Source organism: Triturus cristatus, chromosome 5_1, assembly GCF_964204655.1.
Source record: "Triturus cristatus chromosome 5_1, aTriCri1.1, whole genome shotgun sequence".
In the NCBI taxonomy this organism is placed as follows: Eukaryota; Metazoa; Chordata; class Amphibia; order Caudata; family Salamandridae; genus Triturus; species Triturus cristatus.
Genome location: NC_140587.1, coordinates 332,139,647 through 332,283,825, shown reverse-complemented (window position 1 = coordinate 332,283,825; position 144,179 = coordinate 332,139,647).

The window sequence follows — 144,179 nt, the reverse complement described above, 5'->3', positions numbered from 1 at the left end:
TGGGGAATACCAAATAATGATACATGGGAAATCAATTCCCTGTATGAGGATGACACACTCTTCTACCCACGAGAAGCTTAACAAGCCCTTCCCACAATACAGACCAGGCTGGAGGAATCTAGAGAAGTGACGGGACTGAAACTTAACAAATCCAGAACATGTTTATTACCACTTCAGAGCTTGAGTCCCTCGGAGAGGAAAGGATTGGTGGGTACAGGGTTTGACCTGAGACATGAGATGTGTAAATTACCTGGGGGTGCGTGTATTCCATATGGACCAGGACCTCATACAAGGCCAGGATGGTAACTGGCACTAGGCAATCGGTGCAGTTCTGCAAGGCCCTTCCACTGTTCCCGATAGGAATGGTGGCAATAGCTAAGATGCTGGTACTACTGAAGTTGCTATGCTATGTCACAGCACTCGCGCTGAATCTCCCTCATACCTTTCTCAAAGACAGTGACCTGATTGAGTTGATCTGGGGGCATGGCGGGAGGCAATTCTAGTGGCTTACATGCCGCATCCAGAAGTTGAAACTTCATAAAGAAATAATAAAACTTTACAGGAATCTGACACAGTTTGTGATGAGAACACTAACACTTCAACCCTCAAGGCTTATCCCAGAAGGTCAACTACAGGGGACCACATCAAAAATTACCCAACAAACACTGATTGCAGTCAATGGAAGAATGCCCACTAAACGTGAGCAAATGCCATTCTGGATAGCACAGAAGATAGCACAGTTAGAGGCAGTGTTTCCACACACAGGCACACAAGAAAAACACATAATATTGACAATCTGCTTGCCAATGGGGATAGCTCCCCCGATAGAGTATTGTACTACTAGGGGTACAGTCTTCGCTGCCATCTATACCAGGACTTATGGCACCCCTTCAATAGCAGTGATACCAGACGTATTAGGACAAATACAGAATGAGTATGGAGCAGGACCTGCTCTAAATTTAGGGATGAAATTGATAGGTAATTTTTCCCAGGTATCTACAATTATTTAAGCAAACATAAAAGGGCAGGCAGCAGCGGTGGCAATATGCCAACACATGAGGGAATGCACTCCTGCACAACAGGAGCAGGATTTGCCAAAAAATCTCAGATACATACACTAAAATAGGTAAAGATAATTTGAGAGCTAGACCCATGAAACCACAAGTAATAGGAAATCCTGAAAAAGATAACATTACGCAAATACCTGATCCTTCTAAAAAGAAATGGAATAATAAACAGCAGAAAATTAAGCAGAATGCATCATAATCACGGGGTGGGTCTCCTCAAGAGGAGCCCTCCAACAGGAGGTATAACCTTAGGAACCATGATAACATTAGAAAACCTGACAGGTATCAGGATACTGATACACATTCCTCTCATTCCTTTCTGGGTTCATCGAAAAACTCAGAGAGGGAAGGGTGGTCAGAACACAGATCAGAAGAGCGAGTCAAGCCAAGAGACACACTTTGCACTTTAGACTATAATATAAAAAAGAAGATAAACCAAAATCAAAACCTCAATTTAAAAAGAAGAAAGTAGCAGGCCTTAAAATAAGAAATGACCGGTATGTTGCGGACACGACTTCTGAACGGGGAATGGGCTCTAACAAGAATATATGTCTTTACATCGAATGCGCTACAACGCATTCCATTACAATGCAGTTGTTACAACGTTGTTACAGTGCAAACCATTACATCGCAAGTCGTTACAATGACTTGCTGTAGGGGGCGCGCTGGACCTTGGAATAGTATAATTTACTATTCCTACTCCAGTTTGTGCAACAGCAGGGAAGGTGTTGGATTGTAAATCGGACACCTGCTGCCCTCTACAGCAAGACATGCGATGAATCAGTTTGCGTTGTAACAACACGGTGATTGTAACAACCACGTTGCAATGGAATGCGCTGTACCGCACTTGTTGTAAATGATGTCTCCCCTCTGACGATGCAAGGCAGCACAGCAGAAGTAACAATAGCTTGCCAGAACCTGATGGAATTTCTGGTGACTACAGTGTAGAATTAACATATTACGGTGGAGACACCGGATACTAGGGTAAGTATCCCACACCAATTGTACAAAATAACACTCCAAATGGAGAGGGACATACCCAGGAAATTTAAAGGTCTCTTTTGGGAGACCCTGTCCTTTGGATACAACATCCTTTTAGCAGAAAAAGATTGGCTGCCTGAGTTTGTTGTGGACTGTCCAAAGGAAGAAACAGTACTTTTACCAGCCTTCTCCAACCTCATTCCAGAATCGCTAAAACATTCATATGTGCAGGAATGGGCAGTAGCATTAGCTACTGCATTATAACGTAATCATGTAGGGTGGGATACTGAGTCACCTCACCATGAAATTCCAGTAAAAAATACTCTGACTCCACAAAGAAAGTACCCTATAAAACATGATGCGAAAAAACAAGTCAGGGAGATTTTAGATCAACTTGAAAACCAAGGTGTAATAGAAAATTGCACCTCCCCCATGAATAATCCTTTGCTTCCAGTAATGAACTTTAGGAGAGAAAAAACGTGCAGCAGGGTTATAGATGACCGCACTGCCTGGAAAAGTCACAAAAAAGTAGTGAGATATTGCCCACCTCAGATGGCCAGATGCTATATGACCATAAATAATCAAGATTAACACAGGGGTATGAGAGGCAATATTACAGAAAATTATTCACAGTGAATACATCAGAAACAAAGAAGAATTTTCACGTCGTTGTTTAAGGTTCTTTTGTTTTTTATTCACGATGTGCTCTTGGTACAAAACAGAACAGCCAACGCGTTTCGCCCAGAGAAGGGCTTCTTCAGGGCAAGTTAAGTAAAGAGGCAGCGCTTTAATCCGAAGTAACCGTAAAAGGAGTGGTATGGTCCGAGTTGGTAGTAGATGATAGAATTTATGGACGATACCTCTCAGTATGCGGTGCTGGAGGAATGAGGAGACTAGAATCCATCCCCTATGGACTGATCCGCGGTAAGGATTCAGTGTTTTATGAACGAGTGAGGTTCCGTCTGGGCTGTGGCCAGCAATGCCTGTACGTCCTTGTAGAGGAAGATATAGCTTCCTGTAATAAAACCTGATAATTCATATTGTCTAGTTTTAGACTACAGGCATTTGAACACATGCATGAAAACATATGCAGTACAGAATGCACACAGTGCCGCATTAATGAATAACATTGTGCAGAAGAAATACAAAACAACACTAGATATCTCAAATGGATTCTTTTGCTAAAATATAGAACTTGAGAGCAGATATTTGAAGGTGTTTTCAGTCCTAGGCTCTCAGCCTCAATTTTGTTGACTGTCCCAAGGGTATAAGAACCTCAGCAAGAGTATCAGAGTTACTTCAAAATTTTGATGAGGAGGCAATGTCCTATGTAGATGATATTTATCTGATGGATGACGAACTTTAGGATCATTTGCCCAGGTTGAACCCCAAAATTTTGGGGTTCGCCTCTGAGGCCTACAAATGTAATATAAAAAAATCAAAAATTGCCGGGAGACATCGTTTACAACGAATGCGCTACAACGCATTCCATTACAACACAATTGTTACAATGACCGCGGTATTACAACACAAACCATTATATCGCAAGTTGTTACTATGACTTGCTGTAGGGGGCAGAAGGTGTTGGATTAACAATCCAACACCTTCCCTGCTGTTGCACAAACTGGAGCAGGAATAGTAAATTATACTATTCCTAAGTCCAGCGCGCCCCCTACAGCAAGTCGTTGTAATGACTTGCGATGTAATGGTTCGTGTTGTAACAATGCAGTTGTTGTAACAACCATGTTGTAATGGAATGCGTTGTAGCTAGGCCTGGGCTAAAATTTCGTTCCATTTGCGGAAATTGCGATAATTTGACATTTTCGCGTTCCACGGAAAGCGCGAAAATGTCAAAATTTCCGCATTCCGCAGCTTGGCGATAATTTGTTTCTTGCTCGCGCTGTAAAATAATACATTCTCGCGCACGCGTTATCGCCTTACCTGAATCCCTGCGTTCGCCGACAAGTTTTCTTGATCCGGTCGCGTTCTCCATGAGATGTTGTATTGTTTTTAGCCATTTGCGCTGTCTTGCGACAGTTCGCGCCCGCTGTGACGTCATGCGTCGCGCAATCACATCTTTCTTCTCGCGATCATGCACTGCGAGACAACTGAAAACAAGATGGCCACACCCGCGAGCAACCACATGGGTAAGTTGGCGAGCCGCAACCATGCAGAAAATCTCGCGAACATGCGGGAAAAAAACTTCTGCATCTTCGCGATATTTCCGCGTGTTTGCGATAATTTTTAACATTTTCGCGATAATTTGCGAAAGTGGATTTCGCAAATTCCACCCACCCCTAGTTATAGCGCATTCGATGTAAAGACATATGTTCAAAATTGCCCATCTCAATGTCCTATTTTAGGGATATGAGCTTTAAAATGAAGTGAAAAACCTGGCAGAAAACCTTTTAGAAAAGTGTGCGCTGCTCCAATCCCCAAAAACTCAGAAAAATTTGCAATCCATTTTAGGATTTCTAGGTTTTGGCAGAACATACATTTTGGATTACGCAAAAAGAGTGAAACCTTTCTACAATTTAATTAGACCTGATTTCTTCATTCAACATTGGACACAAGAACACACAGAGATACTTTGTTCCCTACAATATGACATGATAGCTGCCAAACACTTACACATACGTGTAAACACTACAAATTTAGTGATCTGAGTAATCGCGGGTCAATCCGGGTACTCTTACCTTACCTTCAATGAAGGCAAAACTGTACCCATTGCATACAAATTTCACTTGTACACAAACGCAGAAATGCGTTTTGCATCAACTGTAAAAGTCCTGACAGCAGTAGAGACTTCTGTAGTAAGAGAAAGAGTACTCGCACAGGGGAAAAGAATATTGTCGTGACTCCGGTACCAACCTTAGAGACTGTTACTAAAGCAAACGTTCCTAACCCTAAAGCACTGCATCCATGATGGATACAATTGACTAATTCTCTCACTGCAAAAGATGTAGACTATAAATTTGATTCTACATGAAAAAGACAAGCATTTCTACAGTACGAACAAGAATACCCTCTCCCGAATGAAATAATGCCTCTAGATCAGTACGAATATATATAAGTTACGCTGACAGTTCAGCTCATCCAACCACAGGAAGTAAACTGCTATACAGTGCAGCATGTGAGATTGTAAAGGGTCTTATGAGGGACGATAAGTTCCGTCATAGCAATGGACGTATTAATACTGGCATGTATCCAAATGCCAGCAGATATTCACTGTTTTAGCACTATGGTAATATTCTACCGTCTCTTTACTCTGCTGGCACTTATAATATATCTGTTTCTGTCTCGTTGTTGCAGCACATGTATTTTACACTAGAATGATGCTTGTTCAATAAATACTTATTGAAAACGTCCCCATCGTTTATTCTGTGTATCTCTCTGAGACTAAAGGAACATGAGTGACTGAGTGAAAGTTTCTGTACTGTTTCCATGATCCCTGAGGGGTCAGGGTTGTCATGTTTGATAGTTGTCAGAAGCTATTCGCTCCTTGGTAAGAGGAGCTAGTAGTGGCACTGTGAGCTAGCTGGATTAACAGACTAATATTTACTTTGGGGGTGTCTGGAATCAGTCTGGACCCCAATCCCTTAGTTTAACTTATTTAAACACGTAAATTCTATATAGTTTTGTAGGAACTACACGACAGTAGGATGGCAGCCAAACCAGACCTGTTGCCTTTGCCATTGCTGCTTCCTTTCATTGACGCCACTTTACAATCATTTCTGTTTTCATGCGCAACAATTTCTAGTCATACTCACAAAATGTTCAACACCATCACGAGTTTTTAACTATTTCAAATCAGTATTTGCCTAAGCCAGTAGTGGCGTGACAGATGCTCTTTCAATTATATGTTTTTTATCTCAACAGTATCTTGATTTTCTACTGCACAGTGGCCAATGCTAATACAAGCACTATAATATTGTGGTGCCTCATCCAGGCCACAGTTCTCACTATAACATAGGTACGCGCAAACTTTTCTCAGGTGCCAAAAAGTGGGGTCTGTGGCATTATCAAGGGCCATACTGATGCGAGCTGTGTGAGGGTCAGGGTGGTGTATGGTGGGCATAAGGGAAGCCTAGCATGGACATTGTGTGGACAGTGAGTTGTGGGATTATTTTGAGGGCAAAATGATATCCTTCCTATGCCTTTGTCACCTTAATTGTCATTATGTGGTCAAGCCACAGAAGTTGTGAGCCAAGTTTAAGCCAGGAGTCTGACTCTGGCTGAGCTCGAGATTCTCCTGGATCCTCGAGCCCAAAATGAACCAAGCCTTCATGTGATTTCTGTCTGCCAATCACACTCTATCTAACCTCATGCACCAGGTGTTAAAGTCCAAACTTTAACTGTAAAAAGTGAGAGGGGAAGAGATACCCATCTAGTGGATGAATTGCACAATGTAAAACCAGAAAACCAGAGATCAATCCCAGCTTCCCCACCTGACATACATGTTTGATCTTGAGCAATTTTAATATTTCCTTTTGTCTTCTTTTTCTTAATTATCACATAGGAGAGCACCGTTAAATAAATGAGTTCAGGATCTGTCCAGTACAAAACCCTCTCTTATGTTTGATTTTATAAACTATAATATTCATACAAGTATCATATCAACCTAGGCCACCCATAGGCTGTGCATGACAAATTAATTACCTCTTGGTTTAGTAATAGCAATGTTTTCAGGGGGTTAGGGAGGGAATTTTTCTAAGTTTGTGTTTGAAAACTATCACTTTTAGTAAATGTCTCTCAATGCAGTGATTTAATCTGATGTACCAAGGTAAAACGCTTCTGCATGTTAATGAAATTCACTTTTTAAAAAAATGTGGAAGAGGGTTTATCCTAATTTCCCGTTTGTTGGACAATGTCTTTGAAATCAAATAAAAGATAAGTGGTGCAGGACACCTCCTTTCCTTCTTTTCCTTTACTTTAGTTAAGGTGTAAATAAATGCTTGCCTGTTTAATAGCTTTCTGAATGTAAGTGCTCCGTCAAGTATGCAGCAGCCAAGTGATGCTATTCTGCAGGGGAATGCATGTAAGGCTCAAGAGGGCCGCAAGCAGCCCCCTGGCCGTACTTTCAGTATCCCAGCTCTATTATTACATTATTACTGTGACTATTAACTTAGTCCCAGCTCAAGATGCAACAAACTATTCCCTTATTGCAAGGTAGGAGATGAGATCTCACGCTCTCAGATTTTCTTTAAAACAAAACAAAGCAAGGTATCTGAGAATACTGTGTAGGAAAACACTATAGCGAGCACTGACATTTGCCCCGCTAAATAATGGCTTATAAGCATTAGCCTCTTAGGCACTACTTCCAGATGTGCTTTATTGAGAATTTGTACTATTCTTTGAATAATGATTTGTGAAATGTGAGCTTCTTCTTTGACACGCGAATTGTGATACTTACGCCCAGCAGATACTTTTACACTGTTTTGGGGGAATGATGGAACAAGGATTCGAAGAAAATAAACTTGCTCGAATCAAACTCTCGTTAACAAGTATAACAAGTAGAAATGGAAACTTGAAAGAAAATTAACAAACACACGACATTCACATACGTGGAAAGACTTCATGCTTACTTAAATAACAAATAATATTTTGCTTTGTAACTGAAGTCCCACTTACAACTGAAAACTGCCTTTGCGCATGTGCGAACCCGTTCTGCGTAAATAGCCATGTGATTAACCCATGTGAGAGGAAAACTCTCACGCATGCGTAAGGAGTAACCAACTGTAGGTCTCGAAGTACCGCGTGCCTGGCATATGCTCGCCTGGATTTTAAAAGAGGTTTTTGGTACTAATGCTTTGCTTAACAAAGAAGAAAATGACATGGGATAGAGTAGAAGTGGGTGGTAAACAGTGATAATAACATATTTGAGAAATGAACCCTTTGTTTATGATTCCTTTATTAATATGTGTGCATTTGGGCCTGATGTGTTAAGACAAAAGAAAAGATGGCGGGTGAAACGTAATGCAAGTTGAGTCTGCGCATTAAAGTCCTGGAATGACCTGCTGACCGGGATATTGACCGGCTGCAAAGAACCAAGGACGGATGCTTGGGAAAGGTCTTCAACTGAAGAAATTATATAAAATTTGTATCTATTTGTTTTGTGAATGCATGTGAAAGGAAGTGTTCCAAAAATTGAATAAATTAAGTGGGAAGGGTTTACAAAACAAAGAATTAGTTAAGAATTCTGGAATGATCGCATGAGGTGATGACAACTCCCCTGCCCAGGCCGAATCACAGTTCATGATTCACAGATACTTGCAACCTTTGAGGGTGGGAAATGCAAAACGAAAGGGTGTAACTTGAGTGACTTAAGATTAAGATAGAGAGAGCTGCTACGAAGAGACGTTGATACTGAGTGAGGAGTGGGCAAGAGCTGCTGCTGGGGAAGAACATACTGAGAAGATTCAATACTTGAAACAGCCTGATTAGATTGAAAATTTGCAGAAGAATATCGAGGAGGGAGAGTGTGTAAGAGAGGGATGCGCTCTGGTGCATTGGGTTCTAGAGGGGTATAGTAAGTATAATCCTATCCTGCACCTGTCCTATAGTCTTTGTCTCCTGACTCTTAATCAGGTGACTTCCACCAATTCTTTTGGCCGGGGTTGGGTTTCCTGTTTCACCTTGGTAATTATCATTTTATCTTAAAATTTGCATATTCTTCTGCAGAGTACGAATTATTGTGTCTTTTGTCTCTTCATCTATCACTCCTAATGCGTTGAGATTGTTGGATGTATTTGTGTATTTTAATGTTATTTGATAAATGAATTTTATCTCCCATGAAAGTTGATGGAGTTTGCACTGTGAATCTGTACAAATGAGCATTCATTTTGATTGAATTATTAGATAAAATCCATTGAATCCTACTTGGAGTCTGTGATCATTTTATTGAAAAGTTATAAGATAGATAATTGAATTTGTTAATACCACCATCAACTACTCGACTAATGGTCCATTGACCAAAGGAAGAGTGTTGATCTGTTAAGATTAGTTAGGCATTGACTAATTCAGATCAAAGAGAAATAAAACTTGACCCCCAGCGAAACAGTCAGTAAATCTGAACGTATATATGGGCCCATTGTGAATGATACGTTGATTGTGAAAAGTTTATCCTGGCCTTTCGCTGGATCAGAAACAGAACTTTTTAACAGTTGCAGTGCACTGACTCAGTATAACAGTCTATGGGGCACAGTGACCAGACACTGTTCCTTTCATCAAGGTGGATATCAGTACCAATGTTCTAGTTGACACTATCCTCTCTTGTGTTATATATCTACGTAGTTGGTTTAAAGAAAAACATGGGAGCTTTATGAGGGGGCAGCACGTTACAGTGAATAGACATGTAGACAAGTGGCTGTGTCTGCCCAGAGAACACCAATGGCTAACCAAGTCAGAGGAGTTCATTCATGAGACTCTCTTTCTCTTCCTCTGTAAAGGTGTTAGATATATAAACCTCTTTTTCTGTTGCCATTATGTTTTTCTAGTATCTTTGATTGGCACAGACCTATCTACAATGGCCAGTGGCATATCTTAGCTAAGACAGAGCTTATGCACTGCTTAGTGTGAGTTACAGTTTCACAGACAGGTGTTTAGTTAACCTAGAGAGACAATGCTGACAATTTTATTTAGAAACAGAGGACGTGTGCAGAAGATTGTAGTGGCCAGAGTTTGCATAGGAGGTGACAATGAAGAAGATGAAGAAGCAGATGACGGTGAAGGTGGAGGCATGTTCAAGAAGTTTGGGGATTAGCATTAAAAGTACCATGTTTGTGTTTTCTTTTTCCTTCACTGGACATCTCCAGCTTCATCAGAGTTCTGTTGAGGGTGATGCAGCCATACTTGGAGGCCACATTTACTAACATTTCATGCAACACTGTGCAGCAAGAGAAGATGCTTAACTGCATTACATGAAAGGGAGAGAGAAAAACTGCACCATATTTTCTAGGGTGAGGCGCAGTTCAGCTCTCTCCTTGTGCTGATGCACATTGAGCTGCCGAGCGCCAAGGCAGGGTGGCTGCGTTAAGGTTAGGGATGTTTTTGTGCAGGAAGAGGTACCTTTAAGCACAAAAACTATCCTTTGAGGGTTATTCCCCTTTGTATGTGTGCTGCATGATGTGGTATATATGAAAAGAGGATGTAAAGATAAGAAATAAAGATATTGCTCCTCCTTACTTGAGCCTCTGGTAGGCCCACCATTTTGGTGCAATCCCATGTTTATAAGTCATGTTTACCACGTGTGTTCATGCAGATGGTGACAATAAAAAGAATGGAGGGCAAGGGAGATATGGTTGTGCATGATCTGGAAAATGAGTGGCTCTGTAGCATGGTAGACAGAATCAAGGGAGTGAACGTGGACTGCAGAAGGCTGGTGACGAGGGTGTTGGCATTTTCACTATGAAGGAAGATGACTGCATACACTGTGCTGTAATTAAGCAGTTGTTCAGTCCAGCCTTCATTAACATGTTGCGGGAGGAGACAGTCTGATATTCATTAAGGAAGATGTCTATGTTGCTGCTCAGATTGTGAATGGGTGCAGTTACAATGAACTGAGGTTGGGTGAGGAGAGCTGTAGTAGGATCACCATAATATAGCTGGTGCAGTAGGAATCATATATACAATAGTCACCAAGTAAGGTATTGTTAGTGATAGAGGTATAGGCTGATATGGGTAGGTAGGAGAATATATCAATTACTTTTTTGTTGTAGAGAGAGGTTGTAGTAGAATGTGCTGAGGTGGACAGATGAGCTTGAGACTCATGCTGAGAGGCATTCAAATGAAGAAGGAGAGCGAGGACTAAGAAGGTAGGTCTGCACGTGATATAGAGGCTGACAACTGTTCTGTGCAGACAATTATACACATGAGAGGATGTGGAGGTGATGCAGGACTTTGTGATGAAAAAAGTGTCTAGATCATGTGGGATGAAATCACAAGTGTCAGAGGTTAGTATACTGTTAGAAAGAAGGTTTATGCGTAAGAGAAATATAGTAGTAAGATACAGATTAATGCGCCATGCATACAGACGAGATCCTGATGAGGTTGTGTTGAGTGTGATTGCAAGTGGGATAGGATGTGTATTCTGTCGGGATGGTACAGCATGAAGATGCATCAAGAGCAGAGGGAGCACAAGGCACACAGAGCATTACGTCAACAACCTGGGTGCTCTGACCTATGGACCCAATCTTCGGGAGGGAGTGCTTAGCTGCATTGGTCATTTGCTGTGATGCTCAGACGACGCTCTGTAGCTGGTAGCTATTAGGTAAAGGAAACGGAAGTATGACATTTTACTTCAGACTGTGAAGTGTGACCCTGTGATGTTACTGAGTTCTTTTGAATGAAAGAAGGCATGCAGTAAAACATTTGTTTTCTCCCAAAATCAGAGTCTGAGTGGTGCATGACCTTATGGAACCTTTGTGAGCATGTGGAGCATTCCTTGGAGCAAAGGTTTTGAAGCTGATCTCCCCCCTTGTAAACCTGATCCTTTTTCACAACAGATATAGGTGCGAGGTATCCTGGGTGTGCAAGAACCAAATCTGAGCTTGCAGGAAAAGTGGCCGCATCTCATATCTCATACAGAATCATATCTACACTTATTATGGCACTTGAAGATTTGTCACATATCCCGGGCTCAGCTCAGAATTTGTTCCCCTCCTTGCCCAAGATAATTACACTGCTCACTAACAGAGGAATCAAAGGCCTCCCCGCAATGTATCTAGTGAGTGGGGGTCACACATTCATCTTGCTTCTCCCTGTTTACTTGCTAACTGTCTTAGATTAGGGCACATTTTTACCAGAACACTGAGGTATCAGATGACCCTTAGATTATGTGCTTGCATATATATATATACTGCTTTACATGTGCCAACATTTCTAACCACACTTTTCCTAGTTATCAAAACTACAGTTTACTAATCTTAAAATGGCACCAGTTGCTTAAATCTAAAGCTCTGTGTTGTGCCAGGGACGAGGGCCCACATTGTGTGCTGTTCTTTCTACCTTGAGCCTTCATTTTATTCTATCAGAATTCTCATTTCTTTGTCAACAGCATGAGGCCAATTCAGAAAAATTGTGATGCGTGATTCATTTCTAGGTGTTCTTGTGTATTTCAAAAGAAGTTCGCCTGCCCTTCAGGTCCACTGCCCTTGACGACACCGCGCATGCGCACTTCCTCTGTGATGGGCTCCCAGCTTCTACTCATACAAAATCAGGGAATTCCTCAATCACCAGGGATTTGTGTCGCTGCCTCCTAAATCTGTTTCTATGAAAGAATCGCACGACCTTCTGCTTCGCATTATGCAGCTCTATCTGCATCCACCTTTATGACAAAGTGTGCGGAACAACAAGGAAATTGGTTGCTTCCTAAATCTCCTCCGACGTGGTGCTGATGTGAGGCGGAAGCCATTTGCCTACGGAGTTTCATTCCCCTGACATGTCATCTGGGCACGAGGAGCTGCCTTGTGCAATAATGTGGGGCTTCAGACGCTGTTTGCAATCTGGAAGGCATCTGAAGGTTGTTCGCCATGTGACATATTAAAGAGCTTGGCGGGGAGGACAGAGTTGGCTTGAGGATAAGACCCAGCTGCAGCCTTCCTTCCACCATCCCTTGTGCTCTGCAGAACAGATTCAAGAACAGGGGCTGCAGAAGGCCCCACTTACAGAATCATTTCAGAATCTCAGCATCCTTAATGAACTGCACCATTGGTACTGTATGTTTCAACCATCTTACACAATATTTACCGAAAACGTTATTTATGGTCATGATTTACGTTATGGTGTGATGAAAGGGGTCGTTAATATTATACACATTGTTATAATATAATAAACGAAGACAACAAAGCGTAAATACAAAAACGTAAGGGTGTAACCCGAACCATAAAGTCAAACACTCTTCTCCTATCTAGCTTATATTTAGTAGTGTTAATTTTTACTTTTTCGCGTTTCACAAAAAAGATTCGCTGTGGTATTTGGGTTAACCCACCACAGTAATATATTTTCACTGCATACTGCTACTGGTAAAATGCACTCACTCAGACTTTCAGTGGACTTCAAACATGCATGACTGAGTCAGGTGGAAATGTGTATTTGCACTTTTAGCTTCGTTAAAAACTACCCATTTTCCCAGTTAAAAGACACACTGCTTTACACCTTTCTAAAATATGGGAAGGAAACTATCTGAAAATGTTTGTGAATACAAACGAACAGCTTTACAATGTATTTTGACAGATAACCCCTCCCCTGCCCATATTTAATGGTTGTCCCTCTACAATCTTAAATTTATCATAGTAGAAAAATACCACAGTGGAGGATTTTCCGCCATCGCAAGTGCACTTTTCACCACAAAAATCCTACCACTTCTGATTGTGTGTGTCAAAAAGAGGTGCGTTTACACTGCAGGGAATCAGCCCACTCCTGAACAAATGTGCTGCAGTGGGTCAGTGGGTCAAAGAGACATTGCAAAACAGGGTGCAGTCTACTGAGATATGGCCCATTACAGCACACATGCAAAGTTGGAAACAATTAGAGACAAAAAAACTTTTCCCCAACGTTATGCCTGCCTGGAGGAAGGATCCATTTTTGGCGCAAAATACTGTCTACCTTTTTTTTAAAGTAATGGTTTTGCATAAAATCCATGTGTGTTTGCATGGCACCCCCATGTACCATCAGTGAGACACCCTCTTGACACCAGTGAAAAGAAGCTTCATTCATGATTTGCACTGTAAAATAAAGCCTTGAAACTTAGTGCTGGTTTGTCTCACTATTATGACAGGTGCTGGTGCAAAGCCTTGATAAACCTGGCCCTTGATATCTGTATTTTTCTTAGGCCATTATGATTTTCCATGATAGGTTTCCAGGGCAAGTGAAATAGTCTGCCAGCAGAGGTTACACACTGTTGTGCTGCTGCTTGGCCTGACTCAGGTTCCTACAGCACTGGGCCAATGCACTCCGAGGCCATAAGAGGTGCAGGACACATCGGCAGGCCACCCCTTTCCTTCCTGACACTTAACTGGCAGCAGCTGTCTCACCGGCATAATCTCCTGCATCTGCGCTCTTGCCGTGGGGGTACGGTGTCTAGGAGGCTCCTCTGGGGTCTCCATTACCAGTGTCAATCTTCTTCCCAGAATTCCAGTGAGGATTCATGGGATATAGTTTCTTTATCCAAAATGGCGGTCACCCAATAGATTATCATTAGGTTTTCCCAACCTATCATGACACCAAAACTTTTGATGTAATTTCCTGGGGTATTAAAGGCTCGCAGAATGTTTTTTCCCTGAGCCACAACCCTACGGTAGTCCTGTTGAAGCCTCTTCGCTTCCAACTTGTTTTCAGTTAGTCCTGGTTCCTGATTGGTATTTTTCTCCCTGGTGTTTCTTTGAGCCTTTGCCTGGACCTTGTCACTGACCTATTTCCTGGATTCCTTACGTGCTCCTGGAACCTATATTCTGCTCCTGCTCTACTCTGCCATCCTTGGAGGTATTTTCCCACTGGGTCTTTCCTCAAACAGGGATTTTTCTGGCAGGCACTATCTGCTTTGGTGCTGTCTTCTGCCGGCTGCATCAGAAGGGGTTGCCCTTACCTCTGGCAGACCAGGACCGTCAAGAACTGGACCTTCTGATTCAACCACTACTGAGGAACTTCAGCTGGGCATCAACCTTCGGAACACGACAGCTTACAATACCTAGAATTAGGTCTTGGACCTGCGGAGATGGATCAAGCTCAGGACATGTTATGTTATGTTATGTTACCACAACTTGTATAGCGCAACAGCTGCCCCGGCAAAGGTGCGTCCCGGGGCTAACAGCAGAGCAACTGGCAAATATGGGAGGAACTGATGGAAGGACTATGGTGCAGCGAAAAGGTGAGTTGTAATGGCCTTCCTGAATTCTAGGTAGTTGTTGAAGCCCCGGATGTGAGCCGGAAGTGCGTTCCAGAGGAGGGCCACTCTATTGCGAAAGGAGCGGCCTCCAGCACAGATTCTCTGTGTCCGTGGGACCACTACCAGGTGGTGACCCTGTGAGCGGAGATGTCGTGTGGGAGCATATGGCGAGAGGAGGTTGGCCAGGATGTTAGAGGTGGTCAGTTTCAAGGCTTTGAAAGCGATGCATAGAGATTTGAATTCAATTCCCCTCGCCACAGGCAACCAGTGAAGACGACGGATGGCGTTAGACCAGCGTAGACCAAGAAGAGTTCTTGCTGCTGCGTTCTGTGCCCTTTGTAGCCTCAGGATCTCAGCCTTATTGGACCCCAGACAGGCATAGTCCAGTCTTGACATTAAAGACGCTTGAATGATGATCTGTCGAGTGGGTGCATCGAAGAAGCCCAATAAGGGTCTAAGCCGTCGAAGTAGTCCAAAGCAGGTCCCTGCCACTTTTTTGGTTTGGACTTGGAAGTTAAGGGATGAGTCAAGCCTCACCCCCAGATTTTTCACAACCTGCTTGGGGGAGGGGGCACTTCCAAGGCTTGCGGGCCACCAAAGTTCACTCCACTGACCATGGTCCTTCTCCACCAACAATACCTCTGAATTGGAGGCATTTAGCTGGAGACATGGCAACTATATATCAAGCGGACCATGCGCAAGCCTTGCTTCAGACTGTCTAACAACAGACACTAGAATTGCAACAGTTAGGTGTGAAAAATCTTGCTCTACAGCAATCTGCAGTTGCTAGAGCTTCTGACATTCCAATAGTATAATCAGCAACTCCTTGCTTCTCTGGAAGCCCAGACAAGCTGAAGCCATTCATTGACATCCCTGACATTTTTCTTCCCTTTCATCCTGCACAATTTAGTCAGGATAATGCCAAGGTTGAATATCTCATCAGTGCCTTGTCTGAACCAGCCCTGGCTTGGGCGATTCCTCTAGTAGCTTCAGAAGATCCATGTCTTTCCAACTTATCAAACATTTTGACAGCGTTCAGACAGATGTTTAAAGAACCAGATTTTGAGTTTTTGGAGGAGGAGGCATCTGCAAAATCCATCAGGAAATCAAGATATATTGACATATATAACCTGGATTTGCCAGTTGACAGCAGAGACCACATAGGTTGAACAAACCCTTGTCACACTGTTTCACACAGTAGAAATAAAAGATGAGCTCTCTCACTCAGCCCATGCAGAGACTATTTCCTCTTTAATGAATCAGGCCCTAGAAATCGAACATCGGCAATGGGAACGCAGACCTCTTCATTCGAAAGTATGCGATCCCAGCTCACAAAGCGGAATCCTCTCCAGAAGGGCCAGTCACTCCTGGAGATGAGCCAATTCAGATTGGAGTTGCACTTGGGGAACTCTTTGAGGCGGCGTAGGAACATCATCATAAATATGGACATTGCATTTATTGTGGGTCCACAGAACATTTGGTTTGAGCCTGCCCTGTTCTTCTACCAAGGCCTTTAGGAAACACCAGATCCTGTCCCTTGTGAAAGGGGAAAGATTGGGAGTGACTCAAATCTCTTTCTTTGGAGCTTCAGAAGAATCTCAAACCTCTCTGTTTTCTTACCAGTCTTACCAGTCCTATTAGAACTGCCACATGGAAGAAAAGAGAAAATCCCAGAATTACTATACAGTGGGGCAAATGGTCTTTATTTGGATGAAAACTGGGTTCAAGAAAAGGGTATTCTCTGAAATAACAAGAAGATTCCTGAGCAGGATTAGACTGTTGATTATACACCTTTGGTTTCCGGACCAGTTAAAGAACTAACCACTCCATTAAAGCTAACATTTGGAAAACATCATGAAAATGCCTCTTTTTACCTCATTTTCTCCCCAAACCTCATAACCATTTTGGGGATGCCATGGTTATCCCATCATAATCCATAGATCAACTGGGAAAGAAGTGCAATATCACTGTCGTCTAAGTTTTGCCACCAATATTGTTATTCTTCAGAGGATTATTGGACCCCTAAAGAGATGGTTATGGTTCCCTCAGAAGATCTTGGTTCAATGAATTTGCTATAGGCTATACCAAAGCAGTATCAAGATTTGTTTGATATTTTGGAGAACACCCAAAAGCTCTCCTTACCTCCCCATCGAGAGTTTGATTGTGCCATTCCCTTAGAACGTGGATCAGTGTGTCCTATCGGTAGGATAAATTCTCTCTCTGAATCTTAGAAACATGCTCTCAAGCTATATTTGGATGAAAACAGACAAAATGGACAAATTACCTGATCTTCATCTCCTGCAGATGACTCTATGTTCTTTGCCCCATAGAAATCGAATGAACTCAGACCCTGCATAGACTTTAGAAGCTTAAATAAGATCACCATCAAATATAGGTATTCTTTATCTCATATCAAGGATATCTTGGAATCCATCTGGGGTGCTTCAATCTTTACTATGTTAGATATTCTTAGGGCCTACAATCTGTTGCACATCATGAAGGGAAATGCTTAGAAGACGGCATTTAGGACTCCCTTAGGGAACTTTAAATATTGTGTAATGCAATTTGGGTTAAGTAATGCTCCTGTCTTTTATGGATCACATTTTCTCTGACTAGCTAAATCAAGTTGTTGTGGTCTATCTTGACAACCTATTGATATATTCCAACGACCCACTTGTATATCACAAACATGTTAGTCACTTAATACACAGACTAGGTCAAAATCAGTTGTACTATCACCTGGAAAAGTGCAAATTCTATCAACCTGAAGTAAAATACTTGGGCTTTAGTTTAAACAACACAGGGGTTTCCATGGATCATAACAAGGTCTCGGCCATACTGGCCTTTTCCTTCTAATGTAAAGGCAACTCAAAGCTTCCTTGGGTTAGACAGTTTTTATCAGCAATTTATCAGAGACTTTGCTTACGTTTCTTGTGATATCATCCGAATCCTAAAGAAAGACATGCTACGTCATGGTTTCCATTGTGACGATCGAGCCAAGAAAGTCTTTATCAAACTAAAGCAAGTTTTCACGCGAGCCCCAATCCTTTGACATTCGGACTCAAGCAAAAGGTTAATTGTGGAGACGGATGCTTCCAACCGGGCTGTAGGAGATGTTCTCTTACAGACTCTAGAAGATGATGGGTTGGAGCATCCAATATGTTATCTGTCTCATATTCTATCAACCTCAGAGAGTAACTACTCTGTTCTAGAAAGAGAGCTCCTAGTCATGAAGATGACCTGTTTGGAGTGGAGACAGTCATTATTGAGAGCCCGTGAAGCTTTCAAAATCTGAACCAACCATAAGAATTTTTAATGTCCTAGAAATTTTCAATAAAACTGTTGACAGACTCATTGGGCTAACTTTTTTAATCAGTATGACTTTTTCGTTACACATATGCCTGGCACTAGAAATACCCTTGCTGATGCCTTATCACACAGATATCCAGAGGCTACAGCAACTTTTGGTTAGAACATACTCCCTCCTCATCGAATAATTGGAGTTACCCAACTTTGCCCAAAAAGATGCAAGCTGATTATTCCAAAAGTACTTAAGAAGACTGGAAAACACTTCAAGGACAGAGACATAAACAAGGAGACCTGGTGTAAAAAGAAAAGTCTTTATTCAACCCATTCAGGGCTTTAAGGAAGGAAGTCTTTAAAATGTGCACGATTCTACAGCTGCAGACCCAAGAAGAGTAAAGGCAACTTTAGAACTCTTACTTTGCTCTTTTTGTTAGCCTTCTATTGAAGAGGACATTAATCTCTATGTCCCTTCCTGCCCTACTTGCACTCACAATAAGGCTTATCACCCACGAGCCTCCATGCTTCTCCATCCCCTTCCGATAAACCCTGACACTGGCATCCCATCTCAATTGTCTTCATTGTAGCATTACCATACTCTTCGGTAATCAAGTCATTATGGTAAAAGTTGACTCCTCCTCCAAGATGTCTCATTTTATGGCCTTAAAGACATTATATTCCACAAAAGGCATGGGACAAATCTTTCTAAGGAAAATATTTATCCTCATGGGCTCCCTCAGGTTATTGTATCTGACCGGGATCCTCAGTTCGTGCCCCGATTTTTGGAAATTGTTTAGCAAATCTCCTCAAATTGAGGTAGCCCTAACCTTAGGATTCCATCTTTAGACCAATGGTCAGAGAGAACAGCTTAACCAGAGTCTAGAACAGTATCTTCCCTGTTTTTGCCATTCTAAATTGAGTGAGTTATTTTACTTTTTACCTCTGGCTGAGTTTTCCTTTAACAAGTCTGTGCACAGTGCCACTAAATCATCCCCATTCTTTTGCCTTCAGGAGTTACGACCTAGGGCCTTTCCTTCAGCTCTTTTAGGTCCTGTCTTTGTTTCTGCTGCTATCCTTTTCTTTAGGCAGTAACTGGCTATTTGATGTAGGGTAGCTCTTAATCTCCATGATGTCATGGTTAGGATTAAATATTTTGCTGACAATCATTGCGTCCCTCCTCCAGTGTATACTGTTGGGGATAAATTATGACTTTCCTCAAAGTTTTTACTGCTCAGCTTTCTTTTAATAAATTCAAGCCTCAATACTACGACCCTTTTAGGATAGATCAGGTCATCAATCCTGTAGCTTTTAGGGTCTAACTGCCTTTGATTTGGAAGATTCATCCTGTATTTCACTCATCCCAGTTGAAACCTTATTGAGTGAATCCTTACCAATGCCTCTTTTCCAAGCCTGTTTTGGTGAATAATGGTCCTGAATTTGAGGTTCAGGAAATTTGTGATTCTCGATTCTTTTGAAAGAAACTTCAATTCTTGATCCATTTGAAAGTGTACACTCCTAGTGAAAGGTCCTGGGAAGATGCTTCGCCTGTTCAAGCTCTGACACTGTTCCGGTATGTTTTTTCTCTGATAACCGGTAAGTCTGGGGTCTAGGAGAAGGGGCATTCTGTTGCGCCGTTGCCTTGCCAAATGCTGGTTTCTCCGGTGCGGGCAGGCAGGGTGGGTAGGAGAGTTGCAGGGAATACTGGTGGGCTGCTATGTTCCTCCCTGACATTTACCTGGCAGCAGCTGGCTCGCCACTGTAATCTCCTGCATCTGCGCTCTTGTCATATGGGGTTTATGCAAAACAAAATCCAACGTGGAGAAATTAACAAACAAGGATGAGTTATATGGCCGTTTGTTGGTTCTTCTCATAAATATGCAAAGATTTAATTACCAGTTGAATTTCCCCTAAATGGCTCCCCTTCAAACTTTCATAGCAACATTTCTTGTCAGGTCTGAAGTTACAATTGTAATACATATGCCTAAATATGGACTTCAATGTGAAACAAGCATTGGACATTCCTAGCAACACAGGAAATGGTAAAAGACACCTAAAATTAAATTAAGAATGTAAAATGATTTATTGATGAAAGCATACAGGAGAGATTTATCAGTGTGTACTAATGCTATTAAAAAACCGTTTAGTATAAAACACACTATTAAACTAAGAACAATGCAATCATACATGAAAAATACTTAATTTCATTCTACTTCTATCACACAGAAATACACAAGGTCCTGCATATTGTGTTATTGTAGAATCAGAAAAGCACAACAACTGGTAATAGATTTGCATACATTTGATGCAACACAGTTCAACAACCAAAGTAACTGCTGCTGCAGTCACCAACAATGAGGAGAGCCTGAGTATTGATGGGCTGGCTGGCATACTGGGAAGTGACAATTGTATGGAGTGCATTACATGCTAGGGAGAAAGAATATTCCTTCTACTCCGGATGCATGCCCTACATGTCAGACTCAATTAAATACTTTGCTCATCCCCTCGCCTGATTGTGATGCTCCAGAATACTTATGTAGAATGGTCTCAGTTCATAATCTATCATTACTGACACTACAACAGAGCAGACAGAGTGCAGTGATTCCCACCGAGAGACTGAAGGTTTTACTTTCAACGCTAGAAGGCCAGGTTTTCAGAGACTTGATACAGTTAGATATTACAAAATACGTCAGAGACAACAGAGGTATAGTGTCAGCCCTTCTGGTTGAATGTGAGGCATTTAATATGTGGACACTGTATTAAAACAGAGGTGGCAGTGAAATCATCATTGATTTGAGACATAGAAAGACAGAAAAACAGAGCATGAGTCCTAGAGAAGTATAATCAAAACAATCCCTCTATACAGGAGGAAAAGAAAAAAGCAAAGGGAAAAGTTGGTAAAGTACCAGAGCTGCTAAGATGTTTGAGCTACAAATCTTATCAAGCCAAGGTGCACAATAAATGTGATAACGCTGGGAGACTGCATGGCTTCTGAACCTTGTGAACAGAGGTACTGCAATACAACCATGTATACACAACATGGAAACATGGCATACAAACAGTCATGAATAAATCAAGCATTTCTATACTATAACACAACCCTCCATGAGATCGGTGGAGAGGAAGCAGACCTAGACCTGCATGGCTATGTTGATAAAGCTGGGTTTTAGATGATCCAACCGGATCTAAAAGAATGTCTGGGGCTGACATTTCAGTGGGTGAAGTTGGAGTATTACTCAAAGAAATGTCGTTAAAGAAAGCCCTGTCAGCTTATGGGTGGTCTTCCCCCAAAATCTTGACTTACTAATCAATTTTTGCTGACCTACTTTTTGTTGGCCTTAGGTATGCTCAGTGCTAAAGTGCTTAGGCTCTCTCCCTTTAACATGGTGATTTTGGCTTACACTCAATTGGCACATTCTATTTTCTTGAAAGCCCCTAGTTAAGTGGTACTACTTGTACCCAGGGCGTGTAACTTAAATGCTATTAGTGGGCCTGCATCACTCATTGTGCCACCCACTTAAGTAGCCCATCAAACATAACTCAGGCCTGCCGTTGCAGGCTGTGTGTTTAGTTTAAACTGCCACTTTGACCTGGCAAAAGAATCTGTTTGCAGGCCTTAATCTTTCTTTTTAATACATATGAGTCACACGTAGGGTAGGCCCTAAACAGCCCATAGGGCAGTGTGCAGTGTATTTAAAAAGTTGGACATGTATTTGTAACTTTTATATGTCCTGGTAGTGAAAAACTCACTACTACAAGGCCTATCTCTCCCATGGGATAACATTGGGTTTTCTTACCACATCTAATAAGTGATAACTTTCAATTGGGAGCAGATAGAAATGTCAAGATTGATGTCTAAGAGTTGTAATTTAAAGTCTGTTTTAATGGTAAAGTCGAATTTTAAGTCTCAATTCTGAAAATGCCACTTTTAGAAAGTTGACATTTTCTTGTCCCATGCATTGGATGCCTGCAGCCTGTATCCTGTGTCACAAGACTGTGTAGTTGGCAGTTGGTCCTTGTGTATTGCTTGCAGAAAGTAAGATAAAGGGGGAATAGGTGTTGGCAGGATGGGTCATCGCTGACTTGATAGGGTGGAGGAGCTGTCATCCACTGCACTTAAGTATCACAAAGGCTCTGAAACAGCACACTTGCGAAGGGTTTCACATTAGTCTTTTGTGCCCCCAGACAAGTTAGGGCCAGGGCAAGAAGGCTGGAAAATCAAAACTCCTCTTGGGGTGGAAACCTCTAGAACCGTCTCCTACTTCAAAGCTGGAACCAAGCATAAAAAGTTGACCCTCGGACCCAACTCTTCAGTACACCTCTGGGCCTCTGGATGACTCAGAAGGACTCCTGTGCTGCTGTGCTCTAAGTTGGGCAGCTGCTCTACTACCCTGCTACTTTCCTGTCCTGCTGCCTGAGTGAGAAGGATTAGATTTACATCTTGAACCCAGGAATACCAGTGTGACTACAAGGGCTAGGTGGCTGTCCTCCTGATCAGAGTCTAAGTGACAGAAAAGGCTCCAACCACCTTAAAACAAGCAACTGAACTCAGATGCTGTAAGTCTTCCCCACCAATTGGTGCCACCCCATTCCTGGACTCTTGGAAGTGGACCTGAAGGTGCTCTGCCACCTCAGCTGTGGTCTTTTGTACAGAACAGGCGCAGCGTGACAAATCGTTTCGAAGCTCTGCATCACATCTATCACTGAAAAACGCATTTCCGATGCAGGACATCCCATCACAACCTGAAGCTCCTCAGGACCACCACTCTGTGATGCTTCCCCGTTACAGGACTTTGCATCGCAAACCTTCATTGACGACATCTTTGATAGTGATGCAGGACCTCACATTACAAGCCCCGTCAATGGCTTAATCAAAACACCAGCTTTGCAATGCATCCCCCACACAGGACTTCGCATCACAAGTGTTTGAAATTGGGTTTCTGGTTGACAGAGGTATGTACACTGCCCAAGCAGGAACCACCTAGTCAGGGTAAGCCACAAACACACCCTAAATTAGCCTGTGCTCACCACCTGGTAGGTTGGTACAGAGCAGTCAGGCTTGTGCATCACTTCAAACTGTAAAACTGTGGAAACACCACACAAAAAGATACCACACCTGGTAAGGAAAACAGCTTAAATTAATAAACAAAACAAGACCAAAACAACAAAAATCCAATAAGTAGAATAGAGTTATGAATTTTTAAGGAATAACCTGAAATGTAGTTCTTAAAAGCAAACAGCGCCAACTGTGGAAATCTGGTCATGCTAGATCTGATCAAATCCAAAAGTTCAGGCCGACCGAGATGGAGAGCAGGTCGGAGTCAGGGACCAGCCTTGGCCTGCTGAAAAGTGCCTTAGTTGAGTCAAAGATGAGATGCGTAGTGCAGGTGAAGCTATGCTTCGATGACGGTCCACACAGTGAAGGGAATGCGTCAGCTACGAGTCACGCAACGGTGATGATGTGTCCACAGAGGGTTCGATGCGCCACGCAGCAGCGGCGATGTGTTGGAGTCGATCCTCTTCATGATAGTGATGTGCCCGCAGTGGTGGAGATGTGCCGGTTCTGAGTCCTGTGTCAATGGCAATGTGTGGTTTCTGCTGGGGTAGCACTTTAAACCCACTTCTAAGGGTCCAGGACTGGGATGTCACCACTTGGCAGGGCAGACTCACAGATGGCAGAGTCCATATGCTGTAGCAGGTGAATTGAAGTATTTTATGTCTCTGAGACTTCAATCAGGTGGAAAGCCAGCAAGCCCTTGGAGTCACTCTGGGCTCTTGATTCACACAATGTGGGTCCAGTCCTCACTCAGGCAAGAAGGGCAGTAGTCAGGAGTTCGGAACATCTGGAAAACAGTTCTTCCAGAGCAGCAGTCCAGTAGAGTGGCAGTCCTTCAGCTGCAAAGCAGTCCTTCTTCGTGACAGATTATTTAGAGGTCCAGAAGTGTACTGAAGTGTTAGGGTCAGAAGTTCTTACACCCAGCAGTGCCTTTGAAGTGGGGGAGAAATCAAACAAGGACTTTGATGTTCACAGAGGGCCTCCCTTCCTGCTCTGGCTCCAGTGCTTAATAAAAAATTTAAAAACATAAGTGCCAGCAACTGCAACTTGCACCACACATTGCCACTGCCATGCTGCCAAACAGTAACAACAACACAACTACAAACCATCACACTCCTACAAGTGTGACAATTCAGACTATTACAAACCCCCAAGGCTATAAGAATAGATTGGGCAGCAGGTCATAGTCATGGTAAAGTATATTGAACTAATACTTAACTGTTATTGTGGTCACCTCTAAATTAGCCAGAGTGCCCCACCTTGTGGCAGACTGTCACAAGCGCTGGTGTTGACAACTACGTGCCGGTGCCGAGCACCAGAAACCACTGTCTTAATTTAAGCACTGCCTGACTCCATACTCACTACAGGGGGCTAAGCAGTCCATTGTGTGGGGACAGGACGCAGCATATTGAGATGTAAGTGTGAGGCTGTTCCCAGCTCCTCCCTCCCATCCTCCCAAGATGGCACATTAAGTCACACCTAAGGTCCCATTGTGTGTGACTGTCTAGAGGTAAAGCACAAAGCCCAGCTGTCTCCTTCACCAGACGTGTAATGGAGACAGGCTGCAGGCACACAGGGCAAGAGCAAGAAAATGCCAACCTTCTAAAGGTAGTTATTCTTTTAGGGGGTGCACTCCGTATTTACCGCTCTTAATACTCTATCCTAAAGTGCATAATCACCGCTACGATTCTTGTCAAAAGTGGAAACCGACCATGCACACCGATCCCCGACTTTGATTATTTAGAGGAGTATAATATCAGGAACTGTCAATGTATCTGGCATACTCTTGAGGGTACAGAGTGGACCCTGAGGAAGGAACTTTTATGTCCTGAAATGCATCGGGCATAAGATTGAATGGTGCATGAATTTGTAAAACTGTGTTGTTTTCAAGAATTGATACATAAAGTACATGTAATGTATTCATGAAAAAATTTCACAAGCAAAATGAACTGTAAAATTACTTGATCATGTCAATTTATTTGTCAAAATAGTTTTTGGAAATGAGTTGAATAAATATATATTAATTTCAAATCAAATTGTTTACATTGATGGTGTAAGTCACCAAGTGAACAGTGCACAGCAAATCCAAATCCCAGTACTTGTTATTAACTTAACCTTCTAAAGGTGGCTTTTTCAAAATTGTAATGATACATTTGACATTATCATTAAAGAGGATTTATCATTACAATTCCATTTGTACTAAATATGCCAGCTCCGCCTTCTTCCAATTGAGAATTACAGCTTATTAAACGTAACAAGGAATCCCTAATGTTAACCTATGTGAGTGGTAGGCCTCACAGCAGTGAAAAACACATTTGGGAGTTTTTCCCTACCAAGACGTAAAAAGTAAAAGTACATGTCTTACCTTTTAACTGCACAGTACCCTGCCCTATGGGCTACCTAGGGCCTATCTTAAGGGTGACGTATATGTAATTAAAGGGGAGTTTAAGGCTTGGCAAAGGTTTCAAATGCCAAGTCGACATGGCAGTGTAAGCTGCATACACACACTCTGTAGTGGCAGGCTTGAGATATTTTTCAAGGGCTACTTAAGTGGGTGGCACAATTAATGCTGCAGGCCCAATGGTAGCATTTAATTTAAAGGCCCTGGGCACATGTAGTGCACTTTACTATAATTACATTAAATATGCCAATTGTGGATAAGTCAATCAACAATGTTTAGGGGAGTGAGCACAAGCACTTTAGCACTGGTTGGCAGTGGTAAAGCGCACAGAGTCCTAGTGCCAACAAATACGAATTCAGCAAAAGGAAGGAAAGGAAAACATTTGGAGTTGACCCTGCAGAAAGGGTCATTTCCAACAGCAAGCCTCTGTCAATGGCATCCTCGAGGACGGCGAAGGACTTTGCATTGCAGCATGCAGTTTTTTGGAATCGCCGCTGAGTAACACCTCTTCGATGCAGGATCTTCCAACGCTCCACAACCAGAATTTAAGGTTCTTTGTTCAAAGGGAATAACTTTGCCTCTGTGTCAGGCCCACACTCCATCGCTGTTGGCCTGAAATTGGGAATTTGTTCCAATCCAGTATGACCAAATAACCACAGTTAGCGATTTGTGCATTTAGTCACTATTTTTACCAAAATCTTTCAAATTTCACATCTCTTTTTGTACTGATTGGAATTTTGTTGTTTTGACACCAATAAAATGCACCACAATTTACACTATTGTTTTAGATTAGTGTGTGACTTTTCTTGCGTTGTGCTTCCATTTCATTACTGTTTGAAGTGCTGCTTAAATACTTTACACGTTGCCTCTAAGATAACCCTGACTGCTTTGTGCCATGCTACCAGAAGGTTGTGGGCAGGTTAATTTGGGTTTTCCGTGTGTTTCACCTTAAAAAGAATTGTGGTTGCTGTTGGATAGGCTTTCATCACGCTCAACCAGTAACCCGATTTCCTGCAATTGTTATATAATGTCAATGTCCTACTGATAAAGATCCCTCAAAAGATTTTCGGGGGGGTTAGACACTGTATTACTATGCTTAGTCCGGGCTTCTGGGAGCACAGGGTGGACCTGGAAAAACTGTGACTGCCGCAGACTATGAGCTATGCCGTTTGGCAGCCCACTTGCACTGGGCAGCAAGACTGATGGCTGAAGAGTCAGAGGAGGGAGGTTGAGAGAGCGTTCATGTCCCAATTGAAAGAAACCTGAAAGGTACCCTCCTCAATCATAGAGGAGGGACGCAAAATCAAAAGCAGCTACTGGTGGATGGAAACTTGTCAGAAAGAATCCCAGTCCAAAATTAACTAAGTCAAAGATGAGAAAGGAATGAAAACTTGTAAGAAAACGATCCCAGTCTAAAATAAGCTAAGACAAGAGTTTGTTTCAGCTTCTCTTTTAATTTTCTATTCTCCCCACGATGTTTGCAAAAGCAAATTTGTTTTCCCCAAAAATTGGAGAATTCCACTTCTTGGACCTAATGTACATGGACGATCGGGTTTTAATGTACTGTGCACCTATATGCTTACACCGGAAAAACCCTATGCAATTACTGTGATTCCAATAGTTTCATAGTGAATATTGGTTACACAAAGAGGCCTAAGAAGTTCGTATAGTTTTTAAATAACACACCACTAGATCAGGTGAGGGTCTATAAGTATCTAGGCCTCACCTTCGCCAATATTTTAAAATGGGACAGACACTTTGAGGCCCTAAAACCTTTATAACGACTTCAACAATGTCATCAGCAGAACCGTTTTAAAAAGGAATGTCAGCCAGATGTTAACATTCCAACCAACTCAATGACTCAGGCCTTGAAAATTGGATTGGGGTTGTATTCCTGGGGTTTGATAGCGCAATCACATGTTCTATGGTTTTTGGTTTCTTTTAGAAAAAGTATGTGTGGAATCAAACTCTCTAAATTGAAAGCTGTGCTGAATATTTTATAGAACTAATTTGTAACATTATATTTAACTCCACATTGAATATTATATAACCACAATAGACAGCAGGGTCTCTGTGCACAATTCTATGGGGCTTCTAAATGAGAAGGTTAGATTACTAACCCAAAAAAGAGATACAACTCATGTACACACTGAAAAAATCAATGATGCATTCTCTTAAGTATTTGGGTGATAAAAGGGTGTTTCTCTACTTGACTAAAGTTCCTATTATGTAAAATCATAATTAAATTCTACTCATCTGAATAAGAATTGACCCAATATGGAGAATTCCTAGTTTAAAAGAAAGGAAAACTTCAAATAACAATAAATATGTTTGTGAATTGGGTATCAATATAGCATAACACACCTTCTTCTATATTGCCTATTATTCTTAGAAGAGAGAAAAAAATAACTTCACCCTATTTTTAAGAATTATGGTATAACATCACGCAGGGAAGTCCTAGCTATTTTATTCTTTATGGAAAAGCTTGATACTGCTGTTGACATTACTAGCAGCCTAATTCAGAGGTATTATGTTTATGCATCATTAAGAAATCAAGACTGTCATTGTAATCTTTAGGATGTTCTTTTATGAGTATTACCTTGTTGACATTTTAAATCTGATTAAGACATTGCTTGATACCGTGACTAATGGAATTCATTTGTTGTTGATATTGCTACTGTAATTATTTATCTTTTTCTTGTCCATGTGTATCTTTTAAATGATTTTAAAATTGACTTTTAATCTGTATTTCCATAAAATAATTGACCCTTACTGGAGATCCTCAAGTACTGCTAGACTAGGCACCTCCAGAAGATGCACACCCAAAGCTCCAGAGATACCACAGTGAGGGCTGTAAGGTCTGCAACAAGGCAGAGGGGCTAGAGAGTACTACAGAAATGGGAGGACAGGGGCATCGTGAGGTTAGGCCATCTGTAAGAAGGGAGACCCTTTATAAATTATCAACAGATGATAAGAGACTACTGAGTGCTGGAAGGCCACTTTCTGATACATGAGACATTGAAGGTGAGCATAGGATCCATACGGAAATCAAGGTCCACTGAATCTCTCCTACAGATGAAGTTACGAACAATTTGTGCACTAGATTAAGGTTGGTGAGCTGTGTCACTACTGTACTGAGCATTCCTTGAGCAATCCAAGTGTATGTTATTTAACATAAGCAAAAAGTGAGAGACTGCCATCAACAAATGAAATTGAATGAGAACTACCCTGAAGGTCTCGAGGAGCCCTAGATATAGAGAACAAGATGCAGACTTGGTACATATGGTGTGGAACTGCACAGGACTGGACCAATACATGAATAACGCAGCACATTTCACTGACGTCACCATAGGCAAACAGGTGCCTAAAGCGCCATAGGCCTGCTTGCTGGGCCTAATCCCATACCCCAAACACCAAAAATATACTAGCAGATTCATGGACCTGGCTGTTGGGCTGATTAAATGCCAGACAGAGATGAGCTGGAAAGAAACAAATAGGCTTTGCTTACATAAATGTAAATCAGCACAACTCTTGTGGGCCTCATGCAAGAATACCCTACTTCACATGGAAAAAAGATGGGTATGGTATAGCCAGACTAAGTTGTGCACAGGGTGCAATCCTGGTCACATTGGAGAAAAATTCCCCAGACTCAGGTCCCTCTAGCTCGAGCACACAGTGATGAAAGACTCAATACAAAATGTCTATGACAAAAAACCCATTTGGGTACTTGCATAGACCTTAAAACAGAGGAGAGGGAAGGGAAGCCCTAACCTCATCCTGTCAAGCATACTTGATAATTACTATGTTCCAGATGGACCAATAACTGCACACTGCAAACTGCTCATAGACACCCAGGTGAACCAAGTTCAACAATTATTTCCATGTTTTCCTTTCTACAGACATTGCAGCTAATATTACAGCATGTAAGTCAATGTTAATGATCTCCATTATGGCACGTTACACAAAAATACACAGCGTGACATTCAGAATTGTATGAGGATTCTCCCACCTTAATGTACAGAAAAATACAATTTTGTGTAAAAAAAATAAAGTCCATGCACAAAGCACATGTGGCACAGACAGGTATATGTCATTACTCCAATTTCACCATCAAAGATTCAATCAGTATGCAACAGTAGTCCAATTGTGCACCCTATAGCTGTAGTTGTTCTATAGTTTATTTCTGTAAGCAGGTTATCTAGTTTTGATCAGGCTAATACACCTTACACAGTAGTGGTTAGATGCTGCAGAACTAATACAAGTAAGAAAAGCAAACTATATAGTGTGGATTGCTTATTGTTTCTGCAAATGATATGTAGAAACTGGAAATTTGTCTTTAAGAAAAGAAAAAATGTTAAACCTGTCATCCTTGGTGTGGTCTTCCTCCAAACCTTTTGCCTTCACCCCTCCTCTTTTTCAGAGTTTTGTTTTTGTTTGCATTAGGACTCTTTGCTCAAACCTGTGCTAAAGTGTTTGTGGTCTCTCCCTAAAACGTGGCACAATTGGCTTACACCTCATTGGCATTTTTAATTTACTAAAGTAACCAGTATATAGCACTTCATGTACTTAGGCCCTTTAAATTAAATGCTACTGGTGGGCCTGAAGCACTCATTGTGAACTCCCCTTAAGTAACACTTTGAAACATATCATGAATAAATGAATGAATTAATAAAGTCTTGTAGAGCGCAAACTTTGCCCAAAGGTGTGAAGGCGCTAGGGAAAGAGTTGGTGATCTTAAGTGGGAGGGAAGAAAATCTAGCTGTTAGAGTGCGAAGAACCATGTTTTTAAGGACTTGCGAAAAAGTGGATGTGACTCTTGACAAGAGATTGTTAGGGGGAGAGTGTTCCTGAGCTTAGAGGTGGCAACGTAGAAGGCTCATCCCCCCACCAGGTTCTTCTGAACCTAGGGACTACCAGCCAGTTTTTGTTGGCAGACCGCAATTGTTTTGTAGGAACATACAGTTGGAAACGTTTTGTGATGCCTTCGGGACCAGAGTTATGAAGAGACCTTTGGACAAGACATAGGGCCTTGAACAGAATTCTCTTTTTTAGAGGAAGACAATGTAATTTATGAATTGCTGCAGAGACTGGGTGGAATTTAGGAAAATCCATCACAAGTCTTGCTGTTGCATTCTGTACAAGCTGCAGTTCATAAATAGATCCCTTGCTGATGTCCAGATAGATGGCATTCCAATAATCCAACCTGGACAAGACCAGGGGAACAACTGCCAGCTTTCGAGAGGAGAGAGAAAGACATGGAAAGCTCTTCCTCAAGGGCCTGCCATTGCAGCCTGTAGTGCAGTTCTAATAAAAGGGATTACAACACGGGGAAATTAGCCCTCTGCCAGGTCTACACATTCCTTTTTAAAAACATATGTCACTCTTCAGATAGGCATGAAATAGCCCATAGAGCAGGGTGCATTGTATCTAAAGAGTAGGAAATGTGTTTTTAGGTTTTAAATGTCCTTGTAGTTGCAAACTCCTAAATTAATTTTTCATTACTGTAACGTCTATCTCTGCCACTGGATAAAATTGGAGTACTTTATTACATTTAACAAGTGCTAACTTTTGATTGGGAATAGGTAGAGATGCCATGTTTGGACTCACATAAATTGTAATTTAAATCCCATTTCATGAAAAAGTTGGATTTGCGATCACAATTCTGAAAATTCCACTTTTAGAAAGTTAGGTAAATATGCCTACAAGAGTTATAATTCAAATAAACTAAGTCAAGAACAATTGGATAGATCACATTGTTATCAAGCCCCCACAGGTAGCCTGCATTTGAACAATCAATAACTCAATTTGCTCATTTATATCACGAAAAATCTACAATAAACATTCTAAACATGGGTGTACATTTTTCAAAATATAAAAACGTATTTAATGTGAATATACAGAAAGGGTACTAAACAGTATAACAAAACATAACGACCGGGGTTTAAGAAAATATATACAGAAGTAGAGACCTCAGAGTCATATATGTAAACATCTATTCCAGGATACTTTAACAATCGAAAATGAATCTGAAAACAACAGTAAACAATTCCTCAAGAAATAATGTTTATGGTATACATATAAGGGATGTTGGATAAAGAGGAATACATGTTTCTGAAAACAGAAAATCCATGGTTATCATGCTTTTATCTTTTGCCAAAGGTGCATCAGCATCCCACTAGACCACCAGGGAGACCAATTGTACATTCCAATGGTGGCCTACTGGAAAGCACGTCAATTTTTCTTGATTTGTTTCTGGCACCTTTTGTTGTAAGAAAAAGATCTTACTGTAAGGATAGCAGTGACTTTTTACATCGGATCCATGACATCCAATGGGAGGATAGCTATACATCCATAAATCAGGGTGGATGCCTGTATGTATTTCTTTCGTGAGCGACACATATCATTATGGAAGCATACTCAAATGTTGAAAACTATGATGTTGTACTGCTTAGAAGAAAACATCTTTATCTTTGAGAACACATTGTACCGTCAGTGGTCAGGGACTGCGATGGGCACTTGTTTTGCCCCCAGCCTGGCTAATCTTTTTATGGGCTGGTGGGAGGAACTGGTGGTGTGGGTGGAATCCAATGACAGATTCACCGAGCACATCCCTATCTGGATCAGGTACATAGATGACCTGTTCCTGATATGGGATTTTTTGCAGAATTAGTCAGAAATAATTTAAAACTTAAATTCACCCATTCCATTAGCCCAACATACTGTGAATTTTTGGATGTAGCGATCAGGATTGAGGATGGACAGATGGTAAGTGGTCTCTTCTGGAAAGAGACGACAGGGAATACCCTGCTACATGCCAAAAGTAATCATCCTATTCCCTTACAAAAGAGTATTCCGTATGGAAAATTTCTACGGGCTCAGAGAAATTGCAGTACAGAACGGGGTTACCAAAAGGAACAGAGCATTATGGAAAATAGGTTCCGCATGCGCGGCTATAATGACAAAGTTATTTCGACTGCCATCTCAAAAGTTGCAAAGGTTCCTCGGGGTGAAGCTTTATTTGCGATTAGGAAGAAGTCTAATCACGATACCTCAGTTCCAAGATAATCACCACCTACAACACCAAATTGAATACTCTGAAGTATGTCATGAATTTACTAGTCACAGATCCTGTTATAGATTTGTGTGTTGGTAGAGCTCCACTAGTAACCTACAGAAAATCCAAGTCACTGAGGGACCAGTTGGTCCATAGTTACAACAATCCGACTAATGCAACCACTTGGTTGGGTGCATCTGAAGGGTTTAAAAAATGCAATGCCTGTAAGGGTTGCAAATATAGTTGTAGCAAAGGCAGCTACAGGGTGGATAGTGACAACCCCCAAAAAATAAAAAAAAATCAGAAAATTGATCACCTGTACCAGCGATTATGTAGTGTATGTCCTGGAATGGCCCTGCGGTCTTCGATATGTGGGGAGCACGAAATTACTTCTCAAAACCCGGATTTTTCAACATATGTGGGCGATAACAAACAGAGACTGCTATTATCCAGTCGTAAGACACTACGAGCAAAAGCATCAAAGTAAAAGTAAGTTACTAACATTCTGGGGTATAGATACAATTCTGCCACATCCCAGGGGAGGCAATTGTGAATTTTTTTTTAAGAGTATCCGAATCCAGATATATCATCGAACTAAACACAAAAACACTGAATGGTTTGAATTCGGGAGAAGAGCTGGCCACACACATAGGGTATAGATAAGGGCCTATCTGCATAATTCTTCCTGGAAGTCGTTGCATGTGATAAAATACAGTTTAACTGTTTTTAGAATTCACTTATTTTAATGAATTAGGGAAACAGGGAAGTCTGATTTAACACCATACATGTGGGTATGATGGGGAGAGGATATATTAATTTTGGGTCCCTCCCCTGTAGTCATTGGGCTTAGTGAATTGAGACTAGGCCCAATTTTTGAAGACACCTTTCCTGGTACATTATCACATATTCCCCTTCTCTTTATTGCACTTTATTCATTTTATAGGGATTTTTCACTACACTTTTTGACCACATTCACTGATACGCCTGTTCCCCTATCCCCACTGTGAAAGAGAGGATTGATGTGTACAAACAGTGCATTTATGCAAGAGCTAATGGGTCACTAGTTCCTTTGGTACATCTACAATTTGGTTATGAATTATTATTTATCAAGGTTGCTATTTAGTAATGTTTATTGGATTGTGCTAACTTGAATTCTTGGGCACCCTACCCAAAGTTCACATCATGTTAGGGGGGTACATTACCCGTGATTGGTAATAACAATAATGCTATGTAATGAACGAATCTTGCAACAACTAGGTATTGGGGTACATTACCCATGACGTGTATCTGATTAGGAGCATTGTGACAATATTAATCATGTTTGTAACTGGTGCGCAATTGCGTAATGAGATGGAATTGTGTGATCCCCTTATGAATACACATTGAAAATGTATTCTGGGTAATAATGTCGCTTCTTTCCATGAAATAACATTTTAATAACATTGCCTTGTGGATTTTATTTTCACTTGAATTTCTATTTGGAATCCTTTGTGCAAATTCCGCTATTAAGGAGTATTATTTTAGTATCCATGGCAATTCGGTATTTCCGTGATTGGTGGTCCGCTGGTCTATGTTTTTTCTATGTTGACTCGGAATGCAGACAATACCCATTTCACTCTTACTGTGCTAGTATAACCCCAGTAATGGCATGACAATAACAGAATGTATATACAGGGTGTGTATACCTAATTTCACGAATTTAAATGTAATTGGTATTATGAGTGATGAGATGCATAGTTTGTCTTCTGTTTTCATGCACCTTGACCCGTATTTCTATGGGAAGTTGGGCTCAGGTCATCAAACTTGATAAAGGCATCGCTGAAATGCGTTGTTGTGGGCACAATAACGTCTAATTGTGCTATCCTTTGGAGTGTCGCTGTTATTATTTTGGAGTTCTAGAATTACAAAGTTTTTTGAACATTTAACGCGGTTGTCGTCACTGCTGCTGGCACCGGCGTCGTTCAGGAAGGAGGATTGGCAAAGGACGACAAAGTGTTGTTGTATATATATATTCACTGAAAAAAACATAGATTTCAGGGGCGTTATATTTAGCTGGACTTTTCACTCCTACAAAACCAGTGAAATTCCCCCGTTATAGTTAGTTCAGCTAACTATAACTCGCGCGCCCGCAATGCACTGCTGATGATGTCCCATATTACATCACTCATGACATGGTCAGTGACATCACTCATGACATAACTCATGACATCTCAAATGACATCACTGATGACATCATCCAGTGAATGTGTGTTTTTCTGAAAATTACATATGTTTTATATATGTATATCTCAAGGTCGATGGAAGAATAAATGGGTATATAAGTGTCTAAATGGATGATTTGTTTTTTAAAAATTGATTGTATAACTGACTGATTAAGTGTATCTTAGTGAGTAATGTTTAAATATGTAAATATCTGTATCAGTCTCTCACTTTGTGTATAAGTGGCTGCATGGGTTGGTGAGTAGCTACATGAGTGTCTATATAGGTTTTTAGTTGTTTTTTTTGAGTATCAGTATGAGTGTCTGAGTGTCTGTATGGTTCGGTGGGGGGTATTACGTAGTGTATAGGTGCATGAATGAGAGACTCACTGTTTGTATGTGTTGAAGACAGCATGTGTGCAGGACTGTATGGGTGGATGAGTGTGTGCATGGGTGTTTTAGTGAGTGAATGACTGTCTCAATAGTGTCTTTATGAGTAACTACATATGTTTTAAACTAGTATATGTGACTATTGGTGTATATAAGTGAGTATATGTGAGAGTGAGAGATTGGAAGAGTTCCTGTATGAATAAGTATGTGTTTCTATAAGTGATTGTTTAAAGGACTAAGTATGTGTAAGTTTCTGTAAAAGTAAGTGTGGTGGTGTGTGTATAACTGTATATGCAAGTAAATGGATGCTTGATTCTTTATTAGCATGAGTGACTATGTGTGTGAGTAACTCTATGGATGAGTGGTGTTGTGTAACAGGATGTATAGGTGTATGAGTACATATGATGAGTGAGTACATGTATGAGTGACTGTATAGGACTGTTGGTGAATGAGTGGATGTGTATGTGGATCTTAGAATTATTGAATAGGTTGTTGTAACTGGTATTGGTATGTCAATTGTTTTGAAAATTTTAGTTTCTATTTTTGAATGTGTGTATCAAAGGTTATATTAGGGGGAGGTGAGGTCTGCCACTCTATCACAAGGATGATGTCATCAGTGATGTAATTTGAGATGTCATCAGTGATGTAATATGTGACGTCATCAGCAGTGCATTGCGGGCGAGCGAGTTATAGTTAACTGAACTAACTATAACGGGGGAATTTCAATGGTTTTGTACGAGTGAAAAGTCCAGCTAACTATAACACCCCTGAAACCTATGGTTTTTTCAGTGAATTTTTAAGGTTTTTTAAATGCTAATTCTTAACTATAACGTGCCAGAAACCTATGTTTTTTTTCAGTGAATTTCAAAGGTTTTTTAAATGCTAATTTCTAACCATGCCTACAGAGATAGGACATGTGAAGAAAGAAGAAAAAACGCACAGAAAGAAAAAAAAGAAATCCAGAAAGAAGCAACAGAAGTCCTCAAAGACGAAGAAAAGTGCAGGAAGAAGGATAACGTGCAGAAAGAACAAACAGAAGAGCAGAAAGAAGCCTTATTGCAAAATCATCCTGTACACTTAACTTTTTCAGACGGATACTGGTGGTAACTGAGTCTGACTAACCAGTCCTAGAGCCAGTGCTATGTTAAAAGACACTCAGAATACAGCGAAAACACCTACATACACTAGAGAACACTATGCGTCGGGGTCCCCCTGTGATTAGCATGACCTCCTCTGTAAGTCCCTAGTATATAATAGGGCAGGGGATTAAAACTACCTCTTAAAACGCGCCACAGGGCGTGATTGCACACGTCACCTCAGGCCCCGTCCCCTCCCTTCCCCACTGTGTAAACACGCCATGTGGTCGTTTTAAGTTGGGAGTTTAAGTCCCCTTGAATCCTGAGGGTCCCTAGGGTCCAACTAGACCACTAGGTACCTCCAGTAAGCACCACAGAGCTGCGTTGCAGAGAGGTGTAAAAAGTGGCACGGCCTGGAGCACCTCTCAGCAACGCAGCTCAGTGGCGCTTACTGGAAGCACCTGGTGGGCTAGTTAGCCCCCAGGGGTCCTCAGGATTGAAGGGGAATTATTTCCCCAACTTAAAACGTGCCATAGGGCCTGTTTGCACACGTCACCTCAGGCCCCGTCCCCTCCCTTCCCCACTGTGTAAACACGCCCTGTGGCCATTTTAAGTTGGGAGATTAAGTCCCCTTGAATCCTGAGGGTCCCTAGGGGCAAAATAGCCCACTAGGTACGTCCAGTAAGCGCCATTGCAGAGAGGTGTAAAAAGGGGCACGGCCTGCACCACCTCTCTGCAACGCAGAGCAGTGGCGCTTACTGGAAGCACCTGGTGGGCTAGTTGGCCCCCAGGGTCCCTCAGAATTGAAGGGGAATTATATCCCCAACTTAAAACACACCACAGGGCGTGTTTGCACACGTTAACTCAGGCCCCGTCCCCTCCCTTCACCACTGTGTAAACACGCCCTGTGGCCGTTTTTAGTTGGGAGATTAAGTTCATTTGATTCCTGAGGGTCCCTAGGGTCCAACTAGCCCACTCGGTACCTCCAGTAAGCACCACAGAGCTGCATTACAGAGAGGTGTAAAAAAAGGGGCACGGCCTGGACCACCTCTCTGCAACACAGCTCAGTGGCGCTTACTGGAAGCACCTGGTGGGCTAGTTAGCCCCCAGGGGCCCTCAGGATTGAAGGGGAATTATTTCCCCAACTTAAAACGCGCCATAGGGCGTGTTTGCACACGTCACCTCAGGCCCCGTCCCCTCCCTTCCCCACTGTGTAAACACGCCCTGTGGCCATTTAAGTTGGGAAATTAAGTCCTCTTGAATCCTGAGGGTCCCTAGGGGCAAAATAGCCCACTAGGTGCGTCCAGTAAGCGCCATTGCAGAGAGGTGTAAAAAGGGGCACGGCCTGCACCACCTCTCTGCAGCGCAGAGCAGTGGCGCTTACTGGAAGCACATGGTGGGCTAGTTGGCCCCCAGGGTCCCTCAGGATTGAAGGGGAATTATTTCCCCAACTTAAAACGCGCCACAGGGCGTGTTTGCACACGTCACCTCAGGCCCCGTCCCCTCCCTTCACCACTGTGTAAACGCGCCCTGTGGCCGTTCTAAGTTGAGAGATTAAGTCCCCTTGAATCCTAAGGGTCCCTAGGGTCAAACTAGCCCACTAGGTACCTCCAGAAAGCGCCACAGAGCTGCGTTGCATAGAGGTGTAAAAAGGGGCATGGCCTCAGAACACCTGTCTGCAACGCAGCTCCCTGGCACATACTGGAGATACCTGTTGGGCTAGTTGGCCCTCAGGGACCCTCAGTATTGAAGGGGAATTAATTCCCCAACTTACAACTGGCCAGGGGGCGCGTTTGCAGAGTGCTGCAAGGAGGGGGTGTGGCCTCCGGCGTGATGCCGGTCTTTTATTTATTTTATTTTTTTAAGAAGGAGGGCTGTGTGGCCCCCCTTATTTTTCTAATTAATTGTACCTGGGGACCCCATCCCCCAGGGCCTGCACCCTAATTTTTTTTGTTGAAAAAAATTAATTTGGAAGGGAGCTGCGTGGGCCCCCTCCAAAGGCCTTAATCGGCCGCGGGGACCCCAACCCCCGGGTCTCATGGCCTTTTTAAAAAAAAAAATCTTTAGGAGGGGGGCTGTGTTGCCCCCCTCCTCAGGCCACTTATGGCCCCGGGGACCCCATCCCCCGGGGTCGGCCTTTTTTTAAATTTATTAAAAAAATATATATATTTATAGAAACACCTAGGACATGCTGGACAAACCGTATGTATCTATCACCTTGACGATTTGCGTGATATTCATTAAAAGGCGACTATGCATACAATGAATTCACGTGGAATGTATTTACACCGCTAGTGAAGCGCTGACGTGTCTGACGCCCTACCGTGCCTAATCCCGGCACCCCCACCGGTGGGTACTCTCCAAGTAGATACCCTTGTCGTTTATTTATACAAACATGGGTAGCTATTGATGGGCACATTTAATACCCATGCACACCAAGCCATTCAAAGGGGATTCGACAAAAATTCGATCAAACTATGCAAGAAACCCCCCTCACGGTTAACAAAACACACATCAACCGTCGGATGTGTAATACTTTGTATTTTACTCTCTGGAAAGGAGAGTCACAGCGTGCTCCTGGCTGAGCCCAATGCTGTGTTACACCCACCAGTGCCCACCAAGTGCCACACACCTCTGTGTTGTATTCCACCAGCTAGTGCGTATGCTATGACACTCTCTAGCCCATGTGCACTGTAACACCACCCCGTGAATATGTCATGCCACACTTCCCTTCGCACAGGTTATATTGCCCCATCTAACGTGCCTTCCTCGATGCCTAAGTTATAATGCACAGCGCTATGCCATACATATTACAATCTGGGATCCATATCTTTGTCACAGTGCATATGCAACGTTACACTCCCCATCATATATTTTATATTACAACTTTAGAGACTAGTTAGGTTACACAACACTGCCCTGTGCATATTACACTCCAAGGCGCATATCGCATAGCACGCGCTAGTGCCTGTGCTATCTCGCGCTCTCCAATGAATCTGTCATTGTGCACAATGTATTGCTTATTATATTTCACACCCCGGTTCATCTTATATCACACTTTTCGTGCATAGTTTATTCCATATACCATATCTAGTTTTCATTTTCAATCGTGCTCTCAGGACTATGTTCTATATAACACTGCGTCCACCTACCCTTTTCACGGGCATTACATTTTGCGGTGGGGGGTGGAGGGTCAGTGGGTGTTTCTGCCAAGTGAGCCCGGAGTCAGTCACAAACGTCCTCTTCTTCCTGAATAAAAGTGAGATTATGCTGCATACTTGTTCATATTTTAAGTAGTTCGCACAGACACACATTTTAAAAACAATAAAGTTCCTAATACCCACTTTCTCTGAACAGTTAGCTTGCTGCCCCATCCACCTCCTCCCTATCCTCTGTTGTCTGAATCCATGGACTAGCCTCATCCCTCCTGCAATGCATGGTCTGATGTGCTGCCACTGCCCTCCATTTAGCATGATGTACCAGTCCACTCCTCCTGCCCTGCATTGCCCAATTCTATGGCCCATCATTGACCTCATGCTTAGCCTCTGTGCTTAGCTTGCTGCCCCTATTCTCCTTCCCCTGCTCTCCGATGTCTTTGTGCATGACCCTGCTCCATCCTTTTTGCCCACCATGTTCCATGGACCTGCCACTCCTATCTACTCTGAGTGTTCTGTTGAGCTGCCACTCCCCTCCCACCTGCCTAGCATTGTCAGATGACTGTAACCTGTCCCTGCCACCTCCACCCAGCCTGTCCACATGCCATGCCCCTATCACCTTCCTCCTGTCCTCCATGGTCCATTTTACTGCCACACCCTTCTGCCCTCCCTGGTCTGTTGTGTTGCAACTGCTCCTCCTGCCTGACCCACGCATTCTGTTGTGAGGCCCCTTCCCCTGAACTCTCTTGTCTGTGCCCAGGTCCTGACCCTCCCTTCTATCCTCCATGGTCCTTTGTGGATGTCCCTGCACCCTCCTTCTTGCCCATCATAGCCATTGTGCTGCCACTAACCCTCCCGCTTGCCATGCATGGTCTTCTGTGCTGCCATGTCCCCTCCCACCTTCCCTGTGTGGTCAGCTAGCTGCCCCTGACCCCCTCCCACCTTCCCTCCATGGTCTGTATGTATGCCATCATAGTCTCACTGTTGCTCTCCATGGTGTGGGTTGTTTCTAGTGCCCATCCTGCCTGACCTCCATGGTCATCTTGCTGCTTCTGCCCCCTTGCCCTCAGCCCTCTGTTTCCATGTGCAGACCCCTATTCCCTCCCTCCTGGCTTGTCTGTTCCATTTTAATGCCCCTGATCCGTTCCACCTGCCCTTTATGGTCTGTTATGCTGCAGCTTTCTCTCCTGTCTGTCCATTATGGTCAGCTAGCTACCATTGCCTCTTTCCCCTCTGTTCTCTGTTGTCCATGTGCATGGTCCTGTCCCCTCCCTATTGTTTTCTATGGATTGTTGTGCTGCACTCCCGTCCCGCATGCCCTGTGTGGTGTATTGTGCTGCTGCAAACCCTGATGCCTGCCCTGTAGGGTCGGTTTGGTGCACCTCTCCATGTCTCTCCTGTCCTCTTTTATCCCAGTCTATGTCCCTACCCCAATTCCTCCTGCCTACCATGATCCAATGTACCATACTTGTGAACATTTTGAACTTGGTAAGAGGGAGATTTTGAAAAAAAACTGGGGTGTTGATTTTCCCCTTTGAGTTACATTGAAAAAGAGGAGATTGCAGACAGGAGACAGATCAAATAAAGCCTATTTGAGCTTAAAAACATTGGACGTTTCCTGGCTGAAACGGGTCTGTTGGCATGTATGGTTGTAATACCACTGCCTCTTCCTTCTGCCCACAATGGTCTATTATATTGCCACAGCCTCTCTTGCCAGTCCTGTATTGTTGGTTTGTTGCCCCTGCCCCCCCTTTCCACTGCCCTCCATAGTCTGTTGTGCTGCCACTGCCCTTCCTGCCTGCCCAGTGTGGTCAAATTGTTGCCTCTGCACTCTCCTACCTGCCTTCAATTTTCAGAGTCCGTGCCCCTGGCCTCTGCCTCTCAACAGTATCCTAATGAACAACTAGATTGCTAACATTCTATATTTATTACAAAACTGTGGAACGCCTGACGTCATCTTGATGTAATCAAAACTGTACTACCTAGAGCATTTCCTTTAGAAATGACATGTATGAGAGGGTCTTATTTGCATCAAAATTATGGTTAGTGCTTTAAAAAACTAAAATGAGGACATATTTTCTGAGTTTTCAAATAGCGACAAAGAACTTTTAAATTATTTGTAATCTTTATGTTTTTTTATCCAGTTGACCACTTGATTAAATGTTGCACTTAGGGGAGAGGATGTGGTGTTACTTCCAGAGCTGCACACTTTGCAACTGGGGAACCAGGTTGGAGCTTCAGCTTCAGCTCAACATTCTGTGATTCTGGTCAAATCACTTAATCTCCCCATGTCTACAACCAAAATGAATTTGATCTTGTGTGATGTAACCAATGCTCGTGTAAAGCACTCCAATACCTGACAAGTCTGCACTATATAAAACTGCAAATACACAAAAAATAAGTGTTTTGCACACTTCTGTCATTGGGCTACATTTGGGCTACATCTGGGTGATATTTATGCTGCATTTGGGCTCTTTTGTCTCTGGTGGCCATCTTGGGAGATTTATTTGTTATGAAGTTTCCTAATTTCTTCATTTACTGCAGTCTCCTCAGTAGGAAATTCTTTCAGTTTTTTACTTTGATTCCATCAAGAAGGTATTCAGATATGTCACACATTTGCCGTAAATTCTGAATGTTAGCACTCTAGTTGCTCATTAGATCACTGTAGTAAAGCTACTGCTCACCACGGAAGTCTGCTGCTGGTATTAAAAGTGCATGTTTCAGTCTGCATATCAGAATTTTTTAATGAAATAGAAGAGGATTTGAGAAGTCACTCAAAATGTGCCCTAATTTTTCTTTCTTGAGCACTAATCATAATTTCTATGGCAAAATGAACCCCCTCATTGTGTTCCTTTTTAAATTAAATGTTTTAAGTGTTACCAGTTTATTCCAATCAAGATGGCTTCAGTTGTGCCATACTTTTGTCATAAATAAGACAGTAAGCGCTCTAGTTGTTCTTAAGTACACTCTGGGACATTCCGTCATTGGGCTATACTTGGGTACAACTGGGTGATATTTGGGCTACATTTGGGCTCTTTTGTCTCTGGTGGCCATCTTGGGAGATTTATTTGTTATGAAGTTTGCTAATTTCCTCATTTACTGCAGTCTCCTCAGTAGGAAATACTTTCAGTTTTTTACTTTGGTTCCATCAAGAAGGCATTCAGATGTGTCACACATTTGCCATAAATTCTGAATGTTAGCACTCTAGTTACTCATTTGATCACTGTAGAAAAGCTACTGCTCACCAGGGAAGTCTGCTCCCGTTATTCAAAGTGCATGTTTCAGTCTGCATGTCAGAAGTTTTTTTATGAAATAGAAGAGGATTTGAGAAGTCAAAATGTGCCCTCATTTTTCTTTCTGCAGCACTAATCATAATTTCTATGGCAAAATGAACCCCCTGATTTTGTTCCTTTGTAAATTAAATGTTTTAAGTGTAACCACTTTATTCCAATCAAGATGGCTTCAGGTGTGCCATACTTTTGTCATAAGTAAGACAGTTAGCACTCTAGTTGTTCGTTAGAACACTCTGGTACATTCTGTCATTGGGCTATACTTGAGCGACATCTGGGTGATATTTGGGCGACATTTGGGCTCTTTTGTCTCTGGTGGTCATCTTGGGAGATTTATTTGTTATGAAGTTTCCTAATTTCCTCATTTACTGCAGTATCCTCAGTAGGAATTACTTTCAGTTTTTTACTTTGGTTCCATCAAGAAGACATTCAGATGTGTCACACATTTCCCATAAATTCTGAATGTTAGCACTGTAGTTGCTCATTAGATCACTGTAGTAAAGCTACTGCTCACCAGGGAAGTCTGCTGCTGGTATTCAAAGTGCCATGTTTCAGTCTGCATGTCAGAATTTGTTTATGAAATAGAAGAGGATTTGAAAAGTCAAAATGTGCCCTAATTTTTCTTTCTGCAGCACTAATCATAATTTCTATGGCAAAATGAACCCCCTTATTGTTTTCTCTTTGTAAATTAAATGTTTTAAGTGTTACCACTGTATTCCAATCAAGATGGCTTCAGGTGTGCCATACTTTTGTCATAAGTAAGACTGTTAGCGCTCTAGTTGTTCGTTAGAACACTCTGGCAATTTCTGTCATTGGGCTATACTTGGGCTACATCTGGGTGATATTTGTGCTACATTTGGGCTCTTTTGTCTCTGGTGGCCATCTTGGAGATTTATTTGTTATGAAGATTCCTAATATCCTCATTTACTGCAGTCTCCTCAGTAGGAAATACTTTCAGTTTTTTACTTTGGTTCTATCACGAAGGCATTCAGATGTGTCACACATTTGCCATAAATTCAGAATGTTAGCACTCTAGTTGCTTATTAGATCACTGTAGTAAAGCTACTGCTCACCAGAGAAGTCTGCTGCTGGTATTGAAAGTGCATGTTTCAGTCTGCATGTCAGAATTTGTTAATGAAATAGAAGAGGATTTGAGACGTCACTCAAAACGTGCCCTAATTTTTCTTTCTGCAGCACTAATCATACTTTCTATGGCAAAATGAACCCCCCTCATTTTTTTCCTTTTGAAATTAAATGTTTTAAGAGCTACCTCTTTATTCCAATCAAGATGCCTTCAGGTGTGCAATACGTTTGTCATAAGTAGGAATGTTAGCGCTCTAGTTGTTCTTTAGAACACTCTGGGAAGCTGCAGTAGAACACAAAGGAATCAACTGACAGTATCTGCCCTTGTTGGATGTACATGTTTTACTGAGAATGTCAGACTTCATTATCACATGACTGAGAAAGATAATGTGAATTTACAGAAAATATGCTCTCAGTTTAGCTTATAGATCACCTTACAAACCTCTATGGGAAAAGCATGAGAAAATAGTTTTCTCTCAAACATGATTCATGATATCACAACAGAAGGCTTTTTAATATGGTAAAATCACCTTAAAACACACCACAATTCCTAAAATGAGTATGGTTACATCAACAAATGATTTATAATGTAACTAAGGTCTTAAAATCTTCTATTAACTGCAATGCTTTTTAATGAGGTGCTATCATGTATAAGGGTCCCAACATGGCTGCCAACACTTCTTGGATGAAGTACTGACAGCCAATCAGATCTCACGATGAGATGTGTGGTAAGGCTCCGCCCAGATATATCTATCTTTTTAACTCTAATTTTCTCAGGAACTACTGAACGGATTTACACCATTTAAGCAAAAGGCACAAGTCTGAACTGAGGACTACCTCTTTGCCAAATTTGGTGTAATTCCGTTCAGCAGTTCGGGCTGTAGCTGCGTCAACAGGTCCTATGGGAAAATGCATTTTCTCGTCCCCCGCTTGACGAATTACCGTGAAATTTTCAGTATATGAGCGGACCGGAGCTGGACAAAAGTTAGTAAAATTTCGCGAAGATTCGTCAATCGACGCCAACGTTATTCCAAATAGAATGTTGGGATTTCCTATGAAAATAGGTCCTAACTATAACTACCTACTGGCGACTGCCAGTAGGTAATATATTTTCCACCCATGAAGTTGCCTGCTGAGGAGAGAGCCACACGACAGGTAAGTCTTTGCCATAAATATTTATTGCAGGGTACAGCGAGGGAACAGCCTTGGATCACATAAGTATAGTCCAGTTTCACCTGACATGTTTCATGCGAAGTTGCACTTCCTAAAAGGTACCTAGAAAAGCAACTGACACGGCAATCGATACCACTACTTCAACCAAACATCCCGCCCAGATGGGCGTGGCCTCTCTTATCCTTCTGGATGTTGAAGTTCATTGTGTTACTCCAGTGAGCTGCCGTGTCACTGCTCAAATGTCATTTATAAAAAAAAAAAAACTGTGGGTTGCGATGCAGGGCTTGGGTCCTCTCTTGCACAGTAATTCATACAGCAACCGGCACCTGCCCCATCAGCAGCGGTGTCGTTTGGCGTCGCTGCAGGATGCTGAAACCAGCAACGGGGCTCTCTCCGTGGCCGAGGCCGAGCCGCCCAAATTCCACCAATGAAGTTGCCTGCTGAGGAGAGAGCCACATGACAGGTAAGTGTTTGCCATCAATATTTATTGCAGGGTACAGCAAGGGAACAGCCTTCGATCAAATAAGTATAGTCCAGTTTCACCTGACGCGTTTCGTGCGAAGTTGCACTTCCTCAAAGGCACCTGGAAAAGCAACTGACACGGCAATCGATACCGCTACTTCAACCAAACATCTCGCCCAGATGGGCGTGGCCTCTCTAGGCATTCTGGATGTTGAAGTTCATTGTGTTACTCCAGTGAGCTGCCGTGTCACTGCTCAAATGTCAAATATATAAAAAAAAACAGTGGGTTGCGATGCAGGGCTTGGGTCCTCACTTGCACAGTAATTCATACAGAAACCGTCACCTGTCCAATCAGCAGCGGCATCGTTTTGCGTCGCTGCATGATGCCGAAAACAGCAACGGGGCTCTCTCCGCGGCCCACGCCGAGCCGCACAAATTCCACTAATGAAGTTGCCTGCTGAGGAGAGAGCCACATGACAGGTAAGACTTTGCCATCAATATTTATTGCAGGGTAGAGCGAGTGAACAGCCTTCGATCACATAAGTATAGTCCAGTTTCACCTGATGCGTTTCGTGCGAAGTTGCACTTTCTCAAAGGCACCTGGAAAAGCCACTGACACGGCAATCGATACCGCTACTTCAACCAAACATCCCGCCCAGATGGGCTTGGCCCCTTTAGGCCTTCTGGATGTTGAAGTTCAATGTGTTAATTCAGTGAGCTGCCGTGTCACTGCTCAAATGTTAACTATATAAAAAAAAACAGTGGGTTGCGATGCAGGGCTTGGGTCCTCACTTGCACAGTAATTCATACAGAAACCGGCACCTGTCCAATCAGCAGCGGCATCGTTTTGCGTCGCTGCAGGATGCCGAAAACAGCAACGGGGCTCACTCCGTGGCCCAGGCCGAGCCGTCCAAATTCCACCAATGAAGTTGCCTGCTGAGGAGAGACCCACACGACATGTAAGTCTTTGCCATCAATATTTATTGCAGGGTACAGCAAGGGAATAGCCTTCGATCACATAAGTATAGTCCAGTTTCACCTGATGCATTTTGTGCGAAGTTGCACTTCCTCAAAGGCACCTGGAAAAGCAACTGACACGGCAATCGATACCGCTACTTCAACCAAACATCCCGCCCAGATGGGCATGGTCTTTCTAGGCCTTCTGGATGTTGAAGTTCATTGTGTTACTCCAGTGAGCTGCCGTGTCACTTCTCAAATGTCAATTATATTTAAAAAAAACTGTGGGTTGCGATGCAGGGATTGGGTCCTCGCTTGCATAGTAATTCCTACAGCAACCGGCACCTTTCACATCAGCAGCGGGGTCGTTTGGCATCGCTGCAGGATGCCGAAAACAGCAACGGGGCTCTCTCCACAGCCCAGGCTGAGCGGCACAAATTCCACCAATGAAGTTGCCTGCTGAGGAGAGAGCCACACGACAGGTAAGTCTTTGATATCAATATTTATTGCAGGGTACAGCGAGGGAAAAGCCTTGGATCACATAAGTATAGTCCAGTTTCACCTGACGCATTTCGTGCGAAGTTGAACTTCCTCAAAGGCACCTGGAAAAGCAACTGACACGGCAATCGATACCGCCACTTCAACCAAACATCCCGCCCAGATGGGCGTGGCCTCTCTAGGCATTTTGGATGTTGAAGTTCATTGTGTTACTCCATTGAGCTGCCGTGTCACTGCTCAAATGTCAATTATATTTAAAAAAAACAGTGGATTGTGATGCAGGGCTTGGGTCCTCGCTTGCACAGTAATTCATACAGCAACCGGCACCTGTCCAATCAGCAGCGGCATCGTTTGGCGTCGCTGCAGGATGCCGAAAACAGCAACGGGGCTCTCTCCATGGCCCAAGCCGAGCCGACCCAATTCCACCAATGAAGTTGCCTGCTGAGGAGAGAGCCACGCGACAGGTAAGTCTTTGCCATCAATTAAATGTTTTAAGAGCTACCTCTTTATTCCAATCAAGATGCCTTCAGGTGTGCAATACGTTTGTCATAAGTAGGAATGTTAGCGCTCTAGTTGTTCTTTAGAACACTCTGGGAAGCTGCAGTAGAACACAAAGGAATCAACTGACAGTATCTGCCCTTGTTGGATGTACATGTTTTACTGAGAATGTCAGACTTCATTATCACATGACTGAGAAAGATAATGTGAATTTACAGAAAATATGCTCTCAGTTTAGCTTATAGATCACCTTACAAACCTCTATGGGAAAAGCATGAGAAAATAGTTTTCTCTCAAACATGATTCATGATATCACAACAGAAGGCTTTTTAATATGGTAAAATCACCTTAAAACACACCACAATTCCTAAAATGAGTATGGTTACATCAACAAATGATTTATAATGTAACTAAGGTCTTAAAATCTTCTATTAACTGCAATGCTTTTTAATGAGGTGCTATCATGTATAAGGGTCCCAACATGGCTGCCAACACTTCTTGGATGAAGTACTGACAGCCAATCAGATCTCACGATGAGATGTGTGGTAAGGCTCCGCCCAGATATATCTATCTTTTTAACTCTAATTTTCTCAGGAACTACTGAACGGATTTACACCATTTAAGCAAAAGGCACAAGTCTGAACTGAGGACTACCTCTTTGCCAAATTTGGTGTAATTCCGTTCAGCAGTTCGGGCTGTAGCTGCGTCAACAGGTCCTATGGGAAAATGCATTTTCTCGTCCCCCGCTTGACGAATTACCGTGAAATTTTCAGTATATGAGCGGACCGGAGCTGGACAAAAGTTAGTAAAATTTCGCGAAGATTTGTCAATCGACGCCAACGTTATTCCAAATAGAATGTTGGGATTTCCTATGAAAATAGGTCCTAACTATAACTACCTACTGGCGACTGCCAGTAGGTAATATATTTTCCACCCATGAAGTTGCCTGCTGAGGAGAGAGCCACACGACAGGTAAGTCTTTGCCATAAATATTTATTGCAGGGTACAGCGAGGGAACAGCCTTGGATCACATAAGTATAGTCCAGTTTCACCTGACATGTTTCATGCGAAGTTGCACTTCCTCAAAGGTACCTAGAAAAGCAACTGACACGGCAATCGATACCACTACTTCAACCAAACATCCCGCCCAGATGGGCGTGGCCTCTCTTATCCTTCTGGATGTTGAAGTTCATTGTGTTACTCCAGTGAGCTGCCGTGTCACTGCTCAAATGTCATTTATAAAAAAAAAAAAACTGTGGGTTGCGATGCAGGGCTTGGGTCCTCGCTTGCACAGTAATTCATACAGCAACCGGCACCTGCCCCATCAGCAGCGGTGTCGTTTGGCGTCGCTGCAGGATGCTGAAACCAGCAACGGGGCTCTCTCCGTGGCCGAGGCCGAGCCGCCCAAATTCCACCAATGAAGTTGCCTGCTGAGGAGAGAGCCACATGACAGGTAAGTGTTTGCCATCAATATTTATTGCAGGGTACAGCAAGGGAACAGCCTTCGATCAAATAAGTATAGTCCAGTTTCACCTGACGCGTTTCGTGCGAAGTTGCACTTCCTCAAAGGCACCTGGAAAAGCAACTGACACGGCAATCGATACCGCTACTTCAACCAAACATCTCGCCCAGATGGGCGTGGCCTCTCTAGGCATTCTGGATGTTGAAGTTCATTGTGTTACTCCAGTGAGCTGCCGTGTCACTGCTCAAATGTCAAATATATAAAAAAAAACAGTGGGTTGCGATGCAGGGCTTGGGTCCTCACTTGCACAGTAATTCATACAGAAACCGTCACCTGTCCAATCAGCAGCGGCATCGTTTTGCGTCGCTGCATGATGCCGAAAACAGCAACGGGGCTCTCTCCGCGGCCCACGCCGAGCCGCACAAATTCCACTAATGAAGTTGCCTGCTGAGGAGAGAGCCACATGACAGGTAAGACTTTGCCATCAATATTTATTGCAGGGTAGAGCGAGTGAACAGCCTTCGATCACATAAGTATAGTCCAGTTTCACCTGATGCGTTTCGTGCGAAGTTGCACTTTCTCAAAGGCACCTGGAAAAGCCACTGACACGGCAATCGATACCGCTACTTCAACCAAACATCCCGCCCAGATGGGCTTGGCCCCTTTAGGCCTTCTGGATGTTGAAGTTCAATGTGTTACTTCAGTGAGCTGCCGTGTCACTGCTCAAATGTTAACTATATAAAAAAAAAACAGTGGGTTGCGATGCAGGGCTTGGGTCCTCACTTGCACAGTAATTCATACAGAAACCGGCACCTGTCCAATCAGCAACGGCATCGTTTTGCGTCGCTGCAGGATGCCGAAAACAGCAACGGGGCTCACTCCGTGGCCCAGGCCGAGCCGTCCAAATTCCACCAATGAAGTTGCCTGCTGAGGAGAGACCCACACGACATGTAAGTCTTTGCCATCAATATTTATTGCAGGGTACAGCAAGGGAATAGCCTTCGATCACATAAGTATAGTCCAGTTTCACCTGATGCATTTTGTGCGAAGTTGCACTTCCTCAAAGGCACCTGGAAAAGCAACTGACACGGCAATCGATACCGCTACTTCAACCAAACATCCCGCCCAGATGGGCGTGGTCTTTCTAGGCCTTCTGGATGTTGAAGTTCATTGTGTTACTCCAGTGAGCTGCCGTGTCACTGCTCAAATGTCAATTATATTTAAAAAAAACTGTGGGTTGCGATGCAGGGATTGGGTCCTCGCTTGCATAGTAATTCCTACAGCAACCGGCACCTTTCACATCAGCAGCGGGGTCGTTTGGCATCGCTGCAGGATGCCGAAAACAGCAACGGGGCTCTCTCCACAGCCCAGGCTGAGCGGCACAAATTCCACCAATGAAGTTGCCTGCTGAGGAGAGAGCCACACGACAGGTAAGTCTTTGATATCAATATTTATTGCAGGGTACAGCGAGGGAAAAGCCTTGGATCACATAAGTATAGTCCAGTTTCACCTGACGCATTTCGTGCGAAGTTGAACTTCCTCAAAGGCACCTGGAAAAGCAACTGACACGGCAATCGATACCGCCACTTCAACCAAACATCCCGCCCAGATGGGCGTGGCCTCTCTAGGCATTTTGGATGTTGAAGTTCATTGTGTTACTCCATTGAGCTGCCATGTCACTGCTCAAATGTCAATTATATTTAAAAAAAACAGTGGATTGTGATGCAGGGCTTGGGTCCTCGCTTGCACAGTAATTCATACAGCAACCGGCACCTGTCCAATCAGCAGCGGCATCGTTTGGCGTCGCTGCAGGATGCCGAAAACAGCAACGGGGCTCTCTCCATGGCCCAAGCCGAGCCGACCCAATTCCACCAATGAAGTTGCCTGCTGAGGAGAGAGCCACGCGACAGGTAAGTCTTTGCCATCAATATTTATTGCAGGGTACAGCAAGGGAACAGCCTTCGATCAAATAAGTATAGTCCAGTTTCACCTGATGCATTTTGTGCGAAGTTGCACTTCCTCAAAGGCACCTGGAATAGCAACTGACACAGCAATCGATACCGCTACTTCAACCGAACATCCCGCCCAGATGGGCGTGGCCTTTCTAGGCCTTCTGGATGTTGAAGTTCATTGTGTTACTCCAGTGAGCTGCTGTGTCACTGCTCAAATGTCAATTATATTAAAAAAAACAGTGGGTTGCGATGCAGGGCTTGGGTTCTCGCTTGCACAGTAATTCCTACAGCAACCGGCACCTTTCACATCAGCAGCGGCGTCGTTTGGCATCGCTGCAGGATGCCGAAAACAGCAACGGGTCTCTCTCCGCGGCACACGTCGAGCCGCACTAATTCCACAAATGAAGTTGCCTGCTGAGGAGAGAGCCACATGACAGGTAAGTCTTTGCCATCAATATTTATTGCAGGGTACAGCAAGTGAACAGCCTTCGATCACATAAGTATAGTCCAGTTTCACCTGACGCGTTTCGTGCGAAGTTGCACTTCCCGAAAGGCACCTGGAAAAGCAACTGACACGGCAATCGATACCGCTACTTCAACCAAACATCCCGCACAGATGGGCTTGGACCCTCTAGGCCTTCTGGATGTTGAAGTTCATTGTGTTACTCCAGTGAGCTGCCGTGTCACTGCTGAAATGTCATTTATAAAAAAAAAAAAACTGTGGGTTGCGATGCAGGGCTTGGGTCCTCGCTTGCACAGTAATTAATACAGCAACCGGCACCTGCCCCATCAGCAGCGGCGTCGTTTGGCGTCGCTGCAGGATGCTGAAACCAGCAACGGGGCTCTCTCCGTGGCCGAGGCTGAGCCACCCAAATTCCACCAATGAAGTTGCCTGCTGAGGAGAGAGCCACATGACAGTTAAGTCTTTGCCATCAATATTTATTGCAAGGTACAGCAAGGGAACAGCCTTCGATCACATAAGTATAGTCCAGTTTCACCTGATGCATTTTGTGCGAAGTTGCACTTCCTCAAAGGCACCTGGAAAAGCAACTGACACGGCAATCGATACCGCTACTTCAACCAAACATCCCGCCCAGATGGGCGTGGTCTTTCTAGGCCTTCTGGATGTTGAAGTTCATTGTGTTACTCCAGTGAGCTGCCGTGTCACTGCTCAAATGTCAATTATATTTAAAAAAACTGTGGGTTGCGATGCAGGGATTGGGTCCTCGCTTGCATAGTAATTCCTACAGCAACCGGCACCTTTCACATCAGCAGCGGGGTCGTTTGGCATCGCTGCAGGATGCCGAAAACAGCAACGGGGCTCTCTCCACAGCCCAGGCTGAGCGGCACAAATTCCACCAATGAAGTTGCCTGCTGAGGAGAGAGCCACACGACAGGTAAGTCTTTGCTATCAATATTTATTGCAGGGTACAGCGAGGGAAAAGCCTTGGATCACATAAGTATAGTCCAGTTTCATCCGACGCATTTCGTGCGAAGTTGAACTTCCTCAAAGGCACCTGGAAAAGCAACTGACACGGCAATCGATACCGCCACTTCAACCAAAAATCCCGCCCAGATGGGCGTGGCCTCTCTAGGCCTTTTGGATGTTGAAGTTCATTGTGTTACTCCATTGAGCTGCCGTGTCACTGCTCAAATGTCAATTATATTTAAAAAAAACAGTGGATTGTGATGCAGGGCTTGGGTCCTCGCTTGCACAGTAATTCATACAGCAACCGGCACCTGTCCAATCAGCAGCGGCATCGTTTGGCGTCGCTGCAGGATGCCGAAAACAGCAACGGGGCTCTCTCCATGGCCCAAGCCGAGCCGTCCAAATTCCACCAATGAAGTTGCCTGCTGAGGAGAGAGCCACGCGACAGGTAAGTCTTTGCCATCAATATTTATTGCAGGGTACAGCAAGGGAACAGCCTTCGATCAAATAAGTATAGTCCAGTTTCACCTGATGCATTTTGTGCGAAGTTGCACTTCCTCAAAGGCACCTGGAAAAGCAACTGACACAGCAATCGATACCGCTACTTCAACCGAACATCCCGCCCAGATGGGCGTGGCCTTTCTAGGCCTTCTGGATGTTGAAGTTCATTGTGTTACTCCAGTGAGCTGCTGTGTCACTGCTCAAATGTCAATTATATTAAAAAAAACAGTGGTTTGCGATGCAGGGCTTGGGTTCTCGCTTGCACAGTAATTCCTACAGCAACCGGCACCTTTCACATCAGCAGCGGCGTCGTTTGGCATCGCTGCAGGATGCCGAAAACAGCAACGGGTCTCTCTCCGCGGCACACGTCGAGCCGCACTAATTCCACAAATGAAGTTGCCTGCTGAGGAGAGAGCCACATGACAGGTAAGTCTTTGCCATCAATATTTATTGCAGGGTACAGCAAGTGAACAGCCTTCGATCACATAAGTATAGTCCAGTTTCACCTGACGCGTTTTGTGCGAAGTTGCACTTCCCGAAAGGCACCTGGAAAAGCAACTGACACGGCAATCGATACCGCTACTTCAACCAAACATCCCGCACAGATGGGCTTGGACCCTCTAGGCCTTCTGGATGTTGAAGTTCATTGTGTTACTCCAGTGAGCTGCCGTGTCACTGCTCAAATGTCATTTATAAAAAAAAAAAAACTGTGGGTTGCGATGCAGGGCTTGGGTCCTCGCTTGCACAGTAATTAATACAGCAACCGGCACCTGCCCCATCAGCAGCGGCGTCGTTTGGCGTCGCTGCAGGATGCTGAAACCAGCAACGGGGCTCTCTCCGTGGCCGAGGCCGAGCCACCCAAATTCCACCAATGAAGTTGCCTGCTGAGGAGAGAGCCACATGACAGGTAAGACTTTGCCATCAATATTTATTGCAGGTTAGAGCGAGTGAACAGCCTTCGATCACATAAGTATAGTCCAGTTTCACCTGATGCGTTTCGTGCGAAGTTGCACTTTCTCAAAGGCACCTGGAAAAGCAACTGACACGGCAATCGATACCGCTACTTCTACCAAACATCCCGCCCAGATGGGCTTGGCCCCTCTAGGCCTTCTGGATGTTGAAGTTCATTGTGTTACTTCAGTGAGCTGCCGTGTCACTGCTCAAATGTTAATTATATAAAAAAAAACAGTGGGTTGCGATGCAGGGCTTGGGTCCTCACTTGCACAGTAATTCATACAGAAACCGGCACCTGTCCAATCAGCAGCGGCATCGTTTTGCGTCTCTGCAGGATGCCGAAAACAACAACGGGGCTCTCTCCGTGGCCCAGGCCGAGCCGTCCAAATTCCACCAATGAAGTTGCCTGCTGAGGAGAGACCCACACGACAGGTAAGTCTTTGCCATCAATATTTATTGCAAGGTACAGCAAGGGAACAGCCTTCGATCACATAAGTATAGTCCAGTTTCACCTGATGCATTTTGTGCGAAGTTGCACTTCCTCAAAGGCACCTGGAAAAGCAACTGACACGGCAATCGATACCGCTACTTCAACCAAACATCCTGCCCAGATGGGCGTGGTCTTTCTAGGCCTTCTGGATGTTGAAGTTCATTGTGTTACTCCAGTGAGCTGCCGTGTCACTGCTCAAATGTCAATTATATTTAAAAAAACTGTGGGTTGCGATGCAGGGATTGGGTCCTCGCTTGCATAGTAATTCCTACAGCAACCGGCACCTTTCACATCAGCAGCGGGGTCATTTGGCATCGCTGCAGGATGCCAAAAACAGCAACGGGGCTCTCTCCACAGCCCAGGCTGAGCCGCACAAATTCCACCAATGAAGTTGCCTGCTGAGGAGAGAGCCACACGACAGGTAAGTCTTTGATATCAATATTTATTGCAGGGTACAGCGAGGGAAAAGCCTTGGATCACATAAGTATAGTCCAGTTTCACCTGACGCATTTCGTGCGAAGTTGAACTTCCTCAAAGGCACCTGGAAAAGCAACTGACACGGCAATCGATACCGCCACTTCAACCAAACATCCCGCCCAGATGGGCGTGGCCTCTCTAGGCATTTTGGATGTTGAAGTTCATTGTGTTACTCCATTGAGCTGCCATGTCACTGCTCAAATGTCAATTATATTTAAAAAAAACAGTGGATTGTGATGCAGGGCTTGGGTCCTCGCTTGCACAGTAATTCATACAGCAACCGGCACCTGTCCAATCAGCAGCGGCATCGTTTGGCGTCGCTGCAGGATGCCGAAAACAGCAACGGGGCTCTCTCCATGGCCCAAGCCGAGCCGACCCAATTCCACCAATGAAGTTGCCTGCTGAGGAGAGAGCCACGCGACAGGTAAGTCTTTGCCATCAATATTTATTGCAGGGTACAGCAAGGGAACAGCCTTCGATCAAATAAGTATAGTCCAGTTTCACCTGATGCATTTTGTGCGAAGTTGCACTTCCTCAAAGGCACCTGGAATAGCAACTGACACAGCAATCGATACCGCTACTTCAACCGAACATCCCGCCCAGATGGGCGTGGCCTTTCTAGGCCTTCTGGATGTTGAAGTTCATTGTGTTACTCCAGTGAGCTGCTGTGTCACTGCTCAAATGTCAATTATATTAAAAAAAACAGTGGGTTGCGATGCAGGGCTTGGGTTCTCGCTTGCACAGTAATTCCTACAGCAACCGGCACCTTTCACATCAGCAGCGGCGTCGTTTGGCATCGCTGCAGGATGCCGAAAACAGCAACGGGTCTCTCTCCGCGGCACACGTCGAGCCGCACTAATTCCACAAATGAAGTTGCCTGCTGAGGAGAGAGCCACATGACAGGTAAGTCTTTGCCATCAATATTTATTGCAGGGTACAGCAAGTGAACAGCCTTCGATCACATAAGTATAGTCCAGTTTCACCTGACGCGTTTCGTGCGAAGTTGCACTTCCCGAAAGGCACCTGGAAAAGCAACTGACACGGCAATCGATACCGCTACTTCAACCAAACATCCCGCACAGATGGGCTTGGACCCTCTAGGCCTTCTGGATGTTGAAGTTCATTGTGTTACTCCAGTGAGCTGCCGTGTCACTGCTGAAATGTCATTTATAAAAAAAAAAAAACTGTGGGTTGCGATGCAGGGCTTGGGTCCTCGCTTGCACAGTAATTAATACAGCAACCGGCACCTGCCCCATCAGCAGCGGCGTCGTTTGGCGTCGCTGCAGGATGCTGAAACCAGCAACGGGGCTCTCTCCGTGGCCGAGGCTGAGCCACCCAAATTCCACCAATGAAGTTGCCTGCTGAGGAGAGAGCCACATGACAGTTAAGTCTTTGCCATCAATATTTATTGCAAGGTACAGCAAGGGAACAGCCTTCGATCACATAAGTATAGTCCAGTTTCACCTGATGCATTTTGTGCGAAGTTGCACTTCCTCAAAGGCACCTGGAAAAGCAACTGACACGGCAATCGATACCGCTACTTCAACCAAACATCCCGCCCAGATGGGCGTGGTCTTTCTAGGCCTTCTGGATGTTGAAGTTCATTGTGTTACTCCAGTGAGCTGCCGTGTCACTGCTCAAATGTCAATTATATTTAAAAAAACTGTGGGTTGCGATGCAGGGATTGGGTCCTCGCTTGCATAGTAATTCCTACAGCAACCGGCACCTTTCACATCAGCAGCGGGGTCGTTTGACATCGCTGCAGGATGCCGAAAACAGCAACGGGGCTCTCTCCACAGCCCAGGCTGAGCGGCACAAATTCCACCAATGAAGTTGCCTGCTGAGGAGAGAGCCACACGACAGGTAAGTCTTTGCTATCAATATTTATTGCAGGGTACAGCGAGGGAAAAGCCTTGGATCACATAAGTATAGTCCAGTTTCATCCGACGCATTTCGTGCGAAGTTGAACTTCCTCAAAGGCACCTGGAAAAGCAACTGACACGGCAATCGATACCGCCACTTCAACCAAAAATCCCGCCCAGATGGGCGTGGCCTCTCTAGGCCTTTTGGATGTTGAAGTTCATTGTGTTACTCCATTGAGCTGCCGTGTCACTGCTCAAATGTCAATTATATTTAAAAAAAACAGTGGATTGTGATGCAGGGCTTGGGTCCTCGCTTGCACAGTAATTCATACAGCAACCGGCACCTGTCCAATCAGCAGCGGCATCGTTTGGCGTCGCTGCAGGATGCCGAAAACAGCAACGGGGCTCTCTCCATGGCCCAAGCCGAGCCGTCCAAATTCCACCAATGAAGTTGCCTGCTGAGGAGAGAGCCACGCGACAGGTAAGTCTTTGCCATCAATATTTATTGCAGGGTACAGCAAGGGAACAGCCTTCGATCAAATAAGTATAGTCCAGTTTCACCTGATGCATTTTGTGCGAAGTTGCACTTCCTCAAAGGCACCTGGAAAAGCAACTGACACAGCAATCGATACCGCTACTTCAACCGAACATCCCGCCCAGATGGGCGTGGCCTTTCTAGGCCTTCTGGATGTTGAAGTTCATTGTGTTACTCCAGTGAGCTGCTGTGTCACTGCTCAAATGTCAATTATATTAAAAAAAACAGTGGTTTGCGATGCAGGGCTTGGGTTCTCGCTTGCACAGTAATTCCTACAGCAACCGGCACCTTTCACATCAGCAGCGGCGTCGTTTGGCATCGCTGCAGGATGCCGAAAACAGCAACGGGTCTCTCTCCGCGGCACACGTCGAGCCGCACTAATTCCACAAATGAAGTTGCCTGCTGAGGAGAGAGCCACATGACAGGTAAGTCTTTGCCATCAATATTTATTGCAGGGTACAGCAAGTGAACAGCCTTCGATCACATAAGTATAGTCCAGTTTCACCTGACGCGTTTTGTGCGAAGTTGCACTTCCCGAAAGGCACCTGGAAAAGCAACTGACACGGCAATCGATACCGCTACTTCAACCAAACATCCCGCACAGATGGGCTTGGACCCTCTAGGCCTTCTGGATGTTGAAGTTCATTGTGTTACTCCAGTGAGCTGCCGTGTCACTGCTCAAATGTCATTTATAAAAAAAAAAAAACTGTGGGTTGCGATGCAGGGCTTGGGTCCTCGCTTGCACAGTAATTAATACAGCAACCGGCACCTGCCCCATCAGCAGCGGCGTCGTTTGGCGTCGCTGCAGGATGCTGAAACCAGCAACGGGGCTCTCTCCGTGGCCGAGGCCGAGCCACCCAAATTCCACCAATGAAGTTGCCTGCTGAGGAGAGAGCCACATGACAGGTAAGACTTTGCCATCAATATTTATTGCAGGTTAGAGCGAGTGAACAGCCTTCGATCACATAAGTATAGTCCAGTTTCACCTGATGCGTTTCGTGCGAAGTTGCACTTTCTCAAAGGCACCTGGAAAAGCAACTGACACGGCAATCGATACCGCTACTTCTACCAAACATCCCGCCCAGATGGGCTTGGCCCCTCTAGGCCTTCTGGATGTTGAAGTTCATTGTGTTACTTCAGTGAGCTGCCGTGTCACTGCTCAAATGTTAATTATATAAAAAAAAACAGTGGGTTGCGATGCAGGGCTTGGGTCCTCACTTGCACAGTAATTCATACAGAAACCGGCACCTGTCCAATCAGCAGCGGCATCGTTTTGCGTCTCTGCAGGATGCCGAAAACAACAACGGGGCTCTCTCCGTGGCCCAGGCCGAGCCGTCCAAATTCCACCAATGAAGTTGCCTGCTGAGGAGAGACCCACACGACAGGTAAGTCTTTGCCATCAATATTTATTGCAAGGTACAGCAAGGGAACAGCCTTCGATCACATAAGTATAGTCCAGTTTCACCTGATGCATTTTGTGCGAAGTTGCACTTCCTCAAAGGCACCTGGAAAAGCAACTGACACGGCAATCGATACCGCTACTTCAACCAAACATCCTGCCCAGATGGGCGTGGTCTTTCTAGGCCTTCTGGATGTTGAAGTTCATTGTGTTACTCCAGTGAGCTGCCGTGTCACTGCTCAAATGTCAATTATATTTAAAAAAACTGTGGGTTGCGATGCAGGGATTGGGTCCTCGCTTGCATAGTAATTCCTACAGCAACCGGCACCTTTCACATCAGCAGCGGGGTCATTTGGCATCGCTGCAGGATGCCAAAAACAGCAACGGGGCTCTCTCCACAGCCCAGGCTGAGCCGCACAAATTCCACCAATGAAGTTGCCTGCTGAGGAGAGAGCCACACGACAGGTAAGTCTTTGCTATCAATATGTATTGCAGGGTACAGCGAGGGAAAAGCCTTGGATCACATAAGTATAGTCCAGTTTCACCTGACGCATTTCGTGCGAAGTTGCACTTCCTCAAAGGCACCTGGAAAAGCAACTGACACGGCAATCGATACCGCCACTTCAACCAAACATCCCGCCCAGATGAGCGTGGCCTCTCTAGGCCTTTTGGATGTTGAAGTTCATTGTGTTACTCCATTGAGCTGCCGTGTCACTGCTCAAATGTCAATTATATAAAAAAAAACAGTGGGTTGTGATGCAGGGCTTGGGTCCTCGCTTGCACAGTAATTCATACAGCAACCGGCACCTGTCCAATCAGCAGCGGCATCGTTTGGCGTCGCTGCAGGATGCCGAAAACAGCAACGGGGCTCTCTCCATGGCCCAGGCCGAGCCGTCCAAATTCCACCAATGAAGTTGCCTGCTGAGGAGAGAGCCACGCGACAGGTAAGTCTTTGCCATCAATATTTATTGCAGGGTACAGCAAGGGAACAGCCTTCGATCAAATAAGTATAGTCCAGTTTCACCTGATGCATTTTGTGCGAAGTTGCACTTCCTCAAAGGCACCTGGAAAAGCAACTGACACAGCAATCGATACCGCTACTTCAACCGAACATCCCGCCCAGATGGGCGTGGCCTCTCTAGGCCTTCTGGATGTTGAAGTTCATTGTGTTACTCCAGTGAGCTGCCGTGTCACTGCTCAAATGTCAATTGTATAAAAAAAAACAGTGGGTTGCGATGCAGGGCTTGGGTCCTCGCTTGCACAGTAATTCCTACAGCAACCGGCACCTTTCACATCAGCAGCGGCGTCGTTTGGCGTCGCTGCAGGATGCCGAAAACAGCAACGGGCCTCTCTCCGTAGCCCTGGCTGAGCCGCACAAATTCCACCAATGAAGTTGCCTGCTGAGGAGAGAGCCATACGACAGGAAAGACTTTGCCATCAATATTTATTGCATGGTACAGCGAGGGAACAGCCTTGGATCACATAAGTATAGTCCAGTTTCACCTGATGCATTTCGTGCGAAGTTGCACTTCCTCAAAGGCACCTGGAAAAGCAACTGACACCGCAATCGATACCGCTGCTTCAACGAAACATCCCGCCCAGATGGGCGTGGCCTCTCTAGGCCTTTTGGATGTTGAAGTTCATTGTGTTACTTCAGTGAGCTGCCGTGTCACTGCTCAAATGTCAATTATATAAAAAAAAACAGTGGGTTGCGATGCAGGTATTGGGTCCTCGCTTGCACAGTAAATCCTACAGCAACCGGCACCTTTCACATCAGCAGCGGCGTCGTTTGGCGTCGCTGCAGGATGCCGAAAACAGCAACGGGTCTCTCTCCGCGACCCAGGCCGAGCCGCACAAATTCCACCAATGAAGTTGCCTGCTGAGGAGAGAGCCATACGACAGGAAAGTCTTTGCCATCAATATTTATTGCAGGGTACAGCAAGGGAACAGCCTTGGATCACATAAGTATAGTCCAGTTTCACCTGATGCATTTCGTGTGAAGTTGCACTTACTCAAAGGCTCCAAGAAAAGCAACTGACACGGCAATCGATACCGCTACTTCAACCAAACATCCCGCCTAGATGGGTGTGGCCTCTCTAGGCCTTTTGGATGTTGAAGTTCATTGTGTTACTCCAGTGAGCTGCCGTGTCACTGCTCAAATGTCAATTGTATAAAAAAAAAACAGTGGGTTGCGATGCAGGGCTTGGGTCCTCGCTTGCACAGTAATTCCTACAGGAACCGGCTCCTGTCACATTAGCAACAGCGTCGTTTGGCCTCGCCGCAGGATGCCGAAAACAGCAACGGGTCTCTCTCCGCGGCCCAGGCAGAGCCGCTCAAATTCCAATATGAAGTTGCCTGCTGAAGAGAGAGCCGCACGAAAGGTAAGTCTTTGCCATCAATATTTACTGCAGGGTACAGCGAGGGAACAGCTTTGGATCACATAAGTATAGTCCAGTTTCATCTGATGCATTTCGTGCGAAGGTGCACTTCCTCAAAGGCACCTGGAAGAGCAACTGACACGGAAATCGATAGCGCTACTTCAACCAAACATCCCGCCCAGATGGGCGTAGCCTCTCTCGGCCTTTTGGACGTTGAAGTTCATTGTGTTACTCCAGTGAACTGCCACGTCACTGCTCAAATGTCAAATATATTAAAAAAAACAGTGAGTTGTGAATGATGCAGGGCTTGGGTCCTCGCTTGCACAGTATTTTCTACAGCAACCGGCAACTGTCCCATCAGCAGCGGCGTCATTTGGCGTCGCTGCAGGATACCGAAAAGAGCAACAGGGCTCTTTCTGCGGCCCAGGCCGAGCTGCACAAATTCCACCAATGAAGTTGCCTGCTGAGGAGAGAACCACATGACAGGTAAGTCTTTGCCATCAATATTTAATGCACGGTTCAGCAAGGGAATAGTCTTGGATCACATAAGTATAGTCCAGTTTCACCTGACGCGTTTTGTGCAAAGTTGCACTTCCTCAAAGGCACCTGGAAAAGCAACTGACATGGCAATCGATACTGCTACTTCAACCAAACATCCCGCCCAGATGGGCGTGGCCTCTCTAGGCCTTCTGGATGTTGAAGTTCATTGTGTTACTCCAGTTAGCTGCCATGTCGCTGCTCAAATGTCAATTATATAAAAAGAAATACAGTGGGTTGCGATGCAGGGCATGGGTCCTCGCTTGCACAGTAAGTCATGCAGCAACCGGCACCTCTCCCATCAGCAGCGGCATCATTTGGCGTCGCTGCAGGATGCTGAAAACAGCAACGGGGCTCTCTCCGTGGCCCAGGCCGAGCCGCACAAATTCCACCAATGAAGTTGCCTGCTGAGGAGGGAGCCTCACGACAGGTAAGTCTTTGCCATCAATATGTATTGCAGGGTACAGCGGGGGAACAGACTTGGATCACATACGTATAGTCCAGTATCATCTGACGCGTTTTGTGCGAAGTTGCACTTCCTCAAAGGCACCTGGAAAAACAACTGACACAGCAATCAATACTGCTACTTCAACCAAACATCCCGCCGAGATGGGCGTGGCCTCTCTAGGCCTTTTGGATGTTGAAGTTCATTGTGTTACTCCAGTGAGCTGCTGTGTCACTGCTCAAATGTGAATTATATTTAAAAAAAACTGTGAGTTGTGATGCAGGGCTTGGGTCCTCACTTGCACAGTAATTCCTACAGCAACCTACACCTTTCACATCAGCAGCAGCGTCATTTGGCGTCGCTGCAGGATGCCGAAAACAGCAACGGGTCTCTCTCCGCGGCCCAGGCCGAGCCGCACAAATTCCACCAATGAAGTTGCCTGCTGAGGAGAGAGCCACATGACAGGTAAGTCTTTGCCATCAATATTTATTGCAGGGTAAAGCGAGGGAACACCCTTCGATCACATAAGTATAGTCCAGTTTCACCTGATGCATTTCGTGTGAAGTTGCACTTACTCAAAGGCTCCAGGAAAAGCAACTGACACGGCAATCGATACCGCTACTTCAACCAAACATCCCGCCCAGATGGGCGTGACCTCTCTAGGCCTCCTGGATGTTGAAGTTCATTGTGTAACTCCAGTGAGCTGCCGTGTCGCTGCTCAAATGTCAATTATATTAAAAAAACAGTGGGTTGCGATGCAGGGCTTGGGTCCTCGCTTGCACAGTAATTCATGCAGCAACCGGCACCTGTCACATCAGCAACAGCGTCGTTTGGCGTCACTGCATGATGCTGAAAACATCAACGGGCCTCTCTCCGAGGCCCAGGCCGAGCCGCACAAATTCCACCAATGAAGTTGCCTGCTGAGGAGAGAGCCACACGACAGGTAAGTCTTTGCCATCAATATTTATTGCAGGGTACAGCGAGGGAATAGTCTTGGATCACATAAGTATAGTCCTGTTTTACCTGACGTGTTTCGTGCGAAGTTGCACTTCCTCAAAGGCACCTGGAAAAGCAACTGACACGGCAATCGATACCGCTACTTCAACCAAACATCACGCCCAAATGGGCATGGCCTCTCTAGTCCTTCTGGATGTTGAAGTTCATTGTGTTACTCCAGTGAGCTGCCGTGTCACTGCTCAAATGTCAATTATATTTAAAAAAAACTGTGGGTTGCGATGCAGGGCTTGTGTCCTCGCTTGCACAGTAATTCCTACAGCAACCGGCATCTGTCCCATCAGCAGTGGCGTCGTTTGGCGTCGCTGCAGGATGCTGAAAACAGCAACGGGGCTCTCTCCGCGGCCCAGGCTGAGCCGCACAAATTCCACCAATGAAGTTGCCTGCTGAGGAGAGAGCCACACGACAGGTAAGTCTTTGCCATCAATATTTATTGCAGGGTACAGCGTGGGAACAGCCTTGGATCACATAAGTATAGTCCAGTTTCACCTGATGCGTTTCGTGCAAAGTTGCACTTCCTCAAAGGCACCTGGAAAAGCAACTGACAGGGCAATCGATACCGCTACTGCAACCAAACTCCAATTTCAATAGCCACCAAATACTTGCGTCCTCTGGCACAAAGTAAACACCATCCAAGTGATTATGCAGCTGGATTTATTCCACCAGCAACGCGTTTCAACTGCATCCGCTGCCTTGATCACGTGAATAAAGCGCACAAAACAAACAAACATCTTATAACATCAGACATCGCGTCATAGGCCCAATACATAGAGGTAGGACAAAACCTTTCGTATTTGGCGTCTATATTGGAGTTCTAAATTGTATTCATTACTCAGTGTAAAACATCACAATAAGTTGAAATACAAATTGATATTACATTGCATGTCCACTCGTCACTGTAGCTGTTATGTGAACAGGACTATAAACCAACATAGTTGTAATTAAAACGTAAACATTGCAAATACGACGTTAACGTAAGCATTGGGCACGTGTGAATAATAGCAATGGAGCACTAGGTTATACGGTGCAAAATTGATATTGCATGGTGCTCGAATCTGCGCAGCCGCTTAGCGCCTCAGACTTAAAGTTCTAAGAAATGTTGACATGTGCCCAATATTACGTGCAAAGTGCAGCTCAGCCCGAATAGCATCAAAGAGCCCATAGTGTTGCTCAAAAAGTTCTAAATGAGCAAAGTGCTCAAATAATATACAATGTCTTAATGTGAGCATAGTAACATTAGATCAATCCTATACAGAGGAAACACAAAGATAACAGCGTGCTAGGTAATCAACTGAAAGCACAGTGCCTGAAACTGTAAATGCGCTCAGTGCCTCCGGCATCCAACGCTCAGTGAGCTCATATGTCAACTATAGCAGCACCAAGAAATGTGCTGTGCTATTAAATTACCTATAACAAACAATAATTAGTATGGTGCACAATTGGTAATCCGTATAGTAACTTACGTTAAATGAACGCTCCAAATGTTGTTGTTTTTTTTTCTCTTTTTTTGTCCCCATATATACGCCAGATAATATTTGCTCTAGATGGGAACTCTCTGTGCCCTCCACACAGGCCAGCTCGTTTCTCGCCCTTGGGGACTATGTGCAGCAACCGGATTCCCCCAGAGAAGGGTTGTCTCCTTGTCCAATTCCCGTTCCCCATCAAAAAAACATGGGTACTAGGAGAGGACGGACCACAGACCCCTGGCATAATCATTGGACAGCTTATTCTTTCTTCAGCCAGGCCAAAAGAGGGGACCAGATCTTATCTGTACTCCCTTGATCACAAGCAATGTCAAACTGGCTAATCCACATAATATTTTTCAGACAGTCGGCTAAACTGGGAGGGGTCTCGGACTTCAATTGTCTACAGATTTCTCTCCTAGCTATGACAATGACATAAAAGACAAATTGCGCAACAGTGTTCGTGTTATATCCCGGTAACATACCAAAAAAAATCAATCTAGGACAAGAAGTAATTGGTACGTATAAGACCTCCTCAATAAAACTACAAACGGACCCCCAATAATTAGAAATCTTAGGACAATCAAGAAACATATGTAGATCGTCAGCTGCCGGAAATTTGCATCTTGGACAGAAGAGACTATCTGACGTTACCCTAGACAGTTTGGCCGGGGTCCAATAGACCCTGTAAGCTGTAAACAAATGATTTCTCCTCAAATTTGCAGGCTTAATTATTCTCTGGGACATAGAAAAAGAGTCTCTCCAAATTTTTTGTACCTCTTCCGCATTCCCTATTAAACCATTGCCCCAAAGTTTCCCTACTTCTGATGTTAAACAGTCCTCGGACCCTAGAAGTGTCTGATACCAAAAGGAAACTTCCCGTTTCCAACCTCCCACCCTGCAGATAGAGTCTACTACTGACCCCCAAGATTGTCTGGCTCACCATGCGGACAGTTGGCAGAACTTAAACCTGGTTGAGGATCTATTGGTTAAGTTTGCAAGACACTCCCAATGCATAAGCCTGGAATCAAGACACACGTCACCCCATGTTTTAAACCCTGCTAATTTAAGAGGCTGAGACAATTGGTCCAAAAGGCATTCTGGGGTACCCGGAGAATCCCAGATTGGGGCATATAGGTTAACATAAGGTATCCCTAGAGTTTTCCGAATAAAACCCCAGTTTTTAAGCGCCGCTTGTAGAATCTTAAGGCGGACCTTTTTAAAAAAAATTTGATCGCCAAATTTGAGAAGAAAAAATTTGAGGCCTTGTGGCTAGTCATGTAACAGTGCCTGAAAAAGGCGACCTTGAGAGGAGAAGTCCAATTTATTAACTAAAATTCTAATGTTTTTAAAATGAAAAGCATGACAATATATAAGCAAGTCGGGCAAAGCCAAACCGCCTACATTCAAACCTCTCCTCAATTTCTTCCAGGCTATCCTGGGCGATTTTGTGCCCCATATGAACGAACCGATCTTCCCTTGAAGAGTAGCAATATCTTTGTGATGAAATGATAATGGGATAGAGTTAAAAAGAAATAATCATTTTATTAAGATTTACTCTCCCATATATGTTAAGCGGAATACTACCCCATCTCGACATTAGCTTACAGGCTTCCTTCGCAGCTTTCATCCAGCTAGTCTTTGAAATATCAGCCAATTTTTGAGTTAAGTGTATTCCTAGATATCTGATTTTTTGTTTGGCTCCTTCTATCGGGATTACATTATTCCAGCCCATTTTATCCATTTTTTCCTTATTGATTTTATATCCCGAGACCCTTCCAAATTCCTCCGCTAATTCAAAGAGCCGCGGGATTGCCTCCACACGATTGGAAGTATACAAGAGGAGATCATCAGCGTACAAAGCAGTTTTCAGCTCCAGCTCACCAATTTTAAAAGGTAAGATTATAGTATCCCTTCTGAGTGTACAAACAAAAGGCTCTATATAAACATCAAACAATAGAGGGGAAAGGGGGCACCCCTGCCTTGTACCTCTAGTGATTTTAAACCACTCTGATAGCCCTCCATTCACCAAGACGTTTGCTCGGGGGCCCTGATATAGAGATTTAACGGCTTCAATAAAAATTAAGGGGAAGCCGAACTTCATCATAGTGGCCCAAAGGTACTCCCAATTAACCTGATCAAAGGCCTTGGCAGCCTCGATTGCTATTATAGCAAGCGGCAGCCCCTTCTCCTCTGCATAATCTATTGCCCCTAGTGCCTGGAACGTAAGTTCATTAAGCTGCCTCCCTGGTATAAACCCTCTCTGATCTGGATGTATAATTGTTTTAATGGATCTGGCTAATCTAGTGGCCAATATCCCTGAAAACATTTTTAGATCCGAATTTAATAGCGAGATCGGTCTATACGATTCAATTTTTTGTGGATCTTTATTTGGTTTAGCTAGCAGGGTTATAGTGGCCTCAGCCTAAGATGGGGGGATATATTCCCCTTGTAAAAGGATTTTATTAAACAGTGTCCTAAGAACTGGAACAACTGTTTCGGAATTATCGAGATAGAATTCTACCGGTAGCCCATCTGGGCCAGCGGCTTTACCTCTACTCATTTTCTTTAGTTGTTCGTGTATTTCACCATCCTTAATTTCACTGGCTAAATAAGTCTTATCTGACTCGGACAATTGAGGCAAGTTACCCGAATTAAGCCAATCACCCACCTTCTCCACTCCAACACTGGTGTCCTCTTGATACAGAGCTGACATAAACCTCATGGCCTCTTCTCTAATCAGCTCATCCTCAAAAGTTAATAGACCTGACTCCCTTAATACCACAACCTTAATATTATTCCTGACCCTATCCGCCCTTGTTTTCCATGCTAGGAGAGCACCACATTTTTCTCCATACTCGAAATTTTTAAGTCTACTGGCCTCCCACTTTTCTTTAATAATCTTGTCGCACCTGGCACTAAACACAGCTTGTAATTCCTGCAGCTCTCTCTCGAGTTTAGGGACACTCTCCCTATCTTCCAAGGCAGCCCTTTGTAAATCTAATTCTTTCTCTTTTATAACTTTAATATCATCTAGTTCTTCTTTCCTACGAGTTTTCCTCCTATATGCCATTTGCGAACCAAACAGTCCCCGTGAATGGGCCTTAAAAGATTCCCACACCACTTGCACTGTCGAGGTGCCAAGATTAAAATTTAAAAAGTCTATAATTCCTGCTCTTACCAACGCCTTCACTTTATCATCCAGGAGGAGTGTTCTATCGAGTGTCCATCTATTTACTGTATTCCTAAGTCCTAAACTAAGAGCAAGTTCGACCAATGAATGGTCGGAGATGCCCACTGTAGTATAAGCGAGTACTCTCTTTGAGCTGGATTTTTCGCTCTCTATAGATCCAATAAATTGAAATCCATCATGATATTCTTCAGTGATGCTAAGGTTCTAGTGGGGACACAATATTTGGCCTTCGAGGTCCAATCTACCTGCCCATCAAAAAACAAATTATAGTCCCCCCCTAAAATAACAGGAGCTGGATTCTGTAAGAGGCATGCACTAAGTTTTAAGATGGGGCCCGGATCATCTTCATTCGGGCCATAGTACACTGCACATGTAAAAGCTAATCCACCTATAGAAAGAGCTGCCACGAGCCATCTGCCCGTTTGATCCGTTTCCCATTTCTGGACCTTAAACCCTCTGTTTGCTTTGACGATTATAGCTACACCTCTAGTGCACCCTGTCTGACATGAACATAATATATTCTGCACCCACCCTAGTGCACTAAAGACTTGTTCGCATAATTTAACCTTTAAATGTGTTTCTTGTAGTAGGTAGAGGTGAGCTTCCGTATTCCTTAAATGCTCACAAACCCTCCGTTGTTTCCTACTACACCCTAAACCATTGACATTCCAGGAGAGGAATTTTATCTTAGCTGATCCGCTCATAAATTTCCGATTTTACCATACGTCTAGAGCAATTAACATGAAAAAACAATCTTGCATAATATGAGGACAACTTTGCAAATTTTCTTACCCCCCTATATCCTTTCCCAAACCCTCCCCTTAGGAACCCACCCTTCATTCCTGGCATTGATATCGCGTATTCAGGGGCTCCAACCCCAACGGCAATGACATGTAATTATTACACCGAATCAAAGCTCTAAAGGACGACATGATTGGAGTGACCACCCCAAATACAAATACACCCCAAATACACAAATACACACTAAGAACAAAGAAAGGTTGATTATAGATTTCATCTAAATCCCAGACAGAATTTTTTTTTTTTTATATGTGCTTATGTGCATATGTGCTTATTTTTATTTCCCCCCCTCACCACTTTTCCACTTCTCCACTTCTCCACTTTCCACCCTCCTTAAGACATTTTCCTAATCTTGTCTCTCTCTTTCTCTTCCTCTCACCCCCTACCTTCCTTCATCTGGGATAAGAAGATATCAACGTCTTCTGGCTGGCTAAAATTATGCATTTTGTTTCTCCACATTACTTTCAAAAGAGCAGGAAATTTCATTTTAACTTGTGCACCTAAGGATCTTAATTCAGGCATTCTAGAACCCAACTCCCAGGGTCTCTGCGCTGTTTTCCCCCCAATATCAGATCTAATTTGATATAGATGTGCATTGTGGTGGAGACTAGCGTGGGATAGACATCTGCCTAAAATTAATTCTTTAATGCTATAAGTTTGAAAGCTCACCAAGATCTTTCTCGGTGCTTTCCTGTCTGGGTGTAATCTAAAGGGATCCCTGTGCACCCTTTGGATCTCACTCTCTAAATCGATATCAGGCCGATCCTTCAGAACCCCGTCCCTCAAGAGTTTACAGACGAAACCCTTAATATCCTCCCGCTCTTCACCTTCCGGAATCTTCAGGATTCTAAGGTTATTCCTGCGGGCTTGCATCTCTAACATTTCCATATCCATTGTGAGAGACCGATTCTGAGTTTTTAATGTGTTGATGACCTCAGAGTATTCTTGGACAGACTCTGACAGTGCGGAAACTCGAACCTCCGGAGATCCAGTTCGTGCACAGATATCGTCAAGTCTGGACTCGAGGGAGTCAAATCTATCATGAAAACTCTTTTGATTGCTTTCATAAGGTCCCCCTTTAATGACTGTAACAGAGAGCCCAACATGCTCCCCTCGCCATCAAGGTTATCCAACGACCGGGAGTCCTTCTGAATCCGAGTTTGAGCTTGACATCGCCCATCTGGATCTGCTGAGGACTGGGTGGGCAAAGTAACCAAAACCCCCGCTACAGGCTGTGGAGTTTGAGATAAGGATGAGCTACCGACTGGGAGAGCCTGGTTCTCGGTCTCACAGTCGCCTCCCAGGTCCACCGTATTCTCCAGAGGTGCATAGTGATTCACCAACTCTATGGGTGGATTACAGCACCCCTGAACAGATACAGCCCCCCCCTCGGAACCAGCAGCCTGCTGCATAATTTTGAAAAAAGTCTTAAGTGACGGTGTATTCTTCTGGGGTTGCAGGGCCTTAGGGCCTTTTACTCTCTTAATATTTCCTGGCTTTCTCTTCTTCTTAAGAGGAGTAAGCGGAGTAGGACCCTCCTTTGCACAAGGATCTAACACCCCATTTGACCTAAGCTCTTGTTGTGACCTTAATTGGTATCTGTTTCTGCTTCTTGAGGGCGAGACTGATAGCGCTCTGTGTACATATGGAGGGTCTCTAGAACTCTTACCCCCAGAGAGATTAGGCGCATGCACCTCAAAATCTCTTCCTCGCTTGGCAGCTCCGCCCTCCGCACCCTCTACACAACGAGGAGTACCTGGATAAGACTCAGTGAGAATTTGATCCATAAAATCATGCAGATAATCCTCCCCTTCTTTGAAACTCTTTACCGAAGTTGCTGACTGAGGAGAAAAATAAAGAGGAATACAACAGACCGGACCACGAAACTGAATAGATAGGGCAGCAGCTTATCCCCTACTCCAAGGATCCTTCCGGAGTTGTCTAGGATACAGTGCCAGTAAATTCCCCACTTCCTGGAAAGCTTCCAGAGGGGATTCATCTCTCCCAGCCACCTCTGTTGCCTCTACTGCGAAGCGGTACATCCGTGTTCGAGTTCCAATCGTAACTGTGCCTTCAGGGTCCTAGCGCCTTCGAGCACGATGAGTGCTGGTTCGTCTCACGGCGTTTGAGCGTTTAAACAAAGAAAAGAAAAGTTGATTATCCGTGGAACTAGGAGGGAGAAAACAAACCTACATCTGCTCACCAAGAGGTAGGAAAACTCCGATTCATGTCTCGATCATCTGCAACTGCATCTCATGCCTGCCTCGGAGCCCCGGAGCCCCTGCGACGGGCGTCAGCCTGCCACCACCATGTTCCTCCCGCTCTGCTCTAAATGTTGTTCTAACAAACTATGCTAAGTGCATCTCACCCAACAGATCAAAAAGTCTCCAATAGAAAGACCAACCAGTCTCATCACGGTGCTCTCTATTTGTGATGTCAGTGATATCAGTCTGAGGTAAATAGTGCAAAAAAAGTGATTCCAAAGTGATATCAAAGAAAAGGTTAGGCGACCCGTGTATGTGAATAGGTACCTTCCTTCTCTACTGCAAAAGATACAAAATTAAACAAAATTAGAAGGGTTAAAATATGGTGCAAAAATGTTCCACAATAGCTTAGTTTCTAATGCACAAACTAATTGAGGAGAAGACTCATCAAGGTTATACCAGGGTAAAAAACATAGATCAAGAAAATACAGTCCATGAAGAGAAAATAGTAATAGGGAAGTCTAACAGGTCTACTCTTTCTTAAGATGTATGGAAAGTTCCTCATTCTGGTTCAGACCCCAGGGGTCCTTTTTCTGTAGGTCCACAATATATCTAGACTCCTTTTGTCTGAGTCTGAGTACCCTGTTGCCACCTCTATGATCCAGTCGGATCTGTTCTAAAATAAAATATTTCAGCAAAGAGGAATTCGAAAAGTGTTTTTCGAGGTAGTGACGTGCTACCGGGTATTTGGGATCTCTATTCGTGATAGCACATTTATGCTCCAGGATTCTTTTTTGGCCACGAGAGTGGTGCTCCCTATATAGTGTAACTTACAGGGACATTCGATCACATATATCAAAAAAGTAGTGCTACTCGAGCCATGTGTAAATTCATTACGAAAACTGCTGGTAGAACAAGCTTTGCAGTGTCTGCAAGGAAAAAACCCTTTGAGATTATGAACACCACTATCCTGTTCAGGTGTAATGTCACTATGCACAAGCATATCTCTAAGGTTCCTACCTTGCCTATAGGTGAGGCTGGGTCTATCCTTGATGGTGTGGCCAATGCTGTTGTCATTTATGAGTGTCTCCCAATTGTGTGACAGAATGCGTCTGATGCTGTCTGACTCAGAGTTAAAGGTCATGATCACCCTGGTATCATTTTCTGCTATCTCATCTGCACTAGCTGTTTTGTCCATCAGTGTGTCAGTTCTGTTTATGCCCTCTGCACTATCAATGGCTTTTTTGAGGACCCAAGTGAGATAACCTCTGAGTTTGAACCTTTCAATAATGTTAGCACTTTCTTTGACATATGTCTCAGTACTTCTGCAATTTCTTTTTGCCCTCAGCAGTTCTTCATATGGAATACTCCATTTCAGAGTTTCAGGGTGACTGCTGAGGGAATGAAGGATACTGTTGCCTACAGTGGTCTTAGGGAACAGGGAAATATGTATCTGATTCTGTCTAATCTCCACTTTGACATCCAGATATTCAACATTGCTGTCACTAATGTCACCTGTTTGTTGTATATTGTGATCATTCATGTTGAGTTCCCGTATAAATTCCTGGGCCTCTGTGTAACTGCCTCTCCATATGATGAACAAGTCATCAATATATCTGAGCCACAGTTCTACTTTGCTCAGGTTCTTGATGACTATCTTGCCAGAGAATATCTCTTCTTCCCAAAGGCCCATGAAAAGATTCGCAAAACTAGGAGCAAAGCAAGAACCCATTGCGGTTCCGATCGTTTGCTTGTAAAGAATGCCATCAAAAACAGATATTATTGGTGAGGCAAAATTCTGTCATTTCGATGATCATATGGTTATGCTCCCAGTATTTGATGTGTCTGTTTTTTAGGAAATGTATGCAGGCAGTAAGTTCTTGCTGATGATCAATGATGGTGTATAATGAGTGCACGTCTAACGTGATCAATAGGAAATCACTTTCCCATTTGATTGTTTCCAGTTTGCCCAGAATATCCTTAGTATCCCTGATGTAACTTGGGAGTTTGATGACATATTCCCTGAGGAAGTGGTCCACATATTTAGATATATGTTCGGCCACACTTCCTATGGATGACTCAATAGGGCTTCCTGGAGGTGTAATAGGATCTTTATGAACCTTAGGCAGTAAGTAGAGTACTGGTATCTTAGGATAATCTCTTTTAAGGTAGCAGTACTCTTCCCACTCAAGGATACCTTTGTCTTTCCACATGGTAAGCTTGTCCCATATGGTAGCAATACTGTCATTGTATGTATCTCTGGTGATCTGCGTGTAGAAAGTGGTATCTCCCAACTGTCGTTGGGCCTTAGTGATGTACTGGTGCCTATCCTGGATGACAATATTGCCGCCCTTGTCAGCAGGACGAATAACTATGTCTCTGTCCTCAGCTAATGACCTCAAAATTTGTCTTTGTTTATAGGACAGGTTGTTGTTAGCTTTACTCTTATTGTGAGGTTTGTGTCTGAGGTCCATCAGGGCCCTGGTGACATTATCATGAAAGGTATCTATACCATCATGAGGTAATGTAGGTAAAAAAGTTGAACTTGGTCTAAACCCATTGAATGCTGCTGAATCACCCATGATACCCATTTCATCCAATGTTGCTTGTTCGTTAACTTGTTAGATAACTATAACTCGCGCGCCCGCAATCCACTGCTCATGACGTCACATATTACATCACTCATGACATGGTCAGTGGCATCACTCATGACATCACTGATGACATCATCCTTGTGATAGAGTGGCGGTCGCGCGAGTTCTAGTTATCTGAACTAACTATAACGGGGGAATTTCATTGGTTTTTTACGAGTGAAATGTCCACCAAACTATAACATGTGTGAAACCTATGGTTTTTTAAGTGAATTTGCAAGGTTTTTTAAATGCTAATTCCTAACTATAACGTGTGTGAATCCTATGGTTTTTTAAGTGAATTTGTACGTTTTTTTAAATGCTAAGTTATGTATGTTTGTTTTATTTATTTTTTTAAGGTTTTTCACCGTGCGCGCACGGTGCACGCACCCCGCGATTTAAAAAACAAAAAATATAAAATGTTTTTTCAACCTTCGGGGTCCTTTAGGGACCCCCTGACAAAGGCTAGGGGGTCAGGAACTCTCTACCCTGCCCCCTTTTCACGTTCGCCACCTCTATTTTTCACTCTCGCACCCACAACAAACAAAATGGCGGCCGACACTTCCTGATTTCGACTGATTCGAACGTTGACTGACATGTAACCACCAATCAGAATTACGCTCGCGCACGTTAGGGTGCGCGCACCGTGCGCACACAGTGCGCGCACGGTGCGCGGCTATAGATATTTATGTGCTTTAACTGCAATTTTCTCAGGAAATACTGAACAGATTTACTCCATACATGCAAAAGGCACATGCCGGACCAGAGGACTTCCTCTCTGCCAAATTTCAAGTAATTCTGTTTAGCCGTTCGGGGTGTACCTTCGACTAAAGGTCCTCTGAGAAAATGCATGGGGAAAACGCGTTTAATAATAAATATTAAATATATTAAATAATAAACTTAATTTAAAAGAACATTAATTTAATATACATTTTAGCAAATATAACAATCAAACTTAATTAAAAAAAGTTAAACACACATATATAATAATTATATATATATATATACTTAATTTTATTTTATTTTAGCATTTTAAAATTATATAAAAATGTAACAAATATATATCTAGAGATATATAAATATATATACATATACCATTAGCATAAAATCTATTAAACAAATATTCTATTATGAATTAAAATATTAAACTATTTAAAACTCTTTAAACTTACATTTCCCACTACAGTCAGTGCAACAGTAGGGAAAGTGTTGGATAGCGGAGGGGTAAAAATTACTATTCCCATTTCAGTTAGTGCAACAGTAGGGAAATTGTTGGATAGTTGAGGGGTAAAAATGACTCTTCCCACTCCAATGAGTATAATAGTAGGAAAGAGTTGTACAGTAGAGGGGTAAAAATTACTGTTCCCACTCCAATGAGTGCAACAGTAGGGAAAGTGTTGGATTGCAGAGGGGTAAAAGTTAGTATTTCCACGCCAGTCTGTTCAAAATTAGAAACAAACAAAATATCAACAACTAATAAAATAAATACATAAATAAATAATAAATATATAAATATGTTAAAAATTAAAATACAAATATGTTTAATATTAAAACATTAAAACATATTAGAATGTTAAATACATTTGACAAATACCTACAAGTATTATATTAAATAAAATAAAAAATAATTTTCAAACAAATAAACATTTTTACCTAGAAATTATTTAGAAACAAAAATACTAAATAATATGTAAATTTAGTTTTTTATTTCCTACCCTATAACACCACACAATTCACAACCCACATTTAAATCAAACAAAAAATGTACTTCCAGAATTAACATAATTAATTATTAATTAAAGAAATAGTATTAATTAAAAACCAAATTAAAACACGTAAAAATTAGTTAACTTCCCACCTTTTCCTCCATGATCCTCACAACCCACAGCTAAAATGAAACTGGGAAAAAATTAATTTCCCAATAAACAAAACTTTAATTACAAAAATTAATAGTATTTAATAACTAATTATAAAGTAAGTAAAATAATTTACTCCCCACCCTATACCCCTATGAAACCAAAACCCACACAAACAAATAAACAATTATCCTAATTGTTTATCAATTAATTAAATAATGTTAATGATCAACTAAATAATAATTAATTAGACATATATTACTTAACAACTAATTATTTAATTTAAAAATAAATTACTTCCTGCTCTTCACCCCTATAAACACAGCAACCCACACCTAATAAATAAATTACTTCCCACAATTAACACTATAAAATCTCAATTAAATAAATATAAATAAATGGAAATAATAATTGATTTATTATAATTAAATTACTTCCCGCCCTATCCCCCTATAAACCCACGACCCACTTCTAAACTAAAAAGCACAACATTTAATTAAAATAATATTCATTACTACTAAAAATGTTACACATATATTAAAAAACATGAACAATACTTATACAAAAAATACATCACATACATTTAAAATATATGATAAAATGCATAACAACTATTTACAAAATTGACATTTTAAACAACTATGTTTTTGCAAACAATATTAATGACTTCTATATTTGTGAAAACGAAATTTCTTACCTTAAAATCGATATTCTTGACAATGATATTCTTGCTGTCGATATTTCTGTGTCACGATATTAACAACCGGATATTTTTGTAAGTTGACATTTCTAACTCAAAATTTTGTCTAAATACCAGGAGGTGATTTGTCTGAGCGCATCCCCTTGGTGGAGTCTTTTGAGCGAGCAGCGTGGGATGGGAACAGTGTTGAACGCTGCTGAGACGTCGAGGAGGATCAAAGCTGCTGTTTTTTCTCAGTCAATAGTTATATATAGTTATGTTGTCGGTGGCTGCATCAGGGCAGTTTTTGTATTGTGATTGCTGTGGAAGCTGGATTGAGAGGCGTTGAGTAGATGGTTTTGCTCCAGGTGTGACATGAGTTGCTTGTTGATGGCATTTTCCCGTACCTTCGCTGGGAATGGGAGCTGGGAGATTGGTCAGTAGTTTATGAGTTTGATGGGATTGGGAAAGGTTTTTTTGTGTAGTAGTCTGACATTGGCATGTTTCCAGGCATCAGGGAATGTTGCAGTAGTGATAGAGGTGTTGAGCTGGGTGGTGAGATCGTGGCCAATCCTTTGGTTTCTGAGGTTGAGGATGTCTTCAATCAGGATTCAATTTTAACAAGTAAGAATGTAGAGGGTCCCAAAAGTTTTGTGGTTGAGCAGCCGGTGGTAATGTTGAAGAATATGTCCTTAACCAATCCTCACAGAAGGTCTTGTCCTTTAGCCAGTCCTGAAATTTTGAAGCATGTCTGCTCTCCCACAGCATGGCTACTCTATGTCTTCCCAAGAGCAGTCCTGTGGCAGTGCATTTATGTCTGTTTTTAGGCACCTCTTTAACATAACCCAGCAAAACTATACCGGGAGTGAGTTGAAAAGCTTTGTCTGTCATGTCAAGCAGCACTGCAAGTGTCTGATTCAAAAACATGGCCACTGACAGGCAGGGCCATGCCAAATGGAGAAAATCCACCCCCAAATACCACAACGCTTACTTTGGTGGTAGTTCTTTTATATTTTTTTTAGGAGAAAATGTTTGTGTTCATAGTATTTTAATTAATATTTAGGAGCGGGTGTAGTTAGGTGTTGTTTTAGTAGTTTAGTGTTTTATGTGTTTTACCTGGTGGTGGATAGAAGTAGAGTGTTATGTAGTGTTAGTTATGTGTTGTTAGTTATATTTAAAATTGATAATAATGCTCGTGGGATTATACATGTTATTGTGGGAGGGTATTTTTTTTCTTTACACGTTTTCAGTTTCAGATGGTGCTGAAGACGTGTTATTTTAAAAAAAAGGAAATTATATTTTTTTTCTTTGAAACAGGTACTTTTTTACATTTTCTTTTGTTCTTCAGGTTTGTGGGAGCAATATTTTTTTTTCAAGCTAATTTTTGTTTTTTTGATCATTTTGTTATTGAGAGGATTGTGTCTTTGGAGCCTTTTTTCTACAGGTCTATTTTGTTTTCTTTGAGCTAATTTTTGGAGTTTTTAGGGTTTTGTTATTGAGAGGATTGCGTCGTTGGAGCCTTTTTTCTACAGTTGTATTTTGCATGTTTTTTGGGCTTTCTTTTTGAATGGATTCGTCTTTTGATTCATCTACTATGGATTTGTTAGTTTTTGAGAACCGTCTACTGCAACATAACTCTAAATTATGTTTTATTATTATGGGTGGGAAATGTTTTTGGTTGCATTTGGTTTGTGTGTTTCTTTTTTATTTAATAATTATATTATGTTATATATTTATATGTACGTTTTACATTTTTAAATGACATAAATATGATTAATAATTTAAAAAAAGAGTAGAATTGTGTAATTGAAATGTTTTGTGATTTTAAAATGCTCATGACGTTAAGGATTGTTTTCTGTTTATAGTATCAGTTAAGCAATTATGTCTAAGTATTCTAGCCCTTTGGTGTTTGGAAATAGTTGAGTTTTATGTTGTAGGTATTCATACATTGTTTTTGTTTGTTCACTGAGTTTAGGGCCGATTTTGTTAGGGATTCCTCTAGTATTCGCTCTTGGTAGCTCTGTTCTTTTCTTATGGCTTCTATTAGTTTGTGTAAGGTTGGTTGTCCTCTTCCTATTGTGGCTTGGAAGGCATTGTGCCATCCTTCCACTGCATTATTAGTTTTAGCTTTTTGAGCTAGAGTGCTATCGTAGACGTTCTACCAGGGGATTTGAAATTTTGGTTGTCTACTGTGCCCTGACCTATGTAGCCTTCCCACCCAAGTGTCTTCAAAGTAGGCTAGGAAGGGAATTAGGGGCCTATTATGATGGCAGGTGGACCGCCACCGCCTGACCAGCGGTGGCGATCCACCCTTCATAACTCCCCACCCGACCGCCATCTATCCCCCGCCATATTAGCATGGCGGAGGGTACAGCAGTGGACGGAAAGACCGTCCGCCGCTTTTCGGCTTGTAGGCAATGGTCATGATTGCCTGCCAGGCGGAAAAGGCCCACAATATGGTTGCGGTGCCTTGCAGGCACGGCCATCCATATTATGATGAGTGTGGTGGGCATGACTTTCCATGGCGGAGACTCCTCCATGGACAGGCACGCGGAGAATGACTTTGGGGGCCTGTTGGGGGTCCCCGGGAGTGGGTGGCTGCACTAGGGGGTACCTATGGTACCCCCCTTCATTGCCATACACTAGGTGGCAGGCACTGCGCCGTGCCTGTCACATTGTACATTGCGATGCGCAACATGCACCTTTGACATTGCGGCGGGTGCTGCTCACAGCACCGCCCGCCGCAATTTTAAAGGCAAGAATGCACCCGCAAGGGTGGCAGGCGCATCCTAATTGGCCCCACGGGTCCGCCGCACCTCTGGCGGTCGGTCCTGTTTTCCGTTATGTGTGTCGGCCCGCCATCAGAATGGGGCCCTTAGTTTTGTTTTGTTTGCTTGGTAGAAAGGGCTTTCAAGAAGTATGTTATAGTGGTTGACTGCTTCAATTGTTGGTACAGAGGCCAGGGATATTCATTTTTTTGATTTGATAGGAAAAGTTGCTATTAGTGGCATTGGTGCAGATCGGAGCTTCCGAATCCCCTCTACTTCCACGGACGGAGTGATCTCACAGTCACACACGCACACACACATCACACGCTGGTGGGGCCCATTACACCAACATTCATCCTACCACTCTATCCGTGCCATGTATAAGGGGAAACACTTTCAGATACCTAACCAATCTGCATGTACCCTGAGGTCAATGGCATCAACTAGTTGCTATAGATCTGGTGAAAACATTTCTTTACAATATGCAAATAAATTCAATAAACATGACAATAAAATAACCACCTGACACAGAGATTCAAACAGAATATTTGTTTATCTAAAATTGTATGGAAAGCCAAATAAATGCAAATTCATTTCTCTCATATTTACCTATTCTGGCTAAATGTCAGATCCTAAGTCAGAACCGGTCCTTAGTAAAGACAATCAAAGTTTCTAGCCGTCATGTAGAGTCGCCGTCCTCTCCGTCAGCATCGGGACCTCGGATCATCAGTTCGGGAAGAAGTGCCGCTAGACCTCTCTAGTCTACTAATATTTGTACTAAAATTACATTCAAAATTGTAACAATCATATCGTACAAAACGGATGAATGGCGGAAATATGTCGTCTTGGTACATTGGGATACTTTCGAATATTTTCACACACATTGATCATCTCAAATAATGAATAGAAAATAAGGGGTCCACAACTAAATCGTTACTTTTACGGATGTCTCTTCCGGATAAATTGTATCCCCTTTGTGGGATCATTATAAGTTCATAACGTCAGCATTTTATTTAGCAACAAATTTTATGTTCAGGGGCACTTGGCATCACTCCTAGGTTTGCCGTCATGATCATGGCTTTTCAGTTCGTCAAGGGGACAAGGTCACAGGCAGCACGAAGCCTCCTTGCAAAATTTTCCATCAACTCGAATGCAGGCTGCGGGTGGTAGCCATCTTATGGTAGGCCATATTGGTCAACTTAAGTGAAATAAGACATAAAACAGAATTACTGCACGGAAATGATTATACAGTGTTATTCCCCTGCTAATACCCTTATGTGTATGTATTTATCTAGCCATTTGCGACATCAAAAGCCATTAATGCATATTAATTATAAGCGCAAAACACAATAACATCACATAAGCAACATCTATTTCGTCAATTTGCTCACCAACGTAGTTCATTTATTAATTTAGCCATGCAATAGCGTTCCCACGTGTAATTCTCCTGTTAATAGGATCGATTAAACCAGACTCGACAAACTTTTAGTAGTTATTAATTAATCAGTAGTACTTTTAATTATAACATGCGAAAATGAAACAGGCATTCTGTTTAAAAGAAAAAACCCTGCTCCATCAATCCCCCCTTTGGTGATATCTTATCACCACAAAAATCAAAAACCCAAAAATCAATTTAATTTCCCCTTTTTGAAGGAATTCAAAATATCTTCTTGTTCATTTTTTCAAACCCTTGTTTCCAACTCATCTTCTTTCTTAGTTTCTATATACATGCTTTCCCTCAATTCTTCTAATTCTATTTCTTGTGGATCTCTTTCTGGTTTCTTTTGTCTCCTTTTAACATTTTCTTTTGTAATTTTCTTTTTATTTCTTCTATATCTACAACACAGACACCCTAATCTAAGAATCAATAATGCAACAATCACACAGGTTAATGGAAATAATATCTTACCAAAAATGGTACTGCCTATTTTAGCTACAAAATTCTTAATAGCAATCATCTTATTAGCCATTTTAGTCCAGATACTTTCAGCTTCCAGTGGTACTAATTCTTCATGTAAATCAGTAATATTTTTGATATAAACTTTTAGATCTTTGCTTTCGTCAGGAATGTAAGTGCAACAATGTTGAACTTTCAGCATTCCACAGACTCCACCCTCTTTTGCCAAAAGAATGTCAAGGGCAAGTCGATTTTGCATCGCCATAGCACGCAAAGCAACCATTTCTGTATTAACCAAAAGAAAGCCTCCAGCGGTGCTTGTTGACAAGCGATCCACCACTGTTGACAGTTTCCGAATGCCAAATGCATTCAAAGAAATTCCCACTGCTGGAATTAAAGCTCCAAAAATATCTCCTACAATTTCTGTCCATGTTTCTCTTCTATAGCGTGTTAATGGATTAGTATGTTCAGCATCATCTACTCTATCCATGTGAAAAATCTTTGGAAAGACCAGGCCAACATAACATGTGCCAAACCAATGGTCAGGCAAACGGTAATAAGCCTTGTTCCCACAAATATAATACACTCCCGGAAAAACTGGATCTTCTCTTCCTCTAAATCCCCATCCGGTTGCAATAAAGTATGTATCATGGCACTCACTAGTCCCTATGAAATAATAATCATACTGGGATCTCTTCCTGGTAATGCATAGTTTGCCTTTCTGTGGTGCATCTATAGCCATAGTTGGACTGGCTCCATTTTTCAATTCTTTTTCTTTCTCAATATCCCACATTGTTTCACTCATTTTATGCCCTTCTGCTTTCTTGTGCATGTTCAACCTTCTTCTCTCAACCATGTCTAGAAAACTCTTCTCTTCTCCCTTCAAACTGCAAGTTAAATTGTTCCTAAAAACATATTCTAAGGTTAATTCTTTAGTTTCTAAAAAAATCTCACCTGAGGTGTTAGCTTCTTTTGCAGGATTCAGTGCTTTATTTATAGGCAATTGCCCAAGAATATTATCTACATTAGACATATTATAATCTAATTTCCCTAACTGGTAAAATATACTAATCAACACACTACATGAAATTCCATACGTAGCTGGAAGATGATGATAAGTCACTCCTTCCGAAACAGAGGCAGGTAATTGCATGCAAACGTAGCAATCCCTTACTTCCATTGTCTTTACGTATTCATACAACAATTTAGAAAAAACATTTCTAGAAAAATCATTAACCTCTTGAGTGCCCATGACGAGATGGTCTCGTCATGGGCCGCGGTTGCGCTGTGCCCATGACGAGACTATCTCGTCATGAGCCCCGCCCGCTAATGAAACGCCCGGCACAGGGCGTGGAAAGGGCGGGGCACTCAAGGGGTTAATTGACCTATCCTTATGTATATGTACATTGCTAGTTCTAGTTGGTACTATTTTCTGTGAACTCTTCCCTAAATTAGTTCTGTTCTCAGTATGTCCTTCTAAAGTGTCTATAGTGACTCTAAAAGAAATCAGTAGAGCAAGCACGCTCCAAAGCAGCATTAATAATCCTGTACAGCAGCAGCACATCTTGCACCATCTTTTCAGAAAGGTACATCTACCTTTATTATTCTCAGTGTTAACCATTTTGTTAATTTGACCGTGTCTTTTGACTTAGCCTCTTCCACTCCACTACCGAACTTAAGGGCAGCAAGTACCCAACAGATTATTACAATCTACTAGTTTTAATATTACTTCTTTTCTTTTCTTCTCCAAGTGATTTCCCTTGGATTTACTCAATTTGGATTTTCATCACTTTTCACTGTCTCTTCATCATCATCAAACTGTATCAAGTCCTGAACATCCGTCTCTTCTCCAATGTCGGACAAGATAACTCTCAGGATTCCCACAGCTTCTTCTTCAGCAACCACTTTCAGTAAAGCCTCCTCTGGACTTCCTTGACTGTTTGCCTCTTCTCCTTGTTCAGGCAGTGCCACATACGTCCATTCTGGTGACTTATACCTCTGGTTTGGTTTTCTGATTCTTTTAGTTCTCTCAGGTATCTTTGTTTCTTCCTCTTTTGTTGGATTTTGACTTGACACTTCGTTCGCCTGTTCAGCTTTTGAAGAGTTAACTCGTGTCAGTCGATACCTCAGTCTCTTTATCTTATTGGGCCAAAGATCTCCTTTAGCATTTCTCTTTTGTCTTCCTTCTTTATTGTTTCTTTCTCCAAGCCAAGTTCTCTTTCTCAGAACTCGTCCTCCATGTATCTCATTGTCACTTTCATCAGATTCTGTCTCAGTTGCCTCTTGTTCATCAACAGTTTTCTTTTCTCCAACAACTTCCTTTTCTCCAACAGTCTCTTTTTCCACCAATTGAGATTTCCCTACTTCTGTCCCTCCTCGGGTCTCCAACATGCAATCTTCTTGCTGTCTACTTGTCCCTTCACCTAGCTTGTTGTTGATGTTCCCTACACCTCCTCGGGGGTTTTCCGCAATCTGTCCCTCTCTGTCTTCATCTGTCCCTTCTTCTCCAATATTTATCTCAGGTGGAACTTGTCCAATTTCCTCATTTGATTCAGGTGTCACTTCTGTTGGAATGTTCTTTTCTTTTCTTTCTTTCTTTTTGTGTTGGTCACTGTTAGTTGGAACCTCAGGTACTTCTTCAGAATCTGAACTCGCCTCTGCGGTTTGCACTGTTCTTTTCAGAACCTCTTCTGGGGGGATGAAAATTTCTCTTGACTCACTTTCCCCACTTTCAGGATTCTTTTCTTGTTCTTACTGTCTCGCTGTCTGCATCATCACTGGAATCTGATTCTTCAAAGTATTCTTTTCCAGTGCCGTCTCTTGGATTTGGAACTCTCAGTGTGTGACTTGCATGTATCCCATTTTTCACTCCAGCACACTTCACAGCAGTCGTTGTGGTCAGAATGACTTGTCTTGGCCTTCCCCACCTTGGAACCAGGCAATTCCTTCTTCTGTGGACTTTTATCCTTACCCAGTCCCCTGGGCTCAGATCATGGGCTGGTTTCTTTTCAAGTGTGGTGGCGTCTTCACCAACCTGGTGAAACACAGAATGAACTGCGTCAGCCAGGCCTTTACAGTAATCCAAAATCATGTCATCAGATATAGTCATCAGCTTGTTGACTGGTACAAATGCATGTCTCATAGCACATCCCATGATAATTTCATGTGGACTCAAACCTGTTGTTCTCTCTGGAGTAGACCTAATGGTCATCAGGACTAGAGGCAAGACATTGGGCCATTGCATTCCTGTGGCTAGGCACATTTTGCCAATTCAGTTTTTGATGGTACCATTCATTTGTTCAACCACACCAGAAGCCTCTGGTCGGTAAGCACAATGTAGCTTCTGCTGTACACTCAATGCTTCACAGATCAGACCCATGATTTCATTATAAAAATGTCCTCCTCTGTCTGATTCAATGGTTACTGGGAACCCGTACCTTGGGATGAACTCTCTTAACAGTAGCTTGGCCACTGTTATCCCATCATTTCTTCTTGTTGGATATGCCTCCACCCACCTGGAGAACAAACAGACCACCACCAGGACATACCTCAATCTGTTGACTTGGGGCATTTCAATGAAGTCTATCTGCATTCTTGTGAAGGGTCCTCCCTCTCTGCCTATTGTTCCTAGGCTCACCACTGTTTTCTTTCCAGGATTGAATTGCTGACATCTCTGACAGAGACTCTCTGCTATCAGCCTGAATTTTGGACTATACCAGGTCTGCTTAAAGGCCCTTATCATAGCATCCCTCCCCAGGTGTCCTTGGCCATGATACATCCTTGCCATTGTTGATAGCATGCTATTTGGCATGACTGGTCTTCCATCCCTATAGACCCATACATGATCTTTTTCTCTAGGTGCACAACCTGCTTTCACCCAATCTTTCATTTCCTCATCTCCTGCCTCATCCTGCAGCTGTTTCACTTCCTCCCATGTTCCCACCTCATTAGTAAACATTAAGGAACAAGAAGACATTTCTCTTTCTTTACTCCGGTTAATGGAAGGATTGTTTCTTGCACAGTATTGTGCTATGTCATTGGCGAATTTATTCCCAACGGTGACAAAATCATCACCTTGACCATGAGCAGCACATTTTGCAACTGCTAATTCTTTAGGCAGCTGTATCGCCTCTAGCAATTTTCCAACCACTTCAGCATTCTTTATGGGAGTTCCACTTGAGGTCAGGAAACCTCTTTGTAGCCATAGCTGGCCAAAATCATGGACAACTCCGAAGCCATACTGGCTGTCAGTCATCACAGTCACTCTCACATTTCTTCCAATCTTGCAGGCTTTTGTTAGTGCCACCAATTCTGCCACCTGAGCGGATTTAACTCCTTTCAAAGGTGATACTTCCACAACTCCTGAAACTGTACACACAGCATATGCAGCACTCAGTGTTCCTTCATCCGTTCTCAGGCAAGATCCATCCACAAACAACACATGATCACTCTCAGGCAGTGGTAGATCTCTTATGTCTGGTCTTGGTTTTGTACAGTAATCAAGCACATCCAGGCAGTCATGATCAACTTCATTTCTCACTCCCACACATTCAGCATCAGGCAACAGTGTCGCTGGATTCACATTCAAACATCTCTCCAGGCTCACATTGGTTGCACCAAGAATGACTTTCTCATATTTAGTCAGCTGACTATGAGACATGAACTGTGTCCGGCTCCTTGTTAAAAGGATTGCCACATCATGAGGTACGAATACCCGTACAGGATATCCCATTATGATTCCCTCACTTTGTTCCAGACTTTTACAGGTAGCAGCTACTGCCTTTAGGCAACCTGGTAAACCCACAGCTACTGGGTCAAGTGTTGATGAGAAATAGGCAATTGGCCTTCTCAGACGTCCATGTTTCTGGATTAATACTGAAAGTACACATCCATTTCTCTCACTACAATACAGCTCAAATTCTTTTTCGTAGTCTGGCATTCCTAAGGCAGGAGCTTCACATAGCCTGTCCTGTAACTCTTTAATTGCAGCCATTTCTTCTGGGTTTAGTTCTAATGTGTCTTTCACCTCACTTTTGGTCAATATAATCAATGGCTTGGCAATCAAGGAAAAGTTACTTATCCACTGACGACAGTAACCCACCATTCCCAGGAACATTCTCACTTCTCTTTGTGTCATTGGGGCTCTCATTCCTCTAATGATTTTAATCCTGTCAATGGTCACTTTTCTCAGGCCTTTCTCAATGTTATGTCCCAGATACTGGACTTCTTTCTTGCAGAATTGCAATTTGGCTGGAGATACCTTTAATTCTCCATCTGCCAAGTGATTCAGTAAAGCGATAGTGTCTACTTCACAGGCTTCACGTGTTTTTGATGCCACAAGCAGGTCATCAATGTATTGGACCAAAACTGAATTTTCAGGCATTGTTAGACTCTCCAGAGATTTCTTCAGCAATTGATTAAATATCGAAGGGCTCTCTGTATACCCTGGTGGAATTCGGCACCATGCCAAAATTCGCTCTCCAAATCTAAATGAAAATATTGTCTGGCTGTCATGATGCAACAGGATTGAAAAGAAAGCATGACACAAATCAATTACGGTATACCATTCTGCATCATGGGGAATCTGATACAAAATCACTGATGAATTTGGCACAATGGGACAGCATGACTCAACAATCTTGTTAATTTTTCTCAAATCCTGTACTATTCTGAACTTTCCATTAGGTTTCTTCAGTCCCATTATTGGTGAATTACATGGGCTGCTCAATATTTCTCTTAACACCCCCTGCTGAATCATTTTCTCAATTATGGGTGTTATTCCTTCAATTATTTCAGGTGTCAGTCTGTATTGTGGAATGTTTGGGTAAACCACTCCCTCTTTTACAGTAATCTTTACCGGGTCTACATTTCTCATCAGGCTCACATCTTCTCCGGTAAAATCCCAAACTGCTGCTTTCACTGTCTGTTTCAATTCTGGGGGTAATGCATCTGGATTAAATACAGCATATGTTCCCAAATCCTCACATTCCCTGTTATCCATGGTCATTCTGTATAGGACATCCTCATCTGGTGTTTCAAAGGTTATTCCATCTGGAGTACAGAAAATAGTGCAATTCATCTTGCACAGCAGGTCCCTGCCTAGCAAGTTCACAGGACTAGTGTCACACACCACAAATTGGTGCATGTCTGAAAATTTCCCTATTTTAACCGTTACTGGTTCAGTAAGAACGGTTTTAATCTGTGTGTTGGACACACCAACTACTTGGATTGCTTCATCCGAGAGAGGAAGATTCTTTATATCAGCTGACCTGACAGTTGATCTAATAGCTCCTGTGTCAACTAGAAAAGTAACACTTTCACCATTGATTTTTCCATCTACAAAAGGTCCAGCCTGGTCTATTTCTAGAGTTGCGCCAAGTACGCACTTCTCCTTCTCTCTTCGGCACCGTCAGAAATCTCCCTCAGAATCACTTCCCTCATTTTTCAGCCAATATTGAGATACAGCGCTTGCGTGTTTTGGCTTGATTACCTGCTCTTCATCGTAGAACCCCGACTCTTGGCTGTACTTCTGGGATCCTCTTCTTTGTGGCAAGGGTGGTTTTGGCACCTGATTCTGCTGCTTAACAGCCTTCTGCTGTTGCTGATGCTGACCACACCCCTCACTCTGCACCTGTGAATTCAATGATGGATTGTCATCATTAGTAGACGGTGGATTCTTACACTCGGATTTCCAGTGCCCTATTTTTCCACAGTTGTGGCACGGAAATTTCTTCTTGGCTTCCTCAATATTTCCTTTTCCTTTTCCTGCACCAAACCTGGGTTTATTTCCTGGGTTACTTGCTTGTTCAACCAACTGAGCTTCCTGTCTTTCTGCAACTTTCACCTGTGCCCACATTGCCTTTTCTTTCAGTTTCCTTTGCTTTGCCTCAATCTCATCACTGAAGTATTTTGCATGTCTCAGGATCTCATCAATCTTTTTACTCTGCCAATCTACAGCATGCTGCCTTATCATTTCACTGATTTCAGGCCGCAAGCCATACACAAATCTATATACAAAATGGCTCAGATCCTTATCACCCAGATGTTCATCTCCACTAAACTGCTTGAAAGCCAGTATTAGTCTTTCATGATATGCATGGACTGATTCTTTCAATTCTTGATGTGTTCGATCTATTTTAACCCAGTCTGTTTCCTTGGGGGGTACCTTATTTTCAAGAAGGCCATAACCTGTTCGTACTTTTTCATGACCTCCGGATCTGGAGCTCCTGTCTTTGGATCTCTTGGGTATTCCTTCGTGGGCCAGTCTATGACTATTTTACATTCTGCCCACAGGTCTGCTGGTACAATTATATCAAAACAGACTATTCAGGTCGATCCACAGCACTTTTGACAACTTCACAAATCTGTCGACCTGTCTATACCACTCGACGGGTTTCTCCCTTAGTCGAGGGAAATCATTTGTAAATGACAAAATATCCTGTCTGGTCCATGGGACATGTACATATCCACCTCCTGGAATCTCCCTCATGGGGTAAGCTGTCACTGCTTTCTCTTTTTCTTTCAGAGGGAATGTCGAGTAAGTTCTATCTGCCCCATCCTCTCACTTTCTGTACCATCTATATTTCCATCTTTCTACGTCTCCCCATTTCCTCAGCAAAGCAATCATCTCCTTGATCTGTCCTGTTCGGCCTGCGTTGTTCAGATTCTCAATGTCCTTATCTGTAAAATCTACTCGGTAAGGCTTTTGTAAAGCTTTTACCTTATCCATGTCAATCCCCATTTCACTGGCTATTCCTTTCAACCTGTCATGTATGTTCTTTGCTCTCCATGTGATGCTCTTGCACAGGAATAGGATCTCCCCTTCCTGATACTTTTTCAGCGTTTCTGTAGGGATTGTTCCTACAATCAGCTCCTCCATTTCCATGCGTAGTCTAGCTATATCAATTCCCTGGGATTCTTTTTCTTTCCTCTGCAAAGCCTTCAGCCAATCATTCAAATCCTCAGCAGTTATTCCCACAGATTTTTCCGCACCCCCTGGTTCTGTCACTCTTTGTGGTTCTAAGATCGATCCTCTGTTCCCTTCCACACATCCAGAATTCAAACTTGAGTTAGTCTGCACACTCAATTCTCCTCCACATATGGTATGTCTCCACTGATTTTCTCGCGTTCTCCACTGTGTTTCTCCTGCTCTCATTTCTGCCTGCTCTGGAGGAACAATCAATCTATTGCCCACATATGGTACTGTCAAACCTCTTTCGCCCGTCCTCTGCTTGTCGAAAATTGGCATAACCGGACCTATTGTCACAGGTACTGTAACTGCCTCAAGATTTTTAGTCAGTTCCCTGATTTTCTCTGTCAATTCAAATGTAGTCCTTGCTAGTTCTCTGGTCTTTTCATCCTCAACTTCATTCTCCCTTTCATTCTATCTTTCTCTCTCTGTCTCTCTCTTTCTCTCTCTCTCTCTCTCTTTCTCTTTCTCTCTCTCTTTCTCTCTCTCTTTCTCTCTCTCTTTCTCTTTCTGCCAGAGAACAACTGCTTTTCAACCCAGGGGTGGTACCCTCTGTTTTAATAATTCGCAGGGTGTCTCTCATTGGGGTCACTGCTGTTCCTACCTCTGGTTCTCGTCTATACGGGGGTGGTCTTTTGTAGAGAATGTCCTCTAGAACATCGTCATCAGACTCAGTCGCCCCATACCTCCTTATTTCTACATTATGTTCTTTCTCTGAACACTTTCTCCTTTCCGTCTCCTCTGCTGTTCTTACAGGGTATAATCCCTCGGTCATACTGGCATCACGCCATCGTCTCATCCGGTCATGATGGGTTTCGCGATCATACTTTCGCCCGAACATATACCTGTAACTTCCCCCACCCCTCTGCTTTTCTCGTTCGTGCATTTCATCTTCCCATTCAGTCAATGCCTCAAACTGCGTCGGCCTAGGCCGAGGCTCTAGACTCATCATCCGTTCCCGTAAGTTCCTCAGTATGGCCAGATTAAATGAACCATGTTCCGGGAAAGCTAAAACTCCATCCTCTTTGGTATACTTCACCCAGTTATCTAACCAAATACAGATATGATACCCATACTTTGCAACCATGAAGGATGCCGGGGTTCTTATCGGGGGAAGTAACTCTCCTTCCCTAGCCACAATATCCTTATCCTGGTCAAACCAGTTCTTAACCTTACTAAGCAAGGATTTCTTTTTCTTTTCCTCAGCGTGGTAATACATTTTCTTATTTTCCGCAACCCTTTTGTCTCTCTACAACTGTACGAACTCCTGTCCAATTGCAGCGCGACTCACACCAACGCACCAATCCTGGAGCGTCTACGTCACTAACTCAGTCCACAAATCCCAGCACGACTCACACCAACACACCAATCCTGGAGCGTCTACGTCACCCCGTATGTCTCCCAATCCTTACGCGGCGTACACTAGCACACCAATCACCGTGCTTCCACCGTTCCAACCCACTGTCCAATCACAGCGCGGTCTCCCTGACGTCAGCAGTCGCTGCAGCAGCTTCTGCTCCTGTCTCCTGTCTCTCTTGTCTACCCCTCCTTTACAAGACCACTCGGTAGACTTTGTTTCAACTTCTACGAGTCTGTTAGTTACAACATACAAACATCTCCATTGTCTGCTTCGCTAGCCACAGAACAGCAAAAGACCTTTCCCACGAGAATTCTGCCTTTCCCGAGAGCATCGCTTACCTCTGCCCTACTACAGAATCGTTTTCTTTACAATATGCAAATAAATTCAATAAACATGACAATACAATAACCACCCGACACAGAGATTCAAACAGAATATTTGTTTATCTAAAATTGTATGGAAAGCCAATTAAATGCAAATTCATTTCTCTCATATTTACCTATTCTGGCTAAATGTCAGATCCTAAGTCAGAACCGGTCCTTAGTAAAGACAATCAAAGTTTCTAGCCGTCATGTAGAGTCACCGTCCTCTCCGTCAGCATCGGGACCTCGGATCATCAGTTCGGGAAGAAGTGCCGCTAGACCTCTCTAGTCTACTAATATTTATACTAAAATTACATTCAAAATTGTAACAATCATATCGTACAAAACGGATGAATGGCGGAAATATGTCGTCTTGGTACATTGGGATACTTTCGAATATTTTCACACACATTGATCATCTCAAATAATGAATAGAAAATAAGGGGTCCACAACTAAATCGTTACTTTTACGGATGTCTCTTCCGGATAAATTGTATCCCCTTTGTGGGATCATTATAAGTTCATAACGTCAGCATTTTATTTAGCAACAAATTTTATGTTCAGGGGCACTTGGCATCACTCCTAGGTTTGTCGTCATGATCATGGCTTTTCAGTTCGTCAAGGGGACAAGGTCACAGGCAGCACGAAGCCTCCTTGCAAAATTTTCCATCAACTCGAATGCAGGCTGTGGGTGGTAGCCATCTTTTGGTAGGCCATATTGGTCAACTTAAGTGAAATAAGACATAAAACAGAATTACTGCACGGAAATGATTATACAGTGTTATTCCCCTGCTAATACCCTTATGTGTATGTATTTATCTAGCCATTTGCGACATCAAAAGCCATAATGTATATTAATTATAAGCGCAAAACACAATAACATCACATAAGCAACATCTGTTTCGTCAATTTGCTCACCAACTTAGTTCATTTATTAATTTAGCCACGCAATAGCGTTCCCACGTGTAATTCTTCTGTTAATAAGATTGATTAAACCAGACTCGACAAACTTTTAGTAGTTATTAATTAATCAGTAGTACTTTTAATTATAACATGCGAAAATGAAACAGGTATTCGGTTTAAAAGAAAAAACCCTGCTCCATCAGCATAATCTATACTTAGAGAAGATTTTTGTAGGTGTCTCCAGATACTTTGGTTGAAGTGATAATAACAAACTTGTATTGCAATGTGTGGGTATATTTTTTAAATTGACTGAATCATTGCTTGTTCAAAGTCAATGATTATTTTTTGTGGAAAGTCGTTGTCGGTGTGCTGATAATTATTGTAAGGAGCTCTATATAGGTGGTGTTTTGATTAGTAGGGAGTAGTGCGAATATGAAGGGAATGTCAGTGTCTTCATATTCACCGTGGATGTTTCCCAGTTTTTTTGTTTTTGTATGTTGTTGATGGTGGCAAAGATGATAATTTGTTTTTCATGACTGTTATTCTCATGAAGAATGAATTTCTTTTCTTTGTGAGTGACAATGAATTCCGGTAAGAGTTCTATTTCTACAAAGGTTTGGGGGAGTGGGTGGTGTTTTGAGTAGCAGCTCTGTTAGTTCTGGCCATTAATCTTTTTAGAGTGGGGATGGATGGAAGTTGTCCTGTGACATGTTCAGGGACCCTAGTACATAAGTTTTTTAGTATTTGGGTACTGGTCTATTGGGAGCTGGTGCTTGCTTCTCTGATTGTTTCTAGAGCATCTCTGACCTCAATTTCTGTCACATTGGGGGGATGGTTGTGTTCCCTGACATTAACTACATTTGTTTCTATTGGTCTATTGTTGTGGCTCTCCCATAGCAAGAATTGGAGTAGTATTTACTACCTTTCCAATGGGTTTTGTTTCCAGGTAGTTTTTCTTGCGTATAAGTGTAGCCCATTTAGGACAGAAGTAGTTTTTCCATTTGTGATGTGATGAATTTTACTCCTTCTGCCATTTTTATGTCTATCTGTAAATATATGTATATATATTATAAGGCCTTGAATAGTAAACATGTTTGTATAATTGTAATATTTGAAAATAAACTTACATTTGTCTTGCTTTAATTTTCTTGTTGGATATTTTATCGATGGTCGTGGTTGATTCACTGGTTTCTTTTTTTCTGTTGATTTAAAAGTAAAATTTTATTTTTATTAAAGTGTTACATTTAATTTGATTATTTAGTTTCTATTTTTATTCAGTTGAGAGAAAAAAACGCTTATTATTTTTAGTTGATGAATTTTATTTTGTTGATGTTGTTGTATGTTGAAGTTTGTAGAAGCTGTGAAGAGAAAAGTAATTCTTAGTTATATTTTGCTTTTTTATTTAATTTATTGTTTTTCATCAGTTTGATCTATTTTTAGTTAATTTGTGTACTTACTTAGTTTTATATTTTTGTTTAATGTTAATGTTGTCCTTGTTTTCAAAGTTAATCCTTGTTTTGATTTTTTAGGTGGAGTTTTAGGGAAGTTTTAGTGAAGTGTAATCTGTGAAACATAAAAAGAAAATGTTATAGTTTTCGTTTATTTGATTATTTCAATTATTCAGACTCTATTTTTATTTTGTTATAAAAAATATATACTTACTATTTTTAGCTGATGAAGTTTATTTTGTTGATGTTGTTGTTTTGTTGACTTCTGTAGAAGCTGTTAAAAGAAAAATATTAGTTAGCTATGTTTGACTTTTTTATTACATTTATTAGTTGTATAACCTTTACTTTATTTGTTGGTTAATTCATATACATACTTTGGTATATATTTTTTGTAATGTTGATTTTATTGTTATTGTGGATGTAAATCTTTGTATTGAGTTTTCTATGGGACTTTTTTGTGAAGTTTAATCTCTGACATGTAAATTAAAATATGTTATAATTTTAGTGAAAAAAATGTTTAAGCTAATTTTATTTATTTAGTTACAATATTTTGTTTTTACCTTTAATGAGATAGTTTCAGGATAGTTGTTTGTGTTCTTTCTTGTTCTCTTTTATGTCTCGTAAAGGTTCCTTCTTCCTCTGTGGTTGTCCGTTATACGGTAAATTTTGTGTTAATTAATTGATTGTTTTTATTGTGTTTATTTATTTAGTTAGAGTATTGATTTGTGTTGGTGTCATTTAAATGTAGTGGTTGAGATAGCTTTTTGAATTTTTTCGCAGTTACCTTTTAATTTGTTTAATATTTATTATTTATTTAATTGTTTTTATTTTATTATTGTTATTTACATGCATATGTAAATAAATGTGATATATTTTTTATATATGATATATATTTATGTTTGTTTATGTTTGGCAGTTATTAATTTTTTATGCTGTATTGTTTGTTTATTTATTTTTTGGGGATTTTTAGTGTATTTTTTTATGTAATATTATTAATTTTGTAATTGTTTTGTGTATTTTTTAAAATGCTTGGAATATGTTATTTTATAATATTATTGAAAATAGTTTATTTTTATGTTTAAATGTATTTTTGGTACCGTTTATATGTATTTTATCGATGTTTGTGTTGTCGATAATATTTATATAAATGTTTTTGTTGTGTTTTTAGTGTATTTGTTTTATTTAATGTTATTAATTTTGTATTTTTTGTTGTATTTTTTAAAAAGTTTGCAATTTGTTTTTTCATTATATTATTGAAAATAGTTTATTTTATGTGTAAATATTATTTTCGGAATAGTTTATATGTATTTCATCGATGTTTGTATTGTCGATATTATTTATATCAATGTTTTTATTGTGTTTTAATGTCATCGATATTTTTGTGGTCTTTATTTTTGTTGCCGGTATTTTTGTCAACAGGATATTTTTAAACAATATTTTTTTATCAGTGTATGTTTTATTTCTGTTTTGTGTACTGGGTGTTGATATTTTTGCATACGATATTGTTGACTCGAAATTTTTGTAGTTCGGTGTTATAGGAGTCGATGTTGTATCAGTGATCCAATTAACCGATATCTACCATAAGGGAACACCTCCCTGGCTTGTTGACAACAGAATTGACCTTGTTCATTTGATATGTCATGCCACAGATCGCCCTCCCATGCCAAGATAGCCCTGGATGACTCCATAAACACGCATTCCATCACATCAGTGTATAATCTTGTGACAAGTTTAAATGGTTGCAGGATGGAGAGGAAGATCATTAATACTGGCCTTTCCCAGGGCTCCTCTGGAAATATGACAAAGACACTGCGAACTTCATGGGAGAGCTTACCATAGGTGAGAACATCCAGCATTGTGTCAGGGGTGTCACCCAGATACACTCAGTACATTTCAACTTATTTGCAGTGAATAAATCACCCAGTGTTTAAATGTGTTTCTTCTCAAGCAACATCTGGGGTACAGTCAAGCTGTAGTACGTGGTGATATTTAATTGGTATTTTCAAAGAGTATGGTACTAGAATGTTAGATTAAGAGGTCAATAATTCCAGATATGGGAGCTGCAATGTATTTGGTTGTCGACCCACCCATGCCAGCTTAATCATAAGAGAGTGCAGTTAAGCAAAAAAAGCCTTATTTAAACGAATCAGAATATTTTAAACAAAAATAGTAAGTTGGGCTAAACAATCATTTTCATCAGAGCCACCCTGCCCACCAGGGATAGTAGCAGGGTGATCCAGCGATCGACTTGGGATAGCAGGGTCTCCATATAGAGCCCATCATAGATTCAGAACAGTTAATCGGGAGACCGTACCAACGCCCGAACTTCAATATTTCCTCAATAATAGGAGACAAGTTAACTGAAGGTTTTTTAAACATTAGCATCACCAGCGTTCATGGATATTGGTGTGCATTGAAAACCCATATTCATCCCTCCAACTACAATAGAACGCACACGGAGGACATGCCAGGGGCTCACTGGTGACAGCAAAAAGAAGAGGCAGTAGGGGGCATTCCTACTACGTACCCCATCCAATCAGAAACAGCTCAGACAGACCTTCATTTTAGCACAGTATAGCGGAGGGATCAGTATACAGTAACTGGATCCATTTTACAAATACCCCACCTAGTCCTAATCTAGACAATACCATGAGCAAGAAAGACCATTCAACAATATTGAATACCTTAGCAGCATCTAAAAGTGTAGCAACAATTGGCACATCAGAGTTTAGCTGGTGAATAAGGGCGAAGAGTGAGCGAAAATGATCTGCTGTGTATTGGCCCGGTATAAAGCCAGACTGGTCTGAACGGATCAGTCTCAGCATCAATGGGAGTATCCTGTTTTCTTGTAGCTAGGCAAGAATTTTACTGTCAACATCGATAAATGATAGGGGGCCTACATGACTTAAAATTATTTGGCAGCTCATCTAGTTTAAGAAGTGTCATTATGATAGACTCTCTCATTGTCAAGGGCAGTCATTCTATATGTAAAGCCTCTTCATAGACAGCCATTAGTATAGGTGTCCGTTTCTCTGCATATGTCATATAAAATTCAACAAATATGCTGTTGCTTCCTGTCATCTTTCCGTTTTTCAATTGTTTTATATCCTGTTTATTCTCTGCAGTGGATGGGGGTTGGTAAAGGAGCTTTGGTTCTGCCTCATCTAGCAATGCCAAGGTCAGTCTATTTAGGTAAGCTGTCACATCTGCAGAGGTCAGCAGTGATTGTGAGGTGTACAATGGCCAGTAGAAAGTGACAAATGCCTGTAGTATATCCACCAGGCCGTACACAGATTACCCATTGGGTGTATCCACACTATGAACATGGTTAGCAGCCCATTTAGGTTTAAGCCGTACCACAAGTGTGTGCCCCGCCTATCGCCCTCTCCATACTTTCTAGGCTGGGATATATGCTCACAAACTTCACTTTCCTATCAGCCTTGGCCCAGCACTCCATTTGGAGGGAGTGCATGGGGTCTAAGAGGCTATTATCCTTTGTCTCCTCATATCGGAGTTCCAGGGTGCGAAGCTCTCACTTCAGCTTAGTGAGTCTACCTCTTATAGACTTAAGGATACCATGACCTTAAGCTATACATTCACTCCAGATGATAACCTTTAAGGAATCCCAGAAGGATGGCCACTGTATCTACAGAGCCCTTATTAAGTGTAACATAATCTTCAATGGCAGCTTGAATCTCTTCCTCAAAAACAGGATCCAGCAAGTTGTTTGGGTTTGAGTTGCCACAATGACATGCGTGCCCATTTATTAGGCAAGGATATGTTTAAAGCCACTGGGAAAGAGTCAGACAGAAATCTTGGTAGATGCTGGATACTGTTCTTCCAACCCAACACATCTTGCGATCCCACCCAGAATTCAAACTGTGATGATGTGCCATGAACAGAAATATAAAAGATGTGTTAATCACGAGACAAGCAATGCAGTGATCACCAAAGGCTGAATAGGTCAAAATGGGCCATGGCATCCACAAAGGCTAGTTCACTGTCCAGGACAAGGTTGTGGTAGGCAGGGCTTGAGCACGGATTGGAAAAAATCAGGGCCGTTCACATTGGGGCCATACGTGTTTACTAATGTAACGTGTATAACCAATTATACCTTGCATCAATAAAGATCAACCATCAGGGTCAATGAGGGTCAAAAGGTTTTGAAAAGGTACTTGTTTTCTAACAATGATGGCAGCCTCTCTAGAGTAGGAAGAGTAAGAGGCAAAATACTGGAAGAGGCCCCATGTAGTGAGTAACCTCGATTCCTTTCCTGGCAATAAATGTGTCTGCTGGGAAAAGATGATATCCACCTTATGGCATTCCAAGTGACAACATTTATTGAATGTCTGCAATGGTCATATGCACGCACCATTAAGTATAAGGAATTCAGGACTGATATGATAGTGTGTGTGATCTTCCAATCCCATGCCAAAGTATTGTGTAAATGTGTTGTTAGGTCGAACAATCCTTTCACCCTTCCAACCAACCCTCTCATACCAGGGCCCAAACTTCTAACGATATCCCCAATCTTCAATAAAAAGGAGATATCCCCAAACATGGTAAACAGTCAGATCTGACAGAAAAGGACAAAATATAACAAAACCATAGTATAGAAGAAATCCTAAAGCTGGGTGCTGCAAGAGCCCTGGTAAAGAAATGACCATCAGCCAAATTGTTGTGTAAGCACACAGTATGAGCCATTTCAATGAAGCATTCCTTTATATCCAACAATTCTACTATAACATCAGTCATTTTAACAAACCAAAACTTAAATAGATAGCATGAAGGTGAGTAATGATCGAGGCACAACTAGTACATAAAAGAACACATTACAAATGTAGTCAGTCATTCCACCTAATCAAGAGGTGAGCTATCATCAACGCTATCATGAGATGGGGATGTTCTCTGTGATGGAGGGTATTTCTGTAGGAAGGCCAGTGCTGCAGTGGACTCTGACCATCGGCCTTCCCTCCAGTAAAAGAGCAATTTAGCTGGATATAGCATGTCATAAGTGATGACCCTCCCATAATTTCTTTTTTAACCTGGAGAAACTTTCCACAGGCATCCTGCACAGCTTCCGTTAAATCTGGAAAAAAGGTAAGGCGCATTGCCTCATAGGAAACCTCCCTTGGCTCATGAGCCAAGCGAAGCACCTGATCCCTGTCCACGTGGTTTAAAAGCTTAACAATGATGGGCCTAGGGGTTGATTCTGGTATCGGTCAATGGGCTAGTGACCAATGTGCCGGCTAAATCACAAAGGACTGTGGAAAGCAATCTTTGCCAAACAAAGTAAGCAGTAGTTTATCTATTTAATCTTCTGTGCACCCCATCTCCGCGTATTCAGGGATGCCAAGGATGCGTATGTAATTTCTTCTGAACCTAGCTTCTAGGTCTTCATTTTTTAGTTGCACTTTGCGCAGCCCCGCCTTCAGCTCCTCTAATATTTTGGCCTGCTGCATCTACACATCCTCCACATCCGAGATATGCTGCTCTGCATCAGTCAGTCTTGTGTTTTGCCTATCCATATGATCTTTCATGTCATTCATGCATCTGATGGGTAAATATATTTAACAATCAATGGCAGTGAGACTCGTTCTCATTTCCAGCAAGAGAACTTTAATGTTTTCAGCAGGGGGAGTCATTCCCCACATCTTCCTTGCCAGGTAGTGACTGGTCGGTGGATGCTGCAGGTAGTCGCGACTCCCTCTGAGCTTTGAAGGTAAGATGCTGTTGTTAAGCAACTGTTTAGCCCATGGTTACAAGTGGTTAGCCAGTCATTCAGTGTGCATCAGACAGAGTGGGGCAATAATGTCATTTTGGCAGGGTAGGTCCAAGGTGGTGCAATCAGTGTAAACTCAGTTGGTAATAGTAAAGTCGCTTCTACCACTCATAGCAGGACATGATCGGGGGAGAAATACAGTAGCATGCATGCAGAGCGTCCTACCGCCAGTGTCTAAGTAGCAGGCCAAGAAACTGGCAGTATTATAAGGCACCACGGGTATGGAACAGGATACAATGCTGGAATCACTGCACTTACTGGGCTTAAGAGTATAAGAAATAGCAGGCAGAACACCTCCATGTGCCAACATCAACTATGGCGGGCGTTCGCTCTGATATTTATGGGGCTCGTCCACTGGAGCTGGGAACCACAGGCAGTGGCACAGCAATGCAGGCCTGGCACGGGAGGTCGTCCTCTGGCACTTGCTCTTCGGGTGCTGCGGTCGGCCCTAGCCACATCCGCTGAGTGCAGGGCAGCTGGTAAACCGTTCATGTCCTGATGCCGACAGATATCGAGCGGCAGAGCGGGATTTACAGCAGGATATTTGCTCCAGCCTGCAGAGCTGAATTAAATCACAGCCATCTTGGTGCAGTGCCAAGCCATGCCCCCTGTGGTAATACCGTTAATCCATATAATGGAAGAACGTTACTGGGGCAAATATCAAATCATCATCAGTGATTCCAAATGAGTGAAGTGGATGTGTGTCTTTCACAGAATTAAATGCTTTGAATGTTTTAGTTTAAAATTGTGCCTGTTTTTAGTGCACAACTCACTAAATATCAAACGGAAGCTTGTAAACAACACGTAGTTGAAAAATCTGGTGTAAACACTTTCATGCAACAAAACGTGAAATTCTACAGTTTCATATATCCATAAATACATCTTTTACTGAATCTTCTAAATTATTATATTGCCAAGAAAGTCAATACTGAATTGAGCCATAGACACTAGTTACATGGATTTAATTTAGAAAATATCATTAATATGACAAGTGGATTGACTGGCGCAGTTTGTCTTAAGGCTAGGCAGGCTCTGGTTGAGTGTTGACAGAAGGTAGAAGATGAAATAGCAAAAGAAAAGGGAAATTGGATCTTTTTAGACGAATTTCTGAGACACCTGATGTGGAATGAGTCATGAACATAGTCTTAAAAAGTGTCTTCTGTATGTGTCCCAGTGCATGGTGCTTTACAGCGCCTGTTCTCCTTACTTCATTTAATCAGTAGTTGAGGTTGGAATGTCTGGGTCAAAGAAACAAATGTTTGCCACAGAAGAGATCCACGAGAACTCCTTTTATGAACACGTGGAAGCTTGAGGGATAAGACTGGCGTCTTGTGGGTGAGTGGAGAAGAGGAAGTTGAGGGTTGGAAAAGTTGCCAAGTGGGGATGCACTATCTTAAATATGTCATGCTTTACCCTCGCTTGAGAACGTTGCTCTGGTTGGCGCTCTTCCGATCCTGGGCTGCCTTCCTTCTATTTTCTAAAGTTGTCTTATTGAGAGAGAGGCCGTCACCGGCGATTCTGGTCTTGTTTTTTTGACCGGGGAGTCTGGGAAGAGGACACAGCACAGAAGCAAGAGGTAAGCACCTCACTGCAACCTTTTTTAGACTCAGCGCAGCAGCGCCTCTTCTGAAATCGCTGAAACAAGATCACAATGGTTGGACTTTTTTTTCGAGGCTTTCGAATCTGAACAATATGATATGATTTGTAGTTATTATTTTGGTCTATCCTATGGTAATTAGTCAGGCCAATGTTTATGAGAGTCGATCGTTATGTTTTTCAATGTCAGTGAAGTTGCACTGCCAGGTTTGTGTGGAAATAGTAAAATAATGGGCTTGGAGTCAGCTGCTACAGTTGTGGAGAATAATGACTAGAAAATGCATGAGACAATATGTAAATTAAAGTGAGTTCATGAAATGAATTGTGGAGGCAATAATCAAAAGTGTGGCCTGATTCTTAAAGAAAGCAACACATCTGGTAGTAGAGATGATAAAATGTCTAATGCAAGCCTTTAGGATCGTATTACGAATCACCCACAGGAATTGCCGTTACTGGGGGCCCAGAAATTGTAGAGCGGAAATCAGTCCGTTTACATGATTTGGGGAAGTAATATTCAGGAATCAGTGTTTGAGTGCAGATTCCTGCACGTTTCACACTGGAATTTCAGAACCTTTCAGAAAGACCACAATGTATCGTCCCCATGGAGATCTCCAGGGCCTCTCCTAATGAGGGCTGTAGTGCTTTAGAGTGGTAGAAGTTGTTAAACAGTGTAGATCGTTTTGACATAGGAGATGGGTATACTACTTGTAGAAGCGAACACTGCATTAGAAATTAGATAGAACGAACTATTGTTTTGTCTGATAAGTTTCCTGATTAATTCGTGTATTTGATTTTGAAGTATCAATACATGGCATTTCATAGGTAATTTGTAGAATACACTTGTTAATTTGAGAACATCGAACTCTGAATTGTTAATAAAGTTTTGGCAAGGGTACCTAGTGGAATACTTAACTATTTCATATTCTAGCCCATACATACACTTACCACTTTAAGCACTTAACCCAACAGTTATTTTCTCTTCTCTCATTTACTTTCGTACTTTCCAAAATCTTCTCATTTTCTCTTCTCTTCCTCTCTTCTTTCAATCTTTCCACCACCTTTTCTTGTCTTCTTATTGATTTTGAGGTATGGTTTTCTTTCCGTTGTAATCTGTAACCTTTCTTATACTCTGTTTTATTATCTTTCTTCCACTTTTTTAGTGTTTGATATTTTGTATTCGGTTTCAATCTATGTCGATATCACATCTATCTTATCTGACATATGTGTCACATTATATTTAAAGAATACTGTCCTGTGGCACAGGAGCTGTGTGCCTTAGAATATGTCACAAGTAAGGGATTGAGGGCTACACAAATGTCCATGTTAACACACTCACCAATGTGTCACTTTCAGTCACCGTACATGTGGAACAGGAGCCTGATCTAGACACTTTTTCAAACAGATGTGATCTCTAAGAAAGAAACCCTTAGTCCAGAAGGCCACCTATTTGGTGAGTTACCATTTTAAGGAGTGATCCCAGACAGGAAGACAGCGTTATTGTTCCCCTGTTGGGTGCCCTCAATCTACAGAATCTTCATCCATCAGCCAAGCCATCCAGAATATCTTGCTGGTCCACAATCTCTATTTACTGGAAGTCTTCTTTGTTGCAAGTCCACACGTACTTTGACCAACACCACAGGTGTTTAATTCAGCTACATTGAGCTCAATTTGGCACAGCAACAGAATGCCAAGTACCACAGATGCTTCTCTTGCCTCCTACTGCTGCATGATTCTTCTCCATTGTCCAGTCCAGTCCTGGTCCTCTCATGCAGAAGTAGCCACAATATTTCGAACCTCAATCTCGCCACTATTTACCTTCTCACACACTCTGCCCCCATTTGCAAACCTTCTCTTCCTGCCCTCGGAGCATAAAAAGCAACACACACTCATGTGGAGGAAGGGCTCAGAGCAGAGCTGCTCATGAACAGGTGTTTTTTCACCCAGCAGAATTCAGTGTGACTTGGATTTGTCAGCAGGGGAAATCCTTGATTACATTTACACAATTTGGGCATGGTTGAAACCACACATTGGAGCAAAGTCAACCACTGCAAGACCAGGACAAGCTCCTGGATGTTTCAATGGAGTTGAACATTAACATTTGGAATAAGTGAGACAGGAGAAGACCAGGTGGCATACCAAGGTCCAGAAGCTCCTGAGCATCCTTGCTGATAGGCTGGTGGTTAAACATGTAGGGCCTAGTCATGTGCCTGGAACATCTGGCACAGCAACCCTACAATCTGCAAGATCCCACCCTCCCAAGTAATGTTCTGGTTCATAAGATAATCCATGGACCAGTTATGCGTAGCAAGGGTGTACCCCACAAAATGTATGTGTATGTGTACTGTAATAAACAACAAGCTAATGAAACGAATTCTTTAATTAATCTTTGTCACTGGCGATTGCTCGGACCATCAAAGTCCATCATTTTTCACCAACCATGTCACTCCAGAAAAAAGACTAGACAAATGTAAATTAGTCTTGGTCCTCCGCCAATATATAGGAACAGTGGTACCCAAACTGCAAGGCCTGCCCCTTCTAAACAGGAACACATGCAACGCTAGATCAGTTTCAGACTCTTTTTACATAGGCCCCCATCAGTGAAGTATTGCTTGAGCCCTTGGGCACAGTATGCAGTGGACCCACACCCGGGCATAACGGGAGCACTTAGGGGCCCTGCTGCAACAAACAAGGTGATTGAGTTAGGGTAAAATAATGCTTCGCCTCTTTAGCTTCTCTGAAGCATTGAGTATACTGCACTTTAGGTCTACCTCGTGTCATCCTACAGACATTTCATTTCTGTTAATGCACTAATCCTACATTGGTCATTATTTATTGTGGATCATTTATAAAAACACTCTTAGATTTGATGTGGAGACTAAAATCGGTTTTTCACGTCTGACATGAATTCATAATGGTCAATGCAGTCAGCACAATCTGCTGAGTGATGTACATAGTTATTTTATGTTCTCATGTTTTCTTTGCTGTATTAATGGGGTGATCTAACTGAGTATCACTGGCTGGTGAGTTTGTTGCAGTCTTTAAGAACAGATTGGATACGGCTGATTGGATGGAATGTTTATAGTGCCTTAATGTGAGCTATTATCTTGTTCAGGGGTTAGTTGGTAGAGGCTGCGTGTTGAAGGAAGAAGGGACGATAGAGAGAGTAGCAGAAGCATGGGAGCTTTACCCCAGACTAGAGTTCTCATAAGGGGCTCATCTGTACGGAATGGAGGGCTCCAGGCACCATGTTTCACAGATATGCCGGAGCTATTGATTGCTGAGTGACAGGCAGTCGGTCAAAGAACAGATTTGAATGAATTCCTGGCAGTTGGGAATATTTGAGGACAGCGGCGGTTCCTCCGTTATGGCAGCGTCTTCCCATAGGAAAAATTAAATGATAATAACGCCATGTTATTATCATTTTATTTTTCTGTACTGGCTCTGTGTAGGTGTGGGGCAGGGCTGGGCTGGCCACAGAGAAATCAATGAAATACCAGTATTTGTAAAGCACACAGCTACCTCCGAAGTGGTGTTCCGGCGCTGGGGGCCCTCGGGAAGATCAAGCAAGCTATTGCCCAGAGTCACATGTTGCTGGGCTAACCTCCATCCGGCAGCGGGGATCGAACCGTGAACCTCGTAGTCCGGAGTCAGGCACCCTGCCCGCTGCGCCACACCTCTTCCACTGCTTCCACAGAGCAGCGGTAGGAGTGGTGGGCACTTTCTAGGTGCGCATGACGGTTTGGCCAGTCGCCGTGGGCCGGCTAGTCATGCGCACTGAGCATGCTCTCCACCTGGCTGTTTTGCTCGGCCTGGGTGGAAAACATGCACAGGCTCCCAGTCCCTGTCTGAGTGCCAAACCACGGCGCTCAGACCAATCACAATGCTGCTGTCATGCTGGTGACAGCAGAATTGTGATTGGCTTAGGGGAATCAGGGACCTGTGTGCTTCCTGTTTCCTGTGTCCGACAGGGGAGAGGCTGCAGCTGGCAGGTAAGTGGAATTTTCTCTTATTTTTTACTCCCCCCGCCCCACCACTACTGCCCCTAGCAGTCACTACTGTTTTAGAAAGCATTCCTATTGACTGAAAACAAAGACTAACATAACTATACATCTGACTTTCAGCCATATTTCAGTGTGGAGTTGTGACTTCTCTGCTCATGGTGAGAATACCGGTTGCAGCATAATTGGCAAAGGTGTTAGTTGAAAGGAAATCTCTTGTAGGTACCAGTGGGAAAGTGAATGGATGGAGCCTTTTTCTCATTATTGGTGTTAAGGGCATTATATCCCAAAGGATGTTAAAACCTTCAGGTATTGTCTACTCTTTCTGTGACTGGGAATTGCAAATAAAAACCCAAGAATAAAATGCTTTGTAGTTGAATGCCCTAGTACATAAGGCGAGAGGAAATATGCTATAAAGATGTTATAGCAACATGATGCACTTTGATCGCTCAATGATAGCTTGATCCTTATATTAGCTTCATCAAAAAGACAATTCACATCTCCATGACTTGTTTTCATTTCGTGTTTCATATATGATCTTCTGAAATACTTTAATTGCCGGCATTTATTTTTCTCAGAGCATTATGTATTTGAATATTTTAATAATTGCTTCCTTTTGTGTAAAGATTAGCGGCACCGAACTTCTCACTATTATTGTTGTCAAGAAAGTACCAAACCAAGTATTACACAGCCTTGCCACTGCCAGTCATGGATGAGCTAACAAATCCCTTGAAGCTATTAACTACCCCAGAGGGATGAGCTGACACCTGTTCCTAAATGTGATGAAAAGTTTATTATTGCCCTAACAGGCTGAGCAATCAACACCAAATGGTATTTATTGTCCAACAAGTCTGAGTTAACCTTGTTATCCTATGTGTAAAGCTCTTTTCAGTATCCCTGTGAGCTCAACTCTCAAGGCTTTCTGATACTGCCCCATAGGCTAACCGCATTTACTAAATAAACAGCAAAGCTCTTTAATGCACCACTGGGCTGAACTGCCCACATTGTATGAACTTTACTGGCCCACAGGGGTGTGATAATTACATCTCCTAAATGTAACAAAAATCTACAACACCACTATAGAAAAAATGATAAATTGAGTTCTGAAACTATTGGTGAAAAAGGTAAGTTGTAGTTGAGGACCAACACAGTTATAACAATCTAGTAAATAGAAGTAAACACCGGTGTCTGTGAGAAAAAGGCTGCCCTTGGAAGTTCAGCACAAGCAGCAAGGTCTTCCTTATTCATTTTTTTAAAGGTCAAATTTAATGTTTAATATCACAAAAATTGCTGAAGAAAGTCAGGAACTATGAATTTATGAAAAAGTCCATAAAACTTCCATATAAACCAAAGGTAACCTAGAAAGTCAATGTCTTTCATCGGAGTCAAATGTAGATTTGGTGGCAAATAGGACATTAACTGCTGCAGCTCTTCTTAATTAATATATTCTCCCCTTGTGGAAGACAGAGCACACAGAACACAAAACTCCACATACGACTAAGCAAAAGATTCCAAATTAGGTGAGGAGATTGAAAAGTATGAATTCTCAGATTTCTCAGATATATCTTGATGAGGTGGAGACTGCATGTCCCTCCTATTTTATGACCTGGAAAGACCGCCTTGAAATCTGATGAGCATTAAAGACACTTTTTGTGTTCAAAGAATGTTAGTTCAGTTTTTGGCAAGAAATTTCATAACTGCAGGCAGAAACAAATATAGGAGGACAAAGAGAGTACAGAAGTAAAACTCAAAACATATTGTGCTCATTCATTTGTGAAAGGAGAGTGTCAGGTTTGCCATTAGTTCTCTGGAGAAGAAACTCATAAAAGGAAAGTAGCTTGGCCAAACTGTGATAACTGAATTTAAGACTACTTGTTGAAAACGTGAACAGGGTGTGAACAGTCAAAGCACAAACTCCTATTATTGTTACTAAGGGGCATATCAGCAAGGCGAGGCAATAGAATTATCGCCGTTTTTGCGGCCGTTTTCGGCCGAAAAGCGGCGATAATTTTATCGCCTAATTAGCAAGCTCACGCTAACGCGTGAAAACATGCGTTAGCGTAGGAATTCCTAACGCCCAGCTTTGCATGAGATGCAAAGTGGGCGTTCCTGGCCTGACATGACAGGAGAAATGTCGCTAAGCGACATTTCTCCTATCATCAAGCCCTACGCTATGAAGCATAGCGGCAAGAAAAGTAGCGATAACCCCTGTTATCGCTACTTTCCTTACGCCTGCTTCAGGACTGACTTAGCCATGATATCCTATGGAAAGTGGATATCAAGGCTAAGTTTGTGGGGCCCTATCAACAAGCTAACGCCACATTGCGTGAGATTATCGCTGGGTTTCCAGCAATAATCTCACGTTAGGCAGTTAGCGTGAGGATTTTTATCGCTTTTGAGATAAGCGTTGCTAATAGCACGCTATCTCAGCGATAAAAATCCACGCTAGCCGGCGATAATTATCCTAGCGCTAAGTGCGTTTAGCAATAATTATCGCCGGTTGTTGCTGATATGCCCCTCTGTTTGTAATTCTGCCTTCTGTAAACGCCGAAAGGAAATATAATGAGGCCCCTTGCACTCGTCACTTAACATCTTTATTGCTCACATTCTTACCCGAACATACTGGCCTGTACTCAGAAAAGCTTATCTTGAGAAAAGGCAGGCGAAGCATCCTCCTTGTTCACCCACTGCACTTGCTGAACATTGCAAGTCATTCCTATGTCTCCATGTCGGCAGGAAATTGAAAGGGAGGAAGGGCCAATCACCACCCATCTGTTTTGAGTACACGTTACTCTGGGATTCTTTGGTTAGAAATGTGTTCTTCCTTCCCTTCAGGATTTGCATTTGGAGAAATGAGTCTATAGAATGTATTTATCCTGTAAGCTGGCCCCTTTCTAGTTGTTATAGCGCCCTGGGCAACCCCCGAATTGTCTCCTTGACCGGCAGAGCATAGGTGAGTTACAATGTATTTCCTCTTTCTCATTGTTTTTTTTAATGATTTTATTTCTCTTATGCTTTCTTTTTCTCTCTTCGTATGGATTCTGCTGTTAATTAATAATCACTTTTCAAATTAGGCTGTTTGTTTGTTTTCTAGGCCAATCTAGGGGCATATTATCAAGCCAGGCGATATAATTATCGCCGCTTCAGCAGCAGAAAACTGCTGCTAAAACGGTGATAATGGGTTTGATAATATGCTCTATGGAATTCCTATTGAAGTCCATGTTAGATGTGAAGGACATCTAACCTGACCTTCAATTGGAATTCCATAGAGCATATTATCAAGCCCATTATCACCGTTTTAGCGGCAGTTTTATGCCGCTAAAGCGGCGATAATTTTATCGCCAGGCTTGATAATATGCCCCCTAGTTATGTAATCCTATCTCTTCACTCCATTAATCCTCCCTCCCCCGCAGCAGATTGGCAATGTCATATCAAAGACAAGAAAAGTAAACCAGCACTTCAATTAATAGGGAGAGGCAGTGCTTAATTTGAGCCAGTGGTTTCCACTGCTCGGCACCGGCACTTGTTTCTTAACACCGGAGCTTGACAGTCTACCACAGGATGGCACTGTCTGGCTAATTTAGAGATTACCACAACAACAGTTAATTATTAATTCAATAGATATTAAAAACGACAATTTCATGCTACCTAAGCCACTCTTATAGCTTTGGGGGCCTGAAATAGTCTGAACTGTCACACTTGTAAGTGTCTGATGGCTAGTAGTTGTGTTGTTACTATCATTGGCAGCATAGCAGGTGCAATGTGTGGGGAAAGCTGTAGTGGATTTCCTGAGGAAAGCCCTGGCACTTATTATTTTACAAATTAAGCTCTGGGGGAGGGTCACAGGGCTTTCTCCTATAAAACCAACTGCTTACTTTTTTCCCCCTATCTTCCTACCCCACTTATGACATCCTGTCTCAATGATGACAAGACAGTTTCTCCTCCCCTAAATTACACCCACTCCATCTCAATCACCCACTTGAGTGAGCAGTGATCCTTCTGGGTTACAGCGGTGACAGCATGCGTGCTCAGAAATTCCAGAGCATTTCTGTCTTAAGCAGGACTGCTCCTCAGATGAAGGCCTTTATGCTTCTGCTTTGGATCCAGCTGACTTTTGGTTAGTCTCCAAACTTTCAGCGCGTCCCCTTTCCTATTTCAGCATCTGTAGGGGTGAGCAGAACTTGTGGAGTTGTGCAAGTGGGCAGAATCAGCACATCATTCTGGTTTTTAGCACCAGGAGCTTGTACTGCAGTGCAAAATCAGCATGGACAGCACCAGACAGCTCACCAGAGAGTGCTGCTTCTTTGCTACCGCTCAAGCAGATTTCCTACTCAAGCAGCAGCTTTTTCACAACAAATGGTTGTGACTGCTCGCAACCACCCACACTGAGAAAATCTCATAGGATGCCATCCTAGCACCCGGAAATCATGCTAGAGGACACCAATTCTTGCTCATGCTTGCCAGCTTAACATTGGCAAGCCGGGTGCAGGAAAGAAACTCTGCCATGCAGTGGTTGGCGGAGTTTTGCCAGAATTCCACCTTACAAGCAGAAATTATCACCTACCTATACTTTCAGGCATTGCAAGTACCAAAGACACCTGTCACACCATTCTAATCTAGTGTTGCGACAGGGAAATGGGAACACACAACCTAATTCGATGCACTGCAGGAAAAACCAGTAAACCAAAAGATGGTCTAACATTAAAAAAAAGTAGGCAATGGCATGGCCTAGGTCACGTAAACACATGGTACGTGCCCATGCACAGTTCATAGACAGATATTTTAACAGAGCCCAAACAAGGAGAGCACAAAAGAAAAGGCAGAAAGTGAGGAGGGAGGGGACATTGTTGTTATTAAAAAGGACTTCACAGAGGAAGATGTCATAGAAGGATGCTTGATTAATGAGGACTGAATAGCTGAAGGTTCACCTTTAACTCAGTATAGTTAGTAAGGGGTTATGGAAAGAGAGGAGGAGGCAATGGATTACATCACATATCATATGCCCAACCTTGAACAAGCTTATTCATGTGTCAAATCACCACAGAGTACCTGGATTTGGCTGTCAAATGATGTCCTCTTTTCTGCGCTGCCACAGTCACAAAAGGTTGCGTCTGCCTCCTTTGAAGCAGCATATTCTTCCATTCTTAGATTTTGCACTTAGCACCATATTAAGGCTTGTACCAAAAAGTAGCTATCTATCTTTGAAGTTCATGTATGGTGGTCATCACAACCACATAGGAAAAGGTCTTCTCCATCTCACTTCCTAGCAATCAAGGGGACCAGACCTACTGAAGAGGCATGACCTGCTCACTCGCACACCCGAGAATGAAACAATTAAAAGGCACAGGTGTGCAAATGTACACAAAGAACACATGCAACTATGAATCGATAGGCAAACACCAAAGAGTGTTATCTCGCAGGAGATATTAAACATGAAAATAAAACTGTGAGCTCAATTAGGATGGCGCTTAAGCTATTGATGCAGTTACCCAGTAAACTTGACACGTGACATGCAGCAGATGATTTTTCCAGCTCATATACTGCTTCCTGTCCCCAACCACTGGTTCTGCCACAACCCTGTACTACATAATGTGTCATGGTACTATCGTTTAACTTGTTTACTTGATTTGATGGTGCAGCTGCTCCACTTCATCAGCACTGCTTTACCTATACAGCACTACAATAATGCTCTGTCAAATAACATCAGGCACCTTCTTCTTTATCAGAAGAAATAAGCCTGTCGGCGTGTCCAGCACTAATTGTACCACGTCTGGTCCCAAGAGCATACTCAGAGTAGTGTTCTCTGCCTCCATTCAGCACCTGCTCCCACTTAACACACCAGAGGTGGTAATATAATAAATATGTAACACAGGAAGGAGATCGTTTCTCTATGGCGCAGGTGCACTGGGGGTGCTACCTGGCCGAGGATTAAGTCGCTGGGAGATCTGAATTTCAGATCATAATGCCCTCACACACCTGTTAGGGTGTCATGCTTCATCATAGGGACCTCCTTGTCAGACTGGCGCTGCAATGTCTGACGGGCCTGGTGGCTTCTTTGGCGGAGTTCTTTTGATTCCAGGATGCTGTATGCACGTGGGCAATATGCGGTGAATAGTGATGTGTGGAAGGTGGCTTAAAATAGGCACCCGAACCCAGAAAGTTTTAATTCAATATGGGTCCAGGACTAGGTAAAAACAGTGGCGCTATCTTGCGGTCCCAATGTATCAGGATAGCTCTATAGGTGCATGGTCGACATGTTTCGTGCCATTCAGGCCCAACCATCAGGCGGCACGTCTTCAGGACCTTAATAAACAATTGTACCCCTAGTGGGGTGGGGGGGACTCCCCGAAAATCGAGGATGACCGAATGAAGTGCCATTTTCCTGCTCTTAGCCTGTGTAACTGCAGCTTGTCTCTGATACACGTATTGGGATGGTGACAGCTGGGCTTTGTTTATTCCCCCCAGACAGCCACACGCAGTGGGAGCCCAGATGTGACTTGATGGGCCATAATGGGAGGGTTGGAGGGAGGAGCTGGGCACAGCCTCACACTAATACCTGAATATGCTGTGTCCTGTTCACGCACAAAGGGCTGAAGCCAGGGCAAGAAGAGAGGACCTCTGTGCACTTTAAATGCCCTTCTTTGAACTCTCCCCCACTTTAAAGGTACCACAGGGTATAAGAACTGGTCTTCAGAACCTATGACTTTATTACACTTCTGGATCTGTGGATACTCTGCCAGGATGAGAAGAACTGGACCTGCATCACTTGTCCCCAGAACCCAGAGTGACTCCAAGGGCTAGTTGGCTGGTCTCCTTACCCGAAGACTCAGGGAAATAAAATATTTCCAACTTTAGGAATCCCACAAGGGTCCACCCTATCACCTACTCTCTTCAACCCTTTTTAAGGAGCCTTTAACAGAAATTGTGAAATTCTCCAACGTCAAATACCACATGTATGCTGATGACACCCAACTGTACCTAAAAAGCTCCTCCCCTGAAGATATCTGTCTACTCAGGTAATGAAGACTTACAAAAATGAGCAGCCCTAAAGAAAAAAAGAAAAAGGATAGAGCTACATGGTCATTTCATGCTTGTGTATTTAAAGGCAGGAGTAACACCCCAAAGATTAAGAGTGAAGAATATACCAAACTTTTTGAACAAATCTGTAAATTCCTTGAATGATAGTCCATGATAGCCAATTGCTGCTCTAGAGATCTCATGAATCTGATAGGGGAAACTGCGTAAGAACTAGTTCAAATACTATGGGGAAATGCAAGAAATTGATAATACGATCAAAAGTAGCCAGGCCTTAGAGGAGGCAAAAAGTAAATTAAAAGTGGAGAAAGAAATGGCTTCTTATAATGGTTATTTGGTAAAAAGAAAAACGGATAAGCTCTAAAAAGATATAAGGTTTGCCACTAAAGAAAAAATGTATCCTTACCTTCTAGGGGAAACTACAATCAGGATGCACAATATGAAGGAGACAAATCCGCATACGCACAAGCATCACGCAAGGTCACCTCTTTTTCAGATACCTCCAATTCAGATAAGGAAGGAAGTTCTTACCAGTTTTATCAAGGAGGAAATAGAACTATTTTCCCAGGACCAAGTGCTGGCCAGCCTTTTTTAGCCAGGCGTGGCAATCGGCATAGTCAATGACCACCACGATACCAACCCAGACGTGGAGGGAATTATCAACAGAACCACAATCAGTATCTGGTCATGAGAAACACCCAATACTTGCGGAACTGCAACAGATACCTATTTTCAACTTGACTTCCTACACACTGGTACCTTCTACACAGTCTTTGCTTGCAAAAGGTCTATCCTTTGTTCCTCACACACGTATCAACACGTTTGAGCTATTTCAAGATCTTATGGCTTTTTTCAGGAAGATCCGTTTATGTGTATTTTTTGAGTCTCACACTGAACCTAACACCAGATCCATTAATAGATCAGGGCTAACTCTGCCTTCTTCCTATACACCCTCTCTTGACCAAGTTGGCCCTGAAGTGGCCATTTTTTAACATCTAGTGTATAGAAGAATGAAGGCAGAAATTAGATTCATCCCCACACCTACCTACAATCTGGATCAACATGAATATACAATACAAGAACTCAGGCAAGATAAATATCTCACTATCTAAAATTGTGATAAAGGGGAGGCATTGGCATTATGAACACAACTCTGTATGTTGCCAGATGCAGTCATAGAGTCCTTATATAGTAACATTCCACAGAAAGACGCTAGGATGCAGTGGAATGGTCCATTGAAGAATTCCAAGTAGAATGCTCTAAGGAGTTCATTCTTGATTGTCTACACATAATCCTGCTCAAAAATACATTTGAATTCAATGGCCAAGTCTACAAAGAGATCAAAGATATCAGCATAGGAGCCTCCTGCGCCCCGCCTGTAGCCAATATATACATGGAAAAATTTGAATTTAGGTACATTTACAATGATAATGCTCTTTTCTTTGAGTCCATCATGCATTGGTCCATGTATATAGATGATATCTTTTTTATCTGGACTGGAAACTCTGAGGATTTACCTGAATTTGTGGCGTGGCTCAACTTATGTGACGCTAACATGTGTTTTACCACTACCACCAGTAACAATCAACTAGAATTTTTAGACATTACAATCAAACACAGCCAACAGCACATAGAGGTTGACCCATTTGTTAAGCCCACATCTAGAAACACTTTATCACAATTTGACAGGTTGCACCCTCAATCACAGAAACCCAGTAACCAGTTTTGCCAATTCCTGTGTCCCCGCAGGACCTCTACGAACTTGTCTGATTTTGATTATCGTGCTATAGATATGAAAGAAAAATTAATAGCTAGAGGATATCGTAAAAGATTGATACATCATTCATACAAAAGAGCACATTATTTTGACAGACAACATTTATTAACTAACCAGGGCATTAAACAGACATCAAAACTGGTATTTGTCACTTGTCACTCGAAATTGAATGAGAAAATAGGTCAAATAATAAATTTTAATTGCCATATTTTGAACGCTGAAAGAGAAAAAGAACATCATATACCTAAACCTTGTTTGCACATAGGAGGAATAAAAACCTTAAGGATCATATTGTAAGATCTCGTATGACACAGATGAAGCCCTACATCCAAAAAAATTACGGCAATGCCCTCCGAGTGGGAAATTTCAGATGCACTACGTGCAAATCATGTGTCTTTGCTATCAAAACCACAAATTGGATCATTAATGGATATAACTTGAACTTGAAAAGTTTAACTAAAACAAGTAATATCATATATCTATTGTGTTAATTCTGTATTCTGTCCATCAATTGTTCTTTTTGCATTTGGCACCCCGAGTGAGACGGGTATGCCCAGACGTGGGTCCTCTGCTCTGCATGCCACTGGAGTCAAGCTATCCTGGCTGTGAGGGGTGAAACCTCAAAACCAGTCCTAGGATGCTTGTTTCCAGTCCAGGAAGGACCTGGCCTGGCAGTTCGGGCTGGACTGTTCCCACGGGGCACAGGGTCAAGAGTGATATGCATATGGCCGTGTCCAAACTGGAATGGCGTGGTGATCAAAAAAACGATGGATATAGGCCCAGATCTCTGTACTGGGGTGAATGTATGAAATTGTTCTGCATTCTGTCCATCAATTGTTCTTTTTGCATCCGTCACCCAGAGTGGGACGGGTATGCCCAGATGTGGGTCCCATGCTCTCCATGCCAGTGGAGTCAGGCTATCTTGGCTGATGAGGGGTGTAACCCCAAAATTGGTCCCAGAATGCTTGTTTCAACTCCAGGGAGGACATGGCCTGGAGTTCGGGCTGGACTGTTCCCTTTTGGCGCAGGGTTAAGACTGATTTGCATATGGCTGGGTCCAAAGTGGAATGGCATGCTGAGCAAATAAAACGATGGATTTAGGCCCAGATCTCTGTACTGGGGTAAATGTATGACATTGTTCTGCATTCTCTCCATCAATTGTTCTTTTTGCATTTGTCACCCCAAGTGGTATGGGTATGCCCGTATGTGGGTCACCTGCTCTCCATGCCACTGGAGTCAAGCTATCCTGGCTGATGAGGGGTGAACCCTGAAACCAGTCCTAGGATTCCTGGTTCCAGTCCAGGGAGGACCTGGCCTGGCAGTTCGGGCTGAACCGTCCCCATTGGGCGTAGGGTTGAGACTGAGTGGTCCAAACTGGAATGGCATGGTGAACAAAAAAATGATGTATTTAGGCCCAGATCTCTGAACTGGGGTGAATGTATGACATTGTTCTGTATTCTGTCCTTCAATTGTTCTTTTTGCATTGTTTCCTTACCAGCTTGGATATGTGGGGGAAACTTCATGAACTATAGCCACTAGATGTACGGAACATCGGTCTGCTATACGAACTAAAAAATTGACTGCACCACTAGTAAAACACTATATAGAATCATCTCATGCACCTGATGACATTTAATCAATTATCTTAGTGAAAATCCAAATGAAAGCAGGTCCTATCAGTATGGAAATTCGTAAGCGCAGAGAAGTCTTTTGAATTTTCACTTTAGACACTTATATGAGAGGACTGAACAGTGAAATCCCCTGTGATCAGGCGATAAGATATAATGCTAACTGACAGCCTTAGAATATAAGTGATGATCAGTTTTTCCCATTTTGCTTGTTTTTTTTGTTTTTTTCTCTTTTTCAAATCTATTGAGATATTACCCATATAAGAAGGTTCTTTGTTTCCCCTGCGAGTTGTGCTGCTCCACCAGGTTAGTCCTTTACATGTGCCATCCTGGGACAGACTCTTGCATGTTTTAATCACCCATACTGCAATTCCCAGCAGGCTAGGGCACTTCAGTAGACTCATTGTCTCCTCATAGATATGAGAGGGCTCTCTGCTATATTGCACTAGCAAGTACACAGCAACTAGGTATACTGTGGGTACTTGTATGTAGCAACTAACAATATTTATGATTTTACCGCGAGGCCCTCTTTGAGGACTACCCGGTATTATATGTGCCCCCCCTCTACATTAGTATTTCTATCCTACTTCTCCAAGGAGATCCCTATTTGACACGCAGTTGCCTAATTTCTAAGCCAACTGTCTCAATATGACTTCCATTAATAGTCTTAGACAGTGACCGGATTGAAGGCCATGGACAATTTACCAATAAGTCCTAAAGTCTGAACCATCTTTTATGCTGAATCTGTTCTGAGGACTACTGGGACATGCACTACTCACTGATAGGCACGGAAACTGGTCTTCTTCACCTCCACACTGCAATTGAATAAGTCTTGAGGGTCACTAAGTAACAGCAAGATCCTTATGTAAAAACAATATGCCAGCTTAGTTATTCAGCAAAAATTAGAGTTACAGTACATTTTAACTATGTCTCACATAGTCTTCCTATTCCCCTGAGACCCTTCCGATATGGCCGCCACTTTTTGGACCCCCGCAACGGCCGGAAAGAAAGTCACACAGCCCTCTTCAACAAGTTCTGGAGGTGGAACTCACTTCCACTTTGAAATTGACCCTATTTCTAGGGTAGTAATGAAGAGGTTAGTTCCTCGCAGAGACACGCAATACCAGCTCTTGGTCGCTTGGTAAGAATTACGGCATCGAAGCACATACAGGCAGCAGAAATGGATGGCCAAGATTGTCCCCTCTGAATAATTGTGAAAAGGTAAGGAACATAGGGCCAGTTGTATCAAGCCTTTTACTGGTCGCAAACGGGCCGATTCGCAGAAATAGTAAAAAGCCTTTTTGAATTTATCATCCCAAAAGGCATTCGCAAAATAGGGAATCCCAAGTTTTTCAATTACCTATTTTACGAATGCATTTAGGGAATCTCAATTTGCGATTCCTTAAATGCAATGCAGGAAGCAGGTAAAAATTGCGGCCTTGCTTTAAGGAATCGCAAATTACCACCAACTTAAAGTTGGTGGTAATTTGCAAATTGGCGCACACATATGCCCTTAGGGGGAGACAACCTTTACAGTGCGGTCATTACAACGCGAGACCTTTACATCTCGGTCGCTACAACGACCGCGTTGTTACAACGCAGTACCATTACAACACAAGTCATTTCAACGACTTGCTCTAGATGGCGCTCTAACCTAAGGAATAGTATAATTTACTATTACAACACCTTCCCTACTGTTGCACACACTGGAGTTTGGATAGTAAATTATACTATTCCTAAGTCCAACGTGCTATCTAGAGCAATTTGTTGTAATGACTTGCCTTGTAATGGTGCTGCGTTGTACCAACGCGGTTGTTGTAACGACCACGTTGTAAAGGCACGCGATGTAATTACTCGCGTTGTAATGAGTCATTTTCGCCCTTAGGGCATGTATGTGTTCCACATGTGCACCTTTAACTTTATTTGGGGGTGCATCAGGGTGGCCTTTTGGCCCCCTATTCCCCTTGAAAATCCATTCGCAATTTGCGAATACCAATTTGGGAATCGCAAATTGTGAATGTCTTCCCATTCATTCCTATCGGAAGGTATTTCTTAATACAAATTGCAATTTGAGATTTGCTATGAAGGAATATGTAGGAATCGCAATTTTGTTTGCAAAGCCTATACATTGCATTTTGCGATTCCATAATAGCGAATCAGTAAAATTAGCTATTGTGGGCTCGCAACATTCAATGTTGATAAATCTGGCCCTTAGTCTGTCCATATTTAGCGACAGATTCTGGATTCAGGAACTAAGGATAGGACCTAAATTACACCTGGGTTCTTTTATAGTTCAGAGCCATCACTAACCCTGGGCGTAGGACTACGCTACGCTCGCGTAGTTTGTATAGTTTGCGCAACTACTCGCTACACGAATTGCACGTAGCACAGTGAAAAAAGGCGTAGCATAGTGTAGCAGACATTTTTTGGCGACCGCGAGCGAGCAAAATGACATACCGGCGAGACTTTTTCCTCGTTCGCGATCAGCAACATCAAGTTGCCAATCGCGAGCGTGGAAAATAAACCTCCCAGCGAGATTCTCAACGTGGGGAGGTCATGTTTCTCATTGCGAGTGGTCACGAATGCTCGGTACCACTTGCGATGAGAAACTACCAGTCCGCGTTGAGAAAACTGCTGCTCGAGTACAAATCTAATCGAGCGGCAGAAAACGACAGCTTGCACTGTGTAAGATGCCGTTTGCAATGATGGCACAGTGCGGACAAGCATTCGGCACTGTGCAATCAGTGCGAACCGCATTTTCCCTACCACACTACGCAGCTTGCGTAGTGCGAAGTGCACTTCGCGTAGCTTAGCGGTACTACGCAAACTACGCCCAGGGTTAGCCATTATCCAACACATGAGACTGAGTTGCCGTTCAGCTGTATTAATTCTCTTGGAAGTATTCGTATGGTGAGTGTTGACATATTTCAGCTTCTAACAACTTGGTATATATATGTGGGGTGCCTAGTCTCATCCTCACAATAGGATTTCTTTTGCTCTTTCTCCAGAGATGTATCAGACCGGGCATCGGCATTTGGCAGTATTCTAAATAGATATTGATATAGGAAAGAATCATCGATAAGTAACAGGTGAATCTTTTGAGAAACTCTTATGGGATCCTGTGGTAAGAGACCTCTGCACTTACTGGATTGATATTCATTATATACTATTCATGCACACTTGGGTACTATTTGACTGGTAATATCCATTATATACTATTCATGCACATTTCTTATTTAGGGCTCAACTACTTCCTTGTATATATTACTCATCAATTCTTCTTATTATTATTTTCTAAACTTACATTTTTATCATTTTAGTGTGCACCAAATGTTATTTGGAAGCATCACCCTTGTATGCTTCCAGGCCACTTTTGGGTTACACTTCGCTAAATGATGGAGTTGACTTATATGGTATTCAGGGATATTTTCCTTCTAAATCGAATGGGTTGAGATATGAGGTGGCACATTAAGGACGGTACGTACAAACTGATAATAAATTATGCGTTAAGTGAATTCAGAGGCAACCGATAACTTCGACCTAGATTTTCTTATTGTATTTGTTGTTACCGGATTTGTCTTTCAAATACATGGCTTCCTGATGAAGGCTTTTAGCCGAAACGTTCATAGGAGATTTGATTATACAGCCATGATAGACAAAAAACAAATGAATTATACAGCCCTTAAAGTTTCAGTATTGTTCATAGTAGAAAGACGAATACTATTCATAGTGATTGATAATTCACCACATTGAATAATAAGGATTCTGGACTATAAGCTAATATCAAATACAAGAAATCTTACTTTATTGAATACCAGTTGTTTAACCCTTTCCCATTAAACAAAAGACATGTTGCATCTTTATATGAATATTGAAATATCACATAGTGGTTACGCACTGTTGAATATTTAAGAATTCATGGGGGTGTAAGATTGTATGTTTGAGATATGTATGATAAACAGCTTGGATGGTATGTTTTAGAAGAAGCATAAAGTATATTTTGTATATAGATTGATATAAATATATTTATTAATTATTTTTTGATACTCTGGGTGCTTTGGTCATTGGTCAGGATGCCCCAATAATAATAGAGTAATATGCAACAGTTATTGATATATATAGTTACCTAAGAATGTTTTAGTACAATTGATATCTGTCTACTCAACACAACTTTACAAAAAAACAAAAACTGGCTGACCAGAAACCACCTCAAACTCAACTCTCTCAAAAGAGAATTTCTCTTAATCGTCCCACCAAAACGTTCCCTTGACATCAACGATTGGATGAAATATCTAACAGCCTTCAATTGCCTTCCACATGTTATAGATTCCACAAGATCACTGGGAATAACACTCAAAAAGACTTTCAACATGCAGGAACACATCAGCATAGCCACAAAAGGAGTCATACTTCAAATCAGCATACTAAGAAAAAAAAAACTTCCTCCCCTTCGACGACCTCAAAACAGCTGTGCAAGCTCTAGTGATCCCCAGGCTAAACTATGGGAGTGCTACCTTAGGTTGTCTACCGAGATCCAAGCTGGCTCCACTAAGGGCGTATTTTAACTCTGCTGCAAGGCTCATCACTGGATCCAAGAGAAACAATCACATCACTTCTGATCTGAAGTCATTAAACTGGCTCCCTAATGAGGCAAGGATACAGCTGAAAATTGCTTGCTTGACTCATAAAGTCCTACACTTCAACACACCAAAGTACCTAGCTGACAAACTGGAGCTGTCCGGTGGCTGCAGATCCTCTAGGATCACCAGCACCTTACTATTAAAACCTCAAAAAATGTCTACAAAAGAAAACCTACAACTGAGCATTCTCTGGGATGGCCCCTAGAATTTAGAACTCCCTACCCCCTGAAATCAGACTGAACAAGTCAATCACATCATTTAAAAAAAAAAAGTCAAACCGTTTTTGATAAACAAAACTCTCCCCTAGAGCTCTCAGACTCAGTATATGGGTAATTAGCTGACACAGTGTCTCAACTTGGGCTCCCACTCGCCGTCGACGTCTGGGTGTATAAATCACTAACCTCCTCCCGATTTGAACAGGTATTGACAGTGATTTTGTTGCTTGGTTTTCATGTTTTCTTCTTTCCTATCCAATTGTAAAGTACTCAGATACCCTATTAGGTTCACGTTTGGCCTATATAAAACTTGCTTCTACACCTGGACTCTGCCACCTCAGAGTCTGCCCTGCCAAGTGGGTTCATCTCAGTCCTGGACCCTTGGAAGTGGGTCTAAGGTGCTTGCTTTAGCAGAACCGATGCATCACCTCCTCTCCAGAGAACAGAACCGGCGGATCACCATCACTGCATGGGTCAGAGTCGGTGCATTGCTTCTATTGAATGGACCACAACTTATGCATCGTTGCTGTTGCATGGCTCAGAGACACTACTCTCCTTCTGCATGACGCTCTACTCAAAGCAAGGTCCATGCATGCCCTTCGATGACGGTTGACAGCCTTGATGCTGAAACTTTCTATCACAGCAACCCGCTGTAGTGTCTTTCCCTGCCTGGGTACTCGCTAATGATTGCGCCAATATGGAGCTTAGTATAACACATCTTTATTTGTCTGCGTGTAACCGCAAACTCAACATTCTAAACCTGGATCCACTTCATTACGCTTTAACACTGACGTCACAGTTATACGGAGTTCATCAAGAGCCAAAAGGGTTCTGTCATTGCTAACTCACTCAACGCTACATCTCCCTCTCTGTTAAATAACAATCATAGCTCTTTTATGAGTCATTGTGGCACTCTGATCACACATCCCGATAGCGAGTTCAGAAACTGGGGACAGGCAGTTGAAGTAACTGGGGACAGGCAGTCCCCATGATCTGCTTCGATGATGTAGGGACAACAGCAGTCAGAGGGTCTTCAACTGTCCTTTCAGACCCAGTCTCTACATTGACATCAGTACCTGGTGAGCGATGAGCCACATGTCATAAATTTGAGGAAACTCGCAGAATGGACTTACCAGGACATTGGGCAGTCACCATGGTCCTTTGCTGGTTACAGCATGAAATGGCTCAGCATCGATGCACGCATCAGATTTTTGTGCACTTGATCTCCTCTAGTAAAAGGAACGTCTTTTGCCTGAAGACGTTGTCTGCATAAGCCTTCATTTTCCTTTTATGATCCAAGGCTCTTAGATGGGTTTACTTTTGACCTCAGTACTTGATCTTTTCTCGATCAATTGAGGTAACTTAGTTGTCATGGCTCTCGCGAACATCAACGGTGCAGGGCTTTCACCTGTGGTCGAGTGAGGGGTCGAACAGTAAGAATGTAATTCAAGCCAGCTTTAAGGTCAAACTTTTCCAATACAGCACACTGAACAGCTTTCTTGAGGCCATTGGCCTGTGGCCAAAGAGGTGTGCTCTTCTGATGCTTCACATTAAGATGATTGAGAAAGTCTCTGCATTCTCTACTGTTGAAAGGTGGGCCTTTGCCAGATTTTAAGATCACAGGAACACCCCATGTCGCGAAGATGCCACCTAATCTTTCGATGACTCTCTCTTGAGTGATGGATGAGAGATCTTCTATCAAGGGAAAGCGGGAGAATTCAAGAACAATCACCATTAGGTGATGTCCATTGTAAAGAGGACAGAATAAGTCAACTGCAAATCTTTCTCATACATATTGTCAAGCAAAGAAAAGTGTCAAGGCACACAAGTCCTGCACCCGTCAACACAAAGTAAGAGGAGGAAAAAAGTAGAGGCGCAGTGGTGCAACGAACCAGAGATGTGACCCTACTAAACCTCTGTAAGGGAATTTCTTCCCAAATTAAACATCAATGAAAGAGGTCAGCACTCAACTTCAAAGTCAATTATGCGTATAGCACAAGTTTTCAGTCCATAATGTACAATTTAGGGTGAAAAAACATGGTCATCTCAATAAGCAAATGTGAGAATCATGTCTTCTTCCAAAAAATCTTTCTGAAACTCAGTCTCAGAGAGCTGGTTTTGTGGCAATGATGTCCTTCATGGGCCTCTTCAACTATCTGTTGTCGCAGACTCTCCGGAATAACAATTCTCGAACCTCGCAGGATAAAACCTTCTTGAGAATGGACAGTTCATCTTTGACATTTGTACACTTCTGGGGCCTCATTTATGAGACTGCTTGTGCCTCCAGAAAGTCACTTTTTGTGTCGTTCTGTGGCACAGAAGCCTGCCTGATATTTATCAGGCAGCACTAAGCCGCTTTTTTGGGCCTAATTCTGCTGGATAAATATCAGTCCCTTTAACGCAGTGTTCTGCGTTAAAGGGCGTGCAATGTGTTTTGCTGGGGGCGTTCCCAGCAACATCCTCGGCCTTTTGACACTGCATCAGATTTACGTGCCAAAAGCTTACGCCTCACCAGGGGAGGCACAACGAGGAGAAAAATTGTTATTTCTCCTCGTTTTTCTTTTTCTATGTGTGCTGCATTGTGCAGCACATATATAAAGAGGAAAAAGCCTCTTGTGATTATTTTTGTACAGAAAGGTTTCCCTTCCTGTACAGAAATAATCATCCCCGCAACGCAGGCATTCTTGCACAATGGTGCAAAGTTGTCTGCGTTGGCGCACAGAAGCCCATTGTGTGCTGGCGCAGGGTAAAAGGACAGAAATGAGCCGTATCTTATAGATACGGTGCATTCCGGCCCTTTTCTTTTGCCTTAGGCAAAACCTCATAAATGAGGCCCCTGTTATTCACTGTCACTGTTAAATGGTTGAGTGTGCTGGTTCCAAGACTGATGTGTAATAATGTCTTTTAGCTTTAACATCCCACTGTCTTGAATTGTGGCAGTGACAATTTGTTCCAATGAAATAGCAGCCGGTGGGATTGATTTTACAATTAAATGTATGTAGGCGTTAGCTGTCTTGGAAGGGGTAACATGGCACAATAGAGGCACTTATGAGAAGTAGTCAGAAGGGTTTTGATCTTCCCCTTTATGGTGCACAATTGTGCAATTAATTTCTTGTAATTGTAGATCTCAACATTCAATGTGAGGAGGCATTCTAGCATTTGGCTTGCCACAGATGGCCAATAAGGCTTGATGATCCATCACAAGCGTGAAAGGCTTTCCATAAAAGAATACATGGAAACTTTCAAAAGCCCACACCACTGCTAAACTTTCTTTCTCAGGTTGTGAATAAGCATGGTCTGTTTGGGACAAACTACTATTTGCATATGCCACAATATGTCTTTGTGCATTTGGGTGTCCGCTCTGCTGTTCAATTTTTGCACGTAACCTGACAGACCTAGCGTCAACAACAACTTCTGTATGAAGCTTTTGATCAAAGTATGCCATTTAAGTAGCGTACTCAATAGCTTGGTTGATCTTTTTGAATCTTTGCTTGACTTCATGTGACTAATGAGATGAAACATTCTTTTCCATCAAGTTTCTCAACGGATCACTTACAGTGGCAATCTCATATATATCTAGAACAGTAGCTGGCCATGCCAAGGATTGAACGTGACAGAGAAACGTCTTATGGGGGACTGGCAGTTGGCAACACTTGCACTATAGCTGGATCGGGGATCATACCCCCATCTGTAAAGATATGGCCGAAGATTTTTAGCTTCGTCTTATGGAGCTCACATTTGTCAGCATTTAAAGTAAAATCTGTATCTGCAAGTAAATGAAACACAGATTTATCATGCTCCTTCTGTGTTGCTCTGAAAACCAATATGTCATCACTAAAATTAAACGCCTTCATGACAGGCTGTATGATACATCAAAAGACATCTTGAAACAGCTCTGCAGCTGATGACAAACTAAAATTTCGTCTTTTATATCAGAACAGATCAATATGTTTAGAAAAGGTTGTAATGTACCTGCAGCTCTCCTCGAGGTTCAACTGATGATATCCTTTATTCAAATCAAGGAAAGAGAAGACCTTTGCAGCTTTCAGTTGGGTTATCATGTCAGTGCTGTGCGGACCTGAATGTCGTTCTTATTCAATTGCCTTGTTCTCTTGGAGCCTGTCAACGCAGATGTGGAGAGCTCCATCAATATCCTTTTTGGGCACTACCACTATGGGAGAAACCCAAGGCGTTGGACCAGTGGAATGTTCAATGATGTCATGTTTGAGCAATGATTCAAGTTCTTTTTCAACAGATTCCTTTAAATGAAGTGCAGTTTGTCTGTGTCTTTGAGCAATAGGATGAACATCCTCATTAATGTATAATTGTACTTTCATAGTCTTGAGTTTTCTTAACCTATGAAACAATGAAGGGAACTAACTTACTGTTTTGGGATGAGCATTCATGGTAAAGTTCACTGATATCACTCCCATTTTAACAGCTGTGCTGAAATTGAGCAAACAGGCAATTGACACCATAACTTGAAGTACATGAATGAATGCTTATACTTTCGTTTTCTTATGTTTCGTCATTGCTTTAGATGATTCTTGACTTTTTAATGGTGTAGATGCAGTCCATAGGCACACTTTAGTATTCAATTGCGTAAGCTGTGGCAGTGAGGATAGTTTATTGCATTTCTCCTCAGACAGTAGGTTTATCAATGTCCCACTGTCGATAATGAAAGGTATTTTGCGCCCGTTTACTTTTAGTGTAATCATCGGACAATGTTTGAATGACTTTGGTACTTTTTCATGTCAACTTTTATTTGACTAGTATTTTTCTTCACAAGCTGTCAGTCCAACAGGCGCACATTTGTTCTGAAGTAAATATCAACTATGCACAACCATCATACTTACTTTCCCTCGATGTTAACACTGAAGAACCTTTTGACAATTATTTATATGATGATTGACTTCTTTGGGTGTCAATTTGCCTCAATTGGTGTGGTCGCTTGTCCGTGTGCGTATGCGTCTAATGTCGCTACTGAAGTATTCGGGCGGCCATTTTGTCTTTGCACCTTGATGCCCTTACGTTTGTCTTTGCTCTCCTTCCCAAGGCCTTCACCAACCTGTCCAATGGCAGGACATTTACCTTTGGGTGGAAATGAAAATCCACACCGAAGGCCATCTTCTTTTACCATGGAGACATCACTCTGTGTCCCTCTGCCTTGTGCTTTGGCTTACTTTTCACGTTCATGACTGCTCACTGTGGGCATCTCGGACCTCCATGTTAGCAGCTTGTTTATCAACATGCTGTTTAGCTCTGGCAGCCATGAGAACTTACTCCAGACTAAGAGTTTCTCTCAGTATTCGTTGTCTAAATTAACCTGACAGGAATCCGTCAATAACGTAAGACGTAGGACTTCCTCATCAATAAATTAATTGAACTTACTGTGTTTGATGAGCATATCTAGTCTTTCAACAAATTTGTTGATGGTTTCACCAACATTCTGTCATTATTGACTGAAAATTTACCTTTCATAATCTACATTCGGCATCGGATTGAACTTGAGATACATGGCTTCTTTGATTTGACCGTACCGTATGTAATTTTGTCAACACACAACATTTTCTTTATGACTTCATAACCAGCTAGATTCTTAAGGTATTTGATCGTTTTCTTGTTATCTGTTTCTTCTAGCACATCAATAAAATAATCAAATGTCTCTTTCCAAGCAGTCCAACTGTCACCAATATTCTGCTTTTTGGAGGTATCAAATGGTGGTGGTTTCAGGAAAGCTGCAGCATAATAACCATTTGTAAGATTGGTTGATACTGAGAATGTAGTTCCCTCCGCCACTGTAAGCTCTCTGCTAGAACCTGCTTCATTCATATCATCTCTAAGGCACTGTGCTGTTCTGGTCTCTAGGACATCTTGGGCAGTTAGTAGAACTTTGTTCTCCCCTTGGTTTTCATTGGAGCCCTTCACTTTTCTGGAGACCTCTGTAGTTGTTCTAAGCCGCCACACAGCAGCTTTGGTAATGTGCCACTTCATGTATAAATGGCTCGGTAAACACAACCCGTGCACTTCTTCTTAGGCTACGTCTTGTAACGCTGTGGTATGACTCAGTTCTGGTAATCAAATTACCTTATTCGTATTTGAATCGCTTTGTTTTTTTAGGTGCATCTTGGCACTGTCTGGCACCTGGTTGATCTCTGCTTCACAGCACTTCTGATCACAGTGCTATCTTGCAATTGGCTGTCGTTATTTGCTGTTCTTTCAAAACCTGGTTGTAGCCGCCTAAAGTGATATCACTCCGTATGATGTATAGCTTTAGATTGCAGAGTAGTTCAACCATCAGACTGAGAAACATTGACCCAATCAATTACCCAACATACGGTTAACTTCAGCATGCCCATGAATACCTAAACTAGTATATCAAGGCAATTATCAAGGACAGAGAATTGAATCCAATTTATTAAAAATTAAGTGTAAGTAAGTATGTTTTATTGTCTAATTAATAAAAATCATCACAAAATGATACATTACAGTACATATACAGCAGTTTATTATAAAATATTCTTATTTAGACCATACAATATTTTAAGATCATACTGCTATACAATTAAAACCAATTTACATAAAAATTCAACCAATTAAAAGTAAACTGCATTTATCCTACCCCATAGAAACCATCCAGGTTGCTTCAAAGTGCCAAGTGCTTTTATACAGTATATGGCCGCATTTGACAAAACGTGCAACCTATTCCAACTGAGACAAAAAGTAATCACAAAATGCTACATTACAATAAATAGTGCCAAATGAATGTATACAATATATGATTATTATTGACAAAACTATGACCTATTCAGACAGAGAGAAATATATTTTCTTAACAGTGCCCAGTGCATTATCCTGGAAAAGTAACTCAACCTGACTGAAAATGGGAAGAAAACATATTAAAAGAAATAAAACGTGTTATAAAAATTAAAACATTCTTTCACTATGGTTAAAATTTTGCAAGACAACTGCTCAACGGAATTATGGCTCCTAATATCATTACATGAAAGCCTACCCACATTATTAGAGAAGAGTAAATGACAGCCCACTCAACGAGACAGGAGAAAGGAAACCAAATGTCTAGTGCCATTGTCAAAAACATTATCAACTGACAAGTCAGTGAATTTAGTGGACAGAGCTCACCTCTGCATCAAGAAATGATGGCTTTAGAAATATGTGATGAGCGATAAGCCGGTTTGGGCAGACACCTACTAAATGCAGTATAATTTCTTGCAAAAGACCACACAGTCTACAATCTCTAGATGCCCATTGTTGTAACCATTTTGGAGTGCCATTCTTAGTGGCATATCTGCCAAGTCACAATTTTAGAAATTTGTCCCTCATACATGATGAAAAATAGTTAATAAAATATGGCTGAATTTTCAGTGTTTGATAAGAATTTATCATTGTCCAAGCATGCGTCTTTGCAGCTAAAGCTTTCCTATCAGTAAATAACAAGTTAACTTTTATCTTTCTATTTAAGAACTGTTTAAAACAAAGCTTATTCATTTAAGGAAACCCCAACTGTAGATCAAAGTTTGAAAGCACATTGATAGAAAGGATCTCCAAGATCCAGCGTATTCAGAATAATGTATTTTGTACCAGCAATTATTTGTTAAGGAGCCAACTTCTGATAGAGACAGAGGATGCATACATTTCAAAAACGACCCCTGACTCATTAAAATTTGTCTTCAAAGTCTGAATTCCGAACATATTTCAGCTTGGCCAATAGCTTTTGGAATTGTCATCTTAGTGTATCTCGTAATGACTTAAAAGTGAATAATAAGGATCAGTTTCCAATTTTAGGAGAGTGAGCATTGATGGCTGTAAAAAATCTGGCATAAAAAGATTAAAAAGGCTCAGGGCCAATACACAGCCATAATAGTTTTTAATTCTCCGGGTTAGGCTGAAGCCATCGCCTAACTTAACATGCACCCAAGTATTTCTGTACAAAAGTGTAATAGTGTCAGGACTCCAAGATTACAGATAGGTTTAATTGCGCATCGAAGACTCAAAGTTTGTACACCCCGAGCTATGGAAGGTACATGGGTGGAGCTGACTCGGAAATGGTGCCGGAAAAGGCCACCAGAACCGAGTAGCTGTTAGCGTTCTAGTGTTTGGCAGAGAACGCGCTGGAATCTTAGGTGAGGCTCGCGCTGCTTAGGAACTGGGCACTTCACCAAGAATTCTAGAGAGTCAGGAGCGCACTTCAGAGCGCGCTAACAAAAAGAGTTTTAGTGTTGGTTTGAAGGCTTTTCATAATCAATACTGAAGGGCTTTCGGTACACTGTAGATACGAGTTAGTAAGCCGAGTTCAATGAAGTTGAGAGATGTTTGAGGAGAACAGCAAGTCTCAGTTTTGTGAAGATTTCATATCGAGTCGTCAGGGAGAGGAAGCAGCGTCTACAGGAGCATCTGAAGAAAGAAAAAGAAAACGAAGCTAAGTTAACAAGTGTATATTTGTCACGACAGAGAACTGAAGTAAATTACTGATAGCTATAGAGTTATAGAACTTACAGTGAGGAAAGTGGCTTTACAGTATTTCTCCACAGAGGTCACGAGTTGTAACGGCAAGTCCTGAAAAAACGAAGAGAGAATTGCATTACATGTTAGAACGCTTGAGCAACTACAAATAATTAGAATAAGATAAAACAATACTTACCACAGAAATAAGTCGTCGGACAGTAGCTTAAGAACAGAGAGAAAAGAATAAGAAGAGAAAACACTAAATACACAGATGAATAATTACAAATAGGAAAAGACCTCGAACTCAGTAAGTAGAATACCAAATTAAAATAAATAATACCAAGTTAAAAAGAGAGCAAAAGTTCTTAACAGATAAATGTAAATATATTGCAGGTGTGCCACCAGAAAAAGAAACTGTGAACTAAGGCAGATACCAAGGAAGATAAAACATAGAAGAGTGAAAAGAAAAATAGGAAAGTAAGTAAGAAGCGCAGGGAGAACGATTCACATGAGGCAGATAAACTTTAGGTTCTAGCTGTTTCCTTTTTAATTGCAGACGAAGAATATAGTTAAGAAATTAAAAGGCACACACAGAAAAGAAATAAAAGAAATAGAAGAGAAGCTGAGTTCTGGAATTGGCATGGTAAGGAAATAAGGCAATAGGGGTTAAGAGATAAGAGAGGTTAAGGACTAAAAGTTTATGATAACAATAACTCTTGTCTACAGGTTACCTCTTCAGCAATAGAAGTCTGCTGGACAGACTCCTGAAGGAAGCCGCAGAACAGTCTCTTCTCTCTTTTGTTATTTTATCCATTTTCCCCCTTCCCCCAAGATAGCCACTCTAGAGACTTGTCACACTAAGCTCTGGATTGCTGTCGGGGTGGATTTGGGAACTAGCATCTCTGTTCCTGTGTAGTAGAGTACAGTAACTAGAGTCTGACAGAGTGAAGTGCCCACGTTGCATTTTACACCCGAACAGAGATGGCTGAGGGAATAGATGTACAAGGTCTAGGAACTATATTAGATACCATACAAAAAGAGTTAAGTGCAGTCCGAGAGGAAAACCAGAGCCTCAGATTAGAAGTAGTAAATTCTAGAAAAGAAACCTCAGAATTGGCGCAAAGGCTTAGACAACCTTTTGGGTCAGGGTCGGACGCTCAAGCTTCATTGACAGAAGGGACTAATAGGATGACAACTCAGGTGATTCACTCCCTCTCACCCGTCATTCCATTAGCGGCACCCGAGCGTTTTAGTGGGGATCCGCAGAAGGCTCAAATATTCATTACGCAATGCTCATTACACTTCATGTGCTGCCCTTCCATTTTTCCAGATGCTCAGTCTCGAGTGGCCTTTGTGTTGTCATACCTAAGTGGGGATGCAGCATTCTGGTCTTTGCCTCTGATTTCAAAGGACGATCCCATATTGCGGAATTTTGAGAACTTCAAAGAAGAGTTTCTTCGAATATTTGACAGAAGGCGGATATCCCAAGCCGTAGACAACGAGCTACTCGACCTGAAACAGGGGAACCGCGATGTGGTCTCTTACTTGGCTCAATTCAATAAACTAGTGGTGGAAACCAACTGGCCTGAGAGTAAGAGAGCAGCGGTGTTTTATCGAGGTTTAAGAGATGAGTTGAAGGATGCATTGGCATCCTTCAACTTGAAGGCTTTTCATAATCAAGACTGAAGGGCTTTCGGTACACTGTAGATACGAGTTAGTAAGCCGAGTTCAATGAAGTTGAGAGATGTTTGAGGAGAACAGCAAGTCTCAGTTTTGTGAAGATTTCGTATCGAGTCGTCAGGGAGAGGAAGCAGCGTCTACAGGAGCATCTGAAGAAAGAAAAAGAAAACGAAGCTAAGTTAACAAGTGTATATTTGTCACGACAGAGAACTGAAGTAAATTACTGATAGCTATAGAGTTATAGAACTTACAGTGAGGAAAGTGGCTTTACAGTATTTCTCCACAGAGGTCACGAGTTGTAACGGCAAGTCCTGAAAAAACGAAGAGAGAATTGCATTACATGTTAGAACGCTTGAGCAACTACAAATAATTAGAATAAGATAAAACAATACTTACCACAGAAATAAGTCGTCGGACAGTAGCTTAAGAACAGAGAGAAAAGAATAAGAAGAGAAAACACTAAATACACAGATGAATAATTACAAATAGGAAAAGACCTCAAACTTAGTAAGTAGAATACCAAATTAAAATAAATAATACCAAGTTAAAAAGAGAGCAAAAGTTCTTAACAGATAAATGTAAATATATTGCAGGTGTGCCACCAGAAAAAGAAACTGTGAACTAAGGCAGATACCAAGGAAGATAAAACATAGAAGAGTGAAAAGAAAAATAGGAAAGTAAGTAAGAAGCGCAGGGAGAAAGATTCACATGAGGCAGATAAACTTTAGGTTCTAGCTGTTTCCTTTTTAATTGCAGACGAAGAATATAGTTAAGAAATTAAAAGGCACACACAGAAAAGAAATAAAAGAAATAGAAGAGAAGCTGAGTTCTGGAATTGGCATGGTAAGGAAATAAGGCAATAGGGGTTAAGAGATAAGAGAGGTTAAGGACTAAAAGTTTATGATAACAATAACTCTTGTCTACAGGTTACCTCTTCAGCAATAGAAGTCTGCTGGACAGACTCCTGAAGGAAGCCGCAGAACAGTCTCTTCTCTCTTTTGTTATTTTATCCATTTTCCCCCTTCCCCCAAGATAGCCACTCTAGAGACTTGTCACACTAAGCTCTGGATTGCTGTCGGGGTGGATTTGGGAACTAGCATATCTGTTCCTGTGTAGTAGAGTACAGTAACTAGAGTCTGACAGAGTGAAGTGCCCACGTTGCATTTTACACCCGAACAGAGATGGCTGAGGGAATAGATGTACAAGGTCTAGGAACTATATTAGATACCATACAAAAAGAGTTAAGTGCAGTCCGAGAGGAAAACCAGAGCCTCAGATTAGAAGTAGTAAATTCTAGAAAAGAAACCTCAGAATTGGCGCAAAGGCTTAGACAACCTTTTGGTTCAGGGTCGGATGCTCAAGCTTCATTGACAGAAGGGACTAATAGGATGACAACTCAGGTGATTCACTCCCTCTCACCCGTCATTCCATTAGCGGCACCCGAGCGTTTTAGTGGGGATCCGCAGAAGGCTCAAATATTCATTACGCAATGCTCATTACACTTCATGTGCTGCCCTTCCATTTTTCCAGATGCTCAGTCTCGAGTGGCCTTTGTGTTGTCATACCTAAGTGGGGATGCAGCATTCTGGTCTTTGCCTCTGATTTCAAAGGACGATCCCATATTGCGGAATTTTGAGAACTTCAAAGAAGAGTTTCTTTGAATATTTGACAGAAGGCGGATATCCCAAGCCGTAGACAACGAGTTACTCGACCTGAAACAGGGGAACCGCGATGTGGTCTCTTACTTGGCTCAATTCAATAAACTAGTGGTGGAAACCAACTGGCCTGAGAGTAAGAGAGCAGCGGTGTTTTATCGAGGTTTAAGAGATGAGTTGAAGGATGCATTGGCCGGAATACCCAATAGACCCACAGAAATCTCAGCGTTGGTGGACTTAGTGCTAGAAATCGATTTCCGTCAAGGGGAAAGAAAAGGTGAAAAAAGGAAAGATTTCAAATCAGTGATTCCAAGATTTGATCGAGTAAGGTCGGAAGGAGGACGAAGCAATGAAGGTCAGCAGGGCATCGAACCAATGCAGATTGGTACTATACGGGGTCCTCTTTCCAAAGAAGAGAAGGAAAAGAGAAGAACCAACAATCTTTGCATGTACTGTGGATCGGGAGGCCATTTTGTACGTGCGTGTCCAAAGAAACCCAAGGGGAGTTTCAAGCCGAAGGAAAACTAAAGGCACCATCTGTTGGAGGAGTTGAACAGGTGGATGCGATTTTTGATCAGACTCCAAAAGAACATAGAGTGGCCAATACTCTACAGTCTGCAGTGCCACATCTAATTTTATCAATGGAAATCAGATTCCGACACGTGACGCTGAGGGAAGTCTCAGTGATGATCGACTCAGGAGCCACCGGAAACTTTTGCGATCTATGGTTTGCAAGCAAGGTGGGAATCGAAGCCATCAAAAAGTTAAAAGCTGAGCCTGTTAGGGCTGTGGATGGAACCAATCTGTCCTCAGGTCCAATAATCAGTCACACAGAATTAATTCATCAGATCTCGAATGACGGACATGAGGAGAAGATCCAGTTTAACTTGATCGATGCCCCCCAATTCCAGTTGATCCTTGGGCTTCCCTGGCTTACTGAACATAATCTAACAATCAACTGGAGTACCAGAGCCATTAAGATGGAATCAGATTATTGTTTGGGAAATTGTTTTAGAGGCCAGCTGAAGGAGCAAGAGGTGAATCCTGCACATTCATTGTGTCAGACGGGAGGATCAATTTGTGTAATCCATGTACAAGACATACCAGAGGAATATCGAGATTTTGAAGACGTTTTCAATGAAGTGGAAGCAGAACAATTACCACCCCACAGACCTTATGATTGTAAAATTGAGATAGCACCCGGTTCAAATCTACCTTGCAGCCGTGTGTATGCCCTTACGGAAAAAGAACACCACCACCTAAAGGAATATTTGGATAAGTATCTAGCAAAAGGCTTAATTTGTCCCTCGCAGTCCCCAGTCTCCTCGCCCCTATTTTTTGTGCCAAAGAAAGAAGGAGATATGAGGACTTGCATCGACTACAGAGCCATCAATAAGATTACAAAAAAGAACCGTTGCTAGATCAAGTGAAAGGAGCAACAATTTACACGAAGTTGGATCTGAGGGGAGCGTATCATCTGGTGAGAATGAAGGAGGGCGATGAGTGGAAGACAGCCTTCAGAACGAGGTTCGGCCTATTTGAATATCAGGTTATGCCCTATGGGCTATGTAACGCTCCAGCAACCTTTCAACACTTCATTAACGACGTATTGAAGGAATTCATCGACCAGTGTGCACTGGTGTACATTGATGACATCCTTATTTACTCTGAGAACAAGGAAGAACATCAGGATCAGGTTAGAAGGGTCTTACAGAAATTGAGAGAAAACAGACTGTTTGTAAAGCTAGAGAAGTGTGCTTTCAGTGTCTCTGAGGTTGAATTTTTGGGTTTTGTAATTTCACCAACGGGCATTCTTATGGACCGCAAGAAGATCGAAGCGGTGATAAATTGGAAGTCCCCCGAGAGCGTCAAAGAAGTACAAAGCTTTATTGGTTTTGCCAATTTTTACCAGAGATTCATTGGAGAATTTTCGCATAAGATTTTACCACTCACCTGTCTGTTGAAAAAAAGGGTCAGATTTGAATGGACAACTGAAGCTGAAGAAGCCTTCCGATCCCTAAAGGAAAGTTTTACATCAGCCCCAATCCTACAACATGCAGATCCGACTGAACCATTTTATGTGGAGACCGATGCCTCTGATCAGGTGGTGGGAGGAATTTTGTCCCAACGAAGCAAGCAAACGGGGCAGCTGCATCCAGTCGCCTATAGGTCAAGAAAATTAACTCCGGCAGAAATAAACTATACAATCACAGAGAATGAGTTATTGGGACGCCTTACCTGTGGACAGAACTTTGGTCAGCCGTGAGGGGAACGGCGCAGCGGCAGCCTGAGCAGCGGACTCTGTGTTTTCGGCGCCATCCAGGTTTGAACGCCGCCGTGAGGGGAACGGCCTACAACTCCCAGCATTCTTGGCGGCCGCGCACGCCAGTGACGCTACGCGGCAGCGCCGGGCCAGGATAAAGCCCGCTAGGTGCCCCCGCAGCGCGGGACGCCTTACCTGTGGACAGAACTTTGGTCAGCCGTGAGGGGAACGGCGCAGCGGCAGCCTGAGCAGCGGACTCTTTGTTTTCGGCACCATCCAGGTTTGAACGCCGCCGTGAGGGGAACGGCCTACAACTCCCAGCATTCTTGGTGGCCGCGCACGCCAGTGACGCTACGCGGCAGCGCCGGGCCAGGATAAAGCCCGCTAGGTGCCCCCGCAGCGCGGGACACGCGCGGGCAGCGCCCGGGCGAAGCCCGGGCAAAGGGCGGGCCCGTCCTTGCCCGTCCCTGTCTGTTCCTGACTGGGCTGGGCCAACCCCCTAACACTGTCATATGTGTCCCAGCATAGAAGGTAGAATCGTGCTCTCATGCTGTTTATGTCATATGGTAGCGTTCATTGTGTTTGTAATTGAGATCTGAGGTCTTATTTAGTGATTTGAAAGGTTTATGGTGAATTCCTTTTTGCATGTTTGCTCTTTTCGTACTGTTGATACTGTTTTGATACCATATTCCCACTGGTGCGCCCCAAACATATGATGGCGGGCAAGGGGAAGCATACCGGAAGGGGTGGGTCTGTGTCTGGTACCCTTGATAATTTCATTACCAGAGCAGTTTCAGTGCTAGAGCATGAATTGGCTATCACTGAGCGCCGTTTATCCTCAGAGCTAATTCAAGCTAAACGCTCGTCTTTGGGAGCACTTGCTCTAGCAAAATCCCCTAAGAATTTAGGTATGCAGGCTCTAGGTGAACAAGCGCAGCGGGATAATACCGGGGATAGCAATGTTATATCATCTGTCCAAAATGACTTGATTGATGCACCGGGAGAAGTTGCCACTATAATAGGTAGCGCTCCTAATTTTCCTAAACCTGTCTCTACCTACCTCCAGACAAGAGCCAGTAGAAAAGTAGCTAAGCCTGCTATTCTTAAAAGGAAAAGAGATGGTGTGAGTCAGGAAGGGAGACCGGCAAAGCACCCTAATATTACTACAAATTTGTCATTGGTAACAGGTGAGGCTCAAGCTGTTGATAACTCACTTTTGGGCGAGACTAATAATAGACCTTCGGACCTGCCTCAACATGGCGATCTGATTTTTCAGATCGAGCAAATGGTCCGTTCTTTATTATTGCCACTCTTGGAAAGGGTAAAAGTGGTTAATGAAAAGGTCGAACGACTTGAGCAAACCATTTTAGATAATTTCTGTTCATTAAAAAATGTTATCAAATTAGTCAATAAGGAAAGTGATAATCTTATTAGGGTTAATCCTACTGTTTCTGTTCTGCCATCTTCTCCCTCTGCCCCTGTTGCGTCTTCTAAAGCTAATTCCAGGGTTGCTCCCCCTAGTACTCTGCCCAAAGATACCGCCACTATTCAAGGTGGCACTCAGGATAGGGTTAGCATAAGGGGTCTATCAGGCATTAACACCGTAACCAAGGATGTGCATAAAGGTGTAAATATGGATTCTGGGGATAGAACTAATAAACCCTCCAATATTCACATTCATCTCCCCCCAGACTCTACACCCTATGTTATCGTTCTGACTGGTGTCCCTGAACTGAAAGATGGTATGTCACAGCTCTGGATTGCTGTCGGGGTGGATTTGGGAACTAGCATCTCTGTTTCTGTGTAGTAGAGTACAGTAACTAGAGTCTGACAAATAGCATCCAACTATTTTTGGGGGACACCCCATCCAGCAAGTTTTCTCCATAGTCTAGTTCGTGGAACAGAGTCAAATGCAGCTTTTAGGTCTACAAACAGATGTATAAATTTAGTTTTTTTAGAACAAATCGCTCTGCCAGCAGGGTGTGGGTCAATACGTTAGTAGATATGGATTGGCCCTTACAAAATCCCTATTGATTAATTGGAATTAGTTCCTGGTCAAGTCTACCAATGAACAGTAGACAAAAACCTTTGCCTCAACATTGGTTAAAGCAGTTAACTGATAGTTTGAAGGGTTATCAAACTTTGTTAACTGGCTGCAGGATACTGCCTTACCAGGACTCTGGAACAATGATCGTTGATGGAACCACAGTGTACAGGGGAGTCAGGACCTCGGCCCACAAATTAGAATTGGCTTAAAATATAGCATTGGGGATACCATTTAGGCCTGGGGCCCCATTTATTCTAGTCCGGCACAGGTAAGTGATCATTTATTTTTTGTTCATGGTTCAGAATCATATAAAGATGATGTTGGACTATAGCTACTCCTTATCATTACAGTTATCACATTATTCTTCACAGGATGGCAATCCATAAATATATGCGTTAAGGTGGCAGTACTAGGGTCATACAGATTAATGATGAACTCCACTCATACATTCACCCTAGTGCTGACACTGTAGGCCTTATTACCTAATTTTTCCAATTCGGTAATCATCCCCCAAAAAAGAGCGTCATGATGGCGGTCGCACTCTAAGAGTGGTCCGGACCCCTCCGTCATCAGCTCATGATCTGCCAACTCTCTGGCAGCAAGACGCATACCAGTCAGATGGGAGAAATAGGGCGTTTCGTCAAGAGCCTGGTGGTGGGAGCAGGATACTCTTAATAACTCTGTGGCGACAGCTGAGACAGGCCTGAGCAGTGCAGAGACAAGATAGCGGTGCCCTGACAAGACTCCACGCGGGTCACCCATTACATGTACCAACAAAACTGACCGTCGTCATCTCGAACGACTGTGGGAAGATATACGACCCTTGTATCGGCTAAACAGATGTGGGGGTCCTCTATGGTGTGGTTCTATGGGTGGGGCGATAAAAAAGGGTAAGTTGCTTTACTGGTTGGCCTCTCACCCTCTCACTAACAGAATTGTCTCATAGATTCTTGACATGGAAGGGCACACACATCGCACTCCAGCTGCTATCACACAGGCCTTGACGGGCTATTACACATCCCTTTATTCGTTAGATTAACGACCGGACCTAGAGTCCACCCACCAGTTCTTAAAAAGACATTTCCTTAATACAACTGATGGAGACACACCGACTAGACCATCCCATCACCTTAGAGGAGGTGGAGGAGGCAGTCTCGTCTATAGTGTCCGGAAAGATGCCAGTCCCAGACGGCTTCCCGGTGGAATATTATACTGCATTTAGGGAGACTTTAGTGCCATGTCTCCATGCCCGAAAGGAGGAAGTGGTGGATACAGGCACCTTCCCACCCGAAACTGACAAGGCCACGGTAGTGGTCCTCCCCAAAATGCACCCCCCTTCTGCAACATGTTCGGACTACCATCCGATCTCTCTCATCAACACTGAAGTCAAAATCTACGCTACTATCCTAGCCACATGCCTCAAACCAACACTCGCCAGGCTAATACATCCCAACTAGTGTGGCTTCATGCCCCATTGCAGTACAAGGCAGTGCTTGCGATGCCTTCCCATGGCTCTGGCCCACTGCCGTCTCCGCTCCCTGTATCTGGTTTTGTTATTGATCGGCTTTAAAAAAGCCTTTGATACGGTTGACTGGCAGTACCTAGCAGAATTTGGTCCATATTTCCAAAAACTAGCACAAGTCCTTTACTACAACCCTTCACCTCAGGTCCTGGTAAATGGTGCTCTCTCAGATGTTTTTCCAATTAATCAGAGAATGAGGCAGGGCTGTCCATTCTCTCCCTTCCTCTTCACCCAGGCAATAGAACCGCTGGCCTGGCTCATCAGATGCGATGCACAATTGCAGGGCTGAGCTGGTAGGGATCATATGAGGACTGCATCGCTTTTTATGCAGACAACGTCATGCTTTATCTTGCAGATCCAGCAATATCTGGTCCTCGTTGCCTCAGGATTCTCCAATTATTTGATGCTGCATCAGGCTGGCGCCTAAATCCAGCCAAATCAATGCTGATACCGCTCCATGCGTCATGTGACTGTGTGGACTGACAAATAGATATCCTCATAGGATGCCTCACCTTTAAATACCTAGGAATCTGGGAGGTGCTCATTGCAGAACTTATCTGGTCACTCAATATCACCCCTCTGATCAAGAGAACGAAGGAAGACCTTTGCAGGTGGCAATCCCTCCTCCTAAATCCTTTGAGGAAAATTGCCCTGTTCAAAATGATGGTGCTTCCTTGGTTCATTTACATACTCTAAAACCTCCCGCTCCATCTCCCACGAAGATGGTTCCAGGAATTAGATAAAATGACCACAGCTTTTCTTTAGGGAAACTCCTGACTGCGCATGGCCCTTACACACTGCCAAGGAGCCCCCTACAACAGAGGGATAGGGATGACTAATCTCTTCTTGTACTAGATAGCCACCGTTCTCCTGGTGATACATGACTACTTCTCTGGCGGATGGACCGACCAGGCATACCAATTGGAGCTTGGAGAATTGGAGTTCTCCCAGATACAGGTGATTCTTTACTGTTCCCCAGTCCCTCAGGCCCTTTAGTAGGTGACCTGAGCGGCACTACGTTTTACATAATGGGATGCAAAACTTACACTGCAGCTACCCCTGAGGCATGGCACCTGGCTGAGAGTGGTGGTGGCACTGGAAGGGTTTAGAAGATGGGACCTGATCGAGATCAAGATCACACTTTTCAGGACTTGCAGCACATTTACTCTCTTCATCCCACTCAATTTTACAGGTATCTACAACTCCGTCACACCATCACCATCCATGTCCCCGCAGGTACCACATCTCCAGTTCAGCCCAATTGAAGCCAAAGTCCTTATGGGTAATCTAGGGAAGGGAGGGATATCCCGAATCTATCACACCTTGGTGAACAACTCCCCTGCTGATGGGGGATGCCTGAGAGACCAGTGGGAGCAGTGGCTGGTTCCTCTGGAGGAGGAGGATTGGAGAGATGCCCTCATGGCCCCTCGAATGATCACTATCTCTGCCAAACTCCGGTAAATCCAGGTTTACTACTTGCACTGTGCTTACCTCACCCCCATCCGATTATACCGTGCTGGCCTTCTTCCAGCCCCCAGTTTTCCATGGTGTGCATTAGAACCTGCAGGCTTTTATCACATAGGGCTTGATTAGGATGGCGTTCGGAAAAGCATTCAGACCGCTGTGGTTGTGGAACTTAACCGCCCGCATGCACCGTGGGAAAACCGGCGGTCAGATTAGGATGAACCGCTAGAGAAATCCGACAGTGGCAGACGGATTCCACGAAAGTCCACCGGGAGCGTCTGGAGCAGCTGAAAATCTATCTGCGGCAGTCAAATTTGATGCGTAAAGACCCAAAACCACTGCACAGCTAGCGAATTAACCGCACATGAAATTAGGATGCGATTGCGGTGACAGCGGAACGATCACTTGTTTCCAACCACCGTGATCGCAACAATTAATGAATGGGAGAGCCGACGGAAGGGCTGTTGCATTTCGACCACTGCGGTCACTCCGGAAGAGTAATGGCAGTCAAAAGCAACCACACAACAAGTGTACCAAGTGTGGCCATTAATCTGCCTCAGCCTCAAAAAACACCTAACACACCAGACAACAAGGCTACCAAGTGTGGCCATTAATCTGCCTCAGCCTAAACAAACACTTACCAGACCCCAATGACACACCCCCATGGCAAGTAAAACATTCAAATCCCAGGTCAACCCACACAACACACCTGACATGAATACTCAATTTTGACTCACCCACATAGCTCAGTATAAAACCAGCCCCTTCCCTGACCAGAATCCTTTGCACAACTCCACAACTGAAGGGCCCAACCTCACAGCACAAAGGAGAGGCAAATCTGCACTCATCACACCCTCACAACCACACACACACCACACACATCACCACCACCACCTTCACAACTGCACTTTTTGCACACCATGTCACAGGAGAAAATGCCCTAATTCACTTACAATAAGTTGTCAGTGATGGTAGATGAGGTAATCAGAGTAGAACCAAATTTGTTTGGAAGCCTGGTCCAACAGACACCATTAGCCATAAAAAAAAACAATTGTGGGCAAGGAGAGTAAACAATGTCAATTCAGTAGGGAACACCCCACGTACCCTGAAGGAGATCAGTAGGAGGTGGCATGACATCAAGACCAGGCTGAAAGAGCGTGCCAACAAGAACCATGAGCTGCCTCGGAGGACTGGCGGTGGCCCTCCAATTCCACCACTAACATTCACTGAATGGGAGGAGACGGTGCTTGCCATACTGCATCCAGAGAGTCTCACGGGAATAGCCAGGGGAGTGGAGGCTGGTAAGAACCAACAAATGTCTACCATTACACTGTTATGTACTGTCTTGCACAACTACACTTCCTAGGCCCAAATGCACTCATGTGCACCACACTCTTCCCAACACGTCTCAAAGATCTAACATTTACTCCCTCTGAATCACCCCAAAGGTAGCTAGCGATATTTCCATGGGGGCATGTGTACAGGCAGCCAGCACCACAACTCCCACCAGGCACCCTTGTCCCACAGCTCAGCAGGATGGAGCACTCCCTCCCAGCCAGAACCATGTGACAGACATTGCATTGCTCTCTTCAAACTTACAGGTAGCTAGCAATCTTATGCTCTCTTGTCCCACCCCTGAGCAGGATGGAACACTCCCCCATCCAAGAGCCATGTGTAGCTTATTCCCTTCCTCTGATCCACTTCACAGGTAGGTAGCCATCCTAAGAGGGAGCGGTGTTTGTGGGTGGGAAGGCAGCACTACAATTCCAACCAGGCCCCCTTGTCCCAGAGCTCTGCAGGATGGAGCACTCCCCCCAGCCAGAACCATGTGACAGACATTGCATTGCTCTCTTCAAACTTACAGGTAGCTAGCCATCTTATGCTCTCTTGTCCCACCCCTGAGCAGGATGGAACACTCCCCCATCCAAGACCCATGTGTAACCTGTTCCCTTAGTCTGCTCCAATTCACAGGTAGGTAGCCATCTTATACCCTCCCCTGAGCAGTATGGAACACTCCCCACACCCACAACCATGTGGCACACATTGCATTGCTCTCTACAAACTTACAGGTAGGTAGCCATCTTAACAGGGAGGGATGTTTGTGGGTGGGAAGACAACACTACAACTCCCACCGGGCCCCTTTGTCCCACAGTTCAGCAGTATGGAGCCCTCCCCCAACCACAACCATGTGGCAGACATTGCATTGCTCTCTACAAACTTACAGGTAGGTAGCCATCTTAACAGGGAGGGATGTTTGTGGGTGGGAAGACAACACTACAGCTCCCACCGGGCCCCTTTGTCCCACAGTTCAGCAGGATGGAGCACTCCCCCAACCACAACTATGTGGCAGAGATCGCATTCCTTTCTACAAACTTACAGGTAGATAGCCATCGTAACAGGGCGGGGTGTTTGAGGGTGGGAAGGCAGCACTACAACTCCAACCAGGCCCCCTTGTCCCACAGCTCAGCAGGATGGAATACTCCCCATACCCACAACCATGTGGCAGACATTGCATTGCTCTCTTCAAACTTACAGGTGGGTAGCCATCTTATGCTCTCTTGTCCCACCCCTGAGCAGGATGGAACACTCCCCCATCCAAGAGCCATGTGTAGCCCATTCCCTTCCTCTGCTCCACTTTACAGGGAGGCAGCCATCCTTACAGGGAGGTGGATTTGTGTTTGGGAAGGCAGCACTACAACTCCCACCAGGCCCCCTTGTCCCACAGCTCAGCATTATGGTACACCCCCCACACCCAGAACCATGTGGCAGCAATTCCCCTCAACTGTGTCACAGAACAGGTAGGTAGACAGTGCATGCACCATGCCATTCCTCTCAAACAGCATGCAGCCATATGACCACACCAGCCGTCAAATGTCACCCAACTTGGGATAGATCCAATAGCCACTTCCAGCGTCCTGACAGCTAAGATTACGTAACTGTCACTGAAAAAAAAGTCTGATTCACCACGTCACATGTTGAAGAAATTCAGGGCACAATCATGCACAGCACTGAATGCTATATCTAAGTGCCATGGTGTCAGAGCATGAAGGCCCATATGAACACAAAACATGCATGATCAGTTGGTAAAAGAAAGTAAAGTGCATGATGTGACAAAGGTATACATAAGATTACAATGGCTAGTTCTTGCTGAGATGAAACGTCTTCCATGCAGAGCAAATGACGCATCACATACAGTTAATGTGCTGAAAGTTGTTAGATGATGACATGTCCTTGTAATCACACAATCTGTACGTGGAACATGGTATCTATTTACATGTCACACCATGGACAAGTAATGTAGGTCCCTCCACATCATGTCTTGATTAGGCCTGGGTGGTAAATTCCGTTCCGCTCGCGGAATTTGCGGAATATCGGTAATTTCGCGTTCCGCGGAGAACGCGAAATTACCCAAAATTCTGCTTTCCGCGACTTCTCGAAATCTTTTCTTGTTCGCGTTCTCAAAATGCGTGTTCGCGAGATATTTCTCCCCGAGCACGCAAACAGCAACTGTGAACAGGAAAAAAGCATCGTGAACAAGCAATTCCGCGTGTTCGCGGAATTTCTACATGTTCGCGGAGATTTTTTACCGTTTCGCGGAGATTTGCGTAACGCGATTACGCAAATTCCGCCCACCCCTAGTCTTGATGCACAGTACCTTGCAGCCATACAAAGTCATGTCATTGTAAACTGTGTGATGTATCACATGTAACATCCAAACGTCTAACACCAAGCTATTGGGGTGCACTTCATTGACCATTTCACCTCTGTTCAACAGGGGATCCACAATTATCTGCTGCAAAAGACAACACAAACTTGCAGAGCCAGTCTCCCCCCCCCCTCTTCCCGGAACATGGACTCTCAGATGCAGACTCCCTACGTTTCTCGGATGAGGAGCAAGAACCTGGCCCATCCGGACTGCCAGGGCGCACCACGTCCCAGGCTCCCAGTATCCCCACCACCACCACATCAGCAACAACAACCGCGCTGACCCATGCTGCAACGACTTGTGCGGCCTCAACCACGATCACCACCACCACCACTGCTGCCTGCAACTCTCTCCCTGCCTCAGTTGTTACCAACACCACCACACATGAGAGGAGGGCAGGGAGAGTCTGCAGGTGCGTTGAGTGCCAACGCCACAGGTCCGTGACAGCAGGGCAGGTGGGAGGGCAACTGGGGGAAAAATTTGACAGGACACTGGGACCGAAGCCCTGCCCAACATCGTCAGAGTCCTTGGGGCATACTAGCAAACCCAGGGACACATGGGCCAGGTTTTGGAAGAAGTGCATGAGCTCCGCCTGCTGCTGAGGTTCATGGACACGTGTATGTGCTGAGGGACATGTGGCCCGAAGGACAGCTCAACATCCCTCAAGTGGCCCACTGGATGAAACTCCCACCACCTCAGGTGCAGCCACAGAGAGGGGTGCGCTACAACAGGATGACTCCTCAGACACTGCTGAACCCGCAGCAGTGCCCCCTTGGAAAACTCAAAAGGGGCCATCCGAGAAACACCATAGGAGGATCACGTTGCAAAGCACCATCCAAACGCCAGTCACGGAGCCAGCCATGATGGCACCTCTGTTCCCCTTGACATTGACTTTGTTGACTATCCTTACCCACATTGCCATGTTGATGGCAGGTGTCTGTTGGACTGTGTTACTACATCAATGATGTGGTGACTATTCTATTGTCTCATTTACCATCACTGACAACTCATTAATTCACTGAGCACCATTTTTTCAAACATAATTGTCTGTCACAAATACTCATTGTAAATAAACACTCTTTACACACCTATGTCTTTGTGTCAGCTTCATGTTTATCACAGTATGTACAATGTTGGCTCAGAATCCAATGTACCAGAAGCTCTGATTGTGACGAGGCATTGAGGGGCTGAAGGGACCTAGAAAGACACAAGAGAACAACATTTACTTGTCAGGTGATGGCATCACAGCCAGTACACAACACTAGTTATAAAGGTACACAAACCAGCACACATTACAATGAGAAACAATATCAACATAGACATCATGTGACTGGTCAGAACTACCCTGTGCTACAAACATCAGCCATCAGCACAGAGCCAACAACAGGCAGCAGTCAAAAAGCTCCTCTAGGCCTTGTCCCTACCATCAAAGACAGCAGACAATGTCACTGTTGTACAATGTCACTCACACTTGAGGGAAGTAGTTGTTGATGAGCTGTTGACGCAGTTCAACACCTTCCTCCTCTCCACTATCGTCATCACTGGACATGTGTCGGTTTGGGGGGCATCTGCTGCTCATCATTGTCCAGGAGCAGGGGGATCTTTTCATGCAAGGCCAGGTTGTGGAGCATGCAGCATGCAACTACGATCTGACACACCTTTTGGGGAGAGTAGAGCAGTGCACCTACGCTCTTGTCCAGACACCGGAATCTAGACTTCAAGAAGACCAAAAATATGCTCCACCACATGATGTGTTCTCCCATGTGCATCATCGTAGCGTACTTCACCCAGGGTCCTGGGATTCCTCAGTGGGCTCAGCAACCAATATGCATACGCATATTGTAATATAACAGTAGCTAAGGACAGCATGTCACACACACAGCACACTACTTGACTCTGCGTACTCAATCCACGCACGCTCCGGATGCAGATTTGCCATCAGCTGTGGTACGATGCTGTTATGCAGTATGTAGGAGTCATGTGCTGATCCTGGAAATCTGGCACAGGCATGGAAGATAATCATATCCGCTTGGCATACTACTTGCACATTAATAGAATGGAAATGCTTCCTGTTCCTGTATATGTGCTCAAGTGCCAGTGGCGGAATCAGGCCAACATGTGTGCAGTCAATGGCACCAACAACATTAGGGATGTGGGCAAGGTCATACAAATCACCCTTCACAGCGGCCAATTCATGTCTCCTGGGAAAATGGAT